Here is a 137,148-nt window from a genome sequence, read left to right on the forward strand (position 1 = left end):
TGAAAAGTTTGTTTTGCTACTGGTTATTTGTTTAGGGAAATATTGAGAGTCAGAAATTCAGTACTGGATTCTGATAAGTTGAATGTGTATATAAATATTTATGGTCACATGATATAACTTGGGAAATGAGAAGTCCAATATTTATTCCTAATTTTCAAGCAGAGGGCAATTTCATAGTCCTCAGTTATAAGAGTTGCAATTTAAATGTTATGTACAAAAAACAACACTCATAAAATTAAGCATACACTGAAGAAATATATGAACTAGTGAAGAACATAAGAGAAAACATTTTAAGATAGAAATTCTTACCCAACTGTTCAAAAATTCACCACTAACCTAACTAAATCATAAGAGCTTTTAAAAATGTACATGTGGGGAGAAGAGACAAGATGGCGACCGAACAGACGGACTTGTTCTGACTCCGGTCCCAGAACAGATAAAAGCAGCGTCTGAGTTGCTCAGGGAAGGTTGATCGGCAGCTAAGGGGCAGCGGAACCCTCAAGGAAGGTAAGGAAGGGTCCACTGGACAGGATTTCCTGACCAAGCAGCCAACACTGCCGCGGCGGTGACTCCCGGAGCTACGGGCTCAGAGGGAAGGCTGTGCCATCTTACCAGGAAAGGAGGATCTTCTCTGAGGCCTGGAAAACCCACAGCGGAGGAGTCCATCGAGCAGCTGTGACGCCCCAATCTGTGCGAACACGTGGATTCAAGGGAGTTCTTCAATCACCCACAGAAAGGTCAGAGTTTGCGGGGATAGCGCGAGGTAATAAAATATATTTTTAGCCCGGACCGGTTTGGCTCAATGGATAGAGCGTCGGCTTGGGGACTGAAGGGTCCCGGGTTCGATTCCGGTCAAGGGCATTTACCTTGGTTGCGGGCATATCCCCAGTAGGGGGTGTGGAAGAGGCAGCTGATCGATGACTCTCTCTCATCTATGTTTCTAACTCTCTCTCTTCCTTCCTCTCTGTATAAAATCAATAAAATATATTTTAAAAAATATATATATATATATATTTTTAAAAAACATCAATTTTCTTAAATATATTTTATTGATTTCAGAGAAGAAGGGAGAAAGAGAGATAGAAACCAATGATGAGACAGAATCATTGATCAGCTGTCTTCTGCACACCCTCTATTGAGGATTGAGCCCGAAACCAAGGCATGTGCCCTTAACTGGAATCATATCCGGTACCCTCAGTCCAGAGGCCTATACTATATCCACTGAGTCAAACTAGCTAGGGCTCCCTCTGAAACATTTAATTAAGAACAAACTTTATACTTGTATACATGCATATAAGTACAACCAATGGACATAAAACTATGGGGAGGGAGGGGATCTGGGGAAGGGAGGGAGGGGGGCAAAAAAAATCATTAAAATATGTAAAAAAAAATAAAGAAAGAAATTAAAAAAAAAAAAAAAAAAAAAAGAACAAACTTTTGCCAAGACCGGTTTGGCTCAATGGATAGAGCTTCGGCTTGGGGACTGAGAGGTCCCGGGTTCGATTCCGGTCAAGGGCATGTACCTTGGTTGCGGGCATATCCCCAGTAGGGGGTGTGCAAGAGGCAGCTGATTGATGATCCTCTCTCATCGATGTTTCTAACTATCTCCCTACCTCTCTGTACAAAATCAATAAAATATATTTAAAAAAAAAACAAAAAACTTTTGTTTTAATCCTAGGATATGTCTTATTGATTTTAGATTTGAGAGGGGAAGGTGTGTGTGTGTGTGTGTGTGTGTGTGTGTGTGTGTGTATGTGTGAGGTGGGGGGGATGTAATATCGATTATGAGACAAACATCAATTGGTTACCTCCTGTTCCTACTCCCACCAGGGATCAAACCTGAAACCTAGGTAAGTGCCCTGACAGAGAATGGAATTGGCAACTTTCAGTCCACAGGATGACGCTCCAATAAACTGAACCACCCTACCAGGGCAAGAACAAACATTTTTAAAATATATATATTTTTTATTGATTTTTCACAGAGAGGAAGAGAGAGGGATAGAGAGCCAGAAATATCGATGAGAGAGAAACATCAATCAGCTGCTTCCTGCACAACCCCCACTGGGGATGTGCCCACAACCAAGGTACATGCCCCCGACCGGAATTGAACCCGGGACCCTTCAGTCCCCAGGCCGACGCTCGATCCACTGAGCCAAATCAGTTTCAGCAAGAACAAACATTTTTAATTATAGAAAAATGCTTTCTCCCATCTCAAAGTTCAAAACCAACAAGGCCTATGAATCTACCTCCAATAATAACAGCACTGTGATACTTGGGGATAAAAGGATGAACAACCCTGGTATCTCAGACTGGCTCATGTTCTCCCCTATAACACCCACCAGCTTATGGGCCTCTACTACTTTGTTCTCCTGCTGCTTCTGCCTCTTCCACTCGTTTCCCAAAGAGCCTTGCTGGAGCAGTTGCACAGCCTCGCTCTAATAAGGAAGGTGGCCAAACTAATGAGTAGCAGAAGGGCGTTGTGTGTGCATGCTCATGTGTGCCTGTCCCAGCCCAGCCATCCTGTCATTAGACATTTATCAGCCCGTGCTGGGGAAATACCTTTATTTGAGAAGACTGGGCACCAGTCTCGGGAGGGGTTGGGGGAAGGAAAGGCTTAAAAAGGGCTCATTATAAGCGTGGACCAAAACACAAGACCAAGCACACTGTGGCCCTGACAAAAGCAGGGAGGTCAGGACGCTTAGATATATATATGTCTGAGAGGAATGGTGGAAAATGATTGGATGTGGGGGTGAGCATGGGATGAGGAGTCCAGATGACAGGGCCAATCATATGTGCAGGTCTGCTCCCTTATCCCCCAGCTCTGTGCTGTGCTGGAGCTGGGTCTGGTTGGTCTTCAGAGGATGATGCTGTGGAGCAAAGAACTTGGATGTCTCTGCAGCTTCTTCACGAGAGCCTCACAGCTCAGCCAGGGGGCTCCTGGGAAGAGGGCTGAGGCAGTCCCAGAGGATGCCTCTTCCTCCTGTCAGTCTCCAAGGACATCTGACCTGTGAGCGCTAGAACTCCTGGTCCTTGGCTATTCAAAAACCTGAGATGCAGAAGACTCCTAAACACGTTGCTCTCCAAGTGTGTTTCATTTTCCAGTAGAAGTTTTTGGGTTTTTATTGGAGAAGCTCAGCAAACACCAAGGAAGGTGCTAGGGAAGGTAGTTGGCTCCTGAAACTTTCAGTTCACAGGTCCATAAGGCAACTCAATGCTCTCAACTTCAGGCCTGTGTGTCTACCGGCCTGCAGTTCATCATCTGGATGTCCTAAGCCATCTTAGGCTCCATGTTTCCCGAAATACATTTAATATTTTCCCTCCCACCCAACATCCAGGCTTCTGTGTTCTCTTTTCAACAAATGGCAAAACTATCCATCCATTTATTCAAGCTAGAAACCCAAGAAGTTTTCTCCCATCTCTGATATCCAACTTCCATGTTGCCTAATCCAGTGCTCTCAATTCACCCAGCAGCTCAGCAGCATCCAAATCAGATGTCCACTCAATCTGGAGCACTCTTCCCTCTTGCCTCCATAACATCACACCCTGCCAATTTCCCTTCTACTCACCTGCCTCTTCTCCTCTGCTGAACTGCTAAATGTTTGAGTACCTCAACTCATGTCTTGACTACATAAACCCTTGTATTATTATGCTTCTCCAATTCCTTCTTTAAGTATGGTATAAGTGCCTGAGACTACCAAATCTGAATTTCTCCTCTAAAGCTTAGGCTCAAAAATCCACCTGCTTAATTGACATATATCCTCAATTTGTTTTGTCATAAATCAAACTCTGAAGCCACATGTGTTAAATCCTGCACCTCATCTTTTTTGGTCCCAGTAAGAATCATCCATCCACCAAATTGTTCAACACTCACAACCTAAAAGCCATGTTTGATTCTACCTTTTCCAGCTAGTTCAAAACCAACAAAGCCAATAGATCTACCTCAAAAATATGTCCCAAATTGTCCACTTCTCTCCATCTTCACCCACCATCAGCCTGGTCCATGTCACCATCATCTCTTGCCTAGACAACAGTAGTAACCAATCTTCCTGCATAATACTTAAAATCCCAATGTACTATATACATATAATTTATAATATAAATTTTATATCAATTTAAAAATCATGGGTAATTGATTTGATCTGGCCTCTAACATCACAACCAACAACTCTCTCCCTTGCTCACTACATTCCTACCATACTGGAATTCCTTTGTCTTTATAACATGTTAAGTCTTTCCTGCTTTAAGCATTGGTGTTCCCTCTACCCAGAACTATTCCCTTTAATTTTTACTCAGTTTCAATGTCACCTTCTCAAAGACAAGTAACAGAAAAACTAAAAGTGGCTGACCGATTTTTAAAAAATCTATATATCCAAATCCTAAATTAGGGGTTTTCTGTAATTTGTAAAAATAAGTGGCCCAGCAATATCATCAAGGACCCAGGTCCTTTCCATCTTGTTATCTACCAGTCTTGGCTGGTGGGCTACCTCTCCTCATTATCCAGCCCTCACATACTAATACCAAAACTTACTATGTCTATGCTAGCCAGTTTGGTTCAGTGGATAGAGCGTTGGCTTGTGGACTGAAGGGTCCCAGGTTCAATTCTGGCCAAGGGCACATGCCCAGGTTGCAGGCTCCATCCCCAGTGGGGGAGGAGGGGTTGCAGGAGGCAGCCAATCAATGATTCTCTCATCATTGATGTTTCTATCTCTCTCCCTCTTCCTTCCTCTCTGAAATCAAATATTTCTTTATATAAATTTTTTTAAATGGAGGCATGAGTGGTACAGCTGAATAAACAGTCCTTCTTGGACCAGGCAATCTAAATTTGCCCCCACTTTTTATAATGTTTAAATACTGAAGTATGGTAGCAACGATTCTTAGGTAAAAACTGCTGTGTGAATTTTAAACCTGCTATTCTTGCTTCTGCACTCACTCACTTGCTTAAACAATAGGGTAGTTACCTCAGCTTCCAGATTGAGACCTAGAAACTAAGGCAAGTTTCCTGTGCCTGTGGACCAGAACCACAGGAGATTGATTCCCACTGACTCAGTAGCTCCAGGAGTAGAAATTGCAGATAATCTTTAGAGATTAACTTGGCTCAGTTCTGCTTCTGTACTATCCTTTCACAAGATAGGTACACATTCCAACGTCTAGCAGGATGTGGCTGGGAACGACCCTGCGGGCTGTTCTCAGCCTTTAGAATTTTGAACAAAGGAAATTTTTTGTGGTGTAGACTTTTAAAAGGACTGCCTTACACCTGGAACGGCACGATCCTGAGTGTGGACTCCACCTGCGTGTGGTGCTCTCACAGCCGTCCTGGCCAGTTCAATAAATCCTTGCCTGTTTTTTTTTTTGTTTTTTTTTAAATCAATTAGCAGCCTCTGGTGGTCTTATTTGACTCCAGGGTTCGACCCCACAACAAATACATTTAAAATTTGTTTTCACAGTACTTATCACATTTTGATGCAATAGTAGGCCAAACAGGCTCTGAGAGGCCAAACTGTCTGGAGTTAAAGCCTGGCTACTAACAGCTGAGTTAAATTACTCAATGTCTGTTTCCTTATCTGTAAAATGAGGATGAGGAGGACAATGATATTACCTACCTCATAGGTTGTGAGGATGAAATGAGTTGCTGTAAGGGTTAAATATGTAAAATGGTTAAAACAGCTACCTGGTTCCAGTTTATTCCTAGGGCCCAGCTGTATTCTGGAGATATTCTTGTATCGTAATAATAAATTCCCCTTTCTGACTTAAGCTCGTCATTTCTGGGGTTCTCCGCTGAGCGTTCTTTCCGGGCGCACACCGTCATTTCGCTTTGGCGCCATCTGGCGCCCTAGGTAAGTGACGCGCCTGTGCGCTCCCCGCCCTCTGCCCTTTGTCTCTTAACCTGGTGAATCTGGTACCCAGGCCTTTAAGACGCTCGGCCGGCACTGAAGATTCCGGGGCAGAGGCCTATGAGCGCACGCCTGAAGCTTGCTCCTATTGGTTCAGCCGGGTAAGGGGCGGGCTATAGCCAGCTCCACACAAGTAACTGGCCTTTCCTGTGGCTCCGCCCCCGGAAGCAATCGCTAACGCCTGTGATTGGTCAGAGCATCTAGGGGCGGGCTCCAAGCTGAGCGCGGGGCTTTTCCGTGCTATCTGGGCAGCGGCTCGGTGGGCGACATGTCCACTGTGGGTGGGGAGAGGCCTGGGGCTGCGGGGGGCGAGGGCCCCGAAACTGTCCGCCCCTTCAGCTTCAGCCCGGAGCCCACGCTCGAGGACATGTAAGCGACCTGGGCTGGGCAAGTCACCCCTCTCGCCCTTTTATTGGGGCGGGTCCCTCCACGTGTCGGAAGAAGTCTAGCCGCTGTGCTCGGGTCCCAGCTCTGCCCTCTGACCTCTGACGAGCCTTCTAAGCTCATAGTCACGACGGCCTTAGTGCACACCTGAGGCAGGGGAATAGTGAATCCGGTGAATAATGTTAAGGCCCGCCCTGAGGAAATCCTCTGTCCATGCTCTGCCCTCCAGGAATGGGCGAGAGAACGTAGACAAATGCAGTGAGAGGGGGAGGCATTATTTCTTGCTGAAGGAAACCAAGAAAGTCTCCTTAGGGGAAGTCCCCGCGGACCTACAAGGTCTCTAAGATCCTAGGCTTTAGATATGCAGAGACAGGGGTGTGCCAGGTGGAGGAAACTGCAGCAGCAGCTACAGGAGGTGAAATGGTAAAGAGGGCATTTTTGGGTTTCCATGGAGGTTAGGGTCTGTGTAGGGACTGGTCCATTTTATAGTCCCCTAAAAAAGACATGACTAAAGGCCATTCAAGGAGTTACCTGCAGAATCCTGGCGGAAACCCATGCCCCCATTACAGATCAGAGATAGCTGCCTGGGCCCTGCATCTCCTCCCCCATGCCCTAACTCTGAGGCTGGGCTTCCACACCTTTCTCCTATACCAGCCGCCGCCTCCATGCTGAGTTTGCTGCTGAAAGAGACTGGGACCAGTTCCATCAACCTCGGAACCTCCTCCTGGCCTTGGTGGGGGAAGTGGGGGAGCTGGCAGAGCTCTTGTGAGTAGATGAAAGGTTTCCTGGAAGAATCTTTATATGGGGAGGGGGGGGGTTAGGGGGGGAAGGGGGGTGGTATTTGATCATCAAACATCCACGGGTTCTGATTCCCCTTCTCATTGCCCGGCTCTGTTCCTGGTGCTGGGGATACAGATGATTCAACAGCCCCTGCCCTTGAGGGGTTGCCCAGCTTCCTGGGAGATAAAACAGCAAGGCAGACCTTGGTCTAAGAAAGAGCCATGAAATCTTCCTTTACCTCTGCCTCTGGGATAGAAAAGAATATATTCTACTAGAGGCCCATGCAGGGGTGGGGAGGGTCCCCTCAGCCCAGCCTGCACCCTCTCCAATCTGGGATCCCTTTCACAATCCAGGACTGCTGACTCCCAACCATTCACCTGCCTGCCTACCTGAATTGTCCCTAACTGCTTCTGCCTGCCAGCCTGATCACCCCCTAACCACTCCCCTGCCAGCCCAATTGCCATTAACTACCCTTCCCTGCTGGCCTCCCTTGCATGCCTGGTCCCTCCCAACTGCCCTCCCCTGCTGGCCTGATTGCCCACAACTGTTCCTCCCCTGTTGGCCATCTTGTGGCCATCCTGTGTCCACATGGAGGCGTCCATCTTGTGTGTTGGAGTGATGGTCAATTTACACATTACCTCTTTGTTATGTAGGATAGAAAACCTGCCTATGGCACTCCAGGCAGAGGCGAAACTACAAGTGCATAGGTGGTGAAGTGGGAAAGGGCAAATTAAGTTCAGGGAGAACTCTTCCAGTGAGTTTCTCAAGGAAGAGCAAGGAATTTGTATGTGCTTTGTTCTCTGGTTTCCAAGTGCCTGGCCCACGACATGCAGTAGATATCTACTGAGTAAGTGATGGGCTGTGGAGGAGAGGGATGGGATATGAACCTACAATGATAAGATTGGGGTTAAGGATTGGTGGAGTTTGGACCGAAGACCTGACCAGATGTGAGCGGGAGGGCAAGCACTGTGTCAGCAGGGTGGATGGATCACCAAAAGCATTAGGGCAGGGAAACCAGTGAAGAGGCTGGTGCAGATTAGGCCAGAGGGCATGAGGCCTAAGCCAGTGAAATCACAGGGGAGTGGAGAAGTTAGGGCACAGAGATGTGTGTGGGCAAGACATTCATTTATTATAGATCTATGAGCTTCCTCTGTGTGCTCGCTCTTCTAGAATCAAGATAGGGGCTTTAACAAGACAGACATTGCTCCTATCTTCACAGTGCAAGGAGACTGAGTAAATTAGCAAGCTTTTTTTTTTTTTTTTTTTTTTTTTTTTTTTTTTTTTCCATTTCAGAGAAGGAGAGAAAGAAAGATCAGTGATCAGAGAGAGTCATTAATCTGCTTTGATCTGCTGCCTCCTGTTTACCCCACACTGGAAATGGAACCTGCAACACAGGCATGTGCCTGACTAGGAATCAAATCATGACCTCCTGGTTCATAGGGCAATGCTTAACCATTGAGCACACCAGCCAGGCTTATTTTAAAACATCAGTAATTGTGATAAGTTCTATAAATAAAATAGCACCAGGTTGTGAGAAAGAAGGAAACGGAGGGAGAAGGCTTTTCTGAGGAGGTAACATCTGAGCTGAGGCCTGGACAACAGGAAGGAGCCAGCCATGGGGAAGCTCCGGGGGAGCAGGGAGACGACCATTCGAGGCAATGGGAGCAATAAGTGCAAAGGCCCTGGGACACTGACCTGTTTGCAAGTCAGAAAAGGCCAGGGTGACGTTTAGGTAGGGAGTTAGGGAAAGTAGTGGATTATGACAGTGGAAGGGGCAGGAGTCATTCAGCTCATGTAGGATTTTATTCCAAGCACAATTAGGGAGTTTTAGCAGAGGGACAAACTAATGTGTAAATGTGTTTTAAAAGTTGATGCTGGGGCCAAAACCGGTTTGACTCAATGAATAGAGCATCGGCCTGCGGACTGAAAGTTCCCATGTTCGATTCAGGTCAAGGGCATGTACATTGGTTGTGGGCACATCCCCAGTAGGGGGTGTGCAAGAGGCAGCTAATCGATGATTCTCTCTCATCGATGTTTCCAACTCTCTATCCCTCTCTCTTCCTCTCTGTAAATTAAAAAAAAAAAAAAAAGTTGATGCTGGGCCCTAACCGGTTTGGCTCAGTGGATAGAGCATCAGCCTGCGGACTGAAGGGTCCCAGGTTCGATTCTGGTCAAGGACACGTACCTTGGTTGTGGGCACATCCCTGGTGGGGAGTGTGCAGGAGGCAGCTGATCCATGTTTCTGACTCTCTATCCCTCTCCTTTCCTCTCTGTAAAAAAAAAAAATCAATAAAACATATATAAAAGATGATGCTGGGCAAGAGTAGATGAGCCAGCTGCTTCCCCAGTAGTCCAGGTCTGAGATGTAGTCTGGGGTGGCAGTGGCTAGGGCATGAGAAGAAGAACTGCGTCTTGACAAGTGAAATGATCTCTTGCCAACTCTTTGGCTCGGGTGGGGACACAGAAGTCCGGGTGACTCATCTTTGGAGGCCCTTCCTCTACCCGGGGCCCATGGAGGTTGGACTGTCGTTGGGGGAAGTTCCTAGGACGTGGGAATTCATTGCTGCAAGAACTGGGGTGCCCTGGGCAGCGGAACCCATTGTCCCAGCTAGCATCTCTGTGTGTGTGCCTGTCTGTGTGTTCCATCCCCAGTCAGTGGAAGCCCGATGGGGAGCCTGGTCCCCAAGCCTGGCCCCCTAAGGAGCGGGCAGCCCTTCAAGAGGAGCTTAGTGACGTCCTCATCTACCTGGTAGCATTAGCAGCCCGCTGCCGTGTGGATCTTCCCCAAGCAGTGCTTGCCAAGATGGACACCAACCGGAGACGCTACCCAGCACATCTGTCCCGTGGCTCTTCTCGCAAGTATACAGACCTGCCCCGTGGGGCCACCTCCGAAGATCAGTCTGTGGGGACTGCAGACCTTGCCTATGAGTCCACTGGTCAGGCCTCAACCTAGAAACATGGAACCAAGATCTGCAGCTCAGCATGACATGCGAGGAAGACAGTGGCCTTTCCTAACAGATCACAGACCGAGGGGCACGTCCTGAGGTCTGAGGCTCAGGAACCTCTGGAAGACAGCCTCTTGGTACTTTTCTCCCGCAATAAAAGTTTCTTTTGACCACCTCCAGATTCTTTGTGGCTGGGGAGGCTGCGTCTCAGCAGGTGCTGAAGAGGGGCACCAGGGCTGCTTCTGGCCCCACTCTCATGTTTCTCTGGTGTAGCTCCCACCTGCAGGGAGAGGTCTGATTTCTAGCGGGTTGCCTGTGAGATTCCAGCCAGTTTCCTTCCCCTTCGGGGCCTCTAACAGATTGGAGGCTGTGCATAGCTTTAGAGCCCAGATTTTTGAGTCAGGCCATCAGGGATCAAATGCCATCTTTCATACTTAGCTGATGGTGTTCATTGATTTCCTTATCTAAAATGAAAATAAAGTGCCTACCTGCTAAGGTCTTAAACTTAGATGAGCCCAGCCGGTGTGGCCCAGTGGTTGAGCGTTGGCTTATGCGCCTGGAGGTCACAGTTCAATCCTAGCTAGGGCAGATACCCGGGTTTCCGGCTCAATCCCCATGGGTGTGCATGAGGCAACCAATTCTCATCATTGATGTTTCTATCTCTGAAATCAATAAAAATGTAAAAACAAACAACTTAAGTGAGTTACTACTGTCAGTAGAGTGCTTAGGACAGTGCCAGGTATTATACATAGGACTTTGTAACTTTCCAGTTATTAACTTTCAGATCACGAGCAGGAAATGTCAACAGTTGAGTTAGGCCTGGGTCCAGGGCTAAGCGTCAGGCCTCGGCACAAACCAGCATCACATCTCTAATGTAGAGCAGAACAGGGCTTCCTCTCCTCTTGGACTTGGGCCTCTTGCCCCTTCACTGCCATCTCCAGACCAATTTCTCCTTCCTCTTCTATCCCTAAAAATAGTGTTAGGTGTGCGATTTACCTGTTGTGTGACCTCAGACACATCTTTTTTCTGAGATGCCCATGGCCTGGGGTAATGCTGCAAAAAAAGACCTTTAAATTACTTTTGCTGCCCTTGTCAACCTCTTTCCACATCAGTAAAATGAGGGTTCCCCTTTACTGGCCTCATTCCTCTCGGTGTCCTTATCCCTCTTAAGAGGTCAAACTCCAGATTGGCACTGCTTCAGCTTTGTGTTCCCAAGCCCACCCTGCTCCCTACCATGGTGGTTTGACTTACTGGTTTGACTTCATTACCTCTCCTTGATCAATCAATCTATGTAATCAACTTCTCTTCCTTTTCATTACCTCTCACCAGAAGCACAAAAATGGACTCTCCCTAATGACAAAACCAACAAACTCCCCAGCTACTGCCCTCACTTTCCACAGCCACGCCTCTTGAGAAAGGTTGTTACACCCACCCATTCTGCTTCCCCATCCTCCCATTTATATCCTAACCCACTATCACACCCCTGAAACTGGTCACCACTTCCCCAAATTCCTACAACCACAGGGCACCAGAGCAATATCTGACCACTTCCTCTGAAACACTTTTTTTAAATATATTTTTATTGATTTCAGAGGAAGGGAGAAATATCCATGATGAGAACCGTGGATTGCCTGCCTCCTACATGCCCCCCAGTGGGGACCAAACCTATGACCCTTCGATGCGCAGGCTGGCACTCTATCCACTAGGCCAAACTGGCCAAAGCTGAAACACTTTTCTTTAGATTTCCCAAACGAGGCATTTTTGAATTTGTCTATCTCTGGCTGTTCTTTCACAGGTACCTCTTTGGTATCCTATTCTAGGTGAGGGGTCATGCACTTCAGACCCCATATCTCAAGGTGTTCTTTTCAATCACCTCTCTGACCCCTCCACGTTGACCTCACATTCCACATGTCCAGATTGGGAGTAACAATTGCTGCCACTTCCAACTGTTGGACTCAAACTATACCATCTATGACACTACCTGTGGTCATCCATGCTAAGAAATGAAACCAGCCCCGCCTCCCTTATCCCCAGAATTCTAGCTCCTTAATATGCCCCTCCCCTTTTCACTCAAGGCTTCTTTGTTGTCTTGGGTATTGTCACCTGGCTTCTAAAACCCCTACTGGTCTATCTCCTGCCAACCTCCTTGCTCTCTGTCCCTATCTTCAAGCTCTAACAAGTCGGGCAGGCACTTTCAGGGACTCTCCCTAGTTCCCACTCTTTTAGCCTTCACCACCTGCTTAAATATAACTAAACTCCCAAGATTGCGTTAAGAACCTAACAACTCCCCCATCATAGGCAAATGACAGTGGATTGCAAATGCCTATAGACTTGTCCCAGCTCTGCTGTTCCCTGTCAGTACTTATTTATCTGCAGAAATGGAGGTATGATTACCTAACTTGGATGCTGAGAATAAAAATGAGCTGACAATAATAAAGCGCTTAAATCTTTCACATAGTCCTATAAAATACTGACAGGCCTGGCTCAGTGCTGGAGCAGGAAACTATGAACCAGGAAATCATGGGTTTGATTCCGTCACGGCACATGCCCAGGTTCCCGGCTCCATCCCCAGTATGGGGTGTGCAGGAAGCAGCCAATCAACGATTCTATCCCATCACTGATGTTTCTATATTTATCTCCTTTCAATATATGTAGAAAGTATTATCGCTTCACTATACTGATCCCATGATGTTATGGCTACTCACCAAAGCTCTGCAAAATTCATTGCCTGTCTAAGCATGAATGTGCTGTATTTATGGACCCTTCCAGATCAGAGGTTATGAGGACATAACCAAGGGCTGAGGGTGGGATGACTCCACACACACAAACCCAGTTCCATGACGATTCACTTAAGTCACTTAACCCTGGGGGAACCCCAACTTTGCTCCTCTCCCCATTAACCTCATTCACAGGCACATGTGCGTGAATATATAATACTTTATTCACTAACACGGGGCGAGGATTGTAGTGAGGAAAGAGGCCATGGTTTCCAAAAATCCCAGTAGGGGATTAACTATGTCTCCCAGGTCCCGGGCAGCCAGTTCTGCCATCCCACCCTTTCCCAAACCAGGGTCCCTGGGTCCCTGTCCAGGTTAGTCCAGCCCCTGGGGGTCGGGCCCTGACATGCTCCTCAGCCAGCACTAGCAGCCCGCAGCCACCAGGGGGCTCATCTGCTCTCGCACTCGGGGCAGCGCTCAGTGACAGTGGTGGCCTTAGAGCCAGGGGGCAGCTTGAAGTCTCGGCCGCACACAGCGCAGATATAGAGACGGCGCATCATATGCGAACGACGGTGGCGGACGAAGTTTGAGCTGAGGCGGAAGCGCTGTCCGCACTCGGTGCAGGGGTAGGGCCGCTCGCCCGTGTGCGTGCGGGTATGATCTGCCAGGTTGGACCGGTGGCGGAAATAGCGGCCACACACGGTACAGAGGTGTGGCTTCTCGCCCGTGTGTACACGCCGGTGCTTGGCCAGCGCCGAGCTCTGAGCAAAGCGAGTGCCACAGTCGGCACAAACGTAGGGCCGCTCCCCCGTGTGCGTGCGTCGGTGGCGCACAAGGCACGAGCTGCCGCCGAAGGCGCGCCCGCAGTCGGGGCAGGTGTAGGGCTTCTCGCCCGTGTGCACGCGCAGGTGCTGCGCGTAGTTGGAGCTCTGAGCGAAGCGGCGCCCACACTGCGTGCACGCGTAGGGCTTCTCGCCGGTGTGGCGCCGCCGGTGCTGTTGCAGGTTCGAGGCGGCCGAAAAGCGCTGGCCACACTCAGGGCACTCATAGGGCCGCTCGCCCGTGTGTGTGCGGCCGTGCTTGGTCAGCGCGGACTTCTGGGAAAAGCCCCGGCCACACTCGGGGCATTCGAAAGGCCGTTCCCCTGTGTGTGTGCGTGAATGCTTGGCCAGCGTGGACCGGCGTGCAAAAGCACGGCCACATTCCGAGCACACGTGTGGGCGCACCGGGTCTGCAGGAGGCGCTGGTGCCGCCCTCGGGACCTACGGGGAGAAAGGGGACAAGTCAGTCCTGACCCACAGGCCCAGGAGCAAGAGACTGGGTCTCCGCAAGCTGCATGCTCAGTCCTGCTGGTGGAAAACAGGAAAGCCAGGGTGCCGCCCTCATAGCCCTGCTGTGCACAGTAAATTAGGTACTGCATTAATGTACAGAGCACATGCCCTGTGTCATTCTGCCTGTTCTTTAATAACTCAGCAAGTGGGTTTTGTGCGCTGGCGAGCCCAGGGCGGCCGGCCTCCCGCGGCCGCCGAGCACCGCGCAACGGCGCAGCTATGTTGGTGAACATGGAGGAGCTGCGGCACCAGGTCATGATCAACCATTTCGTGCTGGCGGCGGGCTGTGCGGCTGACCAGGCGAAGCAGCTCCTGCAGGCGGCCCACTGGCAGTTCGAGACCGCCCAGAGCACGTTTTTCCAAGAAACCAACATTCCCAACGGCCACCACCACCCCCAGATGATGTGTACCCCCAGCAACACCGCCCAACTTTCCTGACGGCTTGGCCATGTTCTCCAAGCTGCGCGCGTCCGAGGGCCTGCAGAGCGGCAGCCCCATGACGGCCGCGGCCTGCTCGCCCCCACCGCAAGCTTCAGCCCCTTCTCGGCCTCGTCCCCACCCAGCCACCAGGCCGCCTGGATGCCGCCCTCCTCCCCGGCGGCCTACAGCTTCCACCACCTCCACCAACCACAGCCCACGTGGCCCCCCGAGCCCCGCAGGGGGGCGCCCCGCAGAAAGCCATGGCCGCCGTGGCCGGCCAGAGATGAGACTGGACACGCCGCGGGGCTGAGCTGGCAGTCGGGGTCGTGGGGACACAGGCGGGCCGGGCGGGTTTCCTGAAGATCGCACTGGAAGATTTTTATAAAGGAATTTGGTGGGCGGGGGGACAGTAAACTTTCCTGAGTCACTTGGGTCCTTCAGGAGTTTCTCTTCAGGCAAGTTTTTCTTTTTAATATATAACTGTAATATATAAATATAACTAACTACACACACACAAAAAAAATAACTCAGCAAGTGGAGAAGCCAAGATGGCGGCATAGGTAAACGCCTAACTGCAGCCTTGCATAACAATTTCAAAAAAATACAACTAAAATATCCAGAACTACAGGAAAATTGACTGGAAATTCTATGAGAAGGAAAGAGAAAACCAGAAGGAAAATCAGAGGAGCTGTAAAAGCCTAAGGTACGGAGACACGGTGCACGCATGGGGAGAGGACCGAGCCAGAGAGGAGGCAGTGGCTGAGTGCCTGGCTGGTGTTCCCTAGCGGGAAAATCTCCGGACTGTGCTGGACCCCAGTTCTAGGCAAGACCCTGGGGACCCAAGCTCATACAGAGGGGGAATCTAGGCTGTAAGGAGGAAACTCAGGGAAGCAGCAAAAGGCAGAGTTCCAGATGTGCACACGTTGTGTGCAGAGGACTGACTGTTGACTGTGCCGCTGGATTGCCCTAGCGGGAAGGAGACAAAAGCTCCGAAGGCTCTTAACCCCACTTCCAACTGCACTGAACCCCAGTTCCGGGCTCACTCAGTGAGAGACCAGGCTGTCTGGTAGCTGGCGAAACTTGAGGGCACCTTTCTCTCAGAGGTGCTTGCAGCGAGTAACAAAGCAGTGAGTACCGAAGGACACTGAGGAACACTGAGACTCAGGAACCTCATAGGGCAGAGCTGATGGAAGCCAAGGCTGTAGACTGCACCCTGAAACTCCGCCCCATCCAAGCTGAGCACTGAGGCTTTTGAATAAGGCTGTCTCCCCGCATAGACAGAGCTGATCCTCACAGCCAATTGGCTTGGAGGTCAGATCCTCCCAGTGATACCAACAACAATCAAGACTTTACTACTGCCGCCAAAACCGATTTGGCTCAGTGGACAGAGCCTGTGGACTGAAGGGTCCCGGGTTCGATTCTGGTCAAGGGCATGTACCTTGGTTGTGGGCACATCCCCAGTGAGGGGTGTGCAAGAGGCAGCTGATCGATGATTCTCATTAAGGTTTCTAACTCTCTATCCCTCTCTCTTCCTCTCTGTAAAAAATCAATAAAATATATTTTTTAAAATGAGGAACATTTGTAATACTATGAACAATAAAGATTTATTAAATAATAATTCAGCAAGTATTTATTAAGGGCATACAATATGCTAGACTGTGTTCTAGGCACTGGGGATTCAGTATATTTTTTTAACTAGAGGCCTGGTGCACAAAATTTGTGCATGGAGGGAGGAGGTAATCCCTCAACCCAGCCTGCATCCTCTCCAATTTGGGACCCCTTGAGGGATGTCAAACTGCCCACTGGGATTGGGCCTAAACGGGCAGTTGGACATCCCTCTCACAATTCAGGCTCCCAACTGCTCACCTGTTTTCCTGATTGCCCCTAACTGCTTCTGCCTACCAGCCTGATTACCCCTTAACCACTCCCATGCCAGCCTGATTGATATCTAATTGCTCCCCTGTCAGCCTGGTCACCCCAACTGCCGTCCCTTGTAGGCCTGGTGTCTCCCAACTCCCTCCCCTGATGGCTATCTTGTGATGGCCATCTTGTGTCTACATGGGGGCAGGATCTTTTACCACGAGGAAGCCATCTTGTATGTTGGGGTGATGGTCAATCTGTATATTATTCATTAGATAGGATAGAGGCCTGGTGCATGGGTGGGGGCCCAACTGGTTTGCCTTGAAGGGTGTCCTGGATTAGAATGGGGGTTACCTTGGGGCATGGGGTGGCCTGGGCTAGGTGCCTGTGGTAGTTTGCAGGCTGGCCACGCCCCCTCGTCCCCCCAGACCCAAGTGAAGGCCCTGGGATCTGGGACTTATTTATCTTCTACAATTTAAACTTTGTAGCCTGGATTGGAGCCAAGCCACCTGCTTGCTCTGTGGCGGCAGCCATTTCTGTTGGAATTTATGTACCTTCTATAATTTAAACTTTGTAGCCTAGAGTGAAGGCCTGAGCCGGCAGGAGTGTCCTCCATTGCCCAAGGCAACCCTAGCCTCCTGCTCTTCCAGCTCCGTGGCTGCCGCCAGTTCTGTTGGAATTTATTTACCTTCTATAATTGAAACTTTGTACCCTTGAGTGGAGGCCTCGGCCAGCCAGGGTGTGCTGAAAGCTTGGCTTCCTCCATTGCCAGGTAAAGCCAAGCCTCCCTCCTGCTCTCTATGGCTGAAGCTATCTTGGAAGGGGTTAATTTGCATAGTCACTCTGGTTGGGCGTGGCTGAGGGGTGTAGCAGAGTGTGGTTAATTTGCATATTACTCTTTTATTATATAGGATTTCTGCTTACGGGAAAAATGGATGAGTGCCGATACTGGGTGAACGCTGCAAATTTAAGTAAGTTTAAAAAACTATCAATGTAATAAGAGAAAAAACTAAGGAAGTGAGAAAGCAGGCTACAGAGGGCACAGCAAGACCCTGAGGCAGGAGTTTTGCCAGTGAAGCCCCAGGAATAGCAAGAAAAAGTGCCTAGCACGGGGAGGAGAGTAATGGACGAAGTGTTCCTGGAGGAGATCTCTTAGCCTCGGACCCTGTAATATCAAAGACATGGGAGGTGATGTCAGAGGAATGATGGTGTAAGGCTCATCTTTTCCTCACCCCGGAATTTCAAAAAGTTAACCATGTATAATTCAACAAAGAAATCCCTGCTCAACACAGACACACGCCTGAGAGACTTGTGTGCTGAAACTTCTAAAGGTGGGCAACCAGGAATAAATGGGAGACAAGAACGAAAAGCATAGATGGCCCCCAGATGCAGCGCTGTAGCCAGGAGCTCAAAGCAAGTGGCAAGCAGTGAGAGTGAACAGTGTCTGAGTCAGCAGACTCCTGACAGAGCACAGGATTCTGCCATGTACATGTGGCTCAGACAGACAGTGGTATTTCAGACAAAGAAATGTACCACAGAGCCCTGCCACTGCTTGGACTCCCAAAATTTGCCTCCTGTTGTCCTTGAAGTCAAGTTCAGGAGCATATTATCTGTAAACCAAAGGCTACTGCAATAGAATCCCTGTTTCCCTCTGTGACTGAGCCCCAGGACGGATCTTAGGGGTGGGATCCACCGAGGTCACCATTACAGTGAGGGTAAACAAATCCTATCAAGCAGCACAGCTATTCGGTCTTAGGGGAAGCAGCGGAGGTTCAAGACCGGGAGATCAGAGGTAAAAATCTTGTGATTCAGCACCATCTACTGGAAAATAGTAGAAAGACCTCTTCAGAGATAAATGCATAAGCAAAGGAAGACAGCAAATACCATGAAGAACCACAATGATGACGATGACCTGAAAGAAAATGAAAAAATCCTCAGAAAGCAGGCTGGAACACATGGAAATATGTGATATAAATGAAAGAGTTCACTCTACCTGGTTTGGCTCAGTAAATAGAGTGTCGGCCCACAAACTGAAGGGGCCTGGGTTCAATTCCAATAAAGGGCACATAACTTGGTTGCATGCTTTATCCCCAGCCCCAGTCAGGGCATATATGGGAGGCAACCAATTGATGTGTCTCTCTCACATCAATGTTTCCTTCTTTCTGTCTCTTCCCCTTCCTTCTAATCTCTTTAAACATCAATGGAAAAAATAAAAATTTAAAAATAATAAATGACAGAAATTTCAAGATTGCAGTCCTGAAAATAATGAGATACAAGAAAATACTGACAGGCAATTCAGTGCACTTGGAAAATAAATCAATGAATGAGTACTTTACCAAGGAAATTAAAAACTTTTAAAAGGACCAATAAGAAATCCTGGAAGTGAAGTATGCAAATAAGGAGATGAAGAGTAAACTACCGAGCATAGAAAACAGAACAAATGAAATAGAGGAAAGAACTAGTGATATCGAAGATAGGAATCAAGAAATGGTGCAGAGGAAAAAGAGAGAGACCTGAGAATAAAGAAAAATGAAAGAGCTCTATGAGACCTATTTGATTCCATCAGAAAAAGCAATATTAGAATTACAGGCATTGCAGAAGAGGAAGAGAGGGAGTATGGAATGAAGAGTCTATTAAAACTATATTAAAACAAATAGTGGGTGCAAACTTTCCAAATCTATGGAAAGAACTAGATCCTCGAGTATAAGAAGCAAACAGAAAACAAAACACGGTTACCTCAATCCAAAAAGGCCTTCTTCAAGGACCTGTCACAAATAATGACAAAGAAAAAAATTCTCAAAGCAGCCAGGAAAAAAAGGAAGTGACCTACAAAGGAAAACCTGTAAGAATCATTCATCCTCTCAGCAGAAACTCTACAAGCTAGAATAGAGTGGAAGCAAATAGTCAAATTCCTGAAAGAGAGAAATTACCAGTCACAAATAATATATCCAGCGAAATTATCCTTTAAATATTAAGGAGAAATAAAAACGTTCCCAGACATACAGAAGCTGAGGGATTTCATCACCAGAAAACCTTCCCTGCAGGCAATACTCAATGGAGTTATTCTACCTGAAACAAAGAACATAAGATCATAACACTACGAGTAGGTTCAACAACAAACTTACAACATAAATAGGATAATTTGGACAACAAAAACATAAAAGGGGAGGGGGAAAGGTCTGAACTGGAAAAGAAAGATGAAGATCAGATTCACTTAAAAGCAAAAAACTGTCAGGCTGGCATGGCTCAGTGGTTGAGTGTGGACCTATGAACCAAAAGGGGTCAGTTCGATTCCTGGTCAGGGCACCTGCCTGGGTTGTGGGCTTGATCCCCAGTCTGGGGTGTGCAGGAGGCAGCCAATCAGGATTCTCATCATTGATGTTTCTACCTTTCTCTTCCTTTCTGAAATTAATAAAAATATACTTTAAAAAAAGAAAAAGAAAACATAACACTTCTTTATACCCACCCAAGCAGCAGCACTGAAATATATAAAACTACTCACAGAACTAAAGGGAGAAATAAACCATTGACAGCTCTAGACAGATCAAACAGACAGAAAATTATTAAAGAAATATTGACCTGCCCTAACTGGTTTGGCTCAGTGAATAGGGCATTGGAAGCTTGTAGACTGAAAGGCCCTGGGTTCGATTCCAGTCAAGGGCATTTGCCTTGGTTGCGGGCACATCCCCAGTAGAAGATGTGCAGAAGGCAGCTGATCAATGGTTTTCTCCCATCGATGTTTCTAACTCTCTATTCAGCTCCCTTTCTCTCTATAAAAAAATCAATAAAATTTTTTTTAAAAAAAGGAAATATTGGCCTTAAATAAAACACTAGACCAAATAGACATAACATTTACAGAACCTTTCATCACAGAGCATCAGATTGTACATTTCCCCCCAGTGCATAGCATTCTCAAAGATTAACCATATATTGGGTCACAAAACTAGCATCAACAAATTCAAGAAGATTAAAAGTTTACCAAGCATGTTCTCTGACCACAATGCCTTGAAATTAGAAATCAAATGCAAAAATGAAGTAAAGAAACCCACAAAAACATGCAGATTAAACAACATACTACTAAAAGATGACTGGGTTAAAGAAATAAAAGTTGAGATCAAAAGATACAGAGACTCTAGCCAGTTTGGCTCAGTGGATAGAGTGTCAGCATGCAGACCAGAGAGCCCCGATTCCAGTCAAGGATGGGGACACACCTGGGTTACAGGCTCCTCCCCAGATCAGGAGGGGCTCATGCAAGAGGCAACCAATCGATGTGTTTCTCTCACATTGATATTCTGCCTTCCCCTCTCTTTTACTCTTCCACTCTCTCTCTAAACAAAACAAATGCCCTAACTGGTTTGGCTCAGTGGATAAGAGCATTGGCCTGCAGAGTGAAAGGTCCCAGGTTAAGGGCATGTACCTTGGTTGTGGGCGCATACCCAGTGGGGAGTGTGCAGGAGGCAGTGATCAATGTTTCTCTCTCATCAATGTTTCTAACTCTCTAACCTTCTCCCTTCCTTTCTGTAAAAAATCAATAAAATATATTAAAAACAAACAAAAATTCCCAAAAAACAAAAGTCCAGAACCTGATGACTTCACCAGTGAATTCTACCAGACATTCAAAGATTTAAAACTATCCTTCTCAAAGCCTGAAAAAGATAACACACACAAAAAAAAACTACAGCCGAAACCGGTTTGGCTCAGTGGTAGAGCGTTGGTCTGTGGACTGAAAGGTCCCAGGTTTGATTCCGGTCAAGGACATGTACATTGGTTGCGGGCACATCCCCAGTAGGGGGTGTGCAGAAGGCAGCTGGTCGATGTTTCTCTCTCATCAACGTTTCTAGCTATCTCTCTCCCTTCCTCTCTGTAAAAAATCAATAAAATATATTTAAAACAAACAAACAAACAAACAAAAAACTACAGACCAGTATCTCTGATTAATACAGATGTAAAAAACCTAAACAAAATACTAGCAAATTGAATACAACAGTACATCCAAAAAATAATGCATCACCATCAAGTGGGGTTCATTCAGGGGCACAAGAATGGTTCAATGTACATGAGATGTAAGGAAAAGAGGAGTCAAAATTACTCCGAGGATTTTGAATTTAGGTTCAAACAGAAGTCGAGCTGCCATCTGCAGACAGGAAGATGGTGGGAAGAGCAAGTTGAAGGATGAGATCTGTTTCAGGTCACATCTCCAATTCTTGATGATCTGGAGCTCAGGAGACAGGCCTAGAGATGTTAATAGTTAAAATACAGCCGAAACCGGTTTGGCCCAATGGATAGAGCGTTGGCCTGCGGACTCAAGGGTCCCGGGATCGATTCCGGTCAAGGGCATGTACCATCGATGAAAGAGTAACATCGATCAGCTGCCTCCTGCACACCCCCTTGTCTCCTTTACAGCTTAAAAAATGCTATGTGCTGTATCTTTAAAGTTTATTCAAAAGCCTGGATTTGCTTTTGGCCTGGCTTCTAAGACACCATCCTCTCCTACCTCACTGACTGCTCCTCATCTTGCTGCCATTGGGGGTGTGCGGGAGGCAGCTGATCGATGTTACTCTCTCATCGATGTTTCTAACTTTCTATCCCTCTCCCTCCCTCTCTGTAAAAAATCAATAAAACATATTATTAAAAAAAAAAAAAAAAAAAGTTAAAATACAACTTGATACTTTACGTTGAGAAACTCCCCATAGCTGACTTGGCAGTGAGAACCAAGGGACAGCAAGATGAGGAGCAGCCAGTGAGGTAGGAGAGGATGCTGTCTTAGAAGCCAGGCCAAAAGCGAATCCAGGCTTTTGAATAAACTTTAAAGATACAGCACATAGCATTTTTTAAGCTGTAAAGGAGACAAGGGTAAAACCCAAATACAATTCTGAGGCCTGAAATGAAAATGAGCCAGTTTCACCAAGCCTGGGCTTCTAGAGATAAAATCAGGAAATGTTTCATAAAAGGCAGGTGAAGGACACCCGTTGTATTAACCGTGTTAACATTATATTTTGTTAACATTTTGTGTTAACAGGAGAAGAGAGAGTACTATTGAGGGCCAATTGCTCCCTTCTTAGGAGAGGCTCATCCAGGCAAAGTGACGTTGAGTAGCTACAGCTGGCGGAGCAGTTGGGTACATTAGTTAATGATTAAATGAAATACCTGACACCTATTAAGGACAAGACAGTCTTACCTTCTCCCCATATTAGATCCCCACAAAGTAGTGACCATAGTCTTATTTTATAGATTAAAAAAGGCTAAGTGACAGCATGTGAGTAGTTAAGGGCTTTACTTTTTTTTCTTTTTTCCAAAAAGTTTCTTGATTTTAACAAGAGGAAGGGAGAGGGAGAGAGACGACACTGATGTGAGAGAGTAACGTAGATTGGCTGCCTCCTGCACCCCCCTGATGGACGGAAGATGGGACTATACCTATCCAACTGAGGCACTCTGGCCTGGGCAAGGATTTTACTTTCTGCATTTGCAAGGAGGGACTTCAAGGCCTTGAAGATCAGAATTCTGGTTTAAACAGTATATATCATACTAACAGTGATACCAACATTACAGGGTAAAGTTTCTACAATGCGATTGGATGTTCATTATTGTATCAAATCTTCCTGTCACCCGCCATGAGTCAGTTGTTATCCTCTGATATTTAGGAAAACAGACTGAGGCAGATTAAATTAAGTGATTCTGTCATTAGTGATGTTTCTCTCTCTTTCCCCCTCTCTTTTCCCCCTGAAATTAATAAAAGCTTATTTTAAAATAACAACAACTACCATGAACTGAACTCTCTCTGTGCTAGGAACTGTGCTAAGTGCTTTTCACCATGTTCTCGGTAAATTCTCACAACCCTTTAGGTAGGTGTCATTAGCTCCACTTTACAGAGAAGGAAACAGGACTCAGAAGGACAGTGACCACACAAGACCCCACAGCCAATCAGTGTCACAACTGGGGTCTGAGCTCCAAGTCTCATCATCCCAAACACAAGTGTGAGGTCACCCCACACAGCTTGTCTTCCTGCGGTGGACCCTTTTCAGAATCCCCCTTCTTTTAGGTAATACAATCCCAAACCTCTGGCTCTTTGCCCCTTGAGTGTGGCTCTTCCACAAAATACCACGGCCTGGGAGAGTCTATGTTGAAGAAGTAGCGTTAGAAGAAGTTTAAGTTTAAAAAACTTGGCTCTCAAAAGAAATTTCAATCGTTGTACTGTTGATATTTGGCTCTGTTGACTAATGAGTTTGTCGACCACTGACCTAGACCAAGGTCCTAAACTTTAGGGGAAGAAGGAATAATAGCAGAATGAATATTTACAGACTGTTTGTTATGTAAACAGTTCTCTTTAGTGTGTTAACTCATTTCATCCTCACATGATTTTCCTTTTACAAATGAGGAAAGTGAGGCACAAAGAGGTTAAGAAACTTGCCCAAGGCCTTTGAGCTGGTAAATGAGGGAGATAAAAGTCCACCCTGAGCCCTAACCGGTTTGGCTCCGTGAATATAGCATCCGCCCGGTTCAATTCCGGTCAAGGGCATGGACCTTGGTTGCGGGCACATTCCCAGTAGGGGGTGTGCAGGAGGCAGCTGATTGATGTTTCTAACCCTCTATCCCTCTCCCTTCCTCTCTGTAAAAAAAATCAATAAAATATATATATTTTTTAATTGTCTACCCTGAAAAAAAGAAGTCCACCCTGAGCTCTGGAGTCTGCGTTCTTAACTCCTAGGTGGAATGGGGAGATCAGGAGATCCTCATGGGCCTGAAGAGGCAGACTAAGCTAGGGTGAGGGGCTAGGAGGCCTGAGAAAAACAGACCTACCTAGTTATTGTGACTGGGAGCAGAGGCCAACCCAGCCCCCGCCCCCTAGGGCCCACCGCACCCACTAGGGGGCAGCAGAACGTTCTTTCCCTGGCAACTGGCTTCCTTGCTGGAAGAAACCAGAGCCTGGGCCCAGAAACCTGGCCGAGCCAGAGTTCTCCAGGTATGAGCAGGGCAGCACTGCAGGCTGTGGCAGTTCGGGGCTGGAATGGGGAAACCCAACTCATGTTCTCACATTAAAGCTCCTCCCTTTAAACCTGCCTCACCCTCAGGATAAATCCCAAATGCCCGCCCTCCCTGCCTGCCACACACCCTAGGCTCATCCAGGCTTCTCCCAGTGCCCCACTCACCCCCTGAGCCACTGAGAGGCCCATTTCTTTTGCCTGGAGACGTCACTCACCTCACCCCTCACTGGCACTGGTCCCAGATAAGCCATCTCTCTACTAACTTTGAGACCTTGGCCAGTCGCCAAAGTATCAAGCTTCCTGTGCCTCAGTTTCCTCACCTGTAAAATAGGACAAATACTACCTATGTTATAGAACTGAGGTGCTTAAAACCGTGTTTGGAGAATAGTAAATGCTACCAAGAGTCAGGGGTCTCTGTTGCCTAACCTGGCCCCTCCCCCACCATGTCTGCATTATGTTCCCAGCTCTGGGCTTCTCCCCCCTGGTGGCTGCTCTCATCTCATAGGACAGGGGCTGCCGGGGGCAGGACCCACGGCTTCTATCTGCTGGAGGCTGAGCCGGAACCAGGTTAGGGATCGGGGTGTGGGACACGTACCTCCTTGTTGTCCACGGGGATCTTGAGTTTCACAACCTCATACTTCTCTTCACCCTCCTCCTCCTCATCCTTCACCAGCAGCACCATCTCCTCTTGCATCTCCTCCTCCTCCACCTCCACCTTCAGCGTCTGCTGTTCGCCAGGCATCTTGGTGTCCTAGGGCGGGCAGCTGGGTCAGAAGCTCAGGACCCACCCCGCACCCTGGCCCTGGCCTTGGTGCAGCCGTGGCTTCTCCAGCCCGACCCTGGGGTCTGGCCCTCTCCCTCCCACCCCAGCTCGGCCCTAGGCACCAGCACTTGCCCGCGACCAGCTCCGAAGACACTCGTTCACCCCACTCATCCCGGCATTCAAGGCCCAGCACAGTTCGAATCTCCAGTGCCAACGAGTCGCCACCCTCCCGCGCTGAGTCACTGCCGGGCGCCTGGGTCGGCGGCCCGGAACTCCAGGGCACGGACGGGAGGCGGGATCGGGGCGGAGACCCTGAGGGGGCGCACTCACCGGCCGCGGGCTCAGCGCGCACGCAGCCCCTGGCCAGCGCTCCCGGCGGTTGGGCGTTCGCGAAGCGTCGGGGGCGGGGCCTCGGGGGCGTCCGGTCATTGGTCGGGACGGCTAGTCCCGCCCCCTAAGGGCGGGACCCGGAGGGCCGGAGCGTCCGGTCCGAGCGGCCCCGGGAGGGTGGAGAGGCCAGAGCCTGTGGTTCCGCCGTTTCCCAGCTCCCAGGGCCCCTGCCGCTGCACCCCGACTTCCCAGGGCCTCGCGGTCCGGTTCTGACCCACCTTCACGGCGTCTGTCCTGTGCGCGGCTCGGAAGTCTCCGCCGCGGCCGAGCACGTCCGCTCCGCCCAGAAGAGGCCACGTGCGCTCCGGCCGGGCCTGGGCCTCTCGCGGGCGCCCCGCCTGGAGGGCGGACCCAGTTTCCTCCTCACCGCTTCCCTTTTCCTGTTTCTCCCCCCTTTGCCTTCTTTTCTCCTTTCCCAGCGACGCCGTTCCGGTCTCACGGACTCCGCATTGCTAGCTGCTTGAATACGCGCTTACGAATCTACGCCCACAAAATACCGCGGCCCGTCCCTGTGCAGTGCCTATGAGGCGCTGGGGTTATGCTGCGCGGGTCACACAACTGATCTCTTAAAAAACTAAATGTAGCCCTAACCGGTTTGGCTCAGTGAATAGAGCGTCGGCCTGCGGACTGAAAAGTATCAGATTCGATTCCTGTCCAGGGCATGTACCTAACCATCCCTCTCCCTCTCTGTAAAAAAACAATAAAATATATTTAAAAAGAACCAGCACTAAAAAATAATAATAATGAAATAAAATAAATGTGTTGGGGTAAAATATCGCCGCCCAAAGTCTGGTCTCCTTTGGACACAGTGTATTTGATCGCCTCTATCCACTTCCTTCTCCCCCCACTACCTTCCCTGGTGTTGTCTGTATGAGTTTGTTGATCTCTTTTTATCTACCCAAAGGCGGGTCCATCTTACGAATGGGCTAGTGGAAGTTCTGGGAAGTAAACTGATTTGCCTAAGTTATATAGTAAAGGTTCTCATGTCAGTACCCTAACCCCACAACCCGGGAGCCTAAGTGGGAAATGGGTATCTCACAGGCCCAATCCAGTGCACAGTAGTACCTTTGACCCTTAGGGTGTTTTCACATTTAAAAATTAGCTTAAAAATAAAAGTTTTTACAGTTTTATTTCTAACATTTCAGAATTTGGATATTTCATTTAAAGGTTCTGTATTTTCCAATTCTCTTGAAAAAGACATCTAATTCTTCATTTTATGGGTCAAAATTGATGAAAGTAGCCCTAACCGGTTTGGCTCAGTGTATAGAGCTCCGCCTGTGGACTGAAAAGTCCCAGATTCCAGTCTGGTCAAGGGCATGTAAACTTGGTTTTGGGCACATCCCCAGTAGGAGATGTGCAGGAGGCAGCTGATAGATGTTTCTGACTCTATTCCTCTCCCTTCCTCTCTGTAAAAAAATCGATAAAAATATTTCAAAAACAAAAATTATTGAAAGTAAAGAGAAATAAATCAGTAAATGTTTAAAATGCTATCTTGCCTCTTCACAACAGCTCTGTGTGTGGATCACTATCTCCCTTTGACAAATGAGAGAACTAAATGTTAGAAAACTTATTTGTTCCAAGTCACACAGCTGGTAAGTAGCAGATTCCAAAGCTCATGTTCTTTCTATTGCACCAAACTATCAGAAACGAGGTTACTCAAGGAAATTGGTAGCAGACCCAGGACTCCAACCAGAGCCTCAGGCCACAGAGCCCAGGGCATAATTTGGATGTTGGGATTAAATCTAGTAGAATATTTGTGCCTCCCCAGATGTAAGCAAAGGTGTTAAATGGCTGAATACTCACACTCAAGATCCCCAAAGTCTTTTTGACTGTGTTCATTCTCTCAAATATTCAGTGAGCCCTACTATGTGCCTGGCACCAGTCTAGGTATTGGAGATGCAGTAGTGAACAAAGCAGACAAAAATCTTGACTACCGGGGTCCTCCTAAGGGTGTAAGAATATGAACAATAATCAAGAGGATTTCAGATCTGATAGGAGAGGATGAGAGGGGAGTGGTGGGTTGGGGGCTTCTTGAATGGGCAGGGAAGGAATCTCTGAGGAAATAATATCCAAGATGCCTTGAATGACGAGAAAGAGTTAGCCATTTGAAACTCTGGAGGAAGAGTGTCTAAAGAGAACTACGGCCTGGCTGACGTGGCTCAGTGGTTGAGTGACAACCTATGAACCAGGTGGTCATGGTTCAATTCTGGGTCAAGGGACATATCCGGGTTGGGGGCTCAATCCCTAGTGTGTGGTGTGCAGAAAGCAACCAATTAATGATTTTCTCTCATAATTGATGTTACTATCTCTCCCTCTCCTTTTCTCTCTGAAATCAAGAATAACAATAAGCCCTAACCGGTTTGGCTCAGTGGATAGAGCATTGGCCTGTGTACTCAAAGGTCCCAGATTTGATTCCAGTCAAGGGCATGTACTTTGGTTGCTGGCAAGTACACAGTGGGGAGTATGCAGGAGGCAGCTGATTGATGCCTCTCTCTCATTGAAGTTTCTAACTCTCTATCCCTTTCCCTTCCTCTCTGTAAAAAATCAATAAAAACATTAATAATAATAATAATAATAAAAGAGTGTGAGAGAGAACTACAGAGGAGTTAAGGTAGGAATGAGTTTGGCCTATTTGAGAAACAGAAGGTAAGTCAAGGAGGGAAATGTGGTATGGAAGATGGAAGTGGGTTAGGCAGGGACTGGTTATGGCTGGAACCCCACCTCTAAAGAGGCCAGGCCTGCTTGCCCTGATTCAGAGTCAGTGGGAGACTGGGCTGGGAGCACTGAAAGTTCCTTCTAGAAGGGCTTCTGCTATGGTAGGACTAAAGAACAGTCCTTTGAAAAGGACATCCATTTGCTCTGCAAACATGGACGAGTATCTACCTAGAAATGGAACTAGTTCCTGTTCTTGAGAATCTCATAGTCTAGTAAAGAAGAATGTGATAAAAATGCATAGGAGTATATATAAATTGATTACACATGAAAAAGAAACAAAAGTTGTCTGACAGATAGAGAGGTGAATAACTGTTGAAGGGAGTGGGTATGGGGTACAGGCCTCACTGAGAAGACAAATGTGAAAGGACCTTCAAAGATGAGTGGGAGTTTGCCAGGTTAACAAAGAGCTAGCAGCTTGAGAGGTGGTCCAAGGACACTTCACCGTAGTATTTAGTGAGGCCTACTGTGTGCCCAGCCCCTTTGCGGACTGGGAGGTAGAAAGTTGAATTTGGGAAAGTCTTTCTCTTCCTCCTTACTCTGCATGTCACACAGTATTTGTCTTCAGCCTCACTAGAACTTCAGGTCTTTTTTATTATTTTTTTTAATCTATTTTTATTGATTTCAGAGAGGAAGGGAGAAGGAGAGAAAAACAACAAAGAGGAGAGAAAATCATTGATCGACTGCCTCCTGCATGCCCCCCACAGGGGATTGAGTCCGAACCTTGGGCATGTGCCCTGGACTGGATTCGAACCCCAGGACACATCCGTCCTCAGGCCATCGCTCTGTCCACTACGCCAAACCAGTTAGGACCCCAGTCATTGTTTACCTCTTCTTTGGAGGGGCCTCTGGATCACACAGAATTCTCTGCTGCTTGTGTGCTTCTAGCATAGTCCTTACCACACTTGAAACCACCTGTTCAATCTTTTGTATAGAAACGGGAGAGACTTGGTCTTATTCATGCTTTTATCCCCAGTAACCAGCACATAGTAGGACGTGCTGTTGAGTGACTATCCTCAGGAAGCTCTAGATGAACTAAGACTTAAGTGCTCCGATGAAGGGGATTCTAACTCAGGTTGGGAGGAAATAATGCTCCAGGTGTTTGGACTGGAGAGGTTAACCAAATAGTGTGTGTGGTGGGGGTGGGGGTGGGGGTGGGGAGGGACATCAATAAAAGGAAACAAAATTTAAAGGCAAAGGGCTGAAACCACACAAGTGGAAGGCGTGGAAAGCCTTGAATGCCAACTAAGGAGTTCTGTTTTATAGGAGACATGCAAAGATAGGCAGGGTTTTTAATTGGGGAATGACATCAGGTGTAATTTCACAAATCCCTGCAGGTGGGTTTCAGGGCCAATCTGCCAAGGAGGGAGACAGGAAAACCAGCAAGGGGGGCCTTCCAAAGCCCCAAAGGCCTCCAGGTAGGCCTATGGGTTTGTGTGCCAAAGCCTCTGAGAACCCCAGGCCTGGATGCACAGCTCTAAGGTTGTGAGTGTGTGTAACAACTTGGCGGGGGGTGAGAGGGGTTGCAGAGGAGGCCGTAGGGGAGTGGAGACTGCACTGTAACAATTTTTTTTTTTTTATCAGTTTCTAGGCAAAGCCTGTCCAACTATTGTGATCTGTTGAGAGCTTTTATCTGGGAACCGCTCCCACATGCAGATGAGCAGAGTCAACCAACCAGTGAAGCAGTGAAAGTCTGTACTTCATTTCTTTTTTTTCTTTTTCTTTTTTAATATATTTTATTGATTTTTCACAGAGAGGAAGAGAGAGGGACAGAGAGTCAGAAACATCGATGAGAGAGAATCATCGATCAGCTGCCTCCTGCACACCCCCCACCGGGGATGTGCCCGCAACCAAGGTACATGCCCTCGACCGGAATCGAACCCGGGACCTTTCAGTCCGCAGGCTGACACTCTATCCACTGAGCCAAACCGGTCCTGTACTTCATTTCTTAGGAGGGTGATCGCCTTGGTCTTTTTTGTCTCTGGCCAGTCATACCCGTTCCTCTCACCCCTTCCTCCCTGTGGACACCCTCCTTGAAAAAGCTAGGAATTGGAGTCAGCTCCTAACCCCTAGGACGTCTGCCTTTTCCAGGGGATAAAGAGACATCCCCTTTCAGCCAAATGATCTATTTCTTTCTTTTTTTTAATTTAATATATTTTATTGATTTTTTACTGAGAGGAAGGGAGAGAGATAGAGAGCTAGAAACATCGGTGAGAGAAACATCGACCAGCTGCCTCTTGCACACCCCCTACTGGGGATGTACCTGCATCCAATGTACATGCCCTTGACCGGAATCAAGCCTGGGACCTTTCAGTCCGAAGACCGACTCTCTACCACTGAGCCAAACCGGTTTTGGCTATGATCTATTTCTTGACAAATATAAAAAAATAGTCAGGGAGGCGGGTTTTCCGGTAGGCACAGCATCAGTGATGGGCCTTCTATGTCAGTTCTAGAGCGGCTGGACACAATTCTCTCTTACTTGTGCTGAACTTTAGATAAATGGCATCACAGTTTATGTATTATTCTGTAACTTGCTTCTAATTTTTTTTTTTCTTGCAAAACACCTCAAATTTTACTCATGGTACAAAAGTATTTATTAAGTGCCACATCAGTACAGAAAACACACAGCCTATTTATAGCTCATCTTTTAAAACCAGAAGAGTCACGTGAAGAATTATACAGATTCTCATTTTTACTTAAAAATCTAAGGTACACACTGGGAATGGAACTGTTTTCTCTTTCTAGAGATGTGGCAGCCACGTTTTCTGATCTCTCACATAGGGCCAAGCCGATGTTCTAAATCAAAACTGCCTGCTCCCTTTTGCTCCTGCTGAGCTAGGCCAGCAGAAGTCTGTCTTGGCAGGAAGGTTTTGACAGGAAGAAGGCATTGTAGACCCTCTATCCCAACAGAAACTCTAACCAATTGAGCTACACAGAAAAAAATGTAAGCAAGCCTGAACAAACACTCAACATGCTATAAGCAAAGGAGAAAAGGAGATCTTTACTTCCAGCGTAAGCACACGCTCACTGGAGCGCCACAGAGCGTTCTGCTTTCCCAGTGAAACAGGAATTTTAGGGTGAAAAAGACAGGTTCAGGAAATTTTAGAAATGAAGGGGACCATGGAAAAGCATGGGGCTGCAGAGCAGCAGGTGTATTCCCACAGAATAGGGGAGCTGAAAAGTGGAACACAGTAAAAGGTCTATATTTATAAAATAAACAGTAGGAGGGGAGAAAAAACCTCCTGTGTCCCACGTGAGGTTTGACCTTTGAGCTCAGAAGTTACTATAGCAACCAGTCTAAGGGAATAGTGGCCAATCAGAGGGGATATCGATCTACAGCCTTTATAAACCTTGGAAAAGAGAACTCAGGGGGACCCCTTTCCCCTTCCCCACTGGGAGTCTGTGCTGTGAGATTCTGTCCCCCTCCCCACGTGGGAGTCTGTACTTGATCTTCAGTAAATTGCTACCTTTGCTCTACCACCTTCTGTCCGTGGATTCATTCTTCCATTCTGGTGGACAAAGAACCCGGGAACCAATCTGCCCGGGGACACCGCGTGTTCCAGTCCAAAGATTCCATCTCACCAGCACGAACAGCTAAAAAGCACCCGGCACCTAATACTTTGATTTTGCAGTGGGTAATGGTGGAACTCCCAAGATGATATTCACTAAGTTAGCCTGAGCATTTATCTATAAAATCTATAAAAATGGGTTTCCCCCCCAAAAAAAAATGCTTAAAAGAGAGTTTTAGAAATAGGGGGCTATATCGGACCAGCAGCAGAAGACAGTGATACAGGGACTGCAAATGTGAGACTAGGAATTGGCTTGGACATGAGGCTTTTAGGTAAAGGACATCCCGGTTGATTCCTACAGCTAAGACTCGCTGTAACAATAGGAGCTCCCGAAATTTCAAGACAGGTAGCTGGCTTGAGGAACACCCTCCATAAAAGCTCCCAAACCGGCCAAACCGGCCCTAACCGGTTTGGCTCATGGATAGAGCATCGGCCTGCGGATTAAAAGGTCCCGTGTTCCGTGTTCGATTCCAGTCAAGGGCATGTACCTTGGTTGCAGGCACATCCCCTATGGGAGGTGTCAGGAGGCAGCTGATCGATGTTTCTATGTTTCTAACTCTCTATCCCTCTCCCTTTCTCTCTATAAACAAATCAATAAGATTATATATATTTTATTTTTTTTTTAATTTTTTTTTAAGCCTCCAAACCGTAAAAACCCCGTTGGTGCAACATACCAACACGTGTACTAAGGAATGTATAGGTGAAATGCCGGCTGTGAATTTGTCCAGAGGAGCAGACTCAGGGAGGATGTCCACCGAGGGAGGAGGAGTAGGGTTACTGAGCACAAGAGTTTTCTGAAGAAACAGATCCCAGGAGGGTCACACCATTTTTCTTCTTGGCCCATCAGTGCTTGGCATTAACAAAGAGCTGCTGAACAGAGCAGGATCTAGCCTTCCATTGCTAGCTGAAGCTCTCCTCGTGCACGGGGCTGATGTCCGGAACAGTCTCACAGCCGAGGAGGACCGCAGGCCACAGGCGGTTCTGGGAAGCTGGCAGAGAGGGTGACTACGTAGCAGTTACGTTGAAAGGAGTTAGAGCAGAATTCGGTAGACGGGGTAAGGGGCGGAAGAAGGAGAAATCATGGAGCTAGCTGAAACCACAAAATGTTTAGCAGAAAAACAGGGTGTTTTGAAACAAGGATGCTTTTCTTGCAAGTGCAAAATAAAAGGTTGCAGAAAGGCTGGGAACCAGTCAGAGAGCGGCACAGATAGACAAAGAGCCGTTGGCAGATCTAAGGGGAAGATCAGATGCTTAGGGTCAGCCCTTTGGGTCAGGCTGCAGCCTGTGTTCACTTAGGATACACCCCTGCCTTGTTTGAACGCCTCTGGTCCTCAGCCTTATTCTTCCATCCCGTGAGACAGGACCCTGGGAAGAATTCCTGCTCACCGGTTCCGGTTTTAACGTCACCGCTAAACCACTGCTTAGGTTCAATCCCCGGCCTTCTTTTTCTGCTCGGGAATCCAGAAACATTTATTTGAAAGCCAAAAAGTCAGTAAATGTGAGCAGCATGTCAAATCTGTCCCCAGCCACTTCATGTCTGTGGCGCTGCGAAGTTGTAGTGAAGGCCACCGTGTTAAACTCAGGAGTCCGCTCCAGCGGCTGTCTCTTTTTATTATTTTTGCGGAATTCTTAAAAGTGAATTTTAATTTACTTCAATGAAAAAAATAAGCACATCCTCTATAGCACTTGCTGCAAAGATAAAACAATGGGTGTTTAACAAGAAGCCTGGGAATCACTATTTTAGGTTATAAGTTAATAGTAACTGGTTAATTGTACTTTATGCTATTTGACCTTTGAAATGATTGTGAAATAGTCCTATTTAAAAATGGAACTGTTCTTCCACCCACGGTTGTCTTACAGGCACGTGTGTGCATTAATGTACGCTGCTGTTAGCTGTGGGGTTGGGGCAGAGACAGGAGAATGAGTCCTCCCCCCAACAATAAGGTGGCAGAATTAAACAGACATATAGGGAACTGTCTTTCCTTTCAGTAACTACAAAGTACTTGTTAAAATAGTGTACAAACTAGATCAGATAGGACTGTTTTAAGGAAATAATCTGAAGGAAAGTTAAGCAAAATCTGTTACCTATTTAGACCTATACAAATCTAACATAACCTTTAATGCAATGCTGTATAGACTGTATGCAATTACTACCTTAATCTACCCTGACTGGAATCCAACAGTGACCTCCTGGTTCATACGTCCACATGCAACCACTGACCCACACCGGCCAGGCATGTATTCTCCTTTTAACAGACACTTGGGTTATTTCCAGTGTTTTGCTCTTATAGTTATTCTTTTTTAAGGACCTTAAATGAGTTTGTTTTTGTTGTTATTTAATTTATTTTAGAGAGAGAGGAAAGGAGATGAAAGAGGGAGAGAGAGAAACATCCATGTGAGAGAGAAACATCTGCCAGTTGCCTCCCTTACCAGGGACTGAAACCATGACCTGTGAATGTCCCCTGACCAGAAATCGAACCCTGGCCCTCTCAGGTTAGGAGACAACGTTCCAATCAACTGAGCTAGACCCGCTGGGGCTGGGATTTGTTTTTATAAAAAACTTTCCAGGGTCAGCCAGCATGGCTCAGTGGTTGAGCATGGACCTATGAACCAGGAAGTCACAAGCCCAGGTTTCTGCTCAATCCCCAGTGTGGGGCGTGTGGGAGGCAGCCAATCAATGATACTGCTCTTATCATTGATGATTCTATCTCTCTCTTCCCCTCCCTTCCTCTCTGAAATCATTAAAAATATATTTTAAAAGCCTTCCAAGATGTTTTAAGTTTTATGAATTTAAATTGATAATAGGTTCTGTCATTTATTTTGAGTTTACCATCAGCCAGGAATTATGTTAGATGCTTTACACACATTTAAATTTTTTATTTTCATAACATTCCTATCTAGTGTGTATTATCTTTAGGTGAAATAACTGTTTGTTTGTTTTTTAAATATATATTTTATTGATTTTTTACAGAGAGGAAGGGAGAGAGATAGAGAGCTAGAAACGTCGATGAGAGAGAAACATTGACCAGCTGCCTCCTGCACACCCCCTACTGGGGATGTGCCCACAACCAATGTACATGCCCTTGACCAGAATCGAACCCGGGACCTTTCAGTCCACAGACGCTCTACCACTGAGCCAAACCGGCTGAGGCTGAAATAACTGTTTTTTGTTTGTTTGTTTGTTTGTTTGTTTTTTAAAATATATTTTATTGATTTTTTACAGAGAGGAAGGGAGAGAGATAGAGAGCTAGAAACGTCGATGAGAGAAACATCGACCAGCTGCCTCTTGCACACCCCCTACCGGGGATGTGCCCGGAACCAAGGTACATGCCCTTGACCGGATTTAACCCAGGACCTTTCAGTCCGCAGACCGACGCTCTACCACTGAGCCAAACCGGTTTCGGCTGAAATAACTGTTTTTATAGGCAATAGAAACTGAGGTTCCTAGAGGTTAGACAATTAGCCCAAGGCCAATTCACCCAAGCCAAGATCACTCAGTCTGATTCTAATGTTCAAATTCACCCCAAGCCTTAATACTGTGTTGTGCAACGATAAAAAACAAGTGAAATGATGTACTATAATATTTATAACTAGTTTCTATATAGTTTATATTTCCAATAATTGCAAAGTATGCATAGCACAAAATTTGCCATCCTAACCATTTGTAACCGTACAGTTCATGAGTATTAAGTACATTCCCAGTACTGTGCAACCCACCTCCGGGGCTCTGACATTATATCCTGGGCACATGGGCCAGATTTCCTCTGTGGGGAGAATAGCTGAGGCAGTCCACCTGTAGGTGGAATGCGTGGCTTTGCATATGTTCAGCTTTATCAGTTAAGATGTAACTCTTTTCCAAAATGGTTGCACCAGTTTATACTCCCATCGACAATTTCCTTTTAAAACATATGTAATATATGAAAATGTTTGCAAATGTTCTTTATAAAGTTCCAAATGTTAAAGGAACAAAAAGGCAACACACTGCCCTAGCTAGTTTGGCTCGGTGGATAGAGCTTCAGTCTGAGGACTGGAGGGTCCCGGGTTTGATTCTGGTCAAGGGCACATGCTCAGGTTTCGGGCTCAGTAGGGGGCATGCAGGAGGCAGAAAATCAATGATTCTTATCATTGATGTTTTTATCTCTCTCCCTCTCCCTTCCTCTCTGAAATAAAAACAAATAAAAGATTTAACCCTAATCGGTTTGGCTCAGTGACAGAGCGTCAGCCTGCAGACTGAAAGGTCCCAGGTTCGATTCCGGTCAAGGGCATGTACATTGGTTGCCAGCATATCCCCAGTGGGGTGTGTGCAGGAGGCAGCTGATCAGTGTTTCTCTCTAATCCGATGTTTCTGACTCCCTATCCCTCTCCTTGCCTCTCTGTAAAAAATCAATAAAATATATTTTTTTAAAAGATTTTAAAAAGGCAATACATGGAAAAATATTGTATCCCCTAAGCATTTCATTCCTTTCTCAGAGACAATCAATCTTAACAGTTTCTAGTTGCATATACTAGCAGTCCCCCCTCTTACAACAAATAGTAGTATTCTATGCATGCAGTTTTGAAGTTTGCTTACTCCTTTTAACAAACATCACAGGCACAGAACCTGGTGGTCTCTGGAGCAGATTGGATGACTATACTGCTCCTCTACACTGCTTGTAATCTTCAATAGGTCATTTAAGTGCATTGTGCCTTATATTCCTTATATATATGGTGTGGAAAGAATCATAACTCAAAAGATTTCATGAGAATTAAATAAGTTAATATAAATTAAATAAGTTAATAATGTAGAACTGTGCCTATTAGAATGGTAACTATTAGCAATATAATTACACCAATGATTTCTCATTCTTTTTTTAAAAAATATATATTTATTTTACACAGAGAGGAATTGAGAGGGACAGAGAGTTAAAAACGTCGATGAGAGAGAAACATCAACCAGCTGCCTCTTGCACACCCCCCACTGGGGATGTGCCTGCAACCAAGGTACATGCCCTTGACCAGAATCGAACCCAGGACCCCTCAGTCCACAGGCCGACGCTCTATCCACTGAGCCAAACCAGTCCCGGCTCTCATTCTTTTTTACATTGTTTGGTAGCTTATTATATAACTACTAGAGGCCCGATGCATGAAATTCATGCAAGAGTGGGCCTCCCGTCCCCGGCTGCCATCACTGGCTTCCCCTCACACCTGGGACCGGCAGCCTTGGCTTCCAGTTGTTCTCAGCTTGTTGATATTATAAACAGCACAGAATAACTGAATTATTATTTTCCATTTGGGCTGGTGACATCTGTAGGATGTCCAGTCTAATTAGCATATTATGCTTTTATTATTATAGATATCACAATCTATTTTAATCATAATGGATAAACAATTAAGTTGTTTCCAGTATGTTGATATTATAAATAACACAGCAATGACTAACGTATTATTTTCCACTCGGGCTAGGGACATCTGTTGGATAAAGTTCTAGAATTGGAACTGCTGGATCGAAGGTATTCTGTGCAGTTATACCTTTGATATCCGCAAACCGCCCTTCGTGGATACAGCATAGATTCTCATATCCATTAACCAGAGGATACAGAAACTTCAGAAGAGAAAAGTAGGTGAGCTGCTGTGTTGTCTGGATGAGTCAACTGATGAGAGAGGGGGGGGGGGGGAAGAGGGGGAAAGAGAGAGAGAGAGAGAGAGAGAGAGAGAGAGAGAGAGAGAGAGAGAGAGAGAGCGCTGGTAATGGAGAGGACACCAGAACTGAGGCCAGTGTCTGGAGTCCTCAACTTCGTTAAAGTCCTTTTAAACTTTGCATTATTTTCATGCAGGAGTTTCCTTATCCGATTTCTTATCATTCTTTCCGATTTTTTCCACAGGTTATTTTTCCTCCCCTGGATCGATCCTATGCGCTGTCAAGCGACCTTTGAACCCTTGAGGTTTGCCAAGCCTGCGACCTTCCCGGTGCCAACCTGCTGTGCCAGCCAAACTGCCTCCAGGGGAGCAGAGATCCGCCTCCGAGGCGAGTTCATTCAAATCGCAGCGAGGCCGGCGGACCCGAGCCCCGCCCCGAGCAGCCGCCGCCAAGTTCGCAAGTTGGAGGCCGTTTGTCATACGTCAGTCTCCAGGCCTCAGGGGCCCGCCTCCGCGCCCCAGGGCGGCTATTGGAGGAGAGGGCTGTCAGTCAGCAGGCCCCGCCCCGGGGAGGCCGGCCCCGCGCGGCGTGGTCGCAGTTCCGCGCGCGAGTCGTGCCGGTTGCAGTCGCCGCGGCCACAGCGGTTGTCCGTCCGCAGGCGCCGGAGCCTGAGGTAAAGGCGGCCTCTCCTCCGTCCTCTCCCTCCCGCGGGCAGGCGCGATGGCAGACCCCGCGGCGGCGGGGGCCAGCGGGGAGGCGGCGGCCGTGGCAGGTTCGGCGGGTCTGGCGGGCTTGTCCTTGGGGCACGGCTTCTCGAGCTACCGGCCCTTCGAGCCGCAGGCGCTGGGGCTGAGCCCGAGCTGGAGGCTGACGGGCTTCTCGGGCCTGAAGGGCTGAGGCTGCAAGGTCCCCCAGGAGACGCTGCTCAAACTCCTGGCGGGACTGACGCGGCCCGACGAGCGGCCCCCGCTGGGCCGGGGCCTGGGCGGAGGCCATGAAGAGGTGGCCCAGGAAGCCGGCCTGCAGGTCATGGCGGAGCCCAGCCCGGCCTGCCCGGCCCTGGGCATCGGCATGGACTCCTGCGTGATCCCCCTGAGGCACGGGGGCCTGTCCCTGGTGCAGACCACCGACTTCTTCTACCCATTGGTGGAGGACCCCTACATGATGGGGCGCATCGCCTGCGCCAACGTGCTGAGCGACCTCTATGCCATGGGCATCACCGAGTGCGACAACATGCTGATGCTGCTCAGCGTCAGCCAGAGCATGACCGAGGAGGAGCGAGAGAAGGTCACCCCGCTCCTGGTCAAAGGCTTCCGGGACGCCGCCGAGGAAGGAGGGACCACAGTGACTGGCGGGCAGACCGTGGTAAACCCTTGGATCATCGTGGGAGGGGTTGCCACCGTGGTGTGCCAGCCCAATGAGTTCATCATGCCCGACAGTGCCGTGGTTGGGGACGTGCTGGTGTTAACCAAGCCCTTAGGAACCCAAGTGGCTGTCAATGCCCACCAGTGGCTGGACAACCCTGAGAAGTGGAATAAGATAAAGATGGTGGTCTCCAAAGAAGAGGTAGAGCTGGCCTATCAGGAAGCCATGTTCAATATGGCTACCCTGAACAGAACTGCTGCTGGGCTCATGCACACGTTTAATGCCCATGCCGCCACAGATATCACAGGCTTTGGCATCCTGGGGCACTCTCAGACTCTTGCCAGACAGCAAAGAAATGAGGTGTCCTTTGTCATCCATAATCTGCCAATCATTGCCAAGATGGCCGCCATCAGCAAGGCCAGTGGGCGCTATGGGCTCCTTCAAGGAACCTCAGCAGAAACTTCTGGGGGCTTACTGATCTGTTTGCCAAGGGAACAGGCTGCTCGCTTCTGTTCTGAGATAAAATCTTCCAAGTATGGAGAGGGCCACCAGGCGTGGATCGTGGGCATTGTGGAAAAGGGAAACCGCACGGCCCGCATCATCGACAAGCCCCGGGTCATTGAGGTCCTGCCTCGTGGGAACACGGCCACAGCTGTGCCTCCAGACCATCCCAACGCCTCTTCCGAACCTAGCTCTTGAGATGGAACAGCAGAAGTGGTTTGGGCCTTACAGCCTGTGGACACAATCATGGATGATTCTCAAGAACTGACTTTAAGAACAGATTTCCAAAGAAGGCTGCCTGCATAGGAGTTCCACAGTTGCCCTTTCTTGGTGATTGACTCAGCCCATCATCAGCTGCACATCCAAGGCCAGAGTGTCATTTTGGACTTTGGGGGAAGGTGGTTTTGTTTTGGCTTGGAAGGGGAGCTCAAAAACCTGTTTCCTCTTTCCAGGAGCAAAGTGAGGAAATTCCCATCTGAGAATTGGTGGGGGGGAATGCATATACATATGCAACTAAATTTAGACCAATACGGTTGATAAATATAAATTGTTAAGAAAGATCTTATAATGCAATAACAGGTTCTTTATTAGACTTTTCTGAAATACTGTCTCTTTCCTGCTCTGGACAAGAATTGAGCAGCTTGTCCAGTGACTGGAAAGGAAGACCTGCAGCCATCTGACCTGGTCTCTGTTAATGATGCCTCTTCCTCTAAACCCCTTTAAGGACTGGGAGAGGCTGACAAGCCCCAGAGCTCAGGCCATGGTGGTCATTAAGATGTTAAATTTTGTGTTGAAAATTTCTGATGATTTCATCAGTAAAGTGATTTCTAGTGAATTAAATAAAAAGCATTTTGTTGAAAAGTCACGACTAATGTTTGGATCCTTGGAGTTCTGAATCTTTCACAGTGTTATCAAATGAATCAATTAATACATTTAGAGTCTGGACCAAGTAGAGAGTTTTCTCACCTTTCCCTGATCCTGGACCAGGATTTAACCCCCAGAATTAGGTTTGCATTCTCCCCCTGAGTTGACAGCAAAGGACAAAGCAGACATACAAGGTGGAAGGACTAGAAGGTGGGAGAGGAAATAGCAAATGTGCCAACAGTCCTTGGAAAATGAAAAATAAGTGGGAGAGGGGTAACTGACTTAGCGGAATAGAGGCAGCCGAAGTGTGAATGCCTCCTGAGTTGGGAATACTAACAGGAAGTGAGGAGATATGCTCCAGAGGTCCTAAGGGACGTGGGATCAAGGGTGGGGATAAAAACAGATTCTGGCCCTGGCTGCTTTGGCCCAGTGGATAGAGCATCGGCCTATGGTCTGAAGGGTCCCTGGTTCTATGCAGGTCAAGCACACATGGCCAGATTGCAGGCTTATTCCCCAATAGGGGGCTATCTCTCTCCCTCTCTGTACAAAATCAATAAATAAAATATATTAAATATATATATATATATATATATATATATATATATATATATATATATATTATAGAAGAGAAAGATAAATGAAAATCATAGGTGGGTCAGGAAGTTCAACATCTAAGAAATTCTAGGAAGAGGTAAAAAAGTGTATGGAAGAAAGAAAATTACCAGAGTAATTCAAGAACATTTTTTAAAATGTCCACAGGAGAGGGATAGAGAGTTAGAAACATCGATGAGAGAAAATCACCAATCAGCTGCCTCTTGCACACCTCCTACTGGGGATGTGCCCACAACCCAGGTACATGCCCTTGACCGGAATTGAACCCGGGACCCTTCAGTCCACAGGCCGACGCTGTGTCCACTGAGCCAAACCGGTTTCGGCCATTTTTTAAAACTTAGAAGTTGTGTCACATACCTCTTAATTCCCACCATAGGGAGTGAAAAATGACACTAATTTTAATAATAATAGTCGCAAATATTTATATAATGCATACTGTTTGCCAGGCACCATTCTACGTGGTTTATATGTATTCACTAATTTAAAATTCCAACCCCATTTTGTCAATAAGGAAGCTGAGGTGCCAGGAGATTAAGAAATTTGCCCAAGCCTGGCCAGCGTGGCTCAGTGGTTGAGTGTTGAGCTATGAACCAGGAAGTTACTGACCAGGCATATGTCCAGGTTATGGGCTTGTTCCCCATGGTGGGGTGTGCAGGAGGCAGCCAATTAATGATTGTCTCATTGATGCAGGGGTCCTCAAACTTTTTAAAGTGGGGGCCAGATCACTGTCCCTTAGAGAGCTGGAGGGCCGGACTATATGAACTACTAATTCCTACTGTAACACCTCGGCTGCGCTCACTGCCCAAAAAACCTGGCAGGCCGGATCAGACTCCTCTGCGGGCTGTATGTGGCCCGCGGGCCGTAGTTTGAAGAAGCCTGCTGATGTTTCTGTCTCTCTCTCCCTCTCTGAAATCAATAAAAATATATTTTAAAAAGATATTTTCCCAAGGTTACACTATCAGACTTCTAGACAATGTGACTCCAGAGCCCATGCTTGTATTCACCATGCTCTCCTAAAATTTTCTGGGGAGAGGGAAGAACAGGTACAAATGATTGGGGATAAGTCTGGTAGCAGAGCTCTAGCCAGTTTCGCTCAGTGGATAGAGCTTTGACCTGTAGACTGAAGGGCCCCAGGTTTGATTCCTGTCAAGGGCACATGCCCAGGCTATGGGCTCGATCCCCAGTAGGGGCAGCCAATCATTGATTCTCTTTCATCATTGATGTTTCTTTTTTTTTAAATTAATTTATTTTTTTAATATTTTATTGATTTTGTACAGAGAGGAAGGGAGAGAGATAGAGAACTAGAAACATCAATGAGAGAGTCATCGACCAGCTGCCTCTTGTACACCCCCTACTGGGGATATGCCCACAACCAAGGTACATGCCCTTGACCGGAATCGAATCCGGGACACTTCAGTCCCCAAGCCGACGCTCTATCCATTGAGCCAAACCGGTCTCAGCATCATTGATGTTTCTATCCTCTCTGAAGTAAATAAAAATATATGTAAAGAGCAAACAAAAAGAAAATCAACAAAACACATATTGTCCTGGTCCTAGGAAGAGGCCTTAAAGGCCATCATTACATAAATAGGAAATTGAGGCTCAAAGAAGAGAAATAATCTTCCCAAAAAAATCAATATATTTTTATTGATTTCAGAGAGGGAGGGGTCCCAATAACCTGACTCCTAGTTTCCCATCACACACTCTTGTCTCTGGGATCTCAGACTGGCTCATGTTCTCCCCTATAACACCCACCAGCTTATGGGCCTCTACTACTTTGTTCTCCTGCTGCTTCCGCCTCTTCCACTCCAGTTTCCCAAAGAGCCTTGCTGGAGCAGTTGCACAGCCTCGCTCTAATAAGGAAGGTGGCCAAACTAATGAGTAGCAGAAGGGCGTGTGTGTGCATGCTCATGTGTGCCTGTCCCAGCCCAGCCATCCTGTCATTAGACATTTATCAGCTCGTGCTGGGGAAGTATCTTAGGTTTTTGTTCTGTTTGTTTGTTTGGAATATATGTTTTTATTGATTTCAGAGAGGGAGAGATAGAAACATCAATGATGAGAGAGATAATCATTGATTGGCTGCCTCCTGAAAGTCCCACACTGGGGATTGAGCCTGCAACACTGGCATATGGCCTGAAGAGACCAGGAATCAAACCATGATCTCCTAGCCCTAACCGGTTTGGCTCAGTGGATAGAGCATCGGCCTGCAGACTGAAGGTCCCAGGTTCGATTCTGGTCAAGGGCATGTACCTTGGTTGCAGGCATATCCCCAGTAGAAGGTGTGCAAGAGGCAGATGTTTGATGTTTCTAGCTCTCTATCACTCACCTTTTCTCTCTGTAAAAAGTCAATAAAATACATATTAAAATTAAAAAAAAAACACATGACCTGTTGGTTCATAGGTAGATGCTCAACCACTAAGCCATACCAGCTGGGCCAGAAACACATTAGTTTTGAAAAGACTAGGTGACCCAACACCAGAGGGACATGGGCATAGGTTTCTAAAGGGTTAATCACAAATGTGGACCAAAACACAAGACCAAGCACACTGTGGCCCTGAAAAAAGCAGGGAGGTCAGGACACCTAGATATATATGTCTCAGGGGAATGGTGGAAACTGACTGGATGTGGGGGTGAGGCTGGAAAGAGCATAGGATGAGGAGTCCAGATGACAGGGCCAATCATATGTGCAGGTCTGTGCCCTCTCCCCCATGAGGGCCTCCCTTATCCCCCAGCTCTGTGCTGTGCTGGATCTGGGTCTGGTTGGTCTTCAGAGGATGATGCTGTGGAGCAAAGAACTTGGATGCCCCTGCAGCTTCTTCACGAGAGCCTCACAGCTCAGCCAGGGGGCTCCTGGGAAGAGGGCTGAGGCAGTCCCAGAGGATGCCTCTTCCTCCTGTCAGTCTCCAAGGACATCTGACCTGTGAGCGCTAGTACTCCTGGTCCTTGGCTATTCAAAAACCTGAGATGCAGAAGACTCCTAAACACGTTGCTCTCCAAGTGTGTTTCATTTTCCAGTAGAAGTTTTTGAGTTCTTATTGGAGAAGCTCAGCAAATACCAAGGAAGGTGCTAGGGAAGGTAGTTGGCTCCTGAAACTTTCAGTTCACAGGTCCATAAGGCAACTCAATGCTCTCAATTTCAGGCCTGTGTGTCTACCGGCCTGCAGTTCATCATCTGGATGTCCTAAGCCATCTTAGGCTCCATGTTTCCCGAAATGCATTTAATATTTTCCCTCCCACCCAACATCCAGGCTTCTGTGTCCTCTTTTCAACAAATGGCAAAACTATCCGTCCATTTACTCAAGCTAGAAACCCAAGAAGTTTTCTCCCATCTCTGGTATCCAATTTTCATGTTGCCTAATCCAGTGGCTAATTCTGTGCTCTCAATTCACCCAGCAGCTCAGCAGCATCCAAATCAGATGTCCACTCCATCTGGAGCACTTTCCCCTCTTGCCTCTGTTACAGCACAGCCTGCCAATTTCCCTTCTACTCACCTGCCTCTCCTCTGCTGAACTGCTAAATGTTGGAGTACCTCAACTCATGTCTTGACTATGTATATTCTTGTATTAGCTATGCTTCTCCAATTCCATGACTTTACTCTCTAAATGTGTGAGACTACCAAATCTGAATCTCTCTCGAGCTCTCCTCTAAAGCTTACGCTAATAAATCCACCAGCCAACTTTACATGTATCTTCACCTCATTTTGTCATAAATCAAACTCCTGAAGCCACATGTGTTAAATCCTTCACCTCATCTTCAACATCACCTTCTCAAAGACAAGTTACAGAAAAACCAACTGAAAATGGCTTGAGCAATAAAGGATTTTTTAACTCGTATATCCAGAATCCTAAATTAGAGCTTTTCTGGAATTTGTAAAAGTAATTTGCCCAGCAATTATCAAGCATCCAGGTCCTGCTTGGGCAGTGTGGCTCAGGGAGTTGAACATCTTCCCATGTACCAAGAAGTCACTGGTTCAATTCCTGGTCAGGAGGGTGTGCAGAAGACAGGACACATTTATTTCATTGATATTTCTATCTCTCTCTCCTCCTTTCTAACTCTCTCTAAAACCCATTTCAAAAGATGTTTTAAAAACACTGCCTGGGCCAAAACCGGTGTGGCTCAGTGGATAGAGCCTCAGCCTGCGGACTGAAAGGTCCCAGGTTCGGTTCCGGTCAAGGACCTGTACCTTGGTTGCGGACACATCCCCAGAGGGGGATGTGCAGGAGGCAGCTGATCGATATTTCTCTCTCATCGATGATTCTAGCTCTCGATCTTTCTCCTCTCTGTAAAAAAATCAATAAAATATGTTTAAAAAACAACAACACTGGCTGGTGTTGCTCATTGTTTAGAGAGTCGGCCTGTGCATCCAAGGGTCTTGGGTTTGATTCCTTGTCAAGGACACATACCTGGCTGGGTTGCAGGTTCAATCTCCACCCAGGTCTGGGCCAATGGGGGAGGCAATCAATTGATATGTGTCTATCACATTGATGTTTATCTCTCTCCCCCACTCACCAACCCCCCACCCCCTGTGCTGGGCTCTAAGGATTAAATATGCAAAATGCTTAAAACAGCTACATGTTCCAGTTCATTCCTACCTCGTTCCAGTTCATGCCTCTCACTTTCCCTCTCTTTAGGGATCAATGGAAAAAATATCCTACGGTGAGGATTAACAAACAGCAACAAAAAAACAAAACAAACAAACAACAACAATAACAACAACAAAAAAATATATATATATATATATTTAAAACCATAAAAATAAATGAATGCAGGTCCCTTCCATCTTGTTATTTACCAGTCTCAGCTGGTGGGCTAGCTCTCCTCATAATCCAATTCTCACCTACCATCAAAGGTAGAAACTTACTATGTCTTTTTAAAAAAAGAACTAAGAACCTTTCCTAGGAGCCTCTAATAGACTTCCTTTATAGCTCTCCTTGTCAAGAACTAGTCTGCATGTTCACCCATAAACCAATCAATAATAGAGTAATGGGGCTGTTGCAAGCAGACATACATCAGCAGAGCAAGGAGGATGGACCAAGTACAGAAGGTCACCAGTGGGAGCCTCAGGTGCCTAGCCAGGACCAATCAATTGTAGGGCAAAACTTTGCCCCAGGGTGACCTTTCCTCCCCTAGCATATTGCTGGTCATGAGGTTTGGACCCAATGATCTTTCATCCCCTAGAGATAATATCTACACCTCAGGCCCTGACAGGTTTGGCTCCGAGCATAGAGCATCAGCCTGCGAACTGAAGGGTACCCGGTTAGATTCCAGTCAAGGGCATGTGCCTTAGTTGCGGACACATCCCCGATAGGAAGTGTGCAGGAGGCAGCTGATTGATATTTCTCTCTCATTGATGTTTCTAGCTCTCTGACCCTCTCCCTTCCTTTCTGTAAAAAAATCAATAAAATATGTTTTGGGGGAAAAAATCTACACCTCAGTTGTAATTCCTTTTTTTTTTAAATATACTTTTATTAGTTTCAGAGAGGAAGGGAGAGGGGAGAGGAGAGAGGGGAAAGAGAGAGAGAGAGAGAGAGAGAGAGAGAGAGAGAGAGAGAGAGAGAGAGAGAGAGAGAGGAACATCAATGATGAGAGAATATCATTGATCGGCTGCCTCCTGAATGCCCCTTACTGAGGATCAAGACCACACCTGGGCATGTGCCCTTGATTAGGAAGGAACCCGGACCCTTACCGTCTACACTTCCAGTAGGTGAGAATTGGACTCTACAGGCTGAAGCTCTATCCACTGAGCCAAACCAGCTAGGGCCTCAGCTGTATTTTTTTAGGCCCACATGAGCAACAAAACCAACCTCAGGGCCAGCTGCATTGATATGACCCCTGCCCTGGCAGTGGAGACCACACCCTGAAAGGACACACCTGGAAAAATGATGGCTATTCTGTTGAAATCTTCCTCTGGGACCGCCCCTAAAATCTCCACTTAAAACCCTTAGGACGGAAGATCCAGTGTGCTCTCCCTCCCAGGATCCTGTCCTTGCCTTTCCCCACCATACCCCACCCCACCCCACCCCACCCCACCTCAAGCACATTACCAGTTAGCTTCCTAGCTGGCAACCTCCTAGGGCCCTTCTTTACCTCTATAACTTGTTTCCCATTTCTTTCAGGAATTATCTTTTCTACCACTATGATTCACCCAATAAATACTCTCTTACAGTTTGAGTCTTGGCTCTGAATTTCTTCCTAGCCAGAACCCAAGTACTGAGATTGCTGAACCCAGATTCAATCATCCCACTGGTCAGACCCCTGGTGCAGTTCCTGCCGCCTACAACAGACCCACATAGTTAAGTAAAGAAGGGTGGGCCCCAGAATAAATCACTTCTGAAAAGATGAAGGTGTGAAAAGAGCAGCTGAGTAGGTAAACAACAGTCTTTACCATACCTTCCCTGGGCCATGCAATCTAAAGTTGCCCCCACTTTTCATAATGTTTAAATACATTTAAAATTTGTTTTCGTAGTACTTACCATTTGACCCAATATAGTGTAGGCCAAACAGGTCCAAGGTCAAACTGCCTGGAGTTGAAACCTGGCTACCACTTTACAGACAGTTGAGTTAAATGACTATCTCTGTTCCTTAACTGCAAAATGATGATACTACCTCTCTCATAGGTTGTTGTGATGATTAAATGAGTTGCTAGAAGGATTAAATATGTAGAATGCTTAAAACAACTACCTGGTTCCAGTTCATTCTAGCTGTATTCTGGAGATTATTATTATTATTAGAGAGAGGGGAAGACAGAGAGAAAAACATTGATGTGAGAGCAAACATTAGTGGGCTGAACAATATAAACTGATGAACAAAAATAGATCCAGAGACAAAGAAACACGGAACAGCCGGGACTGGTTTGGCTCAATAGAAAGAGCGTCGGCTTGGGGACTGAAGGGTCCCGAGTTGATTCCGGTCAAGGGCATGTACCTTGGTTGCGGGCATATCCCCAGTAGGGGGTGTGCAAGAGGCGGCTTATCAATGACTCTCTCTCATCGATGTTTCTAACTCTCTATCTCTCTCCCTTCCTCTCTATATAAAATCAATAAAATATATTTTAAAAAAAAGAAAAGAAAAGAAAAAAGAAACATGGAACAGACCATCCAACCTCAGAGGGAAGGCAGGGGAGCGTGGTGGGAGGATAAGAGATCAGCCAAAGGACTAGTATGCATGCATACTAGCATAATCAATGGAAACGGACCCTGGGGCAGTGGGAGTGGCGAGGAGGGGTTAATGGTGGGGGTGGGGGGAGAGACACATATAATACTTTAAACAATTTTTTAAAATATATTTTATTGATTTTTTACAGAGAGGAAGGGAGAGAGATAGAGCTAGAAACATCGATGAGAGAGAAACATCGACCAGTTGCCTCTTGCACACCCCCTACCGGGGATATGCCCACAACCAATGTACATGCCCTTGACTGGAATTGAACCTGGGACCTTTCAGTCCACAGACCGACGCTCTACCGCTGAGCCAAACCGGTTTCGACTAAACAATTTTTTTTTAAATCAGTGGGCTGCCTCCTGCAAGCCCCCTAAGTGGGAATAGGGTCTGCAACATGAGCATGTGCCCGAAACAGAAATCAAATCATTTTGGTGCACAGGAGGACACCCAACCAACTAAGCCACACCAGCCAGGTCTCTGGAGATATCCTTGTATCCTTATAATAAATTCCCCCTTTTTTCTTAAGCCGTTCATTTCTGGGGTTCTTAACCAAGTGCCCTTCCCTTCTCACTGCCCCATCATTTCTGAAATATGGTAGCAATCATACTCTGGTAAAAACTGCTATTTGAATTTTAACCCCACTATTCTGACTTTGACCTTCGCTTACTTGCTTAAACAATAGGGTAGTTACAGGAGATTGATTCCCACTGACTCAGTAGCTTCAGGGGTAGAAACTATAGATAACCTTTAGAGATTAACCTCTGAGTTCTGCTTCTGTATTATCGGCAAGATAGGGCCACATTCCAATGTTCCCAACCTTTAGAATTTAGAAAGCAGGAAAAATTCCTGTGGTTTGAACCTTTAAAAAGACTTGCCTACACCTGGAACACTGGCGTGTGGAGCCCACCTGCATGTGGTGCTCTCTTGGCTGTCCTGGCCAGTTTTTCTCTTTTTCTTTTTTCTTTTTTTAAAATATATTTTATTGACTTTTTTTTATAGAGAGGAAGGGAGAGAGATAGAGAGCCAGAAACGTCGATGAGAAAGAAACATCGACTAGCTGCCTCTTGCACAACCCCTACAGGGGATGTGCCCACAACTAATGTATGTGCCTGCAACCAATGTACATGCTCTTGACCAGAATCGAACCTGGGACCTTTCAGTCCGCAGACCGACGCTCTACCCCTGAGCCAAACCGGTTTCGGCCTGGCCAGTTTTTCAATAAATCCTTGCCTGCTTTTTTTTAATCAATCATCAGCCTCCGGTGGTCTTATTTTGAACCCAGGGTTCAACCCCACAACAATTTCCCTTTCCCGCCATCGGATGTTCATAGGGAAGTGACATGTCTGCACTCTCCCAGCCCTCAGTGTTTTGCCTCTTCCACTGGTAGAATCTGACACCTACAAATTCCCCCCTCTTACAGTTTTTATTTGCTTCAAGACTTGGATTGTGGATGTTGGAAATTGCCTTACTAAGCTAAAAATATGAAAGAGAGGTGAGATTGGCTGGTGTTAATGCAAAAATCTGAGTAACAAAGCAATAGCACAAGTCCTAATAGGTAAATGCTTAGGTTTCCTTATCAGCAAAATGGTCATTGTGCTAATGGTACTTGAAATATGGTAGCAATCATACTTGGGTAAAAACTGCTGTTTGAATTTTAACCTTGCTATCTGACTTCGACCTTCGATTACTTGCTTAAACAATAGGGTAGTTACGGGAGATTGACTCCCACTGACTCAGTAGCTTCAGGGGTAGAAACTGTAGATAACCTTTAGTTTTGCTTTTGTAATATGGGCAAGATAGGGCCACATTCCAATGTCCAGCAGGGTGTGACTGGGAACCAACCCTGCAGGCTGTCCCCAGTCTTTAGAATTTAGTCTTTAGGATTTAGGAACAGATAAGGACGGCCAGTCCTTTGTCCTGAGGGGCCAATCAGGGCTAGCCGAGGCAGTGACATCACCACCGACCTGAGTAAAACCCCTGGACTGGGCGAAATTCGCTCTCTTTCACCATGCTGCCAGCGTGAGTGGCACAGGGCCGATGCTAGCATGGAGATGGCTCTTTTGTTTATTGCATCGGACTCGGCTCCCTGGTGGTCCTTGGGGATCACGAATTCTTCTGGGATCCTCAGCCAGGACCATGAGGAACCCCGATCTGGAGAGCCTGACTGGCCGCGGTAGGTGTGTGTTTGTCGGTGTTTTTGTGTGAGCGCTCTGGAGGGACTGCCCCTCCATCAGGGCTCTTATCTGGGTGTTTGCCAGCTGCTGCGTCAGCCACAGTTTGAGCCTGGATTCGAATCTGTAATAAATTCTTGCTGGCTTAATCAAATTGGCCTCAGTGGTCTATCTCTTGGGGACTCGCTCCGTAACAGTACTGACCTAGGATTGTTATTTGGATGACAGTACTGAGTGTGGGATTACCATGAGCCATAGTAAGACTCAAGTTGATTTGAAAGGTGAGGCATACAACTGCTTAAGTATTGCCAAAGTTTGTAAATTTGGTTTGCCTTGTTATCAGAGGGACATCTTTTCAGATGGGATTGACTGTTCCTAAACCTGAGTCTCACAGTAGGGCCTTAATAGTTTAGTAACCCATTCCTGAGTTAAGCACCTAAGGTTTCTTGATATTCCTACTGACATCTTATGGCAAGTATCATATTGGTATAATTGGCCCAGGTTTTTCATTACCTGTATAAGAGAGGTATTATTATTATTATTATTATTATTATTATTAGGGGGTCAGTGCACAAATTTGTGTACATTGGAAGAAACTGTAGGCTGAGAGGCTATGGTAGGCACAGGAGCAGGTCTTGGCCCATCCTCTGTGCCCATGCTCAGCCCTGCCCTCCATGCCCTCCCTCCCATGTCTGCTGGCTCACTTTGATGACAGTGACCAGTGCCCTGCCTTGGTCTGGCACCTCCACTCACCTGTTCCACCATCACCTGGGGCGAAACCTGATATGTTACGTACTCTACTGCCTGCTGCCAACGCCAGCCATTTTTTGAATGCAGCTCCTGGTGATCAGTGCATGTCCTAATGACTGGTTGTTCAGTTGTTCTGCTATTCAGTGTATTTGAATATTAGAGTCTTATATATATCAACTAGAGGCCCGGTGCACAAAATTCATGCATGGGGGTGGGGGAGGTGTCCCTCAGCCTAGCCTGAACCCTCCCCAATCTGGGACCTCTTGAGGGCAGTTGGACATCCCTCTCACAATCCAGGACTACTCACCTGCCTGTCTGCCTGCCAGCCTGATCACCCCTAACCATTCCCCTGCCAGCCTAATCAATGCCTAACTCCTCCCCTAATGGCCTGGTTCTCCCCCAAAATGTTCTCCCCTGCAGGCCTGGTCCCCCCTAACTGCCCTCTCCTGTAGGCCTGGTCTCCCCCAACTGCCCTTCTCTGCTATCCTGATCACCCATAACTGCCCTCCCCTGCAGGCCTTGTCCCTCCCCTAATTTCTCTCCCCTGCAGGCCTGGTACCCCCCCCCCCCAACTGCCCTCCCTTGCAGGCCTGGTCCCCCTCAACTGTCCTCCCCCGTAGGCCTGGGTTCCCTCAAACTGTCCTCCCCTGCAGGCCTGGTCCCCCACAACTGCCTCCCTTGCAGGCTTAATCTCCCCCAACTGCCCTCCTCTGCCAGCTCAGTCACCCCTAACTGCCCTCCCCTGATTGCCTGATCACCCACAACTCCCCTCCCCTGCAGGCCATCTTGTGGTGGCCATCTTGTGTCCATATGGGGGCAACCATATTTGACCACATAGGGGTGGCCATCTTGTGTGTTGGATTGATGGTCAATTTGCATATTACTCTTTTATTAGATAGGATTATTGTACAAAAGCAAGCAAGAATTTATTGAGGCGCAGCAGAAACATACTTAGGGCAGTGAAACAAGGAAGGGTGTAGAAGCAACAGGAGAGCCTAGGCTGGGCTGCTTTGGCTTACTGGGAAGTCAGAGAAAGGGGGCCCTTGAAGACAGGTTCAGGGGGGTAGCCCCAGAGGAGCTGACACTGCTCACTGCTCCCCTGGTTGCAAGTCTCATGGGGTCCCTGGGAGGTTAGGAGACGCGCCTGTGGGGGAATGACAGCATGCTCCCTGGAGGGAGAGAGCAATAATGGAGGTATTATTAATGAGGTCCTCTAGATAGAAAGATCAGTGACTTGCTGAAATCCATCCACACTGAGCATTTTTCTGGCTTTAATTTTAGCATTTGGTCTGAAATATATATTAATAACTTATTAGGACAGCTCAAATAGTTTGGTACCCACACCTTTAAGATGGTTGGCCAACACCGAAGCATTCTGGGGCAGAGGCCTATGAGCGCACTCCTGGAGCTTGCTCCTATTGGTCCAGCCCGGGTAAGGGGCGGGCTATAGCCAGCTCCACACAAGTAACTGGCCTTTCCTGCGGCTCCGCCCCCGGAAGCAATTGCTAACGCCTGCGATTGGCCAGAACCTCTGCAGGCGGACTCGGAGCTGAGCATGGGGCTTTTCCGTGCTATCTGGGCAGCGGCTTGGTGGGCGACGTGTCCACTATGGATGGGGAGAGGCCTGGGGCTGCGGGGGGCGAGGGCCCCGAAACTGCCCGCCCCTTCAGCTTCAGCCCGGAGCCCACGCTCGAGGACATGTAAGCGGTCTTTCCCCGACCTGGGCCGAACAAGTCACCCCTCTCGCCCTTTTATTGGGGCGGGTCCCTCCACGTGTCGGAAGAAGTGTGCTGGTGTCCCAGCTCTGCTCTCTGCCCTCAGCCCTCTGACGAGCCTTCTAAGCTCATAGTCACGACGGGCCTAAGCTCATAGTGCACACCTGAGGCAGGGGACAGTGACGCCAGTGAATAATGTTAATGAAATATGGTAGCAATCATACTTGGGTAAAAACTACTGTTTAAATTTTAACCCTACTATTCTGACTTCGACCTTCACTTACTTGCTTTGTTCATTGCGCCATGGGCTTAGGGAAGATGAGTTCAAATTCTGGGCAAGGTTACAGGCAGAACTTTCTTTTTCTTTTCTTTTTCTTTTCTTTTTTAAAAAAATATATTTTATTGATTTTGTACAGAGAGGAAGGGAGAGAGATAGCGAGTTAGAAACATCGATGAGAGAGAGTCATCGATCAACTGCCTCTTGCACACCCCCTGCTGGGGACGTGCCCGCAACCAAGGTACATGCCCTTGACCAGAATTGAACCCGGGGCCCTTCAGTCCCCAAGCCGACGCTCTATCCACTGAGCCAAACTGGTTTCGGCCAGAACTTTCTTTTTCATTAAAGAGCCAGCCCTATGTACACTTAGTGGTTATCTCAATGCTGGCCTCGAAAACAATGCTGTTCTATCCAATTAAAAGAATGCACTTGGCATGGTATTGAGATTGTGGGCATATCTGGTCTCTGGCCTGCAAGGTCAGACAGCTAAGTTTCTCTTCATCAATCTTCAAACGGGCTAAAGCAAACTAGAAAGCAACATTTTATCTAGGAAGAAGAGCAGAAAATTCCAAACAACAGTTTGTTGTAGAACGGGGGTTTTCCTTCTCAGAACCTTTAAAAATAACTACCTGCCCCTAAAGTAGGGGTGTTGAACTCAATCAGAGAAGGGGCCAAAATCTAAAATCCAGCCTAAATCGTGGGCCGAATGGTTTACTGAACAGTCATAAACTGTCATTGTGATGGAAACGCAGCGGAGTGCAGTGATGACAGCGCGGTGCGGGCCACATTGCAAGGCCTGGCGGGACGGATTTGGCCCGAGGGCCTTGTGTTTGACACATGTGCCCTAAAGCCTCGCAGTTGTTTGGAGTCCGCCTGCGTGCGGTACTCTTGCACCTGCCCTGGCCAGTCAATAAACCCTTGTTTGTTTTTTTTAAAATAAATTATCAGCCTCCGGTTGTCTTATTTTGAACCCAGGGTTTGACCCCACAACAGTTAAGGCCCGCCCTGAGGAAATATTCGGTCCATGCTCTGCCCTCCAGGAATGGGCGAGAGAACTTAGACAAATGCAGTGAGAGGGGGAGGCATTATTTCTTGCTGAAGGAAACCAAGAAAGGCTCCTTAGGGGAAGTTCCCACGGACCTACAAGGTCTCTAAGATCCTAGGCTTTAGATATGCAGAGACAGGGGTGTGCCAGGTGGAGGAAACTGCAGCAGCAGCTACAGGAGGTGGAATGGTAGAGGGCATTGCTGGGTTTCCATGGAGGTTAGGGTCTGTGTGGAATGGTAGAGGGCATTGTTGGGTTTCCATGGAGGTTAGGGTCTGTGTAGGGGCTGGTCCATTTTACAGTCCCCTAAAAAAGACATGACTAAAGGCCATTCAAGGAGTTACTTTCAGGTGCGAGGCTCAGGAACCTCTGGAAGACAGCCTCTTGGTACTCTTCTCCCTCAGTACAAGTTTTGTTCAACCACCTCCAGATTCTGTCTCAGCAGGTGCCTGCTTCTGGCCCCACTCCCATGTTTCTCTGGTGTAGCTCCCACCTGCAGGGAGAGGTCTGATTTCTAGTGGGTTTCCTGTGAGATTCCAGCCAGTTTCCTAGAGGCCAGATTATTTATTTTTAATATATTTTACTGATTTTTTACAGAGAGGAAGAGAGAGGGATAGAGATTTAGAAACATCGGTGAGAGAATCATCCATCAGCTGCCTCTTGCACACCCCCTACTGGGGATGTGCCCACAACCGAGGTAGGTACATGCCCTTGACCGGAATCGAACCCGGGACCCTTCATTCCGCAGGCCGACGCTCCATCCACTGAGCCAAACCGGTTTCGGCGAGGCCAGATTTTTTAGACAGGCCATCAGGGATCAAATGCCATTTTTCATACTTAGCTGATGTGCTTCAGTTTCCTCATCTAAAATGAAATAATAGCGCCTACCTGATGGGGTTGTAAAGTTTAGGTGTCGATAGAGTACTTAGGACAATGCCCAGCACATAGGAGAAATTTGTAACGAATGTGCTGCATTTATGGACCCTTCCAGACCAGAGGTTATGAGAACATAACCAAGGGCCGAGGGTGGGGTGACTCCACACACACAAACCCAGTTCCGGGAACCCTTTTGGGCTAATAGCCCCTCTTGGTTCCATGACGATTCACTTAGGTCACCCAGGGGAAACCCCAACTTTGCTCCTCTCCCCACTGACCTCTTTCACAGGCACGTGTGCGTAAAGATGGAATACTTTATTCACTAACACGGGTCGAGGATTGTAGTGAGGGGAAAGAGGCCGCGGTCTCCAAAAATCCCGGGAGGGGATTTGCCATGTCTCCCACGTCCCGGGCAGCCAGTTCTGCCATCCCACCCTTTCCCAAACCAGGGTCCCGGGGTCCCTGTCCAGCCCCTGGGGGTCGGGGCCTGACATGCTCCTCCTCAGCCAGCACTAGCAGCCCGCAGCCACCAGGGGGCTCATCTGCTCTCGCACTCGGGGCAGCGCTCGGAGACGGTGGCGGCCGAGGTGCCCGGGGGCAGCTGGAAGTCCTGGCCGCACACGGTGCACATGTAGAGACGTTTTAGAAGGTGGGAACGGCGGTGGCGGACGCAGTGCGAGCTGAGGCGGAAGCGCCGGCCGCACTCGCTGCAGGGGTAGGGCCGCTCGCCCGTGTGCGTGCGCGAGTGCTCCGCCAGGTTGGACCGGTGGCCGAAACGGCGGCCGCACACGGTACAGCGGTGCGGCTTCTCGCCCGTGTGCACGCGCCGGTGCTTGGCCAGCGCCGAGCTCTGCGCGAAGCGCGTGCCGCACTCGGCGCAGACGTACGGCCGCTCCCCCGTGTGCGTGCGCCGGTGGCGCGCCAGGCACGAGCTGCCGCCGAAGGCGCGCCCGCAGTCGGGGCAGGTGTAGGGCTTCTCGCCCGTGTGCACGCGCAGGTGCTGCGCATAGTTGGAGCTCTGGGAGAAGCCGCGGCCGCACTGCGTGCACACGTAGGGCTTCTCGCCGGTGTGGCTCCGCCGGTGCTGCTGCAGGTTGGAGGCGGCGGAGAAGGTCTTGTCGCACTCCGGGCACTTGTAGGGCCGCTCGCCCGAGTGCATGCGGCCGTGCTTGGTCAGCGCCGACTTCTGGGAAAAGCGCTGGCCGCACTCGGTGCACACGAAGGGCCGCTCGCCCGTGTGCGTGCGGCCGTGCTTGGTCAGCGCCGACTTCTGCGAGAAGCCGCGGCCGCACTCGGCGCATTCGTAGGGCCGCTCGCCCGTGTGCGTGCGCGCGTGCTTGGCCAGCGTGGACCGGCGCGCGAAGGCACGGCCGCAGTCCGGGCAGGCGTGTGGGCGCGCGGGGTCGGCTGGCTGCGCGGAGGCCTTGCTTGCGATCTGCAGGGAAAGAAGAGATAGGTCAGTCCTGACCCACAGGTCCGGGAGCAGGAGACCTGGGTCTCTGCAGGCTGCATGCTCAGTCCCGCAGATGGAAAACAGGGAAGCCAGGGTGCCGCCCTCATAGCCCGGCTGCGCACAATTAGGTACTGCATTAATGTCCATAGCGCATGCCCTGTGTCATTCTGCCTGTTCTTTAATAACTCAGCAAGTATTTATTAAGGGTGTACAATGTGCAAACTGTGTTCTAGGCACTGGGATTCAGTATTATATTTTTTAAATTCCTGCTTTCGGGAAAAATGGATGAGGGCTGATATTAGGTGAATGTTTCAAATTTAAATAAGATTAAAAAACTGATGTAACAAGATCAAGTGAGAAAGCAGGCTACAGAGGGCACAGCAAGACCCTGAGGCACGGGTTTTCCCAGTGAAGCCCCAAGAATGACCAGAAAAAGTGCGTAGGGCCGAATGCATGGAGGGGAGGTTAATGGATGGGGTGCCCTGGAGGAGATCGCTTAGCCTAGGACCCTGGAATATGAAATTGATGGAGAACCATTAGAGACGTTAGACGGTACTTCGCAGGAACATGACTAGATCAGATTCATTTTATTTTTATTTTTTTATATATGTTTTATTGATTTTTTTTTTTTTCCAGAGAGGAAGGAAGAGGGTCAGAGAGTCAGAAAAGTCGATGAGAGAGAAACACAGGTCAGCTGCCTCCTGCACACCCCCTATTGGGGATGTGCCCGAAACCAAGGTACATGCCCTTGACCAGAATCCAACCTGGGACTCTTCAGTCTGCAGGCTGACGCTCTATCCACTGAGCCAAACCGGTAGGGCTAGATCAGACTCATTTTAAAAGCCTCCATCAGGATGCTGGGGCAGGAGGAGGCAGCAGGCAGAACAGGAGCCCAGAGAGAGAATTTTGGCAAGAGAATACAGTGGCTCAGGCCCAGGTGACAGAAGTGGTCTGCTTCTGAATATATTTTTGCCGTTTGAGATAACTGATATGATAAATAAGATCAGACATGAGATGTAAGGAAAAGAGGAGTCAAAATTACTTCAAGGATTTTGAATTTAGGTTCAAACAAAAGTCGAGCTGCCAACTGCAGACAGGAAGATGGTGGGAAGAGCAAGTGAAGGGCGAGATCTGTTTCAGGTCACATCTCCAATTCTTGATGATCTGGAGCTCAGGAGACAGGCCTAGGCCAGAGATGTTCATTGGGAAGCCGCCGGCCTGCAGATGGTTTTAAAGCTTGAGGCTGAATGAGATTACCCACAGGATGGGCAGAGAGAACCGAGGCACCAAAATGAGGAGCAGCCAATGAGGTAGGAGAGGATGGCGACTTAGAAGCCAGGCCAAAAGCGAATCCAGGCTTTTGAATAAATGAGCATAGACCCACTGGTGTGGCTTACTGGTTAAGCCTCATCCCATGAACCAGATCAAGGTTGAATTCCTGGTCAGGGCACAAGCTCCGGTTTCGGACACCATCCCCAGGAGGAATCCTGCAGGAGGCAGCCCAAGAATGATTCAGGCGTCCTCAAACTTTTTAAAGTGGGGGCCAGATCACGGTCCCTCAGAGAGCTGGAGGGCCGGACTATATGAACTACTAATTCCTACTGTAACACCTCGGCTGCGCTCACTGCCCAAAAAACCTGGCGGGCCGGATCAGACTCCTCTGCGGGCCGCATGTGGCCCGAGGGCCGTAGTTTGAAGACCCCTGTCTCAGATCATTGATGTTTCTATCTCCCTCTCCCTTCCTCTCTGAAATCAATAAGAAAAAAATAATAAAGAAATCAGCACAGTAGTGAGCGCTAAACATGCGACTAAAAATGGGCAAATACCAAACTAGGTGGTCAGTCAAGGCCCTTTCATGTGTTAAATTCTACAGCTATTAGATTTAAAAATAAGAATAAATAGTATTGCCAAAACCGGTTTGGCTCAGTGGATAGAGTGTCAGCTTTCGGACTGAAAGGTCCCAGGTTCGATTCCGGTCAAAGGCATGTACCTTGGTTGTGGGCACATTCCTAATAGGGGGTGTGTAGGAGGCAGCTGATTGATGTTTCTCTCTGTCCCTCTCTCTTCTTCTCTGTAAAAAATAAAAAATATATTTTTTTTAAGAAAAAGAATAGTATTTGCTCTATACTAAGAGTGTCCAATGGGGATACAATGTAGTATAGTAAGATATATAAAACTTGAAGTTTTATATATATATATATATATATATATATATATATATATATATATTTTTTTTTTTTAATATATCTTATTGATTTTTTACAGAGAGGAAGAGAGAAGGATAGAAAGCTAGAAACATCAATGAGAAAGGAACATCCATCAGCTGCCTCCTGCACACTCCCCACTGGGTGAGTGCCCGCAACCAAGGTACATGCCCTTGACCAGAATCGAACCCAGGACCCTTCAGTCCGCAGGTCGACACTCTATCCATTGAGCCAAATCGGTTTCGGCTAAAACTTGAAGTTTTTGAGTTTGTCTTCCTGTTTATGTTTTTTTTTGTTGTTTTGTTTTTTGTTTTTACATTTTATTGATTTTTTACAGAGAGGAAGGGAGAGAGATAGAGCTAGAAACGTCAATGCGAAAGAAACATCGACCAGCTGCCTCTTGCACACCCCCTACTGGGGATGTGTCCGCAACTAATGTACATGCCCTTGACCGGAATCGAACCTGGGACCCTTCAGTCCGCAGACCGAGGCTCTACCACTGAGCCGAACCGGTTTTGGCTATGTTTTGTGTGTGTTTTTTTTGTTTGTTTGTTTTTGTGTGTGTGTGTTTTTTTTGTTTTGTTTTTTGTTTTGTTTTTTGTTTTATCAGAGCAAAGCTCCCAGTTTCCTCCTCAGCTATTACTTGTCCAATTAATGACAGCAGCTACTATGAACTACTTCTCTGTGCCAGGAACTATGCTAAGTGTTTTTCACCATGTTCTCGGTAAACTTTCACAACCCTGTGGGTTAGGTGTCATTAGCTCCACTTTACAGAGAAGGAAACAGGACTCAGAAGGACAGTGACCACACAAGGCCCTACAGCCAATCAGTGTCACAACTGGGGTCTGAGCTCCAAGTCTCATCATCCCAAAACCCCTGTTCTCTTAACCCTGCTGCAGTTCTACCTCACCGACAAGTGTGAGGTCACCGCACAGCTTGTCTCCCTGCCCGGGACCCTTTTCAGAATCCCCTTCTTTTAGGTCAGTGTTTCCCAAACTTCTCTCATGATGAGAATCACCTGGTGGAGTTGTTAAAATACAGATTCCTGAATCCCAACTAAGAAGTGCTAAACTAGAATTTTTGGGAACATATAGGTAAAATTGTATACTTAAGCTTAGAGCACTAGTTAAGTGTACAATTAAGCTTAGAGCACTAGTTAAGTGTACAATTAAGCTTAGAGCACTAGTTAAGTGTACAATTAAGCTTAGAGCACTAGTTAAGTGTACAATTAAGCTTAGAGCACTAGTTAAGTATACAATTTTACCTATATGTTCCCAAAAATTCTAGTTTAGCACTTCTTAGTACAGATTCAGGAATCTGTACTTTAACAACTCCACCAGGTGGTTCTCATCATGAGAGAAGTTTGGGAAACACTGTTTTAGGTAATATGATCCTATCCTCTCTAGAGTCTAGCTCTTTGCTACAGACCAGCCTTATCAGCATCAGTGGGAACTTGTTAGAATCTCAAGTCTTACCACAGACCTACTGAATCAAAATCTTCACTGTCACAAGATTCTCAGGTGATTTGTATGCTTGTTAAAATTAAGACACTTTTAATCTAGAAGAGAGGACAACCCCTGGAGAAGGCAGGTGGAAAAGGTGAAGAGGGGTTACAGGCTGGAGGACCACACAGGCAAAGTCTTGGAGGTGAGAAAGGGCAGGTGTGTTTGAAGCTGGGTGTGGGATGGGTGTTGGGTCATGAGGTCATGGGGTGCAGAGCTTTGAATGGCAGACCTAGGAGCTGAGACTTTATCCTGAGGGAAACAGAAAAACACTCAAAGGTCTGAGCAAAGAGAGAGAGAGGATTAGATGTGCACAGGCCTTGGAGAAAAATCTTTGTGTTCATTAAGGAGAGGTTGGATTTTTAATTTTTTAATATATATATTTTTTATCGATTTTAGAGAGGAAGGGGAAGGGAAAGATCGATAGAAATATCAATGATAAGAAAGAATCATTGATCAGCTGCCTCCTGTATGTCACACACTGTGGATCAAGCCCACAACCCAGGCATGTGCCCTTGACTGGAATCAAACCTGGGATCCTTCAGTCTGCAGATCAACACTCTATCCACTGAGCCAAACCAGCTAGGGCTGGAGATGTTGGATTTTGATAGGCAGTGAGAGAATGACTCGGCACCTGCATGCAGCATGATTCAGGCCTGTTCTGGACAATGACTGGCCTTGGGACTGGGTGATGACAGTGAAGAGATACAGGATGTCAGCACTGGAGAGAGCTTGGGAGATGACAATTTTCTAGAAACAGACTCGGGGAGACCACACAGCAAGCTCATGAGCCATCTTGTGGGCAGAGTGCTGTGCTAGATGTTGATGGGATATGTGTAAGTAATCCTCACTCCTGCCCTCCTCCTCCACATCCAGGCACCCAGAGGACACTCAGTCTGGCTTTCAAAAACCTCACTTTCATTATCTCATTTTACAGCTGAGAAAGCCAAGGCAAAGCTGAAAAATGGTGAAGTTGGGATTCGAACCGATGCTTTTAACGGGGTCTAGCCCTCTGTACGATTCATGACTAGCCATGCCCAGCCTCCTCCATCCCATCCTTAGCTCGAGCCGGCCCAATCAAGGTTCACAAACATCCCCCACTCTGTCTTGTCTCCACGGCTGTCACTGCCGGAGCGCAGGCCGCCAGCCTCCCATGGCCTGTTCTCCCACAACAGCCGTGATCTTCCGGACAGAAAGCCAATTGCCGCCTCTGCTGGGAGCCTCTGATGGAGCCGGGTAACCTCACGCGGTGTGTAATCCCTGTGCTCGCTCCCAGCACCTGGAGCTCTCCGGCCCTGTCTCCTCTGAGCCTTTGCTTTTGCTGCTTCCTCCTCCTGGAATGCCCCTCCTCTGCCTCCGTTTGCCAAGTCCCCGCTGAGCTCTGTCTGTGAACCTTCCCCACTGCCTTGAGATGTCTGCCCTCAATCCTCTGTCCAGGCCTCCATGTTGGTATCCCTTTCACACCCAGCCCCGGGATACAGCCCCAAAAGGTCTTCGATAAAAATGAGTTGAGAGTTCTCCAGAAGGCCCTCGCTGGTTTGTTCAGTGGGTAGAGCGTTAGCCGGGGGGCTGAAGGGTCCCGGGTTGTATTGTGGTCAGGGGTACATGCCTGGGTTGCAGTTTCGTTCATCAGTAGGGGGCATGCAGAAGGCAGCAGATCAATGATTCTCATCATTGATGTTTCTATCTCTCCCACTCCCTCTCTGAAATCAATACCAAATGTGTGTGTGTGTGTGTGTATATATATAAATATATATATATTTAAAACAATCCTCCAGAAGGATGACAGACCAAGGCCTTAAAGTTTAAGAAGAATAAATATGAATAATATTTACCTAGTATTTAGGATGTGCCATACACAATTCTTGCTCTTTACATGTATTAACTCATTCATCCTCACAACCCTAAGAAGTCGGTGCGGGCATGACTTTACTTTTACAAACGAGGAAAGTGAGGCACAAAGATATTAAGATTAATTTAAGAGATTGCCCAAGGTGATACCGCTGGTGACTGATGGAGATGGAAGTCTACCCTGAGCTCTAGAGTCTGAGTTCTCTTTATTTTAAAAAATATATATATTTACATTCATTTCAGAGAGGAAGAGAGAGAGAGAGAAACATCAATGAAGAGGGAGAATCATTGATTGGCTGCCTCCTACACCCTCCACCCCTCACTGGGAATCAAGCCTGCAACCTGGCCATGTGCCTTGACCAGAAATCAAACTGTGAATTCCAAGTTCATTGGTTGAGGTTCAACCACTGAGCCACATCGGCCAGGCTGGAGTCTGCGTTCTTAACTCCTAGGTGGAATGGGGAGATCAGGAGATCCTCATGGGCCAGAAGAGGCAGACTAAGCTAGGATGAGGGGCTAGGAGGCCTGAGAAAAACAGACCTACCTATTGTAGTTATTGTGACTGGGAGCAGAGGCCAACCCAGCCAGCCCCCGCCCCCTAGGGCCCACCGCACCCACTAGGGGGCAGCAGAACGTTCTTTCCCTGGCAACTGGCTCCCTTGCTGGAAGAAACCAGAGCCTGGGCCCAGAAACCTGGCGGAGCCAGAGTTCTCCAGGTATGAGCAGGGCGGCACTGGAGGCTGTGGCAGTTCGGGGCTGGAATGGGGAAACCCAACTCATGTTCTCACATTAAAGCTCCTCCCTTTCAACCTGCCTCACCCTCAGGATAAATCCCAAATGCCCTACCCGCCTGCCACACACGCTCATCCAGGCTTCTCCCAGTGCCCCACTCACCCCCTGAGCCACTGAGAGGCCCATTTCTTCTGCCTGGAGACGTCACTCACCTCACCCCTCACTGGCACTGGTCTCAGATTAGCCAAACTGTCAAGCTTCCTGGGCCTCAGTTGCCTCACCTGTAAAATGGGACAAATATTACCTATGTTATAGAACTGAGAAGGTTAAAACCGTATTTGGAGAACAGTAAATGCTACCAAGAGTCAGGGGTCTCTGTTGCCTAACCTTGGCCCCTCCCCCACCAGTCTGCATTAGGTTCCCAGCTCTGGGCTTCTCCCCCCTGGTGGCTGCTCTCATCACGCAGGATTGTAGCTGCGCCGTTACTCAGCAGTCTGCCAGTGCTACGCAGCAAGCTCCATGGGAACCAAGGAACATCTGTACATGGTCACCCAGCACAAACGCTGGCACAGAAGGTGTGACACCTCTTTGACCTCAGCATCGCAGTGGGGCAGAAGGATGGGTTGCTGATCCTCAGATTCCAGGTTAGGGATCGGGGTGTGGGACACGTACCTCCTTCTTGTCCACGGGGATCTTGAGCTTCAGCACCTCATACTTCTCCTGGCCCTCCTCCTCATCCTTCACCAGCAGCACCATCTCCTCTTGCATCTCCTCCTCCTTCAGCATCTGCTGTTCGTCAGGCATCTTGGTGTCCTAGGGTGGGCAGCTGGGTCAGAAGCTCAGGACAATCCCCCTCTCCCCCCCGCACCCCAGCCCAGGCAAGACGGTGCAGCCATGGCTTGTCCAGCCCAACCTGGTGTCTGGGTTTGGCCCTCTCCCCCCCACCGCGCTCGGCCCTAGGCACCAGCACTTGCCCGCGACCAGCTCCGAAGACACTTGTTCACCCCACGCATCCCTGCGAGAAAGGCCCAGAGCAGTGCGAATCTCCAGTGCCAACGCGTCGCCACCCTCCCGCGCCGAGTCACTGCCGGGCGCCGGGTGGGCTCCGGGGCGCCGGCTGCAGGCGGGGTGGTGCGGAGACCTGGGGGTGCGCACTCACCAGCTGCGGGTTTCGCATTAACGCAACCCCCCAACCAGGACAGGGCTCCCCGGGTTTGGACACTTGCGATGCTCCGGGGGCGGGGCCTCTGGAAGACCTGTCATTGGTCATATAGGCTAGCCCCGCCCCTAAGGGAGGGGTCAGGAGGACCCAGGCGTCCAATCCGAGCCGCCCCTGAAGGATGGAGAGCCCAGATGCAGTTGCCTCCGCGGCTCCCCAGCCTCCAGGGCCCCGGCCGCTGCACCCCGACCTTCCAGGGCCTCGCGGTCCGGCTCTGACCCAGCTTCACGGCGTCTGTCCTGTGCGCGGCTCGGAGGTCTCCGCTGCGGCCGAGCACGTCCGCTCCGCCCGAGAGGCCACGTGCGCTCCGGCCGGGCCTGGGCTTCTCGCGGGCGCCCCACCTGGAGGGCGGACCCTGTTGCCTCCTCCGCTCTTCCCTTTTCCTCCTCCGCTGTCTTTTCTCCTTTATCGGCGATGCTTTTCCTAAATCTGAGATATCGTGCTTCTTGAAAATATGCTTACCCAATCTACACCCACATAGAGAACCGCTGCCTTGTCCTGTGTCATGGCTTGTTATGCACCAGCATGCTAAGATAGCTTGAAAATTAAATACGTGTCGATTTTTGGGGGGGTTATTTGCTTAATCCCCACGCGAGAATATTTTTTCAATTGATTTTTAGAGAGAGTGGGAGTGGGAGACACACAGAGAGAGGCAGAAACATACATGTGAGAGAGAGACATCAATTGCTAACCTTCTGCAGGAACCCAGATTGGGGCCGGGATCCAGCCTGCAACCGAGGTGCATGCGCCTGAGGGGAATGGATACCCGGACCCTTCAGTCCTCTGGCCCATGCTCTAACCACGGAGCAAAACTGGCTAGGGCGTAAAACTAAATGTATTGGGGTGAATCATCACCGTTCAAAGCAAGTCTCCTTCAGACACCATATATTTGACCCTTTTCCCTGGTCCTCACCTTCCCCCCATCCACCCCACCCGGCCCTTCTACATTCTGCTTTGTTGTCTGTATCTATGAATTTATTTATTTATTTTATTTTTTTAACATATTACCTCCACTTATTTTATTTTATTTTTTAAATATATTTTATTGATTTTTTACACAGAGAAAAGGAGAAAGATAGAAACATCGATGAGAGAGAATCATTGATCAGCTGCCTTTTGCACACGCCCTACTGGGGATGTGCCCGCAACCAAGGTACATGCCCTTGACCGGAATCGAACCCGGGACCTTTCAGTCCACAGACCGACGCTCTGCCACTGAGCCAAACCGGTTTCAGCTGTATCTATGAATTTATTGATCTCTTTTTATCTACACAAATGTGGTCCATTTTATGGATGGGCTAATTGAATATTTGTGACTCCCCAGAGATAGGCAAAGGTGTTAAATGGGTGAATACTCACACTCAAGATCCCCAAAGCCACTTTGATTGTGTTCATTCTCTCAAGTATTCAGTGAGCCCTACTATGTGTTTGGGACCAGTGTAGGTATTGGAAATACAGTAGTGAACAAAGCAGACAAAAATCTTGACTACCAGGGTCCTCCTAAGGGTGTAAGAATATGAACAATAATCAAGAGGATTTCAGATCTGATAGGAGAGGATGAGAGGGGAGTGGTGGGTCGGGGGCTTCTTGAATGGGCGGGGAAGGCACCTCTGAGGAAGTAATGTCTGAGATGCCTTGAATGATGAGAAAGCGTTAGCCATTTGAAACTCTGGAGGAAGAGTGTCTGAGAGAACTACGGCCTGGCTGACGTGGCTCAGTGGTTGAGCGACAACCTATAAACCAGGTGGTCACGGTTCAATTCCGGGTCAAGGTACGTGTCCAGGTTGGGGGCTCAATCCCCAGTGTGTGGTGTGCAGAAGGCAACCAATTAATGATTTTCTCTCATAACTGATGTTACTATCTCTCCCTCTCCTTTTCTCTCTGAAATCAATAATAATAATTTTAAAAAATGAGAGAACTGCAGAGGCGTTAAGGTAGGAATGAGTTGGGCCTATTTGAGAAACAGAAGGCTATGTGGCTGGAGCCAAGTAAATTAAGAGGGAAATGTGGTGTGGAGGATGGAAGTGGGTTAGGCAGGGACCGGTTATGGCTGGAACCCCACCTCTAAAGAGGCCAGGCTGCTTGCCCTGATTCAGAGTCAGTGGGAGGCTGGGCTGGGAGCACTGAAAGTTCCTTCTAGAAGGGCTTCTGCTATGGAAGGACTAAGGAACAGTCCTTTGAAAAGGACATCCATTTGCTCTGCAAACATGGACGAGTATCTACCTAGAAATGGAACTAGTTCCTGTTCTTGAGAATCTCATAGTCTAGTAAAGAAGATTGTGATGAAAATGCATAGGAGTATATATAATTAAATTCACATTTAGCCTGGCCAGTGTTGCTCAGTGCAGGCTTGATCCTCAGTGTGGGGCGTGCAGGTGGCAGCTGATCATCACTGACATTTCTCTCGCTTCCTCTCCTCTCTAAAATCAATAAAAAATATTTTAAAATATTTACATATTAATATAAATGAAAAGGAAACAATAGTTGTTCTGGCAGAATAGTGGGTTAAATGAAGAACTCTGTTAAAGAGAATAGGTATTGGATACAGGCCTCACCGAGGGGACAAATGTGAAAGGACCCTCAAAGATTAATGGGAGCCGAAACCTGCGGACTCAAGGGTCCCGGGTTCAATTCTAGTCAAGGGTATGTCCCTTGGTTGTGGGCACAACCCCAGTAGGGAGCGTGCAAGAGACAGCTGATCGATATTTCTCTCTCATTGATGTTTCTAACTTTCCCTCTCTCTTCCTCTCTGTAAAAAATCAATAAAATATATTAAAAATAAAAAATTAAAAAAAGATGAGTGGGAGTCTGCCAGATTAACAAAGAGATAGCAGCTTGGGAGATGGTCCAAGGACACTTCACCGAAGTATTTAGTGAGGCCTACTGTGTGCCCGGCCCCATTGCGAACTGGGAGGTAGAAAGTTGAATTTGGGAAAGTCTTTCTCTTCCTCCTTACTCTGCATGTCACACATTTGTCTTCAGCCTCACTAGAACTTCAGGTCTTGAATCCCTAGCAAATTGTGCATACTCTTCACTCTGCCTAGAGCACTCTGCCTCTTGCCCCACCCCCACCCCACTTCCTCCTTTCTCAGTTTATTCCAGTCATTCTTTACCACTTCTTTAGAGGAGAGATCTTTGGATCGTTTTTATTGTTGTTGTTTGTTTATTTTTTAAATATATTTTTTATTGATTTCAGAGAGAAAGGAAGAGAGATAGAAACATTAATGATGAGAGAATCATTGGTCAGCTGCCTCCTGTATGCCCCCCACTAGGGATTGAGCCTGCAACCCAGAATTGAACCTGGGAACCTTCAGTCTGAAGGCTAATGCTAGGGCTGGAGAGGCCTCAGGATCACACAGAATTCTCTGCTGCATGTGTGCTTCTAGCATAGTCCTTACCACACTTGAAATCACCTGTTCATTGGGAATCTTCTCTGTAGAAACTGAGGGCAGAGACTTGGTCTTATTCATCCTTTTGTCCCCAGTAACCAGCACACACTAGGTCATGCTGTTGAGTGACTATCCACAAGAAACTCTAGATGTTGTCAAGGTAAGAAACATTGAAACCTGGAGAGAAATTTTGTGACTTTATTTGAGCTTGACAATTACTGGGAAGCAAAGTCTAAAAGGACTGAGACAGTGTTATAGAGAATGGCAGTTTTGCTCTCTGTATTATACACTAATGGCCTGGTGCACGGATTCGTGCACATTGAAAGGAAATTAATTAGAAGAAATATTTTAATATGTCCATTTATCCTTTCTCTATAATAGAACTGCTAAGCCACACCAGCGGGACTAAGTGGTTTTTGAAGTCTTCTCCCAGGAGTTTGCAGTGAAATGAAATGTTATTAATTTGTCAGTTTCTAAAAGCTGGCAATGAGCCGAAACCAGTTTGGCTCAGAGAGCATCGGCCTTGGATAGGTCCCAGGTTTGATTCTGGTCAGGGGCAGGTACCTTGGTTACGGGCACATCCCCAGTAGGGGGTGTGCAAGAGGCAGCTGATCGACGATTCTCTCTCATCGATGTTTCAAACTCTCTATCCTTCTCTTCCTCTCTGTAAAAAATCAATAAAATATATTTTAAAAAGATAAAAATAAAAGCTGACAATGAGCCCTGATAATAATTCAGAATGTCTCCTTTTAGTAAAGTTGATGCATATGTTCCTTCCTCCAGATTTATGGGGTAACTGATGACTATTTCATAAGGAGAAAGACTATGTTTGCCAACAGAAGTAGATTTCAGGTTGAGGAGCAGTATAGGGAGGTCTTCTGGCCAACAGAAATGAAAAGCTTCTGAAAATATATTTAGTTGAGCTTTTGTTTGTTTTTTGTAAGTGGAAACAAAGTTTATTGAGAGACTGAGGGGCTCCCTGCAGCAGGCAGAGAGGGGCCCTGAGTGGATTTTCCCTTGTTGAGTTTGAATTGTGCCATTTGTATGCTCAACCCATCCAGAGAACTGGGGTGGTAAACACAATAAAAACACGGTAGCCCTAACCGGTTTCGCTCAGTGGATAAAGCTTTGGCCTGCGGACTGAAGGGTCCCAGGTTTGATTCCGGTCAAGGGTATGTACCTTGGTTACTGGCACATCCCCGATGGGGGGTGTGCAGGAGGCAGCTGATTGATGTTTCTTTCTCATCGATGTTTCTAACTCTCTCTCCCTTTCCTTTCCTCTCTGTAAAAAATCAATAAAATATATTAGGGGGAAAAAAGATTCCTACTACATGACCTTTTTAATCCTCACCGGAGGATGTTTATTGATTTTAGAGAGAGAAGAAGGGAGAGAGAAGACTATTGATGTGAATGGGAAACAATGATTTGTTGCCTCCATCCCCCCCATATGTTTCTCAACAGGGAATCAAACCCACAATCTTTTGGTGTGTGAGACAATGGTCTAACCAACTAGCCACACCGGCCAAGGCAAAGGTTCCCCTACCCCCGCCTTTAAAAAATATATATTTTTATTGATTTCAGAGAGGAAGGGAGAGAGAAAGAGAGATAGAAACATCAATGGTGAGAGAGAATCATGAATTGGCCACCTCCTGCATGCCCCTACTGGGAATCAAGCCAGAAACCCAGGCATGTGCCCTTGACTGGAATCAAACCTGGGACAGAGAGGGAGCCCTTTGGCTACTGAGTCCAATGCTGATGCTCTATCCAATGGGCCAAACCAGCTAGGCAAAGGTTCCCCCTTTTGTCCCTTTTCTCCTCCAGCTGTCCATTAGCACGGTAAAAGTGAATCTTGCTGATTTCATAGGAAGCAAGGAGCATTCTCATATCTAGATAATGCAGCTGTCCAGCTGCAGCTTCAGCTAAATGATCTCCTATTGCTGTCATGGCGGCAGCTTTAGAAGGTCCTGGAATTGTGATAATTGCCAATTGTTTTCATTTCTGTATGACATCTAATAATTCTGCAACCTATTTTCTATTCTTTATGTGCTGCCCTGAGAACATTAAGAAGCTTCACTGTTTCTACAACATTCTAGAGTTGTGAGCTACACCAAGGGCATAGATTAGTACAAATATTGGCTATTTGATTGTTGGCCAATTGACAAGCCTGAGTTAGAATAATTAATTCAGCTTGTTGGACAGATCTTATTCAGGTAAATGAGAACTTTCGATTATATCCACCCTGGAAGGTAATCTTGTATCCAACTAGGTAATATCACTGCTCACCTTTCCCAGCTCCATCTGTAAATCAAATTTGTAAGTCAGCATTAGCAAGGAGTTGTCTGTAAACCATTCCTAGGAACAAGAAGGTGGTCAGTGAGCAAAACATAATCACTGATGTCTTCATCCTGCAAAGGTAGTTGGCTCAGTGGATAGAGCATCGGCCTGAAGACTCAAGGGTCCCAGGTTCGATTCTGGTCAAGGGCGAGTTAACACTGTTACATCTGCCCTGACAGTATGGGCCGTTTTGCCAGTTTAATTCCTGACAAGAGCACATGCTTGAGTTGTGAGCTTGATCCCAGTAGGGTGCATGCAGGAGACAGCTGATCGGATGTTCCCCTCTCATAACCAATTTCCCTTCTCCCTCTCCCTTCCTCTCTCTCTAAAAATCAATGAAAATATACAATACTTTTTAAAAGACTGTCACAGAGTTAAAGTAATATTAGGCGCAGAAAGCAAGGACCAGTTGACTGTCGGGCAGTGTTGAGTGTAATGAGAATTCAGTGGAAATTCAACAGAGTGAGGAACATGAACAAAGGAGAGCCCATAACTACCTTTTCTCTTCTGCTTGTTTGCATAACCTGTCTTTTTTTAAAATTTAAATTCTCTCTCTCTCTCTCTCTCTCTCTCTCTCTCTCTCTCTATATATATATATATATATATATATATATATAATTTTTTTAATTTTATTGATTTTTTACAGAGAGGAAGAGAGAGGGATAGAGAGTTAGAAACATTGATGAGAGAGAAACATCGACTGCAGCTGCCTCTTGCACACCCCCCACTGGGGATGTGCCCGCAACCAATGTACATGCCCTTGACCGGAATCGAACCCGGGACCTTTCAGTCTGCAGACCAATGCTCTACCACTGAGCCAAACCGGTTTCAGCTTAATTTAAATTCTTTATTGTTCAAAGTATTACCTAAGTCTTCCTTTCCCCAAATTAACCTCTCCTTGGGCACTCTCACCCCCAGCACATGCCCTCACCCCCTACCATCATGTCCATTGGTTGTGCTCATATGCATGCATACAAGTCCTTTGGTTGATCTCTTGATTCTCACCCGTCACTCTCCGTATGACCTGTCTTAGCAGAGATGGCTGTCATGCAGAGCGAGAGCCCTTTGGCTACTAAGTCTAATTGCAGACTATAATATTCTATATCTATGATAAAAATATATTAAAAACAAAACATACAAACAACATTCTATCTAATTATGAGAGACTCTTATGATGAAAGGGCTACGAAAATTAGAAATTCTGAATAGTTTTCAATAAATATTATCTTTTAAAAGATTAACTTAAAAAATTACAAAGTTTATAATTAAGGTGTCCCAGTGTGGAAGCTTGAGGCAATTTTTTCTTTAGCTCATTAACAGGGTGGTGGGCACACTGTGCAATATACAGATCTTGTAATATAGAAACCCACACCTGAAACCTATATAATCATATTAACCGATGTCACCCCAATAAATTTAATAAAAAAAGGGAAAATTAAAATATATAAATTTAGAGCTTTTTTAAAAATATATTTTTATTATTGATTTCAGAGAGGGAGAGAAAGAAACATCAACAATGAGAGAGAATCATTGATCGGCTGCCTCCTGCACCCCCATACTAGGAATTGAGCTCACAACCCAGGCATGTGCCCTGACTGGGAATCGAACTGTGACCTCCTGGTTCATATGTTAATGCTCAACCACTGAGCCACGCCAGCCGGGCTAAAAATAAAAATTGTCGGCTTGGGCTTGGCTGGACAGTTGGTTAGATCATCGTCCCAATATGCCAAGGTTGCAGGTTCAATCCCTAGTCAGGACACATACAAGAATCAACCAGTGAATGCCTGAATAAGTGAAGCATGACCAGGAATCAAACCATGACCTCCTTGCCGAAACGGGTTTGGCTCAGTCGTAGAGCGTCGGACTGGGAATTAAAGGTCCCAGATTCGATTCCGGTCAAGAACATGTACGTTGGTTGCGGGCACATCCCCGGTAGGGGGTGTGCAAGAGGCAGCTGGTCGATGTTTCTCTCTCATCAGTGTTTCTAGCTCTCTATCTCTCTCCCTTCCTCTCTGTAAAAAACCAATAAAATATATATTAAAAAGAAACCATGACCTCCTGGTTCATAGGTTGACCCTTAACCAATGAGCAAACACCGGCTTGGCTATAAATTTAGAGCTTTTACAACTTTTTTCCCTTCTGGGTTCCACTGAATTAGATCAGGTCACATGCCCAGGTTGTTGGCTCAATCCCTACTGTGGGCCTGCAGGAGGCGGCCAATCAATGATTTTCTCTCATCATTGATGTTTCTATCTCTCTTTCCCCTCTCCCTTCCTCTCTGAAATCAATTTTTTAAATATATATATATATATATATATATATATATATATATATATATATATATATATTGTATAGAGAGGAAGGGAGAGAGAGATAGAGAGTTAGAAACATCAATGAGAGAGAGTCATCGACCAGCTGCCTCCTGCACACCCCCCAGTGGGGATATGCCCGAAACCAAGGTACATGCCCCCGACAAAGAACGGGCCAGTAGGGCACCTTGGCTCCTGCTGGTGCAAAGCATGGGCCCAGGTCTGCAGGTGGTTATGGTGGGCTTCGTTGGAATCTTTTTTCTTTTTTTAAATATATATATTTTATTAATATTTTTACACAGAGGAAGGGAGAGGGTTAGAGAGTTAGGAACATCGATGAGAGAGAAACATTGATCAGCTGCCTTCTAGGTATGTACCTGCAACCAAGGTACAAGCCCTTGACTGGAATCGAACCTGGGACCCTTCAGTCCGCAGGCTGATGCTCTATTCTAGGGGTGTCGAACTCAATCAGAGAAGGGGCCAAAATCTAAAATCCAGCCTAAATCGAGGGCCGAATGGTTTACTGAACAGTCATAAACTGTCATTGTGATGGAAACGCAGCGGAGTGCAGCGGAGTGCAGTGATGACAGCGCGGTGCGGGCCACATTGCAAGGCCTGGCGGGACGGATTTGGCCCGCGGGCCTTGTGTTTGACACATGTGCTCTATTCATTGAACCAAACCGGTTTTGGCCCTCTTTGGAATCTTGTTGCATGACACCAAGTAAATGCCAAAATAAGAAATGTTCAAACCTATAGAGACTTTTTTTTTTTTTTGAGCTAAATTGATGACAATTGCTAGGAAGCAAAATCCCAACAGACTGAGAAAATGCTCCAGAGAATGACAGTTTTGCACCTTAGTTATACACTACAATCAAAGGAGGAGGCATAACGAGTTACATGAAATTCATTGGTGGTAGATTAGGGAGGCAGGACAAAGCAAAGGGGGCTAGGAGTAGTGGGGAGAGAATCTCTGGGGTTGAACAAAAAGTAAAAGAAATAGACACAGGCCAAAACCCGTTTGGCTCAATGGATAGAGCATCGGCTTGCATACTGAAAGGTCCCAGGTTCGATTCCGGTCAATGGCATGTACCTTGGTTGCGGACACATCCCCAGTAGGGGGTGTGCAAGAGGCAGCTGATCGATGTTTCTCTCATTGATGTTTATAACTCTCTATCCCTCTCTCTTCCTCTCTGAAGAATCAATAAAATATATTTTTTTAAAGAAATAGATACATACTTTTTTTTTTCTTTTTTTTTTTAACATAGGTGAGTATAGGATAGCTAACAGTTAATTAACATGATCATAATAACAATGAGGGGATTTGTAGTCTCTGATCTGGCCTGGTAGTTGCGTTTTTTTTTTTTTAATATATATTTTATTGATTTTTTACAGAGAGAAAGGGAGAGAGATAGAAACGTCAATGACAGAGAAACATTGACCAGCTGCCTCCCGCACAACCCCTACCGGGGACGTGCCCGCAACCAAGGTACTTGCCCTTGACCGGAATCGAACCCGGGACCTTTCAGTCTGCAGACCGATGCTCTACCACTGAGCCAAACTGGTCTCGGCTCAAAGACATGTTATTAGGTATACATTTGCAGATGCAAAAAAGACGACAGGCTCAGCTAAGGTACAGATGGACCCTTGTAAGGGAAAAGTACCTAGGACATGACTGCTCACCATGAACTGCTTTTAGTCAGAAAGTTGTGTTTGTTTGTGTTTTTTTAAAAAATATATTTTTATCGCTTTCAGAGAGGAAGGGAGAGGGAGAGAGAAACAATTATGCGAGAGACTCATCAATCAGTTGCCTCCTGATTGCCTCCCCACCAGGGCTGGATTCCACAACCCAGGCATGTGCCTGATTAAGAACTGAACAGTGAGCTCCTGGTTCGTAGGTCGATGCTCAACCACTGAGCCACAGCCGCCGGCTAGTCAGGAAGTGTTAATTTCAGACCCTCCTCTGTGGTTACTTCCGGTCTCTGAGTTTGTAAGGCCACCGTGCAGGCCTCCCCTGAGCTTGTCAGGTTTACTTTGTGGCCCCTTTTTCGTTCTCAGATGTAATTTCACAAATCACTGCAGGTGGGCTTCAGGGCCGATCTGCCAAGGAGGGAGATGAGGAAAACCAGCAAGGAGCACCTCCCAAAGCCCCAAAGGGCCTCCAGGTAGGCCTGTGGGTTTGTGTGCCAAAGCCCAGGCCTGAATGCACAGCTCTAAGGTTGTGAGTGTGCGTAACAACTTGGCAGGGGTGGCAGGGGTGGCGGGGGGGAACCACACTGTAACCATCTTTTATGGATTTCAGGCAAGCCTGTCCGAGGGTTTCGATCTGAGAGCTTCCATCTGGCTACCATTCACTTATGCAGATTAGCAGACAACCAACCAGTGAAGAGGCAAAGCCATCTTGTACTTCATTTCTTAGGTGGGTGAACTTCCCGAGTCTCTCTTTCTTGTTTTCTTTTCTTTTTAAATTGATTTTGAGAGAAATTGAGGTAGAGGGCGGAGGGGGGGGAGAGAAAGAGAGAAACACCGATCAATCATCCATGCATTCACTGGTTACTTCTTGTGCCTTGACTGGAGACGGAACCTGCAACTTTAGAATGTGGGGGTCACTCTAAGCAAGGGAGCTCCTCTGCCAGGGCCACCCCAGCCGTTTCTGCCCCTGGCCAATCACATCCGTTCCTTCACTCCTTCCTCCCTATTGCCGCCTCCTTAGAAAGAGCTAGCACTGGAGTCCTGCTCATAGACAACGGGTCGCTGGGAAGTAGGTTTGCCTTTTCTGGGCGATCAAGAGGCCTCTCTTTGCCTTCTCTCTGCGATGTGCAGCCAAATGAAAAAGGGCTCAGAAGAGGGGTTCTCAGCAGGCAGAGCATCGGTGCTGGGCCTCCTGTCTGTTCCAGAGCAGCCCACCACACTCTGCCCCACTCCTGCCACTGAGCACCCTCAGCCTGTGGGATCCGGAGTTCCCTTTTAAGGGCCACGCTGCAAGGATGGCACCTGTGGACAGCACTGGTGGCTATTTAACCAGATGTTAGAGCTGGAGAACAGCTGGGCCCACTTCTTTTTAAAATATATATATATTATTGATTTTTTACAGAGGAAGAGAGGATAGTTAGAAACATCGATGAGAAACATCAATCAGCTGCCTCTTGCACACTCCCCACTGGGGATGTGCCCGCGACCAAGGTACATGCCCTTGACCGGAATCAAACCTGGGATCCTCAATTCTCAGGCCGATGCTCTATCCACTGAGCAGGACCGGTTTTGGCTGGGCCCACTTCTTTCACCAGAGCAGAGGGCAAGGGATCCACCCGTTTACACACAGCTTGGAGATTCCGCCTGTTGTGACCCTTGGACACCTTTTTCACCCCTCACACCACACACACACACACACACACACACACACACACACACACACGAGTCCAAGCCACAGACAAGCAGTTTATTAGTAAGGAAACATGGAGACGTCTGTCTGGCTCTGGAACTTCCCTGGCTTCTCATTCCAGTCCTGCCCTCCCAGCCATTCTCCGCTGTCCACAGGGCCTGGGCCTGGCGTGCCTCTGGCCTGTTCTGCCGTGTCCAGGCGTCAGGGTGGCGGGGTCCTCCGGGGCCGGCAGGTCTGGGCTCTGTCCACCAGGGCCCTTCCTGGCTAAGACCACATCCAACGGCCTGAGGCTGTGTACTGCCTGCCGCACAGCAATCCTCTCCTTAGAGGGATGATCAGGTGGCCCCTGCCTAGTTCTGTTACCCCAAACCCCAAGTCCCATAAAGGTTTCCACCAAACCGTGGTTGAGGGTCCTGACCAATGCTTACCAGGTTAGAGGCTACAGGGATTTAGGGTTAAAGACTTCAGGCTAAGACCAGTTTATTAATTCAACAAGTATTTATTGAGTGCCTACTGTGCACTGGGCAGTGTTCTAGAAGCTGGGGTATGACCACACTGGCACGGTCCTGACCACACTGGGCCCAGCTAGGATGGCTTCCTGAGCTTCAAGATCATGGCCTCCAGTCTTCATCTACTCACTCCTTTCTCCATTTTTCCCCTCCCACCAACTCCTAGACCTTTCTTCTCTGAGTAGGCAAGGTACCACCCCTGTGTCTCTGCCCCTCCACCCTCCCTATCCCCATCATTCCAGTCCCATGGGTGGCTCTCCCTTGAGGGGCCTTGCCAGACCAGCCCCAGCCCCAAAGGGCCTCAGGGCCAGATGCCCACGCTGGTGCTTGATACGGGCAGAGCTGTCACCGAAGCCCTTGCCGCACTCGGCACACTTGTACGGCTTCTCCCCGGTGTGCGTGCGCCTGTGCTTGACCAGGTCCGAGCTCCGGGGGAACTCCTTCCCACAGAAGCTGCACACGTGGGGCTGGCTGAGTCCAGAGGCCTGGGCCCGGCCGCGGGGGCGAGGGGCCACGGGTGCTGGGCCCGGGGGGTTGTGTGGCCTCAGGAGAGTGGGTGGTGGTGGCCGAGCCCGCTCACCACGGTGGGTGCGCAGGTGCTTGACCCTGGCTGAGCTGTCAGCAAAGCCCTTGCCACACTCAGGGCAGAGGTAGGGCTTCTCGCCCGTGTGCACCCGGTGGTGTTTCACCAGGTCTGAGCTCCGGCGGAAGCCCTTGCCGCACTCGGGGCACTTGTGGGGCTTGTCACCCGCTAGCGGGGGCGGGGGCTCCCCGGCCTGGGGGCCCCTGGGCCCCGGCTCCGAGCCGGGCAGGCCGAAGGGCCCGTCCCCCGAGTGGGAGGGGCTTCGCGGTGTCGGCGGGGGGCGGCCGGGGAAGCTGCAGTCCTGCGGCTCCATGTGTGTGAGGCGGTGGCGGAGCAGCGTGGAGCTGAGGCTGAAGGAGCAGTCACACTCGGGGCAGGCGTGCGGCCTCTCGCCCGTGTGGGTGCGCAGGTGCTTGACCCGGGCCGAGCTGTCGGCGAAGCCCTTGCCGCACTCAGGGCAGAGGTAGGGCTTCTCTCCCGTGTGCACCCGGAGGTGCTTGACCAGGTCTGAGCCGCGGGCAAACTCCTTCCCGCACACGTCGCAGCCGAAGGGCTTGGGCCCCAGGTGGCTGCGCTGGTGGCTCAGGAGACTGCAGCTGAGCACAAACCTTTTGCCACAATCGGTGCAGATGTACGGCTTGTCCTGGGCTCTGGGTCTCTGTGTGGCTGCGGTGGCTGCTCGGGATGGCTGCCGCCGGGGCGGCTGCTCCCCGCGGTGTGTCCGCTGGTGCTTGATGCGAGCAGAACTGTCCCCGAAGCCCTTGCCGCAGATGCCACACTTGTAGGGCTTCTCCCCCGTGTGTGTCCGCTGGTGCTTCACCAGGTCTGAGCTCTGCCGGAAGCTCTTGCCACATTCTCCGCAGATAGTGGGGCGCTCGCCAGCCGGGACCCTGGTCCTAGGAATCTTGGGAGGGCCCTGGGCCGGCGGTCTGGCTCTGCAGGGTTTCTCACCACTATGCGTCCGCTGGTGTTTGATGCGGGCAGAGCTATCCCCGAAGCCCTTGCCGCAGACCTCACACTTGTAGGGTTTCTCCCCGGTGTGTGTCCGCTGATGCTTCACCAGATCCGACATCTGCCGAAAGCTCTTGCCACAGTCGCCACACACGGCGGCCCGGTCACTAGCCTGGCCCCAGCGTGGTTCTCCCAGGAGCCGGGGGCCTCTGCCTCGAGCCCGAGGTTTTCCTGATCCCGCTCTCTGGACCCAGAAGTCATCCCAGATCTGGATGCCTTCAGGTTTGAGAGAGGCATTTCCTACTTCATGACCCGGGGCCAAATCTTCCTCTTCCTTGAACCCCAAGTCATCCTCCTGTGGGGTCTGTTGGAACTCATCCGCCTGAGCCATCTCCACAGTCTCACCCCCTAGACCTGGGGAAAGAAAAGCGATTTGTAGGCCTGCCGGTTTGCTCGGCCCAGAAAGGCTTCCTTGACAACCTGTCGTCACAAGGATCCCTTTTTCCTCTCTGAACTTCTAAAGCAGTGGTCGGCAAACTGCGGCTCTCGATGAGCCACACGCGGCTCTTTGGCCCCTTGAGTTTTTAGCAAAGGCCAGCTTAGGAGTACCCTGATTAAGTTAATAACAATGTACCTACCTATATAGTTTAAGTTGAAAAAATTTGGCTCTCAAAAGAAATTTCAATTGTACTGATGATATTTGGCTCTGTTGACTAATGAGTTTGCTGACCACTGTTCTAAAGAACTTACTATTGTCGGTGCCGCTCATTAATAATAGTATTTTCCTTTTAACCACGCCTTTAATAAGTGCCAATCACCGAACTAAGCATTTCTGAGCACTTGCAAACGATCCTGTGAAGTAATACTATTACCATGCCCATTTTCAGACCCAGAATTTAAGTCACCTGCTCAAGGTTATCAAGATTACCAGTTTCTAACTCAGGTCTGTCTGACCCCCAAGCCTGTTACCGCTACATTACATTGTCCCTATTTAGGAAACCTGGTATTTGCTATTTCAGTGATATCTTTTTGATATCAGCCCATTTGGTAATTTATTACCTCAGTCATCTGTGTTTACCTGAGGTGCCCCAGACACACACCTATCCCTCAAGATGCTTAGGAGAAATAAGACGAAGCAAAAATAAAAAGAAACCATGGAGAAGGCAGGATAAAGCTGGAAAGGGATGTGGGACCAGGCGCTGAACTGAACACTAGGCTGAGACTCCTAACTGTAGGCAGAAGGGAGCGGGGGGAGGTCGGAGGAGGGAGACCAGAGTAGACGCGGTCTTGTGTCGATGCGGGCGCAGAGAGCATCACCGGAGGAGGAGGGCTGCGGGAGGTGGTTGCAGCCGCCTGGAGCCCCGGAGTAGGCACAGGCGGCGGGCCGGGAGGACAGTGGGGATGAGTCCCTGCCGGCCTGGAGCCCAGGAGGTGCAGCTACACCCACTCCCCGCTCTGGTTTTGCTCCTGCTGCCCCCCCCCCCCCCGAAACTCAGTTCATCGCCGATTTCTCTGGTCTTAGCCGAGCAGAGCCAGCATCGCATCCTCAGCCCAGCCGTTACCTGTTCATGGCGGCGCCTCGCCGCGGCCTCACCTGTCCGCGCGCCTCGCGGCGGCTCCCTCTGCTCCGGGCCCCAGGGGCCCCCCGCGCGCTGCATCGCCGCCCGGGAGGGGACGGCACACGGTCACCCCGCCACGTGCGGCACTCTGCCGGCTGGCGGGGCTCCGGGCAGCATCGGGTCCGAGGCGCGGGCGTGGCTCCCGGTGCCGCCGGGCCCCCCGCCCGGCCCCCGCCCGCCGCGCCTGCACCTGCACCTGCTGCGCCTTCCGCTCCGGCCACGCTCCTCCGGGTGCCCCGGGCTCTGCCGCCCTCGCCCCCCGCAGCCTCCGGAGGAACCCCGGCCCGAGCCCCGGGCTCTGGGGTGCGGGCTCCGCGTCCGCCGGGAGGGTCCCGGGGCGGCCGCCGGGGGCGGGGACGGGAAGCGGAAGAGCGGCCACGCGGAGCCGCTCTAGGACCCGGAGGAGCCGCGCCTGGGCGGCCGCGCGGTCGGCCCGAGCTCGGCGGCGGCGGGGCGGGCGCGGGGAGGGCGGCTCTCCGCCGAGGGCGGGCCGGACTCGGGTGTTAACGTGTGGCTCCCGGTGAGGAGCCGGGACTCCCCAGTGGTCGCGGGGCCGGGGCCGGGGCCCGGCCGGAGACAAAGGCGCCCACCGCCGGCGGAGGGCGGGGGACCCGCAGACAAAGGCGGCGGGGCTCCGAGGGCGGGGGCGGGGCTCCGAGGCGACGGGAACAAAGCCGGCCGGTCCGGGACTCAGGAAACAAAGCGCGCCGGTCTGCGAAGCCCGGGCCCGGAGGTGGGGGTGGGGGCGGGGAGGGGAGAGAGAGGGGGCTGCGGAGACCGAGGCCGGACGCCTCCGGGGGAGGCGGGCAGAGGGGTGGGGCCCGCGGCGGAGCGGAGACCGGGGTCGGAGACTCACCTCAGGGCGGAGGCGGAGGCGCTGGGGCTGAGAGCGGCCGGGAGGCAGCGGCTGCCGCCCGAGACCGAGATGTAGGGACCGAGATGTGAGGGCATTGCAGCGGAGGCCGAGGAGCTGAAGCAGAGGCCTGGGTCCTGGGGAGAAGCAGGTCTAGAGGCGGAGGAACAAAGACAATGAAACAGACAAAGGCAGAGACATAGAGGCCAAGGGGAGACGAGGGGACAGACGACAGCCCTACCGGAGGCCGCGCCGGGAGAGGCTGAAACCCTAAACCCTGCTCCCAGTTGGGGGCGCCCTGGCTGGGGCTGTGTTCCCGCCGGCCAGGCCGGAGTCCCAGTGTCTGTACTTGGGGAGGAGTGCCGGGAAGTTCCCGCAGCCCATCGGATGATGAGGAGGGTAACAATATTAACTCACATTTATTAGCAACTCATTGCTAAGCCAAGAATTGGTGTAAAGCGATGGAACACATGAAAGATCTGTCCTTGGGGTGCTGCCAGTTTTAAAGGGACAAGCACACGGATCGTGAAAAATGAACTATAAGGCCTGTGTTACATGCACCCATAGTGGTAGAGCAGGAGTCTTTTAATTGGGGAATGAGTGCTTGATTCTGTGTGTCTGGTGTGCATGGATGTTAGACACAGACAGGAACGAGGACCACAAGTCAATTAGCACATGCTTATGGGTCACCAACCAATGTCTAGACACTGTTTGGGCCTAGAAATTGCAAAGAAGCTTATTAGGAAGCTCTTGGCCCACCAGAGTATGGAAATGTGGCAGACCCTATACTGAAAGGAGAGTAGGGCAGAGAGAGAGAGATACCTCTGTAGAGCTTGGCGGCTTTGGACAGGTCTTTAAGGTCATTTGATTTCTGGCTCTGTCATTTGCTACTGTTTGGCCTTGGGGAAATTACATCTGTTTCCTGAACTGTGAAATGGGAACATTAATACCTAATTTGAATGGTTGAAGATTAGTATGTGTAAAAGCACTTTGCAAAAAATATCAGCTGTTGGTTTTTTGGCTAGCATAACCAAGGAAGGTGTGGCATTTTTGAGCTGGTACGTCAAGGACAGCTAAGATTTCAAAGTCCAGAGCCTGGCTGGAGTGGGGTTGGAAGGAAGAACTAACTCCATACAGAGGGAATGAGTGAACAACGGCCCACACACTAACGAAAAACCTAGAATGTGCTAGCAGATTGAGATCCAAAGATGATTAAGACCAATCCTCAAAGAGGACAGCTGAGAGCATTCCCATTCTAATGTGTCCTGAGTTTATATAATAGGAGAGCAGTGAAAGCGTGAATGCTAAGTTTATACCACAAACATTTCTTGGTCCAACATGTGTCAGGTATCTGTGCCAGCAAACGGGTAAGGAGAGGTTAAAAATGGCAAAGAGCTAGCCCCTCTTGAAAGAACCTTCCCCCCAAAAGCTGAGCAGCCCACGCATCATACCCTTTGGCAGAGCTAGCTTTGGCTGAGAAGACAAAGCCTGGAGTTACTAGGTCTGAACTTGGTTTCAAAGATACAGAAGCCCCTCCAGGAAATGCCTGGTGGGGCCATAGGTAGCTATGAAAACATAGCGAGATAAAAAACTAATCCAGCCAAGACCGGTTTGGCTCAGTGGATAGAGCCCCAGCCTGCAGACTGAAGGGTCCCAGGTTCAATTCCAGTCAGGGGCATGCACCTTGGTTGCAGGCACATCCCCAATAGCGGGCATGCAGGAGGCAGCTGATCAATGTTTCTTTCTCATCGATGTTTCTAACTATCTCTCTTCCTCTCTGTAAAAGATCAATAAAATATATTTTTTTAAAAATACATAGATATGTGGATACATCTCTATATGTGTTTTTATTGATTTCAGAGACTAAGGGAGGAGAGAGGAAACATCAATGATGAGAGGGAATCATTGATCGGCTGCCTCCTACATGCCCCCCTACTGGGGATAGAGCCTGAAACCTGACCAGAATCAAACTGGTGACCTGTTTATGGGTTGATGCTCAGCCACTGAACCACACGGCCTAGCTAAAAATATATTAGAAATAAAAATAACCCAGATTATTAAAAGAAAAAACTGCTGTAGGTCGTGCATTGCCCCATAGGAAGCTCAAAGTGGGATCTTTCTCTAAGCAAGCCCCAGACCTTATTATATGAATGACTATGTATGATTTGTTGGAGTTAAAAAGTATATAAATAGAATAATGTGTCACTATTAATTCACATCATCTCTAAACTTAACACAAAGACTAGCCAAGCACCTTTTCTGCAGAGCACATTTAAAAAATATATTTATTGATTTTTTAGTGAGTGAGGAAGGGAGACGGAAACATTGATTTGTTGTTCCACTTACTATTTTTTAAATGTTTTTGTTGATTTCAGAGAGAGAGAGAGAGAGACAGAACACATTGACATCAATCAGTTGCCACCAGCAACCCAGGCAAGTGCCCTGACTGGGAATTGAACTGGCAACCTTTCAGTGCACAGGACGATGCCCGACCCACTGAGCCACACTGGCTAGAGCTATGGTACTTCCTTTGACTCAGCAATTCTTTTTATAGGAATTAGGCCCAAGGAAATGGCTGGACAAGTACACAATGATATTACCACAAAGATGTTCGTCCCTGCTCAACATTGTTTATCACAGTGAAGAAGGGGAAAAAGCCTAAATACTGAGCATCTATAAAAATAACAATGTAGATGTGCATTTATTATCATAGAAAAAATGTACAAAAAAGAAAGATGTATAGCCCTGGCTGGTTTGGCTCAGTGGATAGAGCATCGGCCTTGGGTTGAAGGGTCCCTGGTTTGATTCTAGTCAAGGGCACAGGCCCAGGTTGTGGGCTTAATCCCCAGTGTGGGGCGTGCAGGAGGCAGCCGATCAATGATTCTCATCATTGATGTTTCTATCTCCCTCTCCCTTCCTCTCTGAAATCAATAAAAATATATTAATAAAAGAAAAAAGAAAGATGTACAGAACATACTAGTATGAATGGACAAAAACAGGTTTGCAAATAAAGTATCCTATTTTTGTAAATATATATTAATATATATATATATAAAATATGTATAGGTATAGGAGAAACTCTAGAAAGATAAAGTCTTAATAGTAGTGAGATGTAAATTTTTCTAATCTATTTGCATTTAAAAAATTTTTTTTTCTATGAGAATATGTGTTGGTTATATAATAAATGAATATACATGTTTATTTTACATGTTATTCTTAATACGTTTATTGATTTCAGATAGAAAGGGAGAGGGAGAGATAGAAACATCTATGATGAGAGAGAATCATTGATCAGCTCCCTCCTGCACACCTCACATTGGGGATTGAGCCCGCAATCCAGGTATGTGCCCTGACTGGGATTTGAACCGTGACCTCGTGGTTCATAGGTTGACACTCAACCACTGAGCCACGCCAGTCAGGCCCATGTTATTGTCTTAAAAGCTGCTGAATAACTCAGGGAAGAGCTCATCAGAGTCTGAACCTAGGGCAGGAGCAAAAGGGTAGAGAAAGAAGGGACTAGTTTTTCTGATCGTTAGGAAGCACTTGGACAGCAGTGGGATGTATCCTGTGGAGAGCAAGGATGGGGGGCGGTCAGTTTTAACTGACCATGGTGTGCTCAGCCTGATGAGCGAGGAGGAAGGGCTGTGGTGAAGGGGGAGGAGCACTGTCCCTTCCCTTGGCTTCTGGAAGGACTGTTTATCCCCTCTTACACTACTTTAGCATCGATGCTGTCACACTTTTGGCTATTTCTGTCTCCCCAGAGGACCGGAGTAACCCTGACTGATTCACTCGGTTTGGATCCTCAGCAACTAACCTACAAGAACTCACTGGATTTGAACTGGTGGCACTGTTACCCCAGCTCATTTCACAACAGCACTAGCATTCTGTGCGAGCTCCTCTCATCAGCCAGGCACGGTACTGACAGCTTTTTGTGTATTAGATCATATAATCATCATGACCCTGTCAGGTAGAATTTATTGATGGTGCCATTTAACAGATAAACTAAGTCAGGGGATGCTTTCCCCCTACCCACTTGGGAGTCTGTTACTTGTTCTTCAATAAATCTCCATCTTTGCTATACTATCTTCAAAAAAAGGAAAAAAATAGAAAAAGAAACAAAGTCACAGAGAGGTTAAAGTAAAATGCCCATGGTCACACAACTAGTAAAATAACACTCTTAATGTCTCCATAATCATATGAAGTTTGCACAACTTCTGTGACTTCAGTGCGGTGGGAGCTTCCAATCCCATTTGATAGATGAGGAAAGTAGGACTCGGCGATTTTTCCCAAGGTTACATGAAGGGAACAGGACTAGAAATGAAGTTGAAATAACAATAAGATATACACGTGGCAACATGGATAGATCTTAAAAATAGTGCTGAATTGCCCAGCCAGGGCCTGGCTCAGTGGTTGAACATCAACCTATGAACCAGGAGATTGGGGTTCAATTCCCAGTCAGGGCACATGCCAAGGTTGTGGGCTCGATCCCCAGTGGGGAGCGTGCAGGAGGCAGCCAATCAATGATTCTTTCTCATCTTGATGTTATATATTCATATATATAAAACCATTTGTATAAACATATCCTGTATACTAGCCCTGGCTAGTGTGGCTCGGTTGGAGCATCATTCTGTACACCAAAAGGAGAATTTGATTCCCCATCTGGGCATTTACCCAGGTTGTGGGTTGGGGTGTGTGCAGGAAGCAACTGATAGATGTTTCTATCTCACATCAATGTTTCTTTCTATTTCTCTTTCTCTCCCTTTCTCTCAAATCAGTAATAAAATAAAAAAATTGTACATATATTTCAAAATTTATACAAATACAAAAATTCCACATTAAACTCATTAGAGTGAAGAGGAGAAAGGATTAAGCTATAGGCTGTATTAATCTGCTCAGGTTTCGGTAACAGAATGCCACAATCTTAACTAGACATTTATTTCCTCAGAGTTCTAGAGATTGGAAGTCCAAATTCAAGGTGCCAGTAGGGCTGGTTTCTGGTGAGGCCTCTCTCCTTGAGGATAGCCGTCTCCTCACTGTGTCCTTACATGTCCTTCCTGTGCAGAGACATCAGTGGCATCTCTTCTTATGGCCCCAGACCTACCAGATCAGGCCCCACACTATCACCTCCTTTCACCTTAATTACCTCCTCAAAGGCCCTGTCTCCAAATAGAGTCACTTTGTGGGTAAGGGTTCCACACATGGATTTTTGAGAAACACAAGTCAGTCCATAACATGGGTTAAAAGGGACATAATAAAGCCACAAGTATAGAAAGAAAATGGACAGGATCCAGATCAAGCAAGCCCTTATAAAGCATACTAAGGAGACTAGTTTTTTTATTTTTTAAAATATATTTTTATTGATTTCAGAAAGAGAGAGAGAAAGAGAGAGAGAGAGAGAGAGAGAGAGAGAGAGAGAGAGAGAGAGAGAGAGAGAGAGAGAGAGAGAGAGAGATATCAATGACGGATCCAGCCAGCAAACAGGCGTACGCCTGGACTGGTAATCGAACCATGACCTCCTGGTTCCTAGGTGGACCCTCAACCACTGAGCCATGCTGGCTGGGCTAGCTTTTTTTACTGCTTGCTTTTTTATTGTTGTTGTTAATCCTCACCTGAGGATATTTTTCCCATTGCTTTTTCAGAGAAAATAGAAGGGAAGGAAGGATGGCGGGAAAGCAAAACATCGATGTGAGAGAGACCATGGACTGGCTACCTTCCCAACATGCCCTGTCCAGGGGGTGGAGAGCCCAAACATGCCTTCCCTTGCCTGGGAATCCAACCCACAATCCTTCAGTGTGCAGGCCCTAATCTACAAGAACCCACTTTGTCTTCCTGGCCAAGGCAAGGAGACTAGCTTCAAAGGCTCATAGAAGCCCTGGTCTGTGTGGCTTAGTTGGTTGAGCATCCTCCTGTATACTTAAAGGTTGCTGGTTCAATTCCAGGTCAGGGCACATGCCCAGGTTTTGGATTTCTGGCTTGATAGGGGGAGGGGAGGTTGATCAATGTTTCACATGGATGTTTCACTCTCTTCTCTCTCCATTCCAAAAGTCTTTAAAAAAAAAAAAAAACTGAAAGAAAAAAAAAATCTTAAAAAAAAAAGGCTCAGGACCCTACCTGGTCTGGGTCAGTAGATAGAGTGTAGGCCTGTGGACTGAAGAGTCCTTGGTTTAATTCCGGTCAAGGGCACATGGGTGGGTTGCTGGCTCAGGCCCCAGGAAGTGGTGTGCAGGAGGTAGCCAATCAATGATTCTCATCATTGATGTTTCTATCTCCCTCTCCTTTCCTCTCTGAAATCAATAAAGATATATTTTTAAAACAAATAAAATAATTTTTTTAAAAAGGCTCAGAGAAGTCACTCAGTTCATAAATGCTAAGATCAATTGATATATAACTGATTGACTCCAAAATTCATGCCATCTGAAACCACTGAGTCCTGACAACAAAGTGGAAATGTGTGTATTTCATTTTACATCAGGAAAATGGAGTTCAGAGTAGCCAAATGACTTGCCTAAGGTCACATAGAAGAAATTCTTTCTGAGTTTTTAAAAAATGTATTGATTTTTTACAGAGAGGAAGAGAGAGGGAGAGTTAGAAACATCGATGGGAGAGAAACATCAATCAGCTGCCTCCTACACACCCCCTACTGGGGATATGCCTGCAACCTAAGGTATATGTCCTTGACCAGAATCAAACCCAGACCCCTGAGTCCACAGGCCGATGCTCTATCCACTGAACCAAACTGGTTAGGGCTCTTTCTGAGTTTTATTGGCACTTTCTTTGTGCCAGTCCCTGAGGATATAGAAATTAGGAAAACATGGTCCCTGTCCTTAAAAAGCTCAGCCATGAATAGAAGAGACATCCAGGTAAGCAAATGTGGTCATTGGAGGGCCCTGTGAAAGGTCTGGGAAGTCCAGAGGAGGGAAAATGACTCTGCCCAGGGTAATTGAGGAAGATTTCAGAGGAGGAAGAGCCCTTTTAATCAAATCCTTGAAGGATGACGAGTTCACCTGATGCACAGAAAGGAAAAGGTCAGAATGGGCAGAGTCGAGGATGTGGGCACTTGCTAAGGGAGAGTGAGTAATGGTATGATGAGGCCAGATGGGGAAGGCTGTGGCTGCGGGTCAGAACCTGACTTGATTCTGAGATCACTGGGGAGCCCTGGAAGAGTCTCAAGCGGAGGATGCCTCCGCCAGGAAGGCCTCTCTGGCAGTTGTGCAATGACCTGTAGTCTTTTTAAGAATCCATTGCATTTAAAGAAAAAAAAAACCCATTGTATGAGTTGGTGAGAAAAAATGATGGCCCCTCCCACCTCCAATCCTTTTATGGGTTTTATCGCTTTGACCTACGATTTTTTTTTTTTTTTTTTTTTTTAACCAACCCTGTCAAAGCTTTCATCTCAGTGCTAGACAGACCAACCTGCTTCCTTCCTCTCTGCCTGCACTCCACCTCCCACCAGGGAGATGCACCAGACAATGGGACTTGGGGGAAAGGTGTGCAAAGAACAGAGGGGTTCAAGCTTCCTGTAGGGATGATGGGCAAAGGGACCCAGATGGTGAGGACCCCAGGTGTTCTTGGTCTTCACTTCCCCGCCTCTCTGGGCCAGTTAAGCATCTCAGCTTCCTACATTGCCCGCCCCCTCATTTGCTGCACTCAACTTCCTGCCCAACTAGAGGAAGTGGGGAGAGACAGCAGGTACAGCAGCAGCTACGGGGCCATGGTGAGTGCTTCTGCCTAAGAATCCAGGTCCCTCGGCCTCAACTGCAAGGGCAGCCAGGCCCAGGTCACCCCACAGGAGGCTGACTCTAGCCCTGGAGATCAGGTTATATTGGTGCCCTGTCTGCTGCTCCCAGCAGCCTTATATTGTAACACCTCCCCCCCCACCCCCCAACAGGACAAGGAGTATGTGGGTTTCGCAGCCCTTCCCAACCAGCTGCACCGCAAGTCCATCAAGAAGGGGTTTGACTTCACGCTCATGGTGGCAGGTCTGGGGGTTTCGGAGGGGGCGGGTCCTCAAGAGACCCTGGCAGTCCTCTGACCTGACCACCTGGGCCTATCCTGCCTACAGGGGAGTCAGGCCTGGGGAAGTCCACCCTCATCAACAGCCTGTTTCTCACCAACCTCTATGAGGATCGGCAGCTGCCAGAGGCCAGTGGTAAGACCCTCCCCATCCTCTCCAGGTATTCTACCCCCTCCTACATTCCCACGCCTCACTGTCTGCCTTTCCATCTGCGTCTTCCTTTCCATCTGTGTCCCCCATGACTTTCTGGGGGACTCAGGCAGCTTATTGCTTCTTTCCCTAAAAAAATAGATGGGCCAATTGTGATACTGAGAAAGGAAACTAGTCCTGCCTGAGACCCCTACCAAGTTCCCCGATCTCTTCCTCGTACCCACAGCTCGCTTGACACAGACCCTGACGATTGAGCGCCGGGGCGTGGAGATCGAGGAGGGCGGTATTAAGGTGAAGCTGACCTTGGTGGACACACCTGGCTTTGGGGACTCGGTGGATTGCTCAGACTGGTGAGGAGTGGGGGAGGGAATGAGGGGCAATCTCTCAATATGGCTGGCTACTTGGTGGAAATGGAGTGGCCAGTAACAGGGCTGGTCTGCCCTGGCCTCCAACCATCCCAACTGAAAGGTGGGGGGCATTTCTGGTGGCTGCATGCCCCAAAGTACCCCGTGCTTCCCGACATCTCACTTAGGACCCTGCCAGTTCCCTGATTTCTTTGGCTGGAGACAAAGAAGCTACTTCCCACCCCCACAGTCTGACTAGTCTTGCCCCCTTCCCTGCCATGTGATCCCGGATCGCCCACACACACTCTCTCCTCTCCCACATCCCAGCTGGCTGCCTGTGGTGCGTTTCATCGAGGAGCAATTTGAGCAGTACCTGAGGGATGAGAGTGGCCTGAACCGGAAGAACATTCAGGATTCCCGTGTCCACTGCTGCCTCTACTTCATCTCACCCTTCGGCCGCGGGTCTGGGGGTTGCCCTGGGGGTTGGGCATTTGGGGAGGGCTTGGGAGGTGACTCTATATCCTGAGACCAAGCCCTGCCCAACCCTTGGTGCAGGCTCCGGCCCCTAGATGTGGCCTTCCTCCGGGCGGTGCACGAGAAGGTCAACATCATCCCAGTCATCGGCAAAGCAGACGCCCTGATGCCTAGAGAAACCCAGGCTCTCAAGCAGAAGGTGGGTGTGGTGACGTCTGCCCTTTGGCCCCACATGAAGCCAAAAGTCATGATCAAACATGAACTCAGCTTTGACTCCTTTGATCTTGGGGTAGACTTCTTGGAGCATGGTGGGTAATGCTATTAGAGAAAGTTTCTGAGGAAGGCAGGGAGTAAGCTCAGAATGGAATCCCTGGGCTGGATGCTTGGCCTGTGTGAGGGTAGGAACATAGACATGGTGACCCCTGATGGCTCCCACTCTCCAGTGTCTTCAGAGCCCTCTCCCACTGCTTCTGCTTATCTTTCTCTCTCCTGGTATTTTGGTATCTGCCTCATCTTAGACTCTTTCCAGGACTCTGTCCTGGCTGTTCGGGTGTCTTTGCCCCAGTCTTTTTACCCTATGACTCTCATTTTCTCTGAGAAAATGTTCGTTTCTTTTGTTGGTTTTTTGTTAATCCTCACCCGTGGATATTTTTTCCATTGATTTTTATTTAATTTAATTTTTAAATTAAATTCAGTGATGCCCCTCCCTTGTGTGAGATTTGTGTGTTTTTTAAAATTTATTTTTATTGATTTCATAGAGGAAGGAGGGGGGAGATAGAAACATCATGATGAGAGAGAATAATTGATCGGCTGCCTCCTACAAGCCCCCCCAACTGGGGATCGAGCCCACAATCTGGACTTGTGCCTTTGACCGGAATCGAACCTGGGACTTTTCAGTTTTCAGGCTGACACTTGGGCTCCATTGATTTTTAGAGAGTGGAAGAAACAGGGAGAGACACACAGAGAAACACCCATGTGAGAGAGGCACATCAATTGGTTGCCTCCCACACAGTCCCCTGCCAGGGCAAGGGACTGAGCCTACAAATGACGTATGTGCCCTTGACCAGAATTGAACCTGGGACCCTTCAGTCTGAGGGCCAACACTCTATCCACTGAGCCCAACTGGCTAGAGCTCTTTTCTTTTTTATTGATTTTAGAGAGAGAAGGGGGAGGGAGAGAAACATTGGCATGAGAAACATGAATTGCCTCTTCCATACACCCTGACCAGGGACAGAACCTGAAACCTGGGCATATGCTCTGACCAGGAATCAATCCTGCAGCCTTTCGGTGCCCAGGATGATGCCCAACCTACTGAGCCACACAGCCCAGGGCTGCATTTTCAGTTCATTTCTCACCATCTGTCTTTCCTGTCTTGACCACCCAGTGTCTGTATCTAAGCACTTTTTGTTTGTTTGTTTTGTTTTGTTAATCCTCACTTGAGGATATTTTCCCATTGACTTTTAGCATGGGAGGGGGAGAGACAGAGAAACATTAATTGGTTGCCTTCTGCACGCGCTGCAACCTAGGTACGTGCCCTTGTCACTGAGCCAAACCGGCTGGGCCATGCAATATCTGTTGTTCACAGCCTCTGTGATTCTCACTGTCTCTGCGTCTGTTTCCTCTGAGATTCGGGACCAGTTGAAGGAGGAGGAAATCAACATCTACCAGTTCCCTGATTGTGACTCAGATGAAGATGAAGACTTCAAGCGGCAGGATGCACAGATGAAGGTGCAGAGGCAAAGGAGGAAGGGGCAGAGAAGCAGGGGAGGCAGAGGTGGAGGTGGAAGCCGAGAAAGAAGTTTCTGCCCTGGAGGGGCCAGTGGTGATCCCTGATTCCTGCCCTGTAGGAAAGCATCCCTTTCGCAGTTGTGGGTTCATGCGAGGTAGTGAGGGACATCGGCTCCCGACCAGTGAGGGGTCGCTGCTACTCTTGGGGCACCGTGGAGGGTGAGTAAGGCTGCGCATGCGTTCTGAGGCCAGAGGCGCCCAGGCCACCTCCAAGTCAACCGCACCCAACAGGCGATGGTGGGTGAGCTCTGGTCTTGGAGGTCCTAGGAGCCCAATGAGAGGTCTTTGAGCTGCAGAGCGTGGACCCTCCCCTGCAGAGGGGTAGGATTTCTGGAAGACCTTACCCAGAGGGTGGGCCTGGACTGGAAGCTTCCTGATGCTGCGGTCTGTCTCCCAGTGGAGAACCCACATCACTGCGATTTCCTGAACCTGCGACGGATGCTGGTGCAGACGCATCTGCAGGACCTGAAGGAGGTGACGCACGATCTGCTCTACGAGGGCTACCGGGCCCGCTGCCTGCAGAGCCTGGCCCGGCCTGGGGCCCGCGATCGCGCCAGCCGCAGGTGAGAGCCGGTGCTGATCATAGGTGCTTCCGTGACCCCGCCTTCACCCTCCAGATCTTTCCCCAAAGTCTTTCCCCACCCAGCTTGCTTCCGGCCCTCACCTCAAGGACAAGAGCCCACCTCCCAGAGTCCGACCCCTTCCAGGCCCGGCCTCGGGGTCATGACCCACACAACCACGGTCCCGCCCTTGGTTCCTATTCCTTTTCTCACCCCCTAGTAAGCTCTCCCGCCGGAGCACCACCGAGATCCCGCTGCCCATGCTGCCCATGCTGCCCCTGGCCGAGACTGAGAAGCTGATCCGCGAGAAAGACGAAGAGGTGAGCAAGCGCCTCGCCTCCCCACTGACCACAGCCCCAGTGCTCCTCCAAGAAGCCCCTCTGGCCGCCCGGCCCACCGCCTGCAATCTCGCCCCGCACAGCTGCGCCGCATGCAGGAGATGCTGGAGAAGATGCAGGCGCAGGTGCAGCAGAGCCAGGCCCCGGGCGAGCAGTCGGACGCCCTCTGAGGACCCCGCCCGGTGCCGCTTCACTCAGCTCCGCCCTCCTCCGCCTCTGGTCCAACCCCCGGGCCCCGGGCTGCCCGGCGCCTGACCCGGAGCCCGCCCTGGCACGGGGCTCGGCCAAACAGGTTCTCCCGATCCCAGAGCCGTAGTCCCGCCTTTGGCCCCGCCCCGCCCGCCCTCCGCCCTCCGGAGCCGGAGCTTCCAGCCCAGCAGTGTCTCCATAAAGACGCTTCCTGCCCTCACCATGTGGCTCCATTGGTGGACCGTTGTCAAGTGCACCGAAAGGTCACTGGTTGGACTCCGGTCAGGGCACAAGGCCCAGATTGCCGACCCGGCCGGGGTGCGTTCGGGAGGCAATGGATCGATGTTCCATGTTTCTCTCACAAATAGATGTCATTTTCTCTCTAAGATCAATTTAAAAATTAAAAAACAGCCCTAACCGATTTGGCTCAGTGGATAGAGCCTGTGGACTCAAGGGTTCCAGGTTGGATTCCGGTCAAGGGCACATCTCCAGTGGGGGGTGTGCAGAAGGCAGCTGTTCAATGTTTCTGTTTCTCTCTCATCGATGTTTCTAACTCTCTCCCTCTCCCTTCCTCTCTGTAAAATATCAATAAAATATATTAAAAAAAATTAAAAAACAGCCCTGGCCAGTTTGGCTCAGTGGATAGAGCGTCAGCTTGTGGACTCAAGGGTCCCAGGTTTGATTCGAGTCAAGGGCATGTACCTTGCCTGCGGGCACATACCTAGTGGGGGGTGTACAGGAGGCAGCTGATTGATGTTTCTCTCTCAACGATGTTTTTTACTCTATCCCTCTCCCTTCCTCTCTGTAGAAAAATCAATAAATCATACTTTTTAAAAATTAAAAAACAAAGCTAAGTTTCCTGAGGCCACACGCTTTCTCTTTCCCTGTGGGAATAAACGGCATGCTTAGAGGGCCCAGGCCTTCATTCATTCATTCATTCATTCATTCATTCGTGGGGCACTGGCCTTGTGCAGTGATTCAGCCCCCTCCCCGCCGGCGCCCTCACAATGACACGCTGACGGGTAAGAAACAAAGACCAACTCAATTTTATTAGGACTCGGGGTGGGGTCAGCTGTCAGGAAGGGTTGGCTAGAGGAGGCCTCAAAGGCCCTCTACTCCTGGTCCTTGGCGTCGCCATGCGTGATGACGTAGCAGATATTCTTGTAGTCTACCATGCCGGTCACGTCGGGAGGGAAGGCCGCCCACATGTTCTTGATCTGGGAAAGATGGCCAGATCGGGTTTCCTGCTGGTTCCTTGAGCTCCCCTGCCCCACCCCTCTGCCTTTCCCAGACCCCAGCCCCACTCACCTCTTCCTGGGAGAAGCGGTCACATTGGGTGGTAAGTAGCTCCTCCAGGCTGGAGAGAGGTGACATAAGGGGAGTTGAGATGGGGCCTGTAAGTTCTTCCCACTCCCACCTCATCCTTGTTGCTATTCCCAGTTTCTCCTGGAAACCAGGGTTACTCTAGAATCCTCCCTGGGAGCTCACAAACACGAACACAAAAGGCTTTTGCCCTTCTCCCCACACGTGATGTGAAAATGTAATCCTAACCACAGTCTTCGTTTCTCCCTTGTCCCTGGCAATGCCTAACCCTTGGCAGGAATGTAAGGAGGCTTTCCAGCCGCTAGAGGGATCACTTACAACTGCTTCTTGATAACACCCTTCCCTTCAGGGTCCAGGACCTTGAAGGCTCCAGTGATCACATCTTCGGGGTCGGCACCTGGAGTCAGAGGGCACAAGGGTCCCTGAAAAATCTGTCCCTGAAAGCTCGGGGGAGGGGGGGCAGCTGGGAGCTCAGACCCAGGACACTTCATTCACCTTTGAGCTTCTCTCCGAACATAGTCAGGAAGACGGTGAAGTTGATGGGACCACTGGCTTCCTTCATCATTTCATCGAGCTCCTCATTCTTCACATTGAGGCGCCCTGGAAGGGGGCAGGGGAAGCATGGGCTGGAGTGGGGTCCTGGGACCAGAGGGTGATATTTCTCATAAATTCAGGTCATCCCACCCATTTTTCATCTGGGTAGACTGAGGTGGAGTCAGCAGGGCTGGCCCCCAAGGCTGCTGAATTCCCAGGACTCTGTAGTCTTGGGTCTTTCAGGGGGTTGGGTGGGGGGCTCACCCATGGCTGCGAAGGTGTCCCGCAGGTCTTCCTTGTCAATAATGCCATCACGGTTCTGGTCAATGACTGTGAAGGCCTGTGGAGGGCAAGGGCAGGGAGGGGTTAGGTCCCCCATGGCCAGGCCTTAGCATCTTTACTCCAGGCGGATCAGATTGTGGCTCCCAGCCAGCTGTCCTCTTTCGTGCCAAGAAGAGAGAGGAGCAAGGAATTCTAAACCCTTCCCCTCCCACTAAAACAGGTGCGCATTCCGGGGTGGGAGGGTGGGGGAGGGCAGCTAGGGTGCCTTCGGTCAGCCTTCAGTCTCCCTCCCCTTCACTCACCTCCTTGAACTCCTGGATCTGAGTCTGGTCGAACATTGAGAAGACATTGGAGCTCCCACCCTCTGCTGCTGCCCTCCTCTTGGCCTTCTTGGGTGCCTGGGGGGTGAGGGTTGGGCAAAGACATCCATGGGCCAGATCCTACTATTCTCTGGAGGCAATGGATTAGGTTCAGGGTTCTCTGAGTCCCTCCTTGTAAAGCAACTCATCTGGCTCTAGGCTTCCTCCTCTTTGTGACTGCTTCGCTCTGGGTTCCTATTTCAGTTGCACCCCCAAATTCCTCTCTGTGGCCCTTGAGTCCCATCCCTCCATCCTACCCAAGGGGAAGTTTCCTCATCTTAGTGTCCTGAGCCTGCCTCCTCTGAGTCCCAGATTTCCTGTATGACCCTGATCCACTCATTCATTCCGTATGAACCTCTACTTTCTCATTTATAAAATGAGAGTGGGGAAGGTGGCGGGGGGGGGGGGCAGAAGGGATCAATGGGGGGAAAGGTGACATTTGTCATACTTTCAACAATAAAGATTAAAAAAAAAAAACTACACACACATGGGAATGGGAATCCTTGCCAGCTTGGTCCCAGAGGGTTTTAGAAAGATAGGAGCAGGAGGGTATGGAGCATGCTTTGAGAGGGGTTGGGTTCCAGTGAAAGGAGTGTCGGGATTATCGTATGCACCCCATTAGTGACACCAAGGAAAGAAGAACTCCTCTTTCTTCCTTTTGATGGACTGGGCACCACCTACCTTCTTTCAAAGGCTGAGCTGCTCTGAGGTCTGAGGGATCTGGGCAGGGGGGGGGGATTCTTACCATGTCTTCAGATTCCTGGGGGCAAGGCTGGAAAGTAGCAGAGAGCAAGCTTGCCGCAGTCTCTCTGGGGTTATATAGTCTTGCCTCAGGGAGCCCTTAGCATACCAGGGTAACCTTAGCCTGCGGGTGCCCACCCCAGAGACCAAAATAGCCTGGCTCAGGGCCTTTCCTTTCTTGGAGGGCCTGCAGCAGCTGGAGTCCAGGGAGAGAGGGAGGAGGGAGTGAGTCTTGGGATGCATGTCTCATTAGGACCTGGGCAGGAAGGGTTTTCTTTCTCTCAAACGGGGGCTAGAATGCGCCAGAGTTCAGAGAAGGCCCAAGCTGGGCCACAGTGCTTGGAGAGAGATGAACCACCTCCCGGACCCCTGAGGGGTGTGCCTAGATTTAAACCCAGCAAGTTTATTGAGCACCTATAGCGTGCCAGGTGCTGTGCTGTGCTTTCTGGGTGCACTTTGACAAACACAACCCGCTCCCATTTGGAGTTCACAGTCAAGTGAGAGTATGTGTAGGGATAGCGGCAGAGTTTAGAGGTGGGAGAGAGCCGTCAGGGGAACCTGAGGGACCAGGAAAGTTGTCTGCATTCCCTTCAGGGAGAAGGAGGAATTTGTGAGGAAAGATATAGAACATGGGATCACTGGGTATGAAGGGAGTAGACAGCCTGGGGCAGAGGGCCTGCTCTGTCATCTTGGGCTTTGTGCTTCAGCTCCCTGGGCCTTGGTTTCCCTTTCTGTAAAATGGAATTTAATGCTCATCCCACAGAACTTGTGGATTTGAACACTATTTGGAAACAGTTTAGTGAAATGTAATCGTATTATTACTTAGGCCCTGCCTTAGTGGAACTTACAGTCCAGTCATGAAGACAGGATAAATACAGAGCAGCCCTGCCTAGGAGCATAAAAATGAGTTTATGAAGATCGGCAGAGGTGAGTCAGGGGAACACGGAGGAGCAGGTGTGCTAAGCAGAGGGCATGGATGGGCAAAGGCCTGGAAAAGCAAAAGATCAGAAGTGGTGAGGTTGCCAGAATCATGATGGGGCATGAACGGAGGGGCTAGAAACCTCTGATACTGGAACTGGAGCGCCTTCAACGCCAGGCTGAGGCCTGAGACCTTGGGAGGCTTGAAAAGGTTTGAAACAGGAAAAGGACATAGTCTAGTGTGAGTCTATAACCATTCCTTTGGATATTAGTTTGAAAGTTAGAACTCAGAGGTAGGGAGTCAGAGACACAAAAAGAGTTGGTTACCCCTTCTTGGTTGAGTGGGATGGTCAGTGGGTTCTCAATCCATTTTGGACAAAAACCAGCTCGGCTGACTGTGTGACTTTGAAGCATTCTCTCCCACCCCTCCAGTGCAGGTCTGGGGCAATATTGGCTGAGGAAGCTCTGGGAGGCCCAAGGTTGGCAATGACATGGCCTCTTCTTGCTCCCTTTAGGACCCAATGTCCTGAGCAAGGTGCCTCCTTCCCTTTCCCTCCTCCAGCCTCATGCCAATGCCTCTAAGACATTTTCTTTTCTGGGCACTGGGGCCCAGCCACCTGTTGTCTCTAAGAAGAGAGAAGAAACCACCCTAAACTTAGCAGCTGCTCTTGGCCTCCTGAACTGGCCCCTCCCTGCCTCATTTGACAGCTGCCTCTCCTTATAAGGTTACTATGGAGGTCCAGGCCAAGGGGGAACCCACTTATTACAGGGTTCTGGGAGGGGAGGAGAACTCCAAAGTCAGGAATGAGAGAAGCTTGGGTCAACTGGAAAGCAGGGAAGTTGAGAAGGAGATCGGGAACAATATATTTCAGACACTGAATGGGAGGGAGTTCCGGAACTCAGAAACCAAGGAGGAACAGGGGAGTTAGGCCTGATTGAAGTTTCAAGATGGTGGACTCTGTGGAAATCAGCAGCCTATAATCCGGCATCTTGGGGTAATGAGGGTCAGAGAGAGAGAAAGGCTCAGAAGGTCAGGACTTGGTGTTTGTGATCTAGGATAGGCTGGGGCGCTCATAAGATTGGGGTCTGGTTTCTTAGCAGAAAATGAGCACAGAGAAGTGTGGCAATGAGGGGATAGTAGTTGATTGAAGGGTCTTGAATTACCAAAAGAATAAGAACATATATGTAAGATTTCATGGTTTGGGGTCTGGGATCCTCACTAGAATGGGGCATATTGAAAGGATGAGGTGTGAAGACTTGGGGCTTAGGATTCCCCCAGGAAATGGAGGATTCAGAGAAATTGGCCATTGGAGGTTTTGGCTACAGTTGCTTGGGCTTGAAAGAATTGGTTGTGAGCCGGGGTGAGAGACAGGATGGAGGTGGAGAGCGCTGGATCAGGGTACTTGGTCTGTGTCAGAGCTCAGGAACTCACATGCCACCAGAGTGGGGCAGAGTGAGGGAAGATCGGTAGCTGGATAGAGAATGGGGGCCCAGAAAGGACTCGGGCAGGGCAGCGGCATTCTTATTGGCTAAGGGTTTCCGCTAATGCCCCCGGACCCCGGCTCTACTCGGCGCTGTCCCCAACTGTCACCTCCCTGCTGCGCTAGTCACCGGCTGTCACTGATATCCCTGGGCTGGCACCGCCTGCTGGCAGCACCCCTCCCCTTTGGCTGTGCTAAAGTGAGCGAATGCGCTCATTGGCTGACGAGGCAAGTTCATTGCACATTTTGCCCGCCCCCCAGCTGTCATTCCTTCTGACCTTCTTGGGAGACGTAAAGAGTATCTCAGTTCTTCCTATTGACTGCGGATGCTGTCTGTCACCGCCCAAATAGATGGGACTGTCTGTCAATCTGACCTCCGCCTATTCCTTTTCATTGGCTGCCGTTTTTTCGTTTATATTAGCCAAGCCCGCCCCTTCTCGCCCTGTACCCGCCTCCTGCCGCGGTCATTCACGCTCCCGCCGTTCTTATTGGCCAGGAGGTTCAGCTTCCTGATTTTCTATTAGTTACTCCTTTCGTCCCGCCTTCTCCCACCTTCACCCGTCCTCTCATTGGCCTTATACCTTTTCTCCATTTCCTCTTCCCACCTCCAACCTCGCCCACCCGTACAACGATTGGCAGAAACCCAGTTCCCTTTCTCCTATTATTCGCCCAAACCCTCCAACGAGGCGGGAGCAAAAAGAAGCGCGATGGGACGGCCCGCGCGCAGGCGTGAAACGCCGGAACGCTGGCCGCTCCGCCGGCACCCGGCCGTGTGCGCAGGCGCGAGGTCGGTTGCTGCCCAAAGCAGGAGGGAGGGGGCGGCGGCGAGAGCGAACCGGGTGAGAGGGCGCGACAGAGACCCCGGCCCCGGAGCCCCGGGCCCGCGCGCCGCCTCCCGGCCCGCGGCCGCCCGCGCGCCGTCCCCGCCCCCAGCGCGCGCCGGGCCGCGCCCTTCACCTCCCCTTCCTCGACGGGCGGCGCGGAGCGGCCTGAGGGCGGCGCCTTCTGCGGCCGTCCGGGCCGGGAGGGGGATGTGAGGGGCGGCCCGCGGCCATGGAGACGGGCCCGGCGCCCCTTGTGGCCCCGCCACGCCGTCATGGCGCCCCCGCGGCCCCCTCGCCGCCGCCCCGCGGCTCCCGAGCCGGGCCCGTCCTGGTGGTGGCTCCGGGGCCGCCAGTGACCACGGCCACCTCAGCCCCGGTCACCCTGGTGGCCCCTGGGGAGGCGCGGCCCACCTGGTTACCGGGGCCGACCCAGACCTCGGCCCCGGCTTCAGCTCCGATTCCGGCTTCAGCTCCGGCCCCGGCTTCAACTCCGATTCCGGCCCCGGCCCCGGCCTCAGCCCCGGCCCCGGCTTCAGCTCCGGCCCCGGCTTCAGCCCCGGCCCCGGCTTCAGCCCCGGCCCCGGCTTCAGCCCCGGCCCCGACGGTCACGAGCAGCACAGTGGTGGTGCTAACGCTGGAGGCCTCAGCCGAAGCGCAGGTCTCCCCCGGCGCAGAGGTCCTGGTGCCCGCGGCAGTCCCGACGTCAGTAGGGGACCAGACGTCAATGGCTCAGGCCGAAGGGGCAGACTCTCCAAAGACGGAGGAGACTAGAACCTCACCTGCCTCTGGATCGGGAATCTCCAACGGGACCTCCACCAGAACCCCTTCCAGAACGGCTCCCGGAGCGCTGACCGCCAAACCCCCGCTTGCCCCCAAGCCGGGAACCACAGTGGCCTCAGGAGTGACTGCACGGATTGCAGCAGGGACAGCAGGACAGGTGACAAGTGGACATGGAGCTGCAGCATCAGCATCAACAGGACAGGTTTCAGAGGACCCCTCAGGGCCTGGCACAGGGCCTCTGGGGGCTAGTGAGCCTCAGGGAGCGGTTGTGATGGTGACCCCTGCTCCAGAGCCTGCAGAAAACTCGCAGGATCTAGGCTCCATGTCCAGCCTGGGGCCTGGCATCTCTGGGCCCCGAGGGCAGGCCCCAGACACCATGAGCTACTTGGACTCCGTGAGCCTCATGTCTGGGACCTTGGAGTCCTTGGCGGATGATGTGAGCTCCATGGGCTCAGACTCAGAGATAAACGGGCTGGCCCTGCGGAAGACGGACAAGTATGGCTTCCTCGGGGGCAGCCAGTATTCGGGCACCCTGTGAGTACCCGGTGGGCACCCTGAGGGCTGCTTCAGTGAAGCAGGTTTGGGGAGGGGGAGAAGCAGCACCTCGCTCAGATTCCGGCAGCCCCGCTGCCTCTGAGGATGCAGGGGTGATTAGAGGGTGTGGGGTACCTGGCCATTCCTGGCGTGCCCTAGCCTAGAGCATCCTCACCCGGAAGTTCTGCACGTGTTTGTGTTTCAGAGCAGGTGTCAGGAGTTCTGGGTTTGAGCCTAAGCTTTGCCTTTGGTGTGTTGTGTGCCCTTGAGCTGGTGTCTTCCCCGTTTCTGTGCTCGGTTTCCTCTGTGAAATGAAAGGCTGAATGGAATGATGTCTAAGAACCCAGCTCCTTAATGTGAAACTAGCTTTGAGCCAGATATTCTGTTGGCTGGGCAGGGATTCTGGTAGAGATCTTTGGTCCCCTAGTGGGAGAGTCTGTGAGTGAAGCAGGCATCTCACCTTCCTCCATTCCTAGGTCTGATGGGGTGGGGAGGTGAAGTCTGGTTGATGGAGGGAGACCCTGAAAACAGGGTGTCTCTGCGGAACAGAGGACAGTCTTGTGTTTTCACTGAGGGAAAGGGGGTGGGGAAGGTCTCTTCCCCATTTTCTCATCTCCCCAGCCCAGCTTACTCTTTCCTAGTTCCCTCCAGGGGCCTGAGTCACTCCTGAGGTGGGGGTGTGATCACCTCTGACTTCTTCCTTCTCTCTCTCTGGATCTTGCACGTTGTTCCTCTACCCCTCTAACCTGCTGTCAGTTCAGCATCACCCGAGTACCCAGGTGGCAGGCCCTGTGCAGGATATTAAGTCATTTCAAGTTGCTCATCATTTAGAGGGAGAAATAAACCTATATACTTGGTTCCAGTGTATGTTAGGTTTCCCTTAGAGATGATCACAGGATTTTGTCAGCACCTGGGGAAGGGAGGTTAGCAGTCTGGGAATCCTGCTAAAGCTAATCGGAATCTTAAAGAATATGTAGGATTTAGTCATGGCTGGGCCCGTTGGGGTTAGTGGAGTACCTGCCTGGTGGCGAGAGAGTATTCTAGTCAGGGATTATTAGCCACACACACACACACACACACACACACACAATCAGAAAACCTTTGTGCACCAACATTCTTGGTCCTGTAAGGGGAAGGCAACTGAAATTTGACCCTGATGCTTTCCCAGGCTTGAGGCATGTGTTGTACCCAATTTACAAATGAAGAAGCAATTGAATGAATTGCTCTACTCAGTCTGGACGTCTGTGATCAATGGTTCTCTCCTTAATACCATGTTATCCTAAGGAACTCTTGGATTGAATTGGATTTTAGTGAGGCCCACGTGTATGCCAGGCACTGTGCTGAGTGTGTTTCTCTGCTTTGTAGTTGTGTCCCTCTAAAATCCGTCTTCTGTGCTGGAGGAATCTACTAGGCAGAAGGCTGACCGGGCCATACCTTAAAAACTTTTAGGGGCTCCCCACGGGCCACAGGATAAGGTCCAAGTGCTTTAGCCTGCACATAGGCTCCTTGTTATCTGGCCCTGCCAGCCCCCTGGTCTTCTCTCCTGCTGCTCCTCAGCATCACTTACTGCCGTGGTCCTGTTGAACTGACTCATACTCAGGCCAGGGATACCTTTCTCCCCCTTTCCTGCTAAGCTCTACCCAGTCTTTTGTGGCTTACTTCGCCAGGAAGCCTTTCCTGATATCCACTTCCCCTACTCCAATTAGATGCCTCTTTTCTGCATTTTTTATTTTTGTTAATCCTCACCGGAGGATATTTTTTCCATCAATTTTTAGAGAGGTGGAAGGGAGAGGAACAGAGAAACATTGATGTAAGAGAGATGCATCAATTGATTGCCTCCCCTACACCCTAACCAGGGTGTAGGGGAGGCAATCAATTGAACCTGCAACTGAGGTATATGCCCTTGACCTGAATCAAACCAGGGATCTTTCAGTCCAAAGGCCTACACTCTATCCACTGAGCAAAACCAACTAGGGCTTATTTTTAATTTATTTTTATTGATTTCAGAGAGAAAGGGGGAGACAGACAGAGATACAAACATCAATGATGAGCCTGGCCAACGTGGCTCAGTGGTTGAGCATCGACCTATGAACCAAGAGGTCACAGTTTGATTCCCAGTCAGGGCACATGCCCGGGTTTCAGACTTGATCCCTAGAGTGGGGCATGCAAGGAGGCAGCCAATCACGATTTCCTTTCATCATTGATGTTTCTGTCTCTCTCTCCCTCTCCCTTCTTTGAAATCAATAAAGATATATTAAAAGAAAAACAAAAAAGAAACATCAATGCTGAGAGAGAATCATTGATCAGCTCCCTCCTGCACGCCCCACAGGAGGGATCAAGCCCACAACCCAGGCATGTGCCCTGACTGGGAATCGAACTGTGACCAAGATCCTAGTTCATAGGTTGCATCTCAACCACTGAGCCACACTGGCCAGGCTCTTTTGTGCATTTTTAAAAACATATATATTTGCCCTGGCTGGTTTGGCTCAGTGGATAGAGTGTCGGCCTGCGGACTCAAGAGTCCCAGGTTTGATTCCGGTCAAGGGCATGTACCTTATTTGCAGGCACATCCCCAGTGGGGGGTATGCAGGAGGCAGCTGATTGATGTTTCTAACTCCCTTTCTCTCTTGTGAAAAAAATCAATAAAATATATGAAAAAAAACCACATATATATATTTTTTATTAATTTCACAGAGAAAAGGAGAGAGAAATAGAACCATCAACGATGAGAGAATCATTGATCGGCTGCCTCCTGCAAGCCCCACATTGGGGATTGAGCCCGAAACCTGGGCATGTGCCTTGACCGGGAATTGAACTGTGACCTGGTTCATAGGTTGATGCTCAATCACTGAGCCATGCTGGCTGGGTGAGCCCTCTATTTTAATAGTTCTTTATATACAGTTTCTCAACAGACTTCTCATCTCTTTCTGTGTGTTTTTGTTATTTTTAAATATATATTTTTTTTATTTCAGAGGGGTAGGGAGAGGGAGAGATAGAAACATCAATGATGAGAGAGAGTCATTGATTGGCTGCCTCCTGCATGCCCTCCTTTGGGGATCGAGCTTGCAATCCAGGCATGTGCCCTTAACTGGAATCGAACCTGGGATCCTTCAGTCCACAGTCTGATGCTCTATCCACTGAGCGATACCAGCTAGGGCTCTCATAACTTTGTGATGTAGGTTGTGACATCCCTGTTTTACATATGAGGAAGAGATTCAGGTTATCACTTATCAAGACACCTGACTTTTTTTTTTTTTTAAATATATTTTATTGATTTTTTACAGAGAGGAAGAGAGAGGGATAGAGAGTTAGAAACATCGATGAGAGAGAAACATCGATCAGCTGCCTCTTGCACACCCCATACTGGGGATGTACCCACAACCAAGGTATATGCCCTTGACCGGAATCGAACCTGGGACCTTTCAGTCCGCAGGCCGACCCTCTATCCACTGAACCAAACCGGTTTTGGCAAGACATCCTGACTTCTAAGGACAGAAATGGGATTTGAGCTCAGGTCTGTCTGGAAACCCAAGCTTGCTCTTCCATTCCACTCATCTCCTGGCATTGGCTCCTAAAAGTAACTTTTTTAAGACTGATGAGGACCCTGGCTGGGTAGTTCACGTGGTTAGAGCATCATCTCTATATGCCAAGGTTGCTGGTTTGATCCCCAATCAGACCACATACAAGAATCAACCAATGAATGCATAAATAAGTGGAACAACAAATTGATGTCTCTCTCTCTCTCTTTCTCTTTCTCTCTCTCTCTCTCAAATCATTAAAAATATTTTTAAAAAGTCTATTAAAAGCAGACTGATGGGGCATCTTGATGTGTAGCTCTGACATACAGTGAGCAAACAGTGTAAAGAAAGCTTCATTTGCCAAAACCGGTTTGGCTCAGCGGTAGAGCGTAGGTCTGCGGACTGAAAGGTCCCAGGTTCGATTCTGGTCAAGGGCATGTACATTGGTTGTGGGCACATCCCCGGTAGGGGATGTGCAAGAGGTAGCTGATCGATGTTTCTCTCCCATCGATGTTTCTGGCTCTCTATCTCTCTCCCTTCCTCTCTGTAAGAAAAATCAATAAAATATATTAAAAAAAAAAAAAAAAAAAGAAAGCTTCATTTGCCTGGGAATCGAGTGATTTCAGAGAGGAGGAGGTAAAGAGAATTGCAGATGGCCCAAGGGAATCTCAAAAGTCTGATAGGAGGAAACTCAGTGCTTCTAAGAAGACAGAGAAATACATTCTATATTTTATTTTATGGATAATAATTGTTATTATTTCCTGCACTCCTATATGTATTATTTCATATAAACTGTCAGGTAGATAATGTTTTTCTCTCCATCTTATACATGAGGAAATTGAGGCTTAGAGGAATTAAGTGACTTACCCAGGGTCATACAATAAATAAATGTTAAAAGCTAGAACTTGAGCCAAAACCATTTGGCTCAGCTGTGGAGTGTTGGTCTGCCGACTGAAAGGTCCTAGGTTCGATTCCGGTCGGGGGCATGTACATTGGTTGCAGGCACATCCCCGGTAGGGGGTGTGCAAGAGGCGGCTGGTCGATGTTTCTCTCTCATCGACGTTTCTAACTCTCTATCTCTCTACCTTCCTCTCTGTAAAAAATCAATAAATTATATTTAAAAAAAAAAAAGCTAGAACTTGAATTCAGGTCTAATGCTAACTATGGTTTTAAATATTCTGTACTCTCACTAGAAGTAGGATTTAAACACACCTCTGTATAGAAATCCAACATGGGGACACAACTGTGCAGATTCCTTCCAAAGGGAAGAAGTCCTTTCAGTTGGTTAACGAGGGCCTTGGATAGTTGAATGGCCAGACCTGATGTTTAGTAGCTCAGAATGTTTTTATGGCCAGTCTCTCATGTGAGCCTGGAGAGGGTGCTTGCCTCAGTTCCCTCGGCACTCCTGGTGTTATACTACCGCTACTGACCCTTTCCATGCTCCCCATTTGCAGAGAGAGCTCCATTCCCGTGGACGTGGCTCGGCAGCGGGAGCTCAAGTGGCTGGAGATGTTCAGTAACTGGGATAAGTGGCTGTCACGACGTTTCCAGAAGGTTTGAGAAGGCTAAGTGGTGGGCAGGGGCAGGGTGGGCCCTCGTGCTCTGGGGAAGCCCAGGAACATGACAGTATCTGCTCTGTGGAGCAGCCTGGGGAGAAGTGGGACTGGGCCTGGGGGAAGGAGTAACTTTAAAGATAAGCCAGGCCAGGTCTAGTGGAGTGGAGTTAAGCCTGTGGTGTGGGAGGGTGTCCCAGGGAACCTGAGGATTGCCGGGTAAAACGAGGCTGCGCCCGTCCCTGAAGCTGTTCTCCTGCCTGCCATTCTGCCTTAGGTGAAGCTGCGCTGCCGGAAGGGAATACCCTCCTCCCTCAGAGCCAAGGCCTGGCAGTATCTGTCCAATAGCAAGGAACTCCTGGAGCAGAACCCGGGCAAGTTTGAGGTGTGTCCAGGGTGTGGGGACATATGACTCTGGCTGAAGGATATCATCAGCTCCCTCCAGATCCTGAGGTAATTGTTGCTTTCCCCCTGCAGGAGCTGGAACGAGCTCCTGGGGACCCCAAGTGGCTGGATGTGATTGAGAAGGACCTGCACCGCCAGTTCCCTTTCCATGAGATGTTTGCTGCTCGAGGAGGGCATGGGTAAGGTGGCCTGGCCATGTGGTTTAGGTAGCAAACATTTGTTGATGGCTCCGGGTAGATACAAGACAGTTGGAAGCAGTTCATGCTCTCTAGGACTTCTAGAAGGCTGATCCTTCATGGATTGAGTATCAAGCCATATAGAGGGAAGTGACATGGTTGGGGGGGGGGTTGGGGGGCTATTGTAGGGGCAAAAAAGGGAGGCTCAGCAAGGGCTCATTGCATTTGAGCTGGGCTTTGAAGGCTAGTTGGGAACGGAGCAGGGGACAAGGTTTTCCTGCCTGGGGGGTTATGCAAGCTGTGTTTGGGCAGTGAGGCTGGGTAGTTGAGGCTGGAAAGTAGTTTAGGGCCTGTTCACCAAGCATCCTTAAATACTGTGCCAAGGCACTTGAATTTTTGTTCTTCTCCCCAGGCTTTTCCAAGATGTATTTTTACTGCTCCCTAGTAATATGCAAGTTGATCTTAGGTGGTTCTTGAATGGACATTTTTCATCAACAAGTTCATCCTTTCAGCAAATGTTTATTGAGCATCTACTATCTGCTAGGCACTCTTCTAGTCACAGATGACAGCAGTGAACAAGAGACAAAAACTGTTGCCCTCATGGGGCTTATTATATTTTAGTGGGGATAGACAATAAGATGAAAGAAAGTATAGTGTATGTGAAATAAATGATGGTAAGTAATTAAGAGGAGTTTAAAGTAAGAGGGTAATAGAGAATGTGGATGGAAATTGGGGTTATAAGTGATTGGAACTGACTTAACATTTTATTTTTTTAAAATATGTTTTTATTGATTTTTAGAAAAAAAGGAAGGGAAAGGGATAGATAGAAACATTGATGAGAGAGAAACATCATTGATTGGAGATTGGACGAGCAACCTGGGCATGTGCCCTGACCAGGAAGAACTGGTGACTTCTTGGTTCATGGGTCTATGGTCAACCACTGAGCAATACCAGCTGAGCAGATCTTTATTTTACTTTTTTTCTTAATCCTCACCTGAGGATATTTTTTTTCCATTGACTTTTAGATAGAGTAGAAGGGATGGGGAGAGCCAGAGAGATAGATAGAGAGAGAGAGAGAGAGAGAGAGAAATCAATGTATGACTAATACATTGATTGCCTCCTGCACAGGGTCTAGGATTGAGCCTGCAACCCAGGTATGTGCCCTTGATTGGAATTGAACCTGAGACCCTTCAAGTCTACAGGCCAATGCTCTAACCATTGAACAACTGGGTAGGGCTGACTTGTATATTTTAAAAGGTTCATCCTGGCTGCTGTGCTAAGGATAGCCTATAAGGAGACAAGAACAGAAGCAGAAAGAACAGTGAGGAGACTCCATAATTCAGGAGAGAAATTGATAGATAAGGATGGTAGCAGTGGGACTACTGGGAGAAATGCTTGGATTCTGGTTATATTTTGAAGGTAGAGCCAAATGGATTTGCCAGTTGGTTAAATGTGGAGTGTGAGAGAGAGAGGGACAAGGAGGAGTTATCAATGACTCAAGGTTTTTGGCCTAAGAAACTGGGAGAATGGAGTTACCATATACTGATATGGATGGGGAAAACGGGGGGTGGGGGGGAGGGAAAGTAAGTTTGGGAGGTATATCAGAAGTTCACTTTTGGAATGTGTAGTTTGAAATGCTTATTGGACATCAAGATGGAGATGTCAAGTAGGTTGGAAGTAAAGATAAGTAGGGATTTCGGGGAGAGGTTTAAATTGGAAAGAAATTGGAAAGTGAAGACCTGTCACTCTCTAGATGGGACTAAATCTCACCCATGGGTCTGGATGAGGTATCAAGGCAGCAAGTGTGTAAATTAAAGGAAGCTCAGAGATTGAGCCCTGCAGCTCCAGCATTTCAATGAACATTTCAGTGAACATGGACTGGGAGGAGAAGCTGGAGAGGTAGAAGGAAAACCAGGAGTATGTGATTACTGGAAGCAAAGTGAAGAGGGGTTTTAGGATCAGCTGTATGAAATGCTTCTGATGAGTCAAGTAAAGTCAAGCTGCAAATTGACCTCTGGACTAAAACTGTGGGAGGTCATTGGTGACTTGGATAAAAGCAGCTTTGTGGAAAACAGTATTAAAGGCTCACTGGATAAAGGGAGGGAAGAAATAGAAGACAGTGAGTCTATACTCTGGTGGAGTTTCACTTAATAGGTGAGGAAGGAACAGTGTGGTATTTGGAGAGGAAAGTGGAGTCAAGAAACTTAATTTAAACTAAAGGAAATAACAGATGTAGTTCGCCAATGGGAATGATATGGTAAGAGGGAGGAAAATTGATGATGCAGGAGAGATGGGAAGGTTCCTGGAGATGGCCTGTGTAGGGGACGGGACCCAGTCCCAAGTGTGCTTGTCCAGGATCCCTGACAATTCACCCATAGCAACAGGGGAGAAGGCAGGGCATAAAAGCAGACAGGTTTTAAGTAACTAACTAGTATCTCAAACCTGTCATTTCATGGATGCTATTGCAAAGTGGAGAATAATAGTAGGGGTGGAATGCGGATAAAGCACAAATGAAGATCACACTTCAGTGACTGAATTTTGGGAGCACGATTGGAAGCAGTGGTCAGGACTATGTGTGTGACTGGATGCAGGGAGGTGATCTGGAAGGTCATTACTTTTTCCTGGGTAAGTGATGAGGGTGTGAGCTGTGAAGTGGCTGTGAAGGAACAGATGGAATAAATAAATTTAGGTCCGTAGTGTTGCGAAGACTGGTGATTAGCCGTGGGGAGTAAAGGAAGGCTTTCTGTTTTCTGATGTGGGGTTGAGTGGATGGAATTGCCAGACACAGCATTGCGGCAGCCTCAAGGAAGAGGAGCAAGTCTAGGGAAGAGAGCTTATTCTTTCGGCTGCAGAGAGAAGAGGCACACCTGGCTGCCCAAGCCTTCGCCAAGAACCAGGGCCCATTGGTGGTGGTTTGGGAGGGGGTGTGATACAAACATTCAGACTGTGCTAGAGGAGCACAAGCTGTGGCTATTGAAAGCTTCTGCAAGAAGATGACCTTGAAGGTTTGTTGGATGCTGGCAGATGGAGAGAGCAGACACAGACTGCTGGGAATGGTAGGGAGCACGTGGGGTGTGCAGGCAAGGGTGGAAGTCTGCAGCCTGGAATATTTTGTGTGGCCTGAGTCTTTGGTTTAAGCTTGATAGGCAGGATTAGGAAGGGGGTTGAGGTGTGTGGTAGTCAAGCTCAGAAGTTAATCTGGAATTAGATGTAGGAGGGGTCTGGGCTGGGGCTGGAGCCTGGGCAGGTTTAGTTTGGGACAGAGAGCTCCCAACTCGTGTGATTGCCCTCATGGTCTTTCCCAATACCCACAGGCAACAGGACCTGTATCGGATCCTTAAGGCCTACACTATCTACCGGCCCGACGAGGGCTACTGCCAGGCCCAGGCCCCCGTGGCCGCAGTGCTGCTCATGCACATGCCTGCTGAGGTCAGCATACTCTGGTCCTGGTTGGGGGCGGGTGGGGAGGACCTTGGCCTACAGTGGTGAGGGGGGAGCTCTCTCGCCATTTCTCAGGCCCCTCCCTCCTTGTTTTTGTTGTTCTTCAGCAAGCCTTTTGGTGCCTGGTACAGATCTGCGATAAGTACCTTCCGGGTTACTACAGTGCAGGGCTGGTGAGTATTGGAGGGCTTGGTACAGCAGGCTGTGACTTTTCCCCAAGGAGGTCCTTATCCTGCCCCACACTCTGCCCTTCTGTCCCCTCTGCTCTGGGCCTTTCTCACTGAGGTGAGGTGAGGACCCCCTACTCAAGGACCACAGTAGGCCCCTTCTCATGGCTCCTCTCATTTCAGGAGGCCATTCAGCTTGACGGAGAAATCTTTTTTGCGCTGTTGCGCCGTGCCTCCCCACTGGCACACAGACACCTGCGGCGGCAGCGCATCGACCCCGTGCTCTACATGACAGAATGGTTCATGTGCATCTTTGCCCGCACCCTGCCCTGGGCTTCGGTGCTGCGGGTCTGGGATATGTTCTTCTGTGAAGGTACATTTGTAGGGGTTTTCGTGGTGCCTACCAGCGCTTGTTGGGTCTGGGGGTTGGAAACTGAGGCCACCAGCACAGAGCCTACTCTCCCTTTCAGGAACCGGAAACCCATGGCAGCCCATTTCTCATCTTGGGACCTCAGTTTCCTCATGTGTGCGGTTTACAGTAGATAGTGTTGGGAGCTGTGAGTCCCTCCTACATGGGACATGCTGAGATCACAGGCATGGTCACCAGTGCCGTCTTCTCCACTCTGCAGGCGTAAAGATCATTTTCCGGGTGGCCCTGGTGTTGCTGCGGCACACACTGGGCTCAGTGGAGAAGCTGCGTGCCTGCCAGGGCATGTACGAAACCATGGAGCAGCTGCGCAACCTGCCGCAACAGTGCATGCAGGAGGACTTTCTGGTGCATGAGGTAGGCACGAGAGGCTTTGGCAAAGCCCAAAGCTGCTTCCGGCCATCCCCACCTCATCTGCATTTTGGTACCCATTTCTTCTTCATCTAGGTGACTACCCTCCCAGTGACGGAAGCACTGATTGAGCGAGAAAACACAGCCCAGCTCAAGAAGTGGCGGGAAACCCGGGGGGAACTACAGTATCGGCCCTCACGGCGACTACATGGCTCCCGGGCCATCCATGAGGAACGCCGGAGGCAGCAGCCACCCCTGGGCCCCTCCTCTAGCCTCCTCAGCCTCCCCGGCCTCAAGAGCCGGGGCTCCCTGGCAGCTGGAGGGTTCCCATCTCCACCCCCTCCTTCCCACAGGGCCAGTGTTGGGCCTGCCCCAGGGCCTGTGGTCACTGCTGAGGGACTGCACCCATCCCTTCCTTCGCCCACTGGTAACAGCACCCCTCTGGGCCCCAGCAAGGAGACCCGGAGGCAGGAGAAGGACCGGAAGCAGGAGAAGGAACGGCAGAAACAGGAAAAGGAACGTGAGAAACAAGAAAAGGAGCGTGAGAAAGAGCGACAGAAACAAGAGAAAGAGCGGGAGAAGCGGGAGAAGGAGCGGCAGAAGTGGGAAAAGGAGCTGGAGAAGGAACAGCAGAAGCAAGAGAAGGAACGGCAGAAGCTGGAGAAGAAGGCCCAGGGCAGGAAGCTCTCACTGCGGAGAAAGGCAGATGGGCCTCCAGCCCCGCAGGATGGTGGGGAAAGGTCCTCAGCCTCTGAGACCCGGCAGGACGCTTACTTCTGACCTCTGCTCTGGGGCTGGACTGCATGGCCCCCTCTTTTCCCCTCAGCCAAGAGCAGACCCCTCAGTAGGCTGTCCCTCTTTCTGAGGAAAGATTCCCCATCTCCTTGCCAGCTGCTGATCCCTTCACAGCCAGGACAGTCAGTGCATGGGGCAGCTGCACTTCCCGAGGCAGCTGTCGAACAAGTCTGGAGCCCCTCACCTCGTTAGGTCCAGCTGGGGTCTCTCTCCTGCCCCAGTTCCCTTTGGGGTCCCTTTCCAGGTGCTGTCCTGATTGGCCTTTTGTCACCAAAGGGGTGACTCTTGGCAATGGGGGAGTCAGAAGTTTTCAGATTCTTACACTCCAGTTGCTCCCCTTACCCATGAAGTGGGGTAGGTTCCTTTTTCTTTCCAGTCCTGCCTGCCTCCCCCACTTCCTGGCTGGGGGCCTCCCTGACTTCTGGACATCTCTGTGTTGTAATTATGTATAAAGGACCTGGTTGGCTCAGGGGTGGGGTGTTCGCTTAATCTTCTGTCCTTTGGTTCTCCTTCCACAACGTTCTTGCACTCTATTTAAGGGGACATGCACTGGAACAGGAAATGTCCCCCACTTCCTCACCCACTACCCTCTGCTCTCTTTCCTATCCACCTACCTTTCTCTGTATTCTCATGCCTCCCCTGCTCTGCCTCACCGGGACTCCCACCTTTCACCTATTTCCTTCTAACCCTCCAGGCCCTATTTGGAAAAGGGGTCTTTTCTCGAGCTCCAGGGGGTGGAACCCAATGTTTACATTCTCTTCTGTATCTGCCCCCACCCCATGTGGCGCTTTGAGGAACCAGAAAAGAACCTGCTATTATACCTGGGCATGTCTTCTGCCTTGTTATTTGATGAAGGGGTTAGAATAAGGACTAGAGGCGGGGGGAGCAAGTGATGAGTGAGCCAGGATCTATTAAAGCAGTTGGCTGGTCTCGACAGGGAGGTACCCCTCGGCCTTTAGTCCCTCTCTCAGTCATTCATCAACAAACAGCGGTTGAGCTCCTGCTCCATCTTTGCCTGGGATCGGCTGCCTCCATTGGTGCTGTCCTCCTGAAGCCCTCTACGTATCACTTGCAGCGCCCGGATCTCCTTCCCAAAGCGCTCATGCAGCTCCTGGAACCTGGAGTGGGGACTGAGGGTGGCTAGAAGGCCACAGTCCTGTGGGGGGAGGGGGATGTGGGAGTCAGCTGGGTTCTTGGCCAGCTGCTTGGCACAGCTTTGGTACTGAGGGGGAAGTAGCACAGCTAGTTGCCTCCAGCTCACCCCAGCCTGAACCCACAGCCAGGTTCCCAGCTCCTGGTTTTCTGCTTCCAGCTTGGACTGCCCAACTTCTGTGCCCTCTACCCCAGGGGTCAGGATGGTAAAGGCATAGGGTTCTGTGGCCCCAAAGCATGGCTCCACCTGGCAGTTCTCCAACAGAATGAGGCCCAGGGGCATGCTGTCTGCCTGGTGCTCCTGGGAGGAGAGGTTTCCCCGGAAGATGAACCAGAGACGCTGGTAGCCGGTATTCTGATCCCCCTTCGTTAGCATGACGCCCTCCTGTCTGGAACCTGTATTCCGTACCTGTGGGGGAAACAGCACAGACTTTGGGTGCAGTTTCATGGTGGTATATCCTGGGGGAAACGGCCGGAGTGGTTCATCTTGTTACCCTGGGGACCCCCATGCTGCCCTCCTGTGGTTCCAGTAGGCTCTTTGGGCACAGCCTGAGCTTAGTGGGATTCAGACTCTTGAATCTCCCCCAAAACTAGGTCTTGTCCCCGCAGCATGAAGACCCGATTCCCTACCACAGCTCTGCCTCTTGGGCCAGATTACAGAACCTGGGAAGGGCCCTGTTTGCTAAGACCGGTCTTTATTCCGTGGCTGTGGAAGGAGAGAGGCCCTGATGCCCGCTCCCAGGTCTACCTGAGATCTGGGCCCAAGGGGTGCCCTTTCCACGTCAGAAACCTGGAACTAGCGGGGGCTAGGGGGCGGGGTAAATTAAGGGAGCCGAGTCTGGAAAGAGCCCCACAGCGGCCAGGGGCCTCCAGCGGGCCATCGGGAGGGCCGGGCTTACCCCAGGGAGAGGAGCAGGACTGGGCCGCGGCCTAGGAGAGGGCGGGTGGCTGGACGCCGAGTGGGAGAGAAGGATTTCCAATGGGTGGTGCGGCGCGCAGAGCCCTCGGCCGGCCTGAGGAAAGGTGGCGCAACCTTAGAAAGAGGAACTAGGGCAGGAACCCATTGGCCCTGCTCGGATTTCTCTCTACAGTGACCCTGGGCGCCCCTCTGTCTCCCCAGAGCCTCTACTGCTGTGGGAGGGAGTGAACCCAGCTGGCGGTCATCCCTCTCGAGAGTCCACAGTCCCGCCTTCCCGTCGTATTCCCCAAACAGTCACTTCTGAGGGGCGGGGGTGTCCTCCCCGCTCCACACGAACTCTCGCTCGCTCCGTCAGTTGGTCCCCACCTAGAGCGAAGCCACTTCCGGTCTTCACAGTTCTCTTCCGGGTGAAGGCCGGCGCCCCGGATGTAGCCCTGGCGCGAGCAGCTCCGCTTCCCTTTGCCAGGCTGCCCGGGGGCTCAGGTGAGCGCCGGCGGCCGCTCGGTCCCCGTGGCTCTGCCGCTTCTCAGTGTGCACGTAGCCCGCGGGTTGGGGGGCAGCCCGCGGCGGAGTTGGGAGTTCGGCGCAGGGAGGAGCGGGGAGACCAGGCGCCAGGTCCTAGGTCCTCGCGGGCCTCACGGATCCGAGGGGGCTGGTGGAGGAGCGGGTGTCAGCCCGCGGGCCGCGCCGCGACCGGGGCTGCGGGAGCCAGGCGGGGTGGCCGCGTGAGGAAGCCGGTCCCCTGGCGTCCAGGGTGGCGGTGCCGGTGGGAGCTCCGCCGTGTGCTCACCGCTCGGACCCTGCTCCAGCAGATCTTCTGGGGCCCAGGCCGGGTGCCGGGGGCCTCCTGTCCGCCAACGCCCCTTTCGGCCTCTCCTTCCTTGCTCATTCCCCGCCAAACCGGACCTAGGACGTGCGGGGGGGATGTCTGTGGAGCGGAGGGCCCTCTTGCGGTGAGTGTCCTCGCCCAGTCCCTAATCTGCACCTTTTCCCTCAGCTCGGTCTGGGGAAGACCCCTCTGTCCCGCCATGTCGAAGAGGAAAGTGACCTTCCAGGGCGTGGGGAGTGAGGATGAGGAGGATGAGACCAGTGCTCCCAAGAAGAAGGTGAGGAGGCCAGGCTCCTGGGTCCTGGGGAGGAAAAGGAACTGGAAGCCCGAAGCGGAGAAACGTTTGGGGGAGAAGGAAAGGGCAAGCTTTTTCATGTTCTCTGAGAAATGGGTTTGGAGAATTTTTTTCATGTTGGGTCCAGATCCTAGCGCATTTTGAGGAACAGTTGGGTGCTAAAGAATAAAAATAAAAAATTAGCCCTAGCTGGTTTGGTTCAATGGATAGAGCGCCGGCCTGCAGACTGAAGGGTCCCAGGTTCTATTCCGGCCAGGGGCATATGCCTGGGTGCGGGCTGGATCCCCAGTAGGGGGCGTGCAAGAGGCAGCCTATCAATGATTCTCTCACCATTGATGTTTCTATTTCTACCTCTCCCTTCCTCTCTGAAATAAAGATAATATATTTGGGGCGGGGGGGAAGAAAAAATAATAATACTTTTTCTCCCACCTTCAAGTTCTTGTAGCTGGGCCAATGATCAAATTAACTGGGGGAAATAAAATTTTAATACATGCACATGGGAAATTCACGTAAGCATGAAAATTCTAGACAGTGAGGCAACATTAGGTATATATGACATTTTGGACAAAAGAGTAAAATGGCTTCTTATTTTTATTTAAAACAAGTTTTTAAATTAATTTCAGAGTGGAAGAGAGAGGTAGAGGAAGATAGAAATATCCTATATAATAAAAGTCTAATATGCAAATCGACTGACCAACAGAATGATGGGCAGAACAACTGTTTGCTTTGATGCGTACTGACACCAGGGGGCAGACGCTCTGCAGGAGCTGCCTCCAGTTGTGGCAGGGGGCGGGGTTGGCAAGTGTGCGGCACCAGGCCAGCCAAGGTGGGTGCCAGCGGGGGCCTTCCGATTGCCCCACCAGTCACCCTGCAGATCTCCCTGGTCGCCAGCCAGGCCTAGGGACCCTACCTGTGCATGGGTTTCGTGCACCGGACCTCTAGTCAATGATAAGAGAATCGATTGGCTGCCTCCTGCATGCCCTACACTGAGGACTGAGCCCACAACCTGGGCGTGTGCCCTGACTGGGAATTGAACCTCGATCTTTTGGTTCATAGGTCGACACTCAACCACTGAGCCACACTGGCTGGGCAGCTCTTAGTTTTCAGAAGTGAGAATTGGGCACTTGACAGGTAGTTGAGGAACAGCAAATACACATGGCAGGCAAATTCTTGCTAGGCAACTCAAGAAACAGTGAGTCACAGGGACTCTAGCTAAAAGCTGTCTTATTTACCAAGCTTAATTCAAATTAGACTGAGGTGAACATCCTAAGATTTCCTCCCTGTAAGGGGTTTCTCTTATCTGAATCTATTGGGCAGGAAAGCAGGGAGGGCTAAAGGTTCTTTCTGAGCCTTGTTTCTTAATAGCTTAAAATTAATATTCCAAAAAGGCAGTTTCAGGTTGGCAAGACTTTGGTTCCCTTCAATAACCAGTAACCTGCATCTGTGGACTGTCTGGCTCCTGCTCACAGCTGGTGGACCCTGTGGCTGGGGCAGGAGGTCCTGGGAGCCGCTTCAAAGGCAAACATTCTTTGGACAGCGATGAGGAGGATGATGAGGAGGAGGGGTCCAGGAAATATGACATCCTGGCCTCAGAGGATGTGGAAGGTGAGTTATCCCCAAGAACTGACTGCTGGGGGGACAATGGAAATTCCTGTCTCTGGCATGCCAGCATGGACACCTGTGTCTTTGGTGCAGGTCAGGAAGCAGCCACACTCCCCAGTGAGGGAGGTGTGCGGATCACACCCTTCAACCTCCAGGAAGAGATGGAAGAAGGTCATTTTGATGCTGATGGCAACTACTTCCTCAACCAGGATGCTCAGATCCGAGACAGCTGGCTGGACAACATTGACTGGGTGTGGCTCAGGGGCTGGCATGGCTGGGGCCTGGAGGCAGCAAGTGCTTGGGCCCTACTTGCAGTTTGTAGGAAATAATTCCCCCCCCCCCCCCCCCCAATTTTCACATTACAGGTGAAGATCAGGGAGCGGCCACCTGGTCAGCGCTCACCGTCAGACTCAGAGGAGGAGGACGGCCTGGGCCAGACACCATTGAGTGCCCAAGCCCTCCTGGAGGGCCTTCTGGAGCTGCTGTTGCCAAGAGAGACAGTGGCTGGGGCACTGAGGCGTCTGGGGGCCAGAGGAGGAGGCAAAGGGGAGAGCAAGGGGCCCGGGCGGCCCAGTTCCCCCCAGCGCTTGGACCGGCTGTGCGGTCTGGCCGACCAGATGGTGGCCCGAGGCCACCTTGGTGTTTATCAGGAGACGAGAGAACGCTTGGCCATGCAGTTGAAGGGGTTGGGGTGCCGGACGCAGGGACCCCTTGACTCCACGCCCAAACCTTCTCTGGACATGTTTGCTGAGGAAGTAGCAGAAGGGGAGCTGGAGACCCCAACCCCTGTCCAGCGAGGAGGTGAGACTTAAGGGCAGAGGTGGGGTGTTGTGGCAGGGGCAGGACACTGGAAGCCCAGATGGCTTTGCTTGCTATTTCAGAAGCAGAGTCACCAGGACCCGGTCTGCTGGATGTGATGTGGGAATATAAGTGGGAGAATACAGGTGATGCTGAGCTATACGGGCCCTTCACCAGCAGCCAGATGCAGGTAAGCCCCATCTGCCTCTTCTCTCCGCTCCCTGCCCTCCCTCAGTCCTCCTCCAGTTCTGCCCTCTCTTCCTGCAGACTTGGGTGAATGAAGGCTACTTCCCTGATGGTGTGTATTGCCGGAAGCTGGACCCCCCTGGTGGACAGTTCTACAACTCAAAACGAATTGACTTTGACCTCTACACCTGAGCCTTCCTAGGACCAGCTAGTGGCTCTTTCTTTCCTGGACTCTGGAGGAGGCCCCAATTGCCTCAGGCAGTGAGAATATTGGGGGCCACTTTTCAGTCAGTTTCCTTCCCCAATAAAAGCCTATAGTTGTGTATTAGGTCCTTGACTGTCCTGATGGCCAGAAGCCAGGGACCTCCACAGCCCCTTTGGATTTGGCTCTGCCCCTGAGTATTTTCTCATGAACTTTCTCTTGGAGAGTTTCTGGGTTTTGTTTACCACTCCTAGGGGCAGAGCCCAGGCTGTCGGTGTCCTGTGGCCTCCCCACCTGGACTGCCCACCCTCGGAAAATCCCTTCACTCCCGTGTCACTCTCCAGGATTGGGACCTCCTGTGTCCTGTTCCTAGGTCGTTGGCTTTTAGGACCTCAGTCTCTGTCCTTGCAGCCAGGATAGGATAGAGCCGGAAGTGGAGATGTCAGGCCTTGCAGGGCTGGAGCATCTGTTGAGTGTGAGCAGGAAGCCTGGTATTCACTGGTTCCCACTGTCTCAAGCTCCTTAGGCGAAGTGCAAACTCAGCGTTGGCACTTGAAGGACCCTTGAAATAATAAAAAGTAATTTAAAAAATCTCTCTAAGACCAATGACATAACCTGGGACAACTGCCCATTGAACAAGCACTGAGGGGCTGTCCCTCACTGGAGGTGACAGTGAATCAGAGGGTTGGCACAGACCCAATGGGCTCCTTTCCCAAACCTTTCTTGGTACCTCCCCAGGGGTAACTGCCTTGGGAGCCAGGCCGTTGTTCTCCACTGGGCCACACAGTGGAAACACCCAGGAGCTTTTAGAAGACCCAGCCTCCAGGCCATTACCTGGAGGTGTTTTCTGCCTGGCATTTGAGGCCCTGAAGCTTATATTTTCTGGGTTCCCACAGTGTGCCTAGCACAGGACTGATGGCCTTGAGGGGACTAAGATAACTGAGCTGGTCCCTTCCAGGAATTCAGAGTTGTGGGGGTGAGGGAGTGGGGTGGAATTATACCATGTCTCAGGTATAATTCTATAAGACCCCCCCCCCCCAATCCCTCCACTTTTCACCTTGGCTGGCCATCGGGCTCTCATGGGGAGCTGTCAGCTTACTTCTCAGAGAATTGAATGAGTTGCTCTAGGACCTAGTTTCTAGGTAATGGCCTGGAGGCTGGGTCTTCTAAAAGCTCCTGGGTGTTTCCACTGTGTGGCCCAGTGGAGAACAACGGCCTGGCTCCCAAGGCAGTTACCCCTGGGGAGGGAGTTCCTGCACCTCTGGCAGCCTAGCTGATCATGTGTGTGGCCAGGGCTCTGGTGGAGCTGATTAGTTACTGGAGAGCTGAGCACCAGAGGCCGGGGACGAGGGGATACCTGATGCTCTAGTGAGGCCCCCAGTTTTTATAACAATCACACCCACTCTAGTGCTGAGCTAGACCTCGTTTTCATTGACTCCAAGATGCCTTGGGTTGAAAACGGTTTACTTCGTGTCATTAAAAAGGAAACCCTACCAATTACAGTTGTAGTGTCATCCATTAAAAAGTGCACCGTGATGTCAGAAGCGTTCAGGAGTGCGAAGTAGGTCTGTAAGGCCAATGAAGTAAGTGTCCGCCTGTATGTCCCCTGTGCCTGATTCATGGGCGGTGCTTAGTGTTTGGTGACCGGATGGCAGGAAGCTGATGGACAACGCCCCAGGCACCTTAGGCTCCACCTGCTCAGAGCTGTTCACCTCCCTGATGACACCCTTTGTGGGCAGGATAATTGCCCCTAAAGATGTCCACATCCTCAATCTCAGAACCTGTGCATATGTGACCTTATGTAGCAAAAGGGACTTTGCAGAAATGATTGACTTTGAGATGAGGTTATCGTGGATAATTGAGATGGGCCCGATGTAATCCAGGGTCCTATGTAGTGGAAGGGCATCAGGAGGTCATGTGAAGGAGGTGAGGACGTTGCACTGCTGCTGGCTTTGAAGGTGGAAGGGCCGTGTCAGGAATGCAGTGGCCTTAGCAGCTGGAAAAGGCAAGAAAATGAACAAATGTAGCTATTGACGGGACTTGGCCCAGTGATAGTACTTGTGGATTTCCGACCGCTAGGCCTCTAAGATAAGATGTGTTGTTTTAAACCATTGAGTTTGTGGTCATTTGTTATAACCCCGATAGGAAACCAGCCCACACCCCATCTGCTGACTGCCTCTCCCCTTAATGAATATCCCTGTCTTCCGTGGCCATGTCTCAGGCCACTATCAGCACTTAACTCACTTGCTTTATTTTTATTTTTATTTATTTTTATTTTTAAAAAAATATATTTTATTGATTTTTTACAGAGAGAAAGGGAGAGAGATAGAGAGCTAGAAACGTCGATGAGAGAGAAACATCGACCAGCTGCCTCTTGCACACCCCCTATCGGGGATGTGCCTGCAACCAACGTACATGGCCCTGACCGGAATCAAACCTGGGGCCTTTCAGTCCGCAGACCGACACTCTACCACTGAGCCAAGCCGGTTTCGGCTTAACTCACTTGCTTTAAAAACAAACAACTTGTATATGTGTCAATTAAAAAATTTTTTTTATTGATTTTAGAGAGAAAGAGAGAGAGCAATGATGAGAGAATCATTGATCGGCTGCCTCCCCCACACCCCTTACTGGGAGCTGACCCTGCAGCCAGGACATGTGCCCTCACTGAGAATCGAACTGACCTGGTTCATAGGTTGACGCTCAACCACTGAGCTACACTGGGCTATGTAAATTTTTTATTAAGTAAGCTTTTTATATTTTACAGTAGTTTTGTATATTTACAAAAATTTTACAAGAGTAGTACAGAGTTCACTGTTTCCCATTAACATCTGTCAGTGGTACATCTGTTAAAACTAACAAACCAACAATGTTACTATTTTTACAGTTATTGAGCTATCCACCCATTTGGTTTTTAGTATATTCAGTGTTGTACAAGCATCACAACAGTCTAATTTTGGAACATTCTTGCCTAAGAGCAACCCCACCCATTAGCAGTTCCCCCTCACCCTTCAGTCTCTGGCAACCTCTAATTTACTTCTGTGGATTTGCCTATTCTGGGCTTTCATACAACTGGAGTCGTACAATATGTGGTCTTTTGTGTCTGCTGCTTGCACTTGGCATGTGTTCAAGATTCTAACACGTAACAGTGTCTTATCTGTTTGTTGTTGAATAATGTTCTATTGTATGGATATATGATATTTTACTATCCATACTTAATATGGGTTTTAATTTTAAGTATTCTCTAATGCCCTTTATCTGTTTCAGAATCCCCTCTAGGATATCACATGTTTGTTGTCATACCTCTTTAGTTTCCTCTGGTGTGACAGCTTCTCAGACTTGTTTTTGCTGGCCTTGAAAGTTTTGGAAGCACTGGTTAAGTATTTTGTAAAATATTCCTAAACTTTGGGCTTGTCTGGTATTTTTCTCATGATTAGATCTGGGCTGTGGGTTTGGGGGAGGAAGATCCTTGAGGTGAAGTTCCTTGTCTTTTCCTGAAAACCTGCATGGCTCCACATCGCCCTCAGACTGAAGTTTCCAGGCTTGAAGCTGGCTGAGAGGCCGTGCGTGGCCTGGGGGAACCAGCCCCTCCGTTTCCACATCTGCCCGTTTCCTTTCTCCCTTATCTCCCCTGACTCCTCCTGTTCCCAGAGCAGGCAGCTCATCTCCTTCTCCAGGCTGCGCCCGGGATGCCTTTCTCTTCCTGACCACCGGGGGGAGCAGTTACAGCATCTGTGGTGACAGCTCTAGGCCTCCTTTTCCAAAGGCTCCATGGCTCTCCCCACTTCCCAGGTGGCTCTTTGTTTCTGCCGCTGCCCAGAGCACAGATGTCTGACGTCTCACCCAGAGATTTTCTCCTTGTCTGTCTCCCCGTCAGCCTGAGACCGGGCCAGTGGTGATGAAGGAAAAGGGGATGAGCCAGTTCTTCCCAGGCTTGGTTCTGTGTGCCAGGGGACAGCCCCCTCCTGAGCCAGGCGAGAATGGGGGCCTCTGGGGCTGTTGGTCTTTGCTGCTCCAGAAAAGATGAGGCGTGATAGGGGTGTACAGGACTAGCCCTAAGAGTCTCCAAAAGGGCAGGACAGAGAAGTCATTAGGGACATCCTAGCCTCTGAGACTGTCACTGAGCCATGACAACTTCATAGAGGGTTCAAGGTCAGAACTGCAGATGTCTCGCTAATCGATTTGTCTCAGTGGATAGAGCGTCGACCTGCTCACTGAAGGGTCCCAGGTTCGATTCTGGTCAAGGGCATGTACCGTGGTTGCAGGCACATTCCCAGTAGAGGGTGTGCAGGAGGCAGCTGATCAATGTTTATCTCTCATCGATGTTTCTAACTCTCTATCCCTCTCTCTTGCACTCTGTAAGAAACGCAATAAAATTTTTTTTTTTTTAAAAAAGAACAAAAAAATAAAAAGAACAGATGTCATCACTGCATCTGGGACACCAGACCCTCTGAAATGCAGCTGCTCGCCTCTGGCAAGTCGTTTTCCAGGGGAGTAGCAGGAGCGGGAGAAGGCAATTCTGCCGAAACCGCTTTGGCTCAGTGGATAGAGTGTCAGCCTTGTGGACTGAAAGTTCCCAGGTTCGATTCCGGTCAAGGGCATGTACCTTGGTTGCAGACACATCCCCAGTGGGGAATGTGCAGGAGGCAGCTGATCAGTATTTCTCTCTCATTGATGTTTCTAGCTTTCTATCCCTCTCTCTTCCTCTCTGTAAAAACTCAATAAAATATATTTAAAAAAAAATCTGGGTACCCCTGGCTGAGTGTCTGGGTACCACACTGCTCTGGGCATCTGGTGGGCCCCGGGGAGACAAGCACCATGGAGGACCCCATAAAGGGGCTAAAATTATCAAAGGGTCAGGGGCCACAAAGCCGGAGGAGTTAGGGGAAGTCTTAATGCCTTTGACACATCTGCCACCCCTTCCAGACCCACCCGGCTGGCTTGCTGTGTCGTTGCACAGTCACTGAACCCTCCCCTCCCAGGCAGAGCAGCTGCCTTCTCTTCTGCTCCCAGCAGGAGCCCAGCTGTTCCTGAAGCCGTGTTGGAGGAATTCCTCTATCACTTCCTCCAGGAAGCTTTTCTTGACCCCTAGATTTGCGCCGGGCCTCCCGTTATGTGGTCCCATAGGTCCTTGTACTTTTCCTTTGTAGTCCCCATCGGGGACTGCAGTATGTTCTCTGAGAGCTGGGACCATGGGGAGCCCCTATTTCCCCAGCACTGAGTGTCATACTTTAGTACCGTGGTCGGCAAACTGCGGCCCGGGAGCCACATGCGGCTCTTTGGCCCCTTGAGTGTGGCTTTTCCACAAAATACCACGGCCTGGGCCAGTCTATTTTGAAGAAGTGGTGTTAGAAGAAGTTTAAGTCTAAAAAATTTGGTTCCCAAAAGAAATTTCAATCGTTGTACTGTTGATATTTGGCTCTGTGGACTAATGAGTTTGCCAATCCCGGCCTTACTACATAGCAGATGTTCAATAAATATTTGTTGAAAAGGGTTTAGAAGGGCTATTTAGAGTTCTCCAGTCTCAGCAGATAATGGCCCAAGGAAGGAAATCAAAACTGTAGTACAAAGGAATCACAACAAATTTAGTTGGGATACAAGGGGGCTCAACAAGACTCCTTCGATGTCATGAACTCTGAGCCCAGCGCAAGTTTCAAACTTTGTCTCTTGTTGTTTTCTTTTAAATATATATATTTTAAATTCATTTTAGAGAGGAAGGGAGAGTGAGAGGGATAGAAGCATCAATGTTGAGAATCATTAATCTGCTGCCTTCTGCACGCCCCTTACTGGAGATCGAGCCTGTAACCTGGACATGTGCCCTGACCGGAATCGAACCTGGGACCCTTCAGTTTGCAGGTCAACACTCTATCCACTGAGCCAAACCAGCCAGGGCCAACTCTGTCTTCTTTATACCCCCTTCTGATCCCAGGCTCCAGCCCAGTTAGCTCTGTCCCTTCCTGCCTCTCCTTTGTTGAAGGTGTCCCCTCTTCCTGGAGCAGCACTCAGGCCTCCTCCGCAGAGCCCTCTTGTAAACCAAACCAGAAAATGGAGGCTCGGCTGCCTCCTGCAACGGAAGTCAAACTTGTGAGGTAGGTGCTGGTGAAAAAGGAAAGAGGTTTTGTTGTTAATCCTCACCCAAGGATATTTTTTCTATTGCTTTTCAGAGAGAATGGAAGAGAGGGAGGAGGAGAGAAAGAGAAACATTTACGTGACATCAATTGGTTGTCTCCTGCGCGCAGCTCCGTCAGGGTGAACCTGCAACCTAGGCACCTGACCTTGGCCAGGAATTGCCCCAGAGACTCTTTGGTGCACAGTTTGATGCTCTAACCTAGGGGTGTCGAACTCAATCAGAGAAGGGGCCAAAATCTAAAATCCAACGTAAATCGCGGGCCGAATGGTTTACTGAACAGTCATAAACTGTCATTGTGATGGAAACGCAGCGGAGTGCAGTGATGACAGAGCGGTGCGGGCCACATTGCAAGGCCTGGCGGGACGGATTTGGCCCGCGGGCCTTGGGTTTGACACATGTGCTCTAACCCCTGAGACACACTGGCCAGGGTGAGAAAGAGTTTTATTCAGGAGCCTTAGGACCTGGGAGAATGGAGGACTCCCATCTCGGAAACCAATCTCACCTTGCTGCTCAAAGGTCACTCCTCTTCCTGTTCAAGCCTGCGTTCTTATGGGTCAGGGAGGGCTTCTTTTTCTATCTTGCTAGCTTTTGGAGTGCTGGGGAGGCGTTCTGTCCATTCATATTTCTAGCTTTGGGCCAATGGGGGAGACTCCCTGACACTCTAATTGTCTACAGTAACACTCTCACATTTCCTCCTCCTGTGAGAATTTATTTCACCCCATCTTAGGCCCATTGTTTTTGGTTTTGTCCCCTAGTTGAAACAGGGCAGACGATTGACTCTTGCCAGATTATTTATGTGAAAGTTAATGTTCTGAGTGCAAAGGCCTCCAAACGCAGAGGGCTGATTCTAAATAACTTCTTTATTTATTTATTTATTTATTTATTAATATATTTTATTGATCCTTTACAGGGAGGAAGGGAGAGAGATAGAGAGCTAGAAACGTCGATGAGAGAGAAACATCGACCAGCTGCCTCCTGCACACCCCTCACTGGGGATGTGCCGCAACCAAGGTACATGCCCTTGACTGGAATCGAACCTGGGACCTTTCAGTCCGCAGACCGATGCTCTACCACTGAGCCAAACCGGTTTCGGCAATAACTTCTTTTTTGAAAATGTTTTTCTTTTTTAAAAATTGATTTCAGAGAGAAGAAGGGAGAGGGAAAGGGAGAGAGAGAGAGAAACATCAGTGATGAGAGAGAATCGTTGATGGGCTGCCTCCTGCACGCTCCACACTGGAGATTGAGCCTGAAACCTGGGGATGTGCCTGACCGGAAATCAAACTGTGACTTGCTGGTTAATAGAGGCTCAACCACTGAGCAATACTAGCCGAGCCTAAAAAACTTCTTAAAGTAATTGTTTTCAGTAGCAAAAGCCTTTTTTAAAATTTATATATTTTTTTTTCTTCAAAATAATAGTGCACATAGTTTTAAAAATTCAGATACCCTGTTTCCCTGAAAATAAGACAGTGTCTTATATTAATTTTTGCTCCCAAAGATGCGCTAGGTCTTATTTTCAGGGGATGTCTTATTTTTCCATGAAGAAGAATACGGTACACATTTATTGTTAAATGAAAATAAAGGAAATTTATTACCTGTATACGGTACGGTAGTACGGTAGTTGTCAACACAAACCAGACAAACTGTGAATCCTACAGTATCAAGAATTTACTCATTTATTCAGTGACAATCATGTCATCATCTTCTGGAAGATCATCATAACAATCCAATTCCTGAATTTCCTGGTGAATTTCTTGTGACTCCATTTCTTTCAGAATCAGTGGACCAAATCTCTCATGTTTAGCCTGGGGGGCGGGGGAGGGCTTATTTTCAGGGGAATGCCTTATATTTCACTCAGAAGGAAACCTGTAAGTAGGTCTTATTTTCGGAGTATGTCTTATTTTTGGGGAAACACGGTAGCATTCCATGGTATAAGCAAATGAAAAGTAGCAGTGTCCTGCACTCTCCCTCATGAATCTCACTCCTATACAACTGTTCTGACTCCTTTTAGCTGTTTCTACTGCTGTTTACCTCCATATTTCTAATAATATACCACTTCTTAAAATTTTCATTATTTTTAAAAATAATCTTTTTATTGATTTTTAGAGAGAGAAGAAGGGAGAGGGAGAGAGAGAGAGAAACATCAATGTGAGAGATGAACATTGATCGAACTGGCAACCTGGGCATGTGCCCTCACTGGGAATGGAACCCACACCTTTTGGTGTACGGGATGATGCTCCAAACAACTGAGCCACACTGCCCAGGGCTCAGTGAGATTTTTCATTGATATTTATTTATTTATTTATTATTTTTTTAAAATATATTTTATTGATTTTTTACAGAGAAGAAGGGAGAGAGATAGAGAGCTAGAAACGTCAATGAGAGAGAAATATCAACCAGCTGCCTCTTGCACACCCCCTACCGGGGATGTGCCCTCAACCAATGTACATGACCGGAATCGAACCTGGGACCCTTCAGTCCGCAGATCGACGCTCTACCACTGAGCCAAACCGGTTTCGGCTTTTCATTGATTTTTAGAGAGGAAGGAGAGGGAGAGAGAGAAACCTTGATGCAAGAATGAACTTGGTTTGGCTGCCTCCTGCACGCTCCCTACTGGGGATTGAGCTGGCAACCTTTTGGGCATGGGACCATGCCCAATCAGCCAACTGAGCCACGCTGGCCAGGGCGCAATGAATTTTTAAACTCACAGAGTTCTACAGCATCACCACACTTAATTTTAGGACATTTGTATCACCTCAAAAAGAAACCCCAAACCCCATTTCTTTTCTACCTCCCAGGCCCTGACAACCACCAATCTATTTCTGTTTTTATAGATTTTCCTTTTTTGAACATTTCAAATGAATGGAATCATACATACGATATGTGGTCCTATATGACCGGCTTCTTTCACTTGCCAAAATGTTTTCAAGGTTCACCCATGTTATAGCATCTGTCACTACCCATTACATATTAAAGCTGAATAATATTCCACTCATCAGTTGATGGATGTGGGTTGTTTCTGCTTTTGGGCAATTATAAATAATGAACGAGTGGTCCAGTGTATGGATTCTCAGCCTGGCCTCTGCCCTCTCGCAATCCGGGACCCCTAGGGGTAGCAGTGCTGAAGTGGCAGGCAGCTGGGAGGAGCTGGGGCTGGGCACAGCTCCACTGCCCTCATCCCAGCCTGCTGAGCCTGCTGCTGCTGCCGCTGCCGCTGCCACTGGCAGCACTGCCATGGAGGTGGGAGAGGCTCCCGCCACCACACAGCTGCACTCGCCAGCCATGAACCTGGCTTCTGGCTGAGTGGTACTTCTGCTGAGGGAGTTCACTGATCACCAGGGGCAGCTCCTGCATTGAGCGTCTGCCCCCTGATGGTCAGTGTGTGTCATAGCGACTGGTTGACCAGTTGTTCCGGTTGTTAGACCATAACAGTTGCTTAGGCTTTTACATATATACTAGAGGCCTGGTGCATGAAATTTGTGCACTGGGAGGAGGGGTATCCCTCAGCCCAGCCTGCACCCTCTCCAATCTGGGACCCCTCAAGGAATGTCTGACTACCCATTTAAGCCCAATTCCAGTGGTTTGGGCCTAAACAGGCAGCCGGACATCCCTCTCACAATCCCAGGATTGCTGGCTCCCAACCACTTGCCTTCCTGATTGCCCCTAACTGCTTCTGCCTGCCAACCTGATCACCCCCTAACCACTCCCCTGCCAGCCTGATCGATGCCTAATAGCTCCCTTGCCAGCCCGATTGCCCCTAACTGCCCTCTCCTGCGGACCGGGTCACCTCTAACTGCCCTCCCCTGCCAGCCTGGTCACCCCTGTCCTCCCCTGCAGGCCTGGTCCTTCCCAGCTGCCCTACTCTGCTCGCCTGGTCACCCCTAACTTCCCTTCTTTGCCATCCAGGTCACCCCTAACTGCTCTCCCCTGCTGACCTGGTCACCCCCAACTGCCCTCCCCTGCAGGCCTGTTCACCCCCAACTGCCCTCCCCTGCTGGCCTGGTCACCCCTAACTGCTCTCCCCTGCTGACCTGGTCACCCCCAACTGCCCTCCCCTGCAGGCCTGGTCCCCCCCAACTGCCCTCCCCTGCTGGCCTGGTCACCCCTAACTGCTCTCCCCTGCTGACCTGGTCACCCCCAACTGCCCTCCCCTGCAGGCCTGGTCCCCTCCAACTGCTCTTCTCTGCAGGCCTAGTTGCTCCTAACTGCTCTCCCCTGCAGGCCTGGTCCCCCCCAACTGCCCTCCTTTGCTGGCCTGGTTACACCTAACTGCCCTCCCCTGCAGCCTTGATCACCCCCAACTGTCCTCTCTTTCAGGCCTGGTCCCTCCCAATTGCCCTTGCCTGCTGGCCTCATCTCCCACACTCTCCCCTGCCCTCATCTTGTGGTGGCCATCTTTGACCACGTGGGGGCGGCCATCTTGTGTGTTGGAGTGATGGTCAATTTTTATATTACCTCTTTATTATATAGGATAGATGCTTTGTGAACAAGTTTTTGCATGTGTATAAGCTTGTTGATGTTTTTTTTTTTAATTCTAAGGTCAATTTTTATTTCTACAAAAAAAGGCGGTCAAAACATGTAAAACACAGGTAAAGGATGTTACTGAGTGCGCTCCAAGTGGAGCACTGCAAAGGCTTGCGTCCAGAGGGAGAAAGGCCACTTGTTCCTGGGCTGGCTTGGCTGGCTGCTTTGAAGGAAGAGGCCAGCAGGGCATCGGTGACCCTGGTCTGGTTCAGGCTCCAGCTGAGTCCGGCCAGCTCCAATCCCGACCCCGTGCTGAGGGAGGGCGGGGTGGGGCTGCTGCCCGGAGGAGGAGAGCCAGCACATTCGCATGCAGCTTGCTGAGCGGTGAGCTGGAATTTCAAACGGACATTCTGGGTTTGGTGTTGTCTGTAACAACCAGCACTTCTAAAAAGGCTGCAGGGAGGGAGGGTCGTGAAACTTTGACCTCAGGGGCCTCTGTCTGATGAGAAAGGTCTCAAGTGTAGTGTCCTCTCCCCGAGTGGCCACAGACCTGATATTACAGGGTCTCCCCAAGCAGGCAGGCCACACACAGACATCAAGGTTGCCATTTAAGCAGTGTTATTGTGGTTTGTTTTTTTTTTGTGTGTGTGGTTTGCTTGTTTTTAAAATTTTTAAAAAGGATGTTATAAATCGGGATCAGAACAACTTAAACGAACTCCCACACTGGGCAGTGCAGCATGGGAGGAGAGTGCCTCTTATCTTTGTGGAGGAGGTGGGTCTCCGTCTGGGAAAGTGAAAGAGTGAAAAACAAACTGAATCGAGAAAGTGGGAGTTGAAAGGCCCCATGGGAAGAAAGGGAACCACAACCTTTTATTTTAAACCTTAGCCCTAGGTCTAGCCCTAGCTGCATTTGCTGAGTGGATAGAGCGTTGGCCTGTGGACTAAAGGGTCCCGGGTTCAGTTCCGGTCAAGGGAATATGCCTGGGTTGTGGGCTTGATCCCCAGTGGGGGCCATGCAGGAGGCAGACGATCAATGATTCTCTACATTGATGCTTTCATCTCTCTATCACTCTCCCTTCCTCTCTGAAATCAATAAAATATATATTTTTTTTTTACAAAGAAAGAGTCCTAACTGGTTTGGCTCAGTGGATAGAGTGTTGGTTTACAGATTCAAGGGTCCCAGGTTCAATTCCGGTCAAGGGCATGCACCTTGGTTGCGGGCACATCCCCAGTAGGGAATGTGCAAGAGGCAGCTGGTGAATGTTTCTCTCTCATTGATGTTTCTAACTCTATCCCTCTTTCTTCCTCTCTGCAAAAAATCAATAAAATATATATATAAAAAGAAAGAGTATCTTTAAAGGAAGAAAAAAAGAAAGAAAATTGTAGAAGCTAGTAACTGCCACACGCAGGCGGTGGCCGGTGTCAGTTTCCCGGAGCCCTGCTTTGCGGAGTCTGAACGCACTGCTCAGGGTCTGCTCACACCCGCTGGAGCCCATCGCCGCAGGTTCTGGTCCACGGGTTGCTTTCCCCCATATTTCTTTGTAAACCACGATAGAGTGCCAGTGCCACCTGTCATCAGTAAAAGAAAGCTGATCAAAGTAAACCTTTAAAAGGCTGGGAACTTTGTCCACCTGCCCTAAGCCCAAGGCCTGCTCTCTAGAAGCAGGAGATCAGCTTATGTCCCAGAGGCATGAGAACATCCTGGCACCAAGCTGAGACTGTCTCCCTGGCATAAAAGGACTGGAAGAGAATGGAAAGGGAACCCCTATTTTACTCTTTGTGCTTAATGCAGGCCCGTGCTACCTAAAAACATCTCAAGAGGATGAGGGCAGCCGCCTAATATTTTGGGGATGCTGGACCAGAGACGCCCTCTGCATCCTGTTAACACAACGTGGAAACCCAGGTCTCTGAGCACACCTTCGAGGCACTGCTAGGGTGCTTTCCCCAGGGGCCTGCTCACACCAAGGCACAGCTCCCTCCCCCCTCGGCCTCTCCCCCAAACACACATCTGCTGACAGGATAGATGAGCCACCAGCGGAGTCCATGAACACTGAGCACCAGGAGCAGGAAGAGGAGCAGGCGGGTCACCGGCTCCAGGGCGTGGTTGCCAAGATGCCACTGGGAAAGCCCATGTTCACCAGTTGCCGGTTGAGGTCATTAAAGGGGGACTAAGCAGCATCCAGTCTGCCCCCGCTTCCGGCTCAGTGGAGGGGTGCTGATCCATGGCAGGGTGGGGGTCCTCATGCGGGGTCATCATCCTGCTTGACTTCCCCATTGGCCGAGATCCGCACATCCTCCCAGGGGCTCTGGGCCCCTCCTCCGACCACAGAAAGCCTGCAGGGCAGCTCCGGGGCCACTGCCAGAACACGGTGTCCTGAATGCCCGTTACAATAGGTGAGGACCAATGGCAGTTTAAACTGGATTCCCAAATATGTGAACCAGATGGAAGCGCCTTGGCTCTGACGGGTGGGGTGGGGGTGTGTGTGCCAGTTAATTCCAGTGAGAAACAGAATCCACCTCCGGTGGCTCTAGGGCATTGCTGTCCAACAGAACCTTCAGTAGTGACTGCAATTTTCAGATCTGCAGTTAAATCCTCTCAGTGGTCTAGATTATAGCCATGGTCCAGTTAGACCGACAGAAGCCTACATGGACCAGCAGAGGAGTACAAGATCTGGACTAGGACCTGGTTTTTATTTTAATTTATATTTTTATTTTATTTTGAGAGTATGTTCATTAAGGCCAGGCGTACTGCAACAAGGAAGGGCTTAGGGTAGAAGGAGGAACAGGAGAGGGACAGGCAGGGCTGCTTTGGCTCCAGAAACACCGTGGGAAAGAAATTAGCCAACGTGGCTGCTGCCCTGCTCGGTGGAGAGTCAGAGAAAAGGGCCTTGGGGGCAGGGCAGGGGTAGCCTGGGAGGAGCTGCTGCTGCCCACTGCTCCCCTGGTTGCAAGTCTCATGGGAACTCTTAGAGTTTAGAGATGCTGGCCTGTGAAGGAAGAAGGGGAAGGGGAAGGGGAAGGCAAAGGCGTGCTCCGAGGAGAGCACCCTGGGGCCTGGCTTTGAACCCTGACTGCCTCTTACCAGCTCAGTGATCTTCGGTAAGTCACGCAATGTCCCCCAGCCACCACCTCGTGTCTTTTACGGAGAGAAAGAGAGAGGGATAGAGAGTTAAAAATATCGATGAGAGAGAATCATCAATCAGCTGCCTCCTGCACACCTCCTACTGGGGATGTGTCCACAACCAAGGTACATGCCCTTGACGGGAATTGAACCTGGGACCTTTTAGTCCGCAGGCCGATGCTCTATCCACTGAGCCAAACCAGTTTGGCAAGGTCCTCGTGTCTTAATCACACTCCCTCTGAGGTGAACCTTCCGGATGCATGGATTTAAACGTCGTCCAAAGGCTGATGTCCCCACATTTACATTTCAAAATCTCCACTGGAGGGTCTAACAGGCATCTCAAACTTAGCATGTCCCCCGATGAACTCCTTATCTTCTCCCCCAAACCTGCCCGCCCAGCCTTCCCACATTAGAAAACAGCAGTTCTGTTCTCACAGTTGATGAAACCAAAGAGCTTGGTGTCGTCTTTTAATCTCTCTCTCCCATTTGGTAAAAATCCTGTTGGTTCTACCTCAAAAGTATTTGGCAACCGACCACTTCTCTGCACAGCTCCTATCAGCCTGATTCAGACCCCATCATCCCTCACCCTGGCCGGCAGGAGCCTCCTCACGGGTCTCTCTGTCCCTCCTCCACCCCCACGGTCTCTTCCCTGTAGCACCCAGAAGGGAGCTTTCCAAAGGCAGAGCCCTCCAACAGCTCCCCATGGCCTCAAGGTCACCTCAATGAACCTGGTTGTTTCCGCTGTGGCCTCCTTTTCCCATCTTCTCCTGTCCTGTCCTGGAGGTATAGTCAGTTTGTCCCAGCCCCAGGGCCTCCTTGGGGGTTTCTAGAACATGCCAGGCATGATCCGATTTTAGGGACTTTGACCTGGCCTTGTCCTCCTAAGTAATGCCCCTCCCCAGGGATTTCCTGGTTGGCTCCCTCACTTCCTCAGGCTTCTGTGTTATGTTCCTCCACCGTACTTCACATCACATATTTGTGCAGAGTCTCATGCAAATTGTTAGTGGTTAACCCAGGAAGCTCAGCCAAATGTGAAGGTGGTCACTCTATTAGCCCTTTCTTCCGCTTGATTTTTTTCCTCTTTCATTTTTATTAAACTTACTAGAGGCCTGGTGTACAAAATTCGTGCATTGGGGGGGGGGGGTGTCCTTCAGTCCAGCCTACACCCTCTCCAATCTAGGACCTCTCTCACAATCCAGGACTGCTGGCTCCCAACTGCTTGCTTGCCTGCCTTCCTGATTGCCCCTAACTGCTTCTACCTGCCAGCCTGATCACCTCCTAACCACTCCCCTGCCAGCCTGATTGATGCCTAACTGCTCCCCTGCTAGCCTGTTTGCCCCTAACTGCCCTCCCCTGTGGGCCTGGTCACCCCTAACTGCCCTCCCTTGCAGGACTGGGTTCCCCTTAACTGCTTTTCCCTGCAAGCTCATCACCCCCCAACTTCCCTCCTCTGCCGGCCTGGTCACCCCTAACTGCCCTCTCCTGAAGGCTTGATTGCCCCCAACTGCCCTCCCTTGCAGGCCTGGTCCCTCCCAGTTGCCCTCTCCTGCTGGCCTGATCTCCCACAACTGCCCCCCTTGCAGGTCTGGTCCCTCCCAACTGCCCTCCCCTGCTGGCCATCTTGTGGTGGCCATCTTGTGTCCACATGGGGGCAAGATCTTTGACCACATGGGGGCATCCATCTTGAGTGATGGTCAATCTGTATATTACTCTTTTATTAGATAAGATAGAGGCCTGGTGCATGGGTGGGGGCCAGCTGGTTTGCCCTGAAGGGTGTCCAGGATCAGGGTGGGGGTTCCCTTGGAAAGTAGGGTGGCCTGGGTGAGGGGCCTGTGGTGGTTTGCAGGCTGACCACGCCCACCCCCCACCCCACCTCCCGCCCCCCAGGTGACCCAAGCTGAGGCCCTGGTATCTGGGATTTATTTATCTTCTACAATTAAAACTTTGTAGCCTGGAGCAAAGCCAAGCCTCCTGCTCACTCCGAGGTGGCAGCCATTTCTGTTGGGATTTATTTATCTTCTATAATTGAAACTTCGTAGCCTTAAGCAGAGGCCAAACCTGGTCAGGGTGTGTGGAAAGCTTGGCTTCCTCCATCACCGAGGGCAACCCTAGCCTCCTGCTCTCTCCAGCTCCATGGCTGCTGCCATTTTTGTTGGGATTTATTTATCTTCTATAATGAAACTTTGTAGCCTGGAGTGGAGGCCTGGCCTGCCAGGGTGTGCAGAAAGCTTGGCTTCCTCCATTGCAGGGGAAACCCAAGTCTCCCTCCTGCTCTCTCTGTGGCTGCAGCCATTTTGGTTGGGTTAATTTGAATACCTGCTCCTGATTGGCTGGTGGACATGGCTTGAGGGTATAGTGGAGGTATGGTCAGTTTGTATATTACTGTTTTATTAGATAGTATAATCTACATTTTTTAATTTAAAAATTTTATTGATTGATTGATCTGAGAGAGAAAAAGAAACATCAATTTGTTGTTCCATTTATTTATGCATTCATTAGTTAATTGGCATATCAGGAAGATGCTCTAACCAACTGAGCTACCCTGCCAGGGCTGTTCTTTGTCTCATTTTTTAATTGAGATATAATCCTATATAATAAAAGGCTAATTATGCAAATTGTTCCCTTGACAAGGAGCTCCACTGGGAGTTTGACCAGGGGGCAGGGCCAGCTTGCCAACCACCCCAGCCCCTCCCCCCAGCTGGCCCCATCCCCAATCACCCACCACCCCGACCAGGGGCAAGGCCAACTAGCCAACCTCCTGAAGCCCTTCTCCCTCCCTCTTCACCGCCCCTCCCACCTCCACCAGCTTGGCCTGATCATCCCCGATTGGGGTGGGCCTCACGGGCCTCACCCATGCACGATTTCATGCTTCGGGCCTCTAGTTGACAAATAATAGTATGTTAGTTTCAGTTGTACAACATAATGATTTGATGTTTGCATATATTGTGAAATGATCACCACATACATCTAGTTAACATCCATTGCCACACAGTTACAATTCTTTTCTTGTGATCAGAAATTTTAGGATCTACTCTCTTAGCAACTTTCTTTCTTTCTTTTTTTTTAAATAAATATATTTTATTGATTTTGTACAGAGAAGAAGGGAGAGAGATAGTTAGAAACATCGATGAGAGAGAGTCATCGATCAGCTGCCTCTTGCACACCCCCTAATGGGGATATGCCCGCAACCAAGGTACATGCCCTTGACCGGAATCGAACCCAGGACCCTTCAGTCCCCACGCCGATGCTCTATCCATTGAGCCAAACCGGTCTCGGCTCTCTTAGCAACTTTCGAATAAATATACAATACTGTATTATTAACTATAGTCAGCATGCTGTGCATTACATCACCAGGATTGTTTATTTTACAACTAGAAGTGTGTACCCTTTGACCCCTCTTCACCCATTTTGTCCACCACACCTTTGGCAACCACCAGTCTGTTCTCTGTACCTGAGGTTGATTTTTCATTTTGTTTGCTTTTTGGATGCCACATATAAGTGAGATCAGACAGTATGTATCTCTCTCTGTCTGACATATATCACTTAGCGTAATAACCTCAAGCTCCATCCATGTTGCTGTAATGACAAGACTTCCTTTATTTGGCCAAATAATATTCATTGTATACATATGCACCATGTTTTTTTTTAATTCGTTGATCTATTGATGGACACCTTTGTTGCTTTCATATCTTGCCTATTGTAAACAATATTGCAATAAATGTAGGATTCAGATATCTTTTTGAATTAGTGTTTTCAGTTCCTTTACATAAATACCCGGAAGTGGAATTGCTGAATCAGATGGTAGTTTTTAAACTTTGAGGAACTTCCATATTGCTTTTTATAAAGGTTGCACCAACTTACATTCCCACCAACAGTGCACAAGGGTTTCATTTTCTTCACATCCTCACCAACACTTGTTATTTCTTGTCCTTTTGATGTTTGCCATTCCAATACCTGTCAGATGATATCTTACGATGGTTTCTATTTGTATTTCCCTGATGATTAGTGATACTGAGGACTTTTTTCATGTATCTGTTGGTTATCTGCATGTCTTCTTTGGAAAAATATCTATTCAGATCCTGTGTCCATTTTGAAATTGTTTGTTTCTTTGTTATTAAGTTGTATGAGTTGTTTATATATTTTGGATATTAACCCCTTATCAGATATATGATTTAATTTTTTTCTTGCATTTTTTGGGTTGCTTTTTCATTTTGATTGCTTCCTTTGCCGTGCAGAAGCTTTTCCGTTTGATGTAGTTCCATTTGTTTATTTTTGTTTTTGTTGCCTTTGCTTTCTTTTTATTGTTGTTAATCCTCCAACAAGGATATTTTTTCCACTGATTTCTAGAGAGAGTGGAAGAGAGGGAGGAGGGGGAGAGAGAGAGAGAGAGAGAGAGAGAGAGAGAGACAGAGAGAGAGAGAGAGAGACAGAGAGAGAGAGAGAGAGAGAGAGAGAGAGAGACAGAGAGAGAGAGAGAGAGACAGAGAGAGAGAGAGAGAGAGAGAGAGAGACAGAGACAGAGAGAGAGAGGAGAGAGAGAGACAGAGAGAGAGAGAGAGGGAGAGAGAGAGAGACAGAGAGAGAGACAGAGAGAGAGACAGAGAGAGAGACAGAGAGAGAGAGACAGAGACAGAGAGAGAGGAGAGAGAGAGACAGAGAGAGAGAGACAGAGACAGAAGACAGAGAGAGAGAGAATATAGAGAGAGACATAGAGAGAGATAGAGAAGAGACATAGAGCAGAGAGAGAAGGACAGAGAGATATACATATATAGCCCATATTATAATGGATATTCTAGACAAGAGATATAACAGATATAATCAATCATAGATAGAATATATTTAGAGTATAGAAATCACTTGAGAGAGACACATTGATTAGTTGTCTTCCACAACCAGCTGGAGCTGGGGAACCTGCAAATGCGGTTCATGTCCATGACCCCCTTGAAGGGGAATCGAACCCAAGACCCTTCCATCCTTGGGCCGACCCTCTAACCAAGAGCCAAACTGCCCAGGGTTGTTGCCTTTGCTTTTGGTGCTAAATCTGAAAACCACCAAGACTGATGTCAAGGAGCTTACCCCTACGTTTTCTTCTAGGAGTTTTATATCGATATTTAAGTATTTTATTCATATTGAGTTGATTATGTGTATGGTGTAAAATAGGGGTCTGTTTATATTCTTTTTCATGTGACTCTTTAGTTTTCCTAGGACCATTCATTGAAGAGACTCCCCTTTACCCATTTGTATATTCTGGCTTCTTTGTCATAAGTTAATAGATTGTTTATGTGTGGGTTTACTTCGAGGCTCTCTCTTCTGTTCCATGTTCTAGTGTCTGACTTTATGTCTATACTATACTGTTTTGATTACTACAGCTTTGTAATATAGTTTAAAGTCAGGAAGCATGATGCCTTCATCCTTGTCCTTTTGGAAGATTATTTCGGCTATTTGGGATCTTTTATACTACCATATACTTTTAGGATTGCTTGTTCTATTTCTGTGAAAAATACCATTGGATTTTTAAGAAATCCTCACCCAATGATATATTTTTTATTTATTTCAGAAAGAGAGTGAGTGAGAGAGAGAGTGCGAGTGAGAGAGAGAGAGGGAAACATCAATGTGAAAGAGAAACACTGATTGGTTGCCTCCAGTATGCTCCTCGACAGGGGACCTCCTGAGAATGGAACCCACAACCTGGGTATGGGTCCTGACCAGAATAGAACCAGTGACCCTTTAGTGCACAGGACTACGCTACAGCCATTGGATTTTTATTTTTATTTTTATTTTTATTTTTATTTTTTTAAAATATATTTTATTGATTTTATACATAGAGGAAGGGAGAGAGATAGAGAGTCAGAAACATCAATGAGAGACAGTCATCGATCAGCTGCCTCTTGCACACCCCCTACTGGGGATATGCCCGCAACCAAGGTACATGCCCTTGACCGGAATCGAACCCGGGACCCCTCAGTCCCCAAGCCGACGCTCTATCCACTGAGCCAAACTGGTCCCGGCTGGATTTTTTAATTGAATCTGTAGATTGCACTGGTAGCATGGACATTTTAACAACATTAATTTTTGGGATATCTTCCCATTTATTTGTGTTATCTTCAATTTGTTTCATCAATATCTTGTAGTTTTCAGTGAATAGGTCTTTCACCTCCTTTGTTAAATTTATTATTAGATATTTTATCATTTTTTAAAATTAAATTAATTGGGAGTAATACTAATTAATAACATAAATTTCAGATATACAGCCTTATAGCATAACATCTCTTTTTAAAAAATATATATATTTTATTGATTGATTTTTTTACATAGAGGAAGGGAGAGGGAGAGAGAGTTAGAAATATTGATGAGAGAGAAACATTGACCAGCTGCCTCCTGCACCCCCCCCTCATTGGGTATGTGCCCACAACCAAGGTACATGCCCTTGATCGGAATCGAACCTGGGACCCTTGTGTCTGCAGGCCGATGCTCTATCCACTGAGCCACACCAGTTAGGGCAGCACAACATCTCTTTATTGTGTGTTCACTACCCACAGTCTAGTCTCCTTCTATTGCCATATCTTTCCCTCCTTCACCCTTCCACACTTCCCCTCTGTAACCACAGTCCTATTGTCTGTAGTTAAGAGTTTGTTAGCCTGTTGGTTGTTTTCTTGTTTTATACCCCACATCGGAATGAAATCTTTGCTTCTTGTCTTTTGCCATCTGATCAAACTGTGCTCACCTTGAATTTCTGAGCTGATGCAAGCGTCCCTCTGAGCTGTCCAGTGCAGCAGCCTCTAGCCACATGCGGTTTATGAGCACTTGAAACGTGGCTGGCTAGTGGTACTGGAGGAAATGAATGCCAAGACTCACTGAATTTCGGCTAATTTAAATTAAAGGAGCCCCATGTGGTTGGTGGCTGCTGCATGGGACAGTGCACCGATAGGGCACAGAGGATGCAGTACCATCTACCCTGGCGTTAGAAGGCTCAGTGTGCACAGAGCAGAAAGTGGGCACAAGGGAGATAAAGGAAGGGAGCCACAGGAGACAGCCACGAATTTGTAAGAGCCACTTTTGCGGGGTTGGGGTTGCCACAAAGATCATCCCAAGAGTTGGCATGCCCCATCATTAAGCCTCAGAGCGAGGCTGCTGGGCAGGGACTGTCCGCTAACCTGTCCTCGAGAGTGAGAACCTGAGGCAGGGCTCAGTCTGTGGCCCAGGGTCGCTCAGTCAGTGGCTGAGCCTGGTCTGGGCCAGAAAGTCTGGCTCCAGCGTCTGCCGCTCCGCTCGGCCACCGCTGTGCCTGACGGCTGACACGGACAATGACCACAGAGGGCGTGTTTTAAAGCAACAAAAGCACTTTCGTTACCAAGAGCCTAAGAAGAGGGATGGAGCTGACCTGGGCAGAGGTGTTGGTGTCAGT

The 137,148-nt window shown here is 49.1% G+C and overlaps 9 protein-coding genes, 1 long non-coding RNA gene and 1 pseudogene across 28 annotated transcripts; 7 read left to right on the top strand and 4 right to left on the bottom strand.

Annotated features, from left to right (window-relative positions):
* Positions 1–1,742: 1,742 nt before the first annotated feature.
* Positions 1,743–12,836, top strand: LOC123651313. The gene is made up of 4 exons (XR_006739937.1): positions 1,743–1,756; positions 2,703–2,712; positions 4,777–4,778; positions 12,660–12,836. It is a non-coding gene; the product is annotated as an uncharacterized LOC123651313 (long non-coding RNA).
* Positions 6,090–10,172, top strand: DCTPP1 (dCTP pyrophosphatase 1). The gene is made up of 3 exons (XM_036413023.2): positions 6,090–6,260; positions 6,930–7,040; positions 9,708–10,172. Exons 1-3 carry the CDS (start codon positions 6,160–6,162, stop codon positions 10,006–10,008), a joined length of 513 nt encoding a protein of 170 aa, XP_036268916.1. The 5' UTR covers positions 6,090–6,159; the 3' UTR covers positions 10,009–10,172.
* An 83-nt stretch (positions 12,837–12,919) lies between the features above and the next one.
* On the bottom strand, positions 12,920–25,910 carry LOC118704931 (zinc finger protein 771). Of its 5 annotated transcripts, none has more exons than XM_045572499.1 (4): positions 25,682–25,910; positions 24,906–25,061; positions 24,526–24,630; positions 12,920–13,979 (listed from the first exon to the last, which is right to left on the bottom strand). In XM_045572499.1, the coding sequence occupies exons 2-4, from the start codon at positions 25,050–25,052 to the stop codon at positions 13,167–13,169; spliced, it is 1,065 nt and encodes a 354-aa protein (XP_045428455.1). In that variant the 5' UTR covers positions 25,053–25,061; positions 25,682–25,910; the 3' UTR covers positions 12,920–13,166. The 5 variants fall into 5 exon arrangements, with proteins under 5 accessions (XP_045428455.1, XP_045428452.1, XP_045428453.1 ...); XM_045572496.1 differs by lacking the exon at positions 25,682–25,910 and adding an exon at positions 25,404–25,653; XM_045572497.1 differs by lacking the exon at positions 25,682–25,910 and adding an exon at positions 25,206–25,397.
* On the top strand, positions 14,175–14,974 carry LOC118704933 (annotated as a pseudogene).
* Positions 25,911–37,941: 12,031 nt separating the features above from the next.
* Positions 37,942–40,092, top strand: LOC118704929 (selenide, water dikinase 2-like). Its single transcript, XM_036413014.2, has one exon. It carries the CDS (start codon positions 38,082–38,084, stop codon positions 39,423–39,425), a length of 1,344 nt encoding a protein of 447 aa, XP_036268907.1. The 5' UTR covers positions 37,942–38,081; the 3' UTR covers positions 39,426–40,092.
* A 14,902-nt stretch (positions 40,093–54,994) lies between these two features.
* On the bottom strand, positions 54,995–63,996 carry LOC118704930 (zinc finger protein 771). 4 transcript variants are annotated; one of them, XM_045572492.1, is made up of 4 exons: positions 63,600–63,996; positions 63,113–63,253; positions 62,653–62,721; positions 54,995–56,133 (listed from the first exon to the last, which is right to left on the bottom strand). In XM_045572492.1, the coding sequence occupies exons 1-4, from the start codon at positions 63,708–63,710 to the stop codon at positions 55,237–55,239; spliced, it is 1,218 nt and encodes a 405-aa protein (XP_045428448.1). In that variant the 5' UTR covers positions 63,711–63,996; the 3' UTR covers positions 54,995–55,236. The 4 variants fall into 4 exon arrangements, with proteins under 4 accessions (XP_045428448.1, XP_045428450.1, XP_045428449.1 ...); XM_045572494.1 differs by having other exon boundaries at positions 63,415–63,996; XM_045572493.1 differs by lacking the exon at positions 62,653–62,721 and having other exon boundaries at positions 54,995–56,136; positions 63,600–63,995.
* An 11,557-nt stretch (positions 63,997–75,553) lies between these two features.
* On the bottom strand, positions 75,554–79,875 carry ZNF48 (zinc finger protein 48). 3 transcript variants are annotated; one of them, XM_045572468.1, is made up of 2 exons: positions 79,589–79,875; positions 75,554–77,527 (listed from the first exon to the last, which is right to left on the bottom strand). In XM_045572468.1, the coding sequence occupies exon 2, from the start codon at positions 77,502–77,504 to the stop codon at positions 75,813–75,815; it is 1,692 nt and encodes a 563-aa protein (XP_045428424.1). In that variant the 5' UTR covers positions 77,505–77,527; positions 79,589–79,875; the 3' UTR covers positions 75,554–75,812. The 3 variants fall into 3 exon arrangements, with proteins under 3 accessions (XP_045428424.1, XP_036268650.1, XP_045428423.1); XM_036412757.2 differs by lacking the exon at positions 79,589–79,875 and adding an exon at positions 78,708–78,886; XM_045572467.1 differs by lacking the exon at positions 79,589–79,875 and adding an exon at positions 78,676–78,698.
* A 3,047-nt stretch (positions 79,876–82,922) lies between these two features.
* Positions 82,923–91,877, top strand: SEPTIN1 (septin 1). 7 transcript variants are annotated; one of them, XM_036412760.2, is made up of 11 exons: positions 86,330–86,445; positions 87,474–87,564; positions 87,648–87,734; positions 87,976–88,099; positions 88,421–88,555; positions 88,649–88,766; positions 90,194–90,295; positions 90,415–90,514; positions 90,753–90,918; positions 91,136–91,235; positions 91,337–91,877. In XM_036412760.2, the coding sequence occupies exons 1-11, from the start codon at positions 86,425–86,427 to the stop codon at positions 91,421–91,423; spliced, it is 1,131 nt and encodes a 376-aa protein (XP_036268653.1). In that variant the 5' UTR covers positions 86,330–86,424; the 3' UTR covers positions 91,424–91,877. The 7 variants fall into 7 exon arrangements, with proteins under 7 accessions (XP_045428444.1, XP_036268653.1, XP_036268656.1 ...); XM_036412763.2 differs by having other exon boundaries at positions 86,333–86,445; positions 87,474–87,538; XM_036412758.2 differs by lacking the exon at positions 86,330–86,445 and adding an exon at positions 86,968–87,072.
* Positions 91,878–92,465: 588 nt separating this feature from the next.
* MYLPF (myosin light chain, phosphorylatable, fast skeletal muscle) lies at positions 92,466–94,834 on the bottom strand. The gene is made up of 7 exons (XM_036412769.2): positions 94,686–94,834; positions 93,884–93,979; positions 93,564–93,639; positions 93,261–93,365; positions 93,084–93,162; positions 92,751–92,799; positions 92,466–92,659 (listed from the first exon to the last, which is right to left on the bottom strand). Exons 1-7 carry the CDS (start codon positions 94,686–94,688, stop codon positions 92,555–92,557), a joined length of 513 nt encoding a protein of 170 aa, XP_036268662.1. The 5' UTR covers positions 94,689–94,834; the 3' UTR covers positions 92,466–92,554.
* A 2,960-nt stretch (positions 94,835–97,794) lies between these two features.
* Positions 97,795–110,876, top strand: TBC1D10B (TBC1 domain family member 10B). Of its 3 annotated transcripts, none has more exons than XM_036412755.2 (10): positions 97,795–99,218; positions 104,191–104,290; positions 104,567–104,674; positions 104,767–104,873; positions 108,185–108,299; positions 108,419–108,484; positions 108,662–108,851; positions 109,108–109,262; positions 109,353–109,858; positions 109,892–110,876. In XM_036412755.2, the coding sequence occupies exons 1-10, from the start codon at positions 98,134–98,136 to the stop codon at positions 110,034–110,036; spliced, it is 2,577 nt and encodes an 858-aa protein (XP_036268648.1). In that variant the 5' UTR covers positions 97,795–98,133; the 3' UTR covers positions 110,037–110,876. The 3 variants fall into 3 exon arrangements, with proteins under 3 accessions (XP_036268648.1, XP_045428412.1, XP_036268647.1); XM_045572456.1 differs by having other exon boundaries at positions 97,796–98,399; positions 98,430–99,218; positions 109,353–110,876; XM_036412754.2 differs by having other exon boundaries at positions 97,796–99,218; positions 109,353–110,876.
* A 1,605-nt stretch (positions 110,877–112,481) lies between these two features.
* CD2BP2 (CD2 cytoplasmic tail binding protein 2) lies at positions 112,482–116,157 on the top strand. 2 transcript variants are annotated; one of them, XM_045572502.1, is made up of 7 exons: positions 112,482–112,605; positions 113,120–113,228; positions 114,716–114,851; positions 114,942–115,099; positions 115,214–115,649; positions 115,730–115,836; positions 115,893–116,157. In XM_045572502.1, the coding sequence occupies exons 2-7, from the start codon at positions 113,151–113,153 to the stop codon at positions 116,022–116,024; spliced, it is 1,047 nt and encodes a 348-aa protein (XP_045428458.1). In that variant the 5' UTR covers positions 112,482–112,605; positions 113,120–113,150; the 3' UTR covers positions 116,025–116,157. The 2 variants fall into 2 exon arrangements, with proteins under 2 accessions (XP_045428458.1, XP_036268661.1); XM_036412768.2 differs by having other exon boundaries at positions 112,551–112,678; positions 115,914–116,157.
* Positions 116,158–137,148: the final 20,991 nt, after the last annotated feature.

This window comes from Pipistrellus kuhlii, unplaced genomic scaffold, assembly GCF_014108245.1.
Source record: "Pipistrellus kuhlii isolate mPipKuh1 unplaced genomic scaffold, mPipKuh1.p scaffold_m20_p_48, whole genome shotgun sequence".
Taxonomy (NCBI): Eukaryota; Metazoa; Chordata; class Mammalia; order Chiroptera; family Vespertilionidae; genus Pipistrellus; species Pipistrellus kuhlii.

What these genes read in the sequence shown, in the direction of transcription:
- LOC118704930 (XM_045572492.1), bottom strand. Translation starts at nt 63,710, where the DNA reads ATGACCAATGACAGGTCTTCCAGAGGCCCCGCCCCCGGAGCATCGCAA. An exon ending in TAATGCGAAACCCGCAGCTG is followed by an intron (nt 63,254 to 63,599) that starts GTGAGTGCGCAC and finishes TGCCCACCCTAG; the next exon opens with GACACCAAGATGCCTGACGA. An exon ending in TCCCCGTGGACAAGAAGGAG is followed by an intron (nt 62,722 to 63,112) that starts GTACGTGTCCCA and finishes CCCATTTTACAG; the next exon opens with GTGAGGCAACTGAGGCCCAG.
- CD2BP2 (XM_045572502.1), top strand. Translation starts at nt 113,151, where the DNA reads ATGTCGAAGAGGAAAGTGACCTTCCAGGGCGTGGGGAGTGAGGATGAG. An exon ending in CCAGTGCTCCCAAGAAGAAG is followed by an intron (nt 113,229 to 114,715) that starts GTGAGGAGGCCA and finishes TCCTGCTCACAG; the next exon opens with CTGGTGGACCCTGTGGCTGG. An exon ending in AACCCCTGTCCAGCGAGGAG is followed by an intron (nt 115,650 to 115,729) that starts GTGAGACTTAAG and finishes TTGCTATTTCAG; the next exon opens with AAGCAGAGTCACCAGGACCC.
- LOC118704931 (XM_045572496.1), bottom strand. Translation starts at nt 25,502, where the DNA reads ATGACCGGACGCCCCCGAGGCCCCGCCCCCGACGCTTCGCGAACGCCC. An exon ending in TCCCCGTGGACAACAAGGAG is followed by an intron (nt 24,631 to 24,905) that starts GTACGTGTCCCA and finishes CCTATTTTACAG; the next exon opens with GTGAGGAAACTGAGGCACAG. An exon ending in CAGTGCCAGTGAGGGGTGAG is followed by an intron (nt 13,980 to 24,525) that starts GTGAGTGACGTC and finishes TTCTCCCCGTAG; the next exon opens with GTCCCGAGGGCGGCACCAGC.
- MYLPF (XM_036412769.2), bottom strand. An exon ending in AGATCCAGGAGTTCAAGGAG is followed by an intron (nt 93,640 to 93,883) that starts GTGAGTGAAGGG and finishes TGCCCTCCACAG; the next exon opens with GCCTTCACAGTCATTGACCA. An exon ending in GGTGTTATCAAGAAGCAGTT is followed by an intron (nt 92,800 to 93,083) that starts GTAAGTGATCCC and finishes ACCTCTCTCCAG; the next exon opens with CCTGGAGGAGCTACTTACCA.
- TBC1D10B (XM_036412754.2), top strand. Translation starts at nt 98,134, where the DNA reads ATGGAGACGGGCCCGGCGCCCCTTGTGGCCCCGCCACGCCGTCATGGC. An exon ending in TGTCACGACGTTTCCAGAAG is followed by an intron (nt 104,291 to 104,566) that starts GTTTGAGAAGGC and finishes ATTCTGCCTTAG; the next exon opens with GTGAAGCTGCGCTGCCGGAA. An exon ending in TCATGCACATGCCTGCTGAG is followed by an intron (nt 108,300 to 108,418) that starts GTCAGCATACTC and finishes GTTGTTCTTCAG; the next exon opens with CAAGCCTTTTGGTGCCTGGT.
- ZNF48 (XM_036412757.2), bottom strand. Translation starts at nt 78,771, where the DNA reads ATGCAGCGCGCGGGGGGCCCCTGGGGCCCGGAGCAGAGGGAGCCGCCG. An exon ending in GCCGCGAGGCGCGCGGACAG is followed by an intron (nt 77,528 to 78,707) that starts GTGAGGCCGCGG and finishes TTCTTTCCCCAG; the next exon opens with GTCTAGGGGGTGAGACTGTG.
- SEPTIN1 (XM_036412761.2), top strand. Translation starts at nt 87,111, where the DNA reads ATGATGGGCAAAGGGACCCAGATGGTGAGGACCCCAGGTGTTCTTGGT. An exon ending in ATCTCACCCTTCGGCCGCGG is followed by an intron (nt 88,556 to 88,648) that starts GTCTGGGGGTTG and finishes CCCTTGGTGCAG; the next exon opens with GCTCCGGCCCCTAGATGTGG. An exon ending in CGCGATCGCGCCAGCCGCAG is followed by an intron (nt 90,919 to 91,135) that starts GTGAGAGCCGGT and finishes CTCACCCCCTAG; the next exon opens with TAAGCTCTCCCGCCGGAGCA.
- DCTPP1 (XM_036413023.2), top strand. Translation starts at nt 6,160, where the DNA reads ATGTCCACTGTGGGTGGGGAGAGGCCTGGGGCTGCGGGGGGCGAGGGC. An exon ending in GAGCCCACGCTCGAGGACAT is followed by an intron (nt 6,261 to 6,929) that starts GTAAGCGACCTG and finishes CTCCTATACCAG; the next exon opens with CCGCCGCCTCCATGCTGAGT. An exon ending in GGGGAGCTGGCAGAGCTCTT is followed by an intron (nt 7,041 to 9,707) that starts GTGAGTAGATGA and finishes TTCCATCCCCAG; the next exon opens with TCAGTGGAAGCCCGATGGGG.